Source organism: Hibiscus syriacus, unplaced genomic scaffold (genome assembly GCF_006381635.1).
Source record: "Hibiscus syriacus cultivar Baekdansim isolate YM2019G1 unplaced genomic scaffold, ASM638163v2 tig00013285_pilon, whole genome shotgun sequence".
Classification (NCBI taxonomy): domain Eukaryota; kingdom Viridiplantae; phylum Streptophyta; class Magnoliopsida; order Malvales; family Malvaceae; genus Hibiscus; species Hibiscus syriacus.
The window spans coordinates 584,018-728,196 of NW_024062299.1; the positions used below are offsets into that span (position 1 = coordinate 584,018).

The window sequence follows — 144,179 nt, forward strand, 5'->3', positions numbered from 1 at the left end:
TCAATTTCATCAAGAAATATGGTAGACGGTGCATGGTGCCTAGCTAGGTCGAAAAGTACTTTTATTAGCTTCTCAGAATCACCTGAAATGTTATAAACCCCGTTGTTAGATAACTGGGTGATATTTCTAAGAATCACTATAGTGGTGTTCAGACAGGTCCTTCTATTCATATTGACATCATGATCTCCTTTTCTTAGTGGATTGATGTCGTGATCTTAAATAGCGTATCAAATAATTTGATCAATAATAATTTTTCTTCTGCTGCTAAGTAAGAAATTCGGGGCCTTACAAAAGAAAAAACATCTTGAGAAAAAAACATCTGTATAAGTAGCTCGGTCTTCAATCGCCTACTTGCTTCATGCTCGCTGTTCCCTTCACCGCCACGCTGACTTATGATGGCATCAATTTCATCAAGAAATATGGTAGACGGTGCATGGTGCCTAGCTAGGTCGAAAAGTACTTTTATTAGCTTCTCAGAATCACCTGAAATGTTATAAACCCCGTTGTTAGATAACTGGGTGATATTTCTAAGAATCACTATAGTGGTGTTCAGACAGGTCCTTCTATTCATATTGACATCATGATCTCCTTTTCTTAGTGGATTGATGTCGTGATCTTAAATAGCGTATCAAATAATTTGATCAATAATAATTTTTCTTCTGCTGCTAAGTAAGAAATTCGGATGGAACAGAATATAAAATGATTCCAGTCAAACATGAAATTACTATATATTAAAATGATATTTTTCCGTTCATTTTAGACACATTTCTTCATAAATTTCATGCCTAGGACCAAGTCCCTAATCAAATAAGATCTTGGAAATCACATGCTTAACGTACCACGCCATTTGCTGACTACAGATGATGCTGAAATATTGAAAAATGTTGTCTTGCATTCTGTTGCAACAGCCTTTGCTAGCATTGTCTGCAACCAAAACCATGGGTTCCAATAGAAGCTAACATCAAAACATACACTAATACGATATAGCGAATAATATACCCAGAAGCATAATTCTTTTTCACAGTTGAAGAGATTGTGACTTACTGTCAATCTGAAGTTTACTATATGTTCATGAAAGATACGTTTTCTTTTTCATATTAACCAAATATCTTGCATATCTACTGCATTATGAAGACGGCTTGTATAAAACATCTATTTGATGGAAACAATTGAGGAAATACATACCTTTCCGTCCCTGGGGGGCCAAAGAGGAGAATACCCTTCCATGGTGAAAGAAGACCCGTAAAGTACCTACAGGGAATCATATCAATTTTGAAACGAAAGCTTCGAAGTCCATGACATATTATTGAATGTTTCATCAACACTTACTAAATCAAATTCGCAAAACAAAAGATCCCATGGTGCTTTACAGAATATTTCCGTTGATCTCAACTTTTAAGCATATGAGAGGAAGCAGCAATTGAACTGATATTATATTAGTGAACATCTATATCATTTTGAAAAAGTATTAGAATCTCTTTGTAATATACTCCGTCCACTTTTAAGAGAACTAACTTATAGGCGACTTAAGCCCTCACAAGGACAAATCTGCTTTCGTTTTCAACCAAGTGTCCAAGATAGGAAAATAAGAGTTCTTGACAAACATATCACATGCACTGTTGAGTGTAGTAGCTTTGGAATCTTATCAACATCATAACATTGTAAAAGAACTGAGGTTGTTTCCCTTTATAGTTCTATAAAGTTCAGTGCCAAATGTAGGATCCTGGTATTGGTCTGCAGGACACATATACAGACTAGTCTCTACTTTCTAATTTTCACATGAAAAACTTCTACTCAGTCGAGCAAACACATTGCCCACTTGATTCACTCCATATGATAAAATGAAACTTAAGTTCAGGGAGAACTGCACAAGAGTAGGTTCCATTACAACACTGATAAGAAAAAATCAAGAAATGCCAGATTATTGTAGATTCACAAACATAAGCTAGCAGTTGAGTGAAAAAATGGGTACACCCCACAATCCTTTTCAAGAAAAAAAGACTGCTGGCATACTGTGCACAGAATCCATTATCTGGGCATAGAAATACTTACTTGGGATATTTTATTGGCATAACAACTGCTTCTTTAAGCAAACGTTTGGCGTTCTCTAATCCCTTGATGCTTTCCCACTTCACATCAGGACTCCCTCGAACAATGTCCCTAAAAGAGGATGATGTAAGATGATATGAAATAGAAAAAATTCAGGCTATAATGTTAAACAATAGGCCGGTAGCTAAAACTTCATTTCTATCGCCAATGAAATTCTTGGTTACCTGCTCAAACTCTCCCCCAAAGCACGCATTTCTGCAGTTTCGAAAGCAGGAAGAAGAGGCCTTTGCCTATACATATAAAGGAAAGGAAAACATCAAAATCATCATTTTAGAAGGAACTGGAGAATCAAATATTCTTTGCCAGTAACCATTAGTATTCAACTTCAAACACAAGAACGTTAATCCGAGTAATCAATGTTGAGAATTATACATATAAAAGCCAAGTGTAAATAAACAAATCGATTGAGTAGCAAATCAGAGGAAGTAATGAACATACGGTCTTGAATCAGATCCGTTAGCTACCAAACCATTAGAGAGCACCTGATTCGTATTCTGAAGCCGAAACAAAAACAATAATAAATCATTACAATCAAGAAATACAAAAAAATGTTTTAAAAAAACATAAACAAATAAATAAATCTCTTCCTCCCAAACTACGCATCATAAATAGACCTGCTTTTGGTACTGCTCATAAATAGCCATATCAGACGAGTTCTTAACAGAATGGTTTCCATTTGAGGTCACAGTGCCATTGGAGACGGCCGCATCAGCAGCTTGATCATCCTGTGGCTCAGGTAATCTCTTCCTCCCAAACTACGCATCATAAAACATTTCAAAATCCAATAAATAAATCATATTATGCCTCCAGAAACTGCTTTAAACATCTCCCCTTTTTTCCTCTTAACATTGCTTCATACAGTTAGATCACAGCTCGAAAATCCAAAGAACATAAACAAAACTAAAGAACAACAACTTATTAAATCCAATGCAGTTTAAGGTAAATAAATGAACCTAAAATTTAAAGTCAATCGAAACAAATCATGTAAACTTCATGAAGCTCAGTTTAGTGAAGCGAATTGACAAACATACACACACACGACGAATTTTGAAAGTCTTTTTCTTTGCTTAGATTTTTAGGCGAACAAAAAATAAAAACAAGAGGGAGAGAGCGAGTACCAGAAAGGCCATTGTTTGACTAAAATTGAATGTCTTTTCCTTGGGAGAGAAAATGAGAGATTTGCAAGAAATTTTCCTCAGATCTCTCTTTCTCTTTAGTTCATTAAACTACTAAAGAGTGTGCGGTGTGGAGTGCATAAGAACAGGCTACTCAGGGCGCGTGCTTTTAAAAAGAAGTTCAATAAATATATATTTGGAAATTTATACTATATATTAGCTGTCGTGTTTCCTATTTTGGACTAAATTTTACTATTAGAGAAAATTTGGTAGGTTGTTATTTGAATTATTATCAACAATTATTCGTATAATATAATGAGATATTATAATTTTTAAGTAAGGTTTAGAGTTTAAATATTTACGTTTACGAAAGGAGTAAATTGAATTGAGATTGTCAATTTATATTTGGCCTCTGTAAAATCTGATCTAGTATTATAGATTAAAAATTAATATTTTTAATAAAATGATAATAATTTCACTTGTTAATTTTAAGAGGCTCATATAATTATTAGTATTAAATTCATATAATTTTTAATTTCATTTAGTATCAAGTTCTTTTTTATATATAAAAGCAGTAATTTTATTAAAAATAGAAAATATATAAATATAATAAAGGTTTACAACCACAATATTAAACTAAACACATAATAAGAACATTTTTCTAAATATAAAAAATTAGCACACGAGGAACATATAAGGAAAGTGTTAAAAAACCTAATAAAATAAACTCGAATAAAATGTAGATTCGAACAGATCTGACCTCATTAGTAAACGAACCACAAAAAGGGACGAAGCTATTGAAAGACCGCCGATAAATGGCAAGTCATAATTGAGCGACATGAAAATACTATCCACGAATGCAAATTGTGTATCCAAATCCAATCCGAGGGTCCAAAGCAAGGAATATCAACATGATAACAAATAAGTATCATCTTGATCAATTGTGATGATGTCAAATCGAACCCTAAAAAAGATAAATAAAAACAACGATCAAACGGTCGAAAACGTTAAACATATTTAACGTTCCGTTTTAGTTCCGTTTTAGTCATCCTCCGCTAAAAGCTAAACATAACTAATTAGTTTTTTCCCAATGATGAAGTGGCATTATCTTATGGTGACAAGTTAGCATCATCGTTAATTTTTTAACGACATGATCAAAACGTAACGTTACGAACGATTTCGAAAAAAATAGTTAAGTGACCAAAACGAAACTACAGAAATATGCGGGTGACTAAATACATAGTTTATCTAAAAAATGTCTATGATAAGTTAGGGTAAAGTCCACGCTTAGTACTTCAACTATTACTTTTGTTTTGTTTTGGCCGAGGAAAGAGGGAGGATTTCTCCATTATCATCCCTTTTATGTATCATTTCATGATTAAACTTGAAAAGATCATTTCGTATTCAGCTGAGTATTCTGTCAGAAATTATAAAATTATCCTTATTTATAAAGCGTAGTAAATATTATTTTAAGGGTGTTATTATCTTTTTTATATGAAAATACATGACTTGGTATTCAAGCACAAGATAGATCAATTCTGGTGGTGATTCTATCTGTAAGCTGCAGCAGCCAAGGATCCCTGTGATACTGTTTGCAGCTTGAACAGTGATTCTACTGGTGCAGGACTCCATCGAGAAGGTTGTAATGCCTGTGAAATAGAAGAAACTCAAAACATTTCTGAGTGTGAAAATGGATTTATCAGGCAAAGCGTGCATGTGTGCATTATCAAGGAGGATGTTTTCAAGAGCTGACTTGAACTATCCGAATTGGGCAGACATGGTGAAAATACCAATTCTGAAGAAATAGATAGCCCACTACAAGCTCAGAGATCATATACTTCATGACATGTTTCCACCAACCTCGTTGCTTTAGCAGGAAGATTATAACTCTTGGAATTTTTGGAATGTGTCATTGCAGGATATTGAGTAATTGCTTGAAGAATTCAGTTTGGTTACACCAAGGAGGAGATCAGTAGCATAAATTGCCCTCATAGCCATAGCCCATAGGAAACAAATTATTCCCATTTTCTTCAACCTCTTAAACCTGCTCACTCCATTTATGTCCTTCGATGATCGTCTGATGTTTTGTTGGGCTTCATCTTGTAATGAACATAGAGTTCAAGTGGATAAAATCAAAGACATTGCCTCTAAAATATATATATATCAAAAGCTTCTTCATATAACCTCGTTACTATTTGACATATAATCATTTGATAATTTTATACTAATAAATTAATATAAACAGGGATAGATCGAACAAAATTATCATATATTTTAGATTTTTCTGTATATTTTTTTATTGAAAATCTGAAGCGTTAGGGTTTCCAAAGTTCGCAAGGCTCCAGAATATTTAAACTCAACCAGGCTAATATTTTTTCTCTTCAAATTCATTTTTAGACTTGATATTTCATTCAAATTTTCTCAAATATTAATTAAAATTTTAGATAAAGACGATACAATCAAAATTAAATTAAAGAAAAAATGTTTGTCCCATGAAATTTGTAGGAAAATGAGGTGGTTTTATGATCTGGGAAAGGGAAATTAATAAGAGAGAGGGGTCATTTACCTTATCAGTCCAGTATCCTTGTCGGTCGTCGGCCATCGTTGGAAGTTTTAGAGTCTATGGAGCTTGCATGTGTCGTGGAGGCTCCATTTTTAGGTTTAGATCGAAGTGAAGAGAGTCTTCGTTGAGGATAGTGGTCAACCGCCGTCTTAATTCGCCGGATAGAAGTAGATGAAGAGTCGAAGCTCTCGGGTTTGTGGTCTAGAGGGAAAATGAGGCGTTGAGGTTAGTTTAGGATTAGTTTTGGATTCTCTGGACACCGTTGGGCGGTGGCCGGTGGTAGTGTTAGATCTGTGAATAATAACGTTCCAAATTCCAAAGAAAATGGGAAAGGGTTGACTTATTGTGGTTTGCATGTGACTTAATATTTTTATAAAATAAATTTACATACATGTTGTGCATACAGTTTATTTCGTGTTTACTAATTATTGTGCGTGTACTTTATATTATAATAAATGTATGTGTAAATCTATGTTTCATTTAGGGATTTTTTTCTATATTTCTATATATATATATAATGCATAATTATAGATACGTATGACATATGTTTATATCCTTTAATTATATTTACCAATTTAATATGTGTAAAGCAATGTGAATTTATTTGATCATGAGCATGTAGACTTTTTTTATGTACTTTTCAATTCGAAAGAACTGTATGATATTCTCATGTACATAACTTAATTCCTATCACATAATCGGATTAAGGGTAATAACTTTTTAATTTATAATTGTTAGAATGACTTTTCTTAACTTATTAGAGAGCCGTTATCGATGATTTTAAATTAAAAGTGTATCCCATCAATGACACCTAAAATTTTGATTCATTACTTTAAAATTTGGAAATAAAAGAAAAAGAAATGTTCGACTATTTAAATTTGTCGAGAAAAAAGTTATTACAACTCACCTAAGATCTGATCTCGATATTTTTAAATAATTGAATATTTTTATCTTTCTAATGGCTTGGTAATTTTAATTTAATCTATTTTGGTGCTTTTTGAATGTTATAAAATTCACATTTTTGTTGTTTTAAGGGATCATAAATCAAATTAAAGTCGAATTTGTAAATTTCATTACAAAGATAATTAATTAATCGACTAGGTACCGATTTAGGGCGTTGTGGGGTGCTAATTCTTCCCCACGCGTAATCGACTCCCGAACTCGATTTTGGTAATGCATACTCTAAATTGTTGTTTTAATTAAAATTAATTTTTATTTAAAATAAAAAAATATTTTTGGGTGCCCAATCACACTCAATCAAATATTAGTGGCGACTCCTCGAACCGTACGTTTTATTTTAAAAAAGAATCCCAAATTTTTCGAAATGAATTTTTTTTTAAATTACATTACATTTTAATTAAAAATCAATCAGTTAAAAATGTCGTGACTTTCAAAATCTCAGGAAATAATCGTTTCGATAACATCATAATGGGAAAAGGGATTATTGTTACATTGAAATCCAAGTACAATGGGAAAAAGGTCGTGAAAAGGGAAGGAACAACCTATGTCATTTCCACCTATGGGGTATGGCAAAAGCCCTACACTTTTTAGCTGAAAAAAAGGGATAAATTTTGATAGTATTTTGACCACCACAAAGCTACAAATCATAGGCCTGAAGCTGTTTTCTCAAACAGGCCAAGCCTGTAATCACCCAACCTTGACTTGTATGCAGATGTCTTGTATTCCCACCATGTGAACTCCTTGTACAAGCTCTCTTCTCCTTTTGCCATTAGCGAGGGTAAAGGCGCTATCTTTTCATTCAAGGGTGGACCTCCAAAATAGACCATTGAAAGCCTTGAGTTCATGGAGTCTGTCAATACCTATGCTTCACACTTCTGAGCCTCCCATTTGTCATCACCTGCAACATTCACAAAAATCAGTCCACACCCATATAATGTCAACATTATATGCTAATACGCAAAACTGTTTAGATATTGTGATGGAAACACTTGTTTATCAGAAATTATTTCATTATCTAAAGTAATTATTACATTAATCTTAGAATTTCTCGTTAAGATTTTATGACAATTTCAGAAAAAGCATATGAACAACAAGACGATTTCATGATATCACCATGCATGCATGGCAACTTCCATGCTTCCCCTACATCCGGATTGTATTGTTGTCTGATAACAAACATGCAAACATCATGGGAACTCTCGCCTTGCAAGCATGGGAAGATGATGAAATCGACATATAGTCAACTCATTTTCTTAAAATTGTCATAGATCCTGATGAAATTCTCATATTACTAAAACGATTATCCTAAATCATAAAATTTTTACTTATTCAGATATATATATATATATATATATATACCTGCAAGGCATCGCCAACATTGATGAAAAAAGAGGTCTGATCAGGTGGGACTGAAACCCAAGTCTTATCTTTCAGACAGATTTGCAAACCTGATGTGTTGTTTGATCTCAGGACAGATATTATCTGCGGGTCTGTATGCTCCCCGAACCCTATCAAATTCCTGCCACTCAATGCTTGAAACGCCGGGCATGGCGGATAGTGGTTCAGCCTGAAACACGAGTCACTCTTATCATCTCTCAACGGCCTACTCAACGCATCCCTCGGCTCTATCTTCAAACCATCCGCCATCAGTTCCACCACTTCGAATGTCATTCTCTTCACCGCCTGGATATAGTCATCCACCGCTGAGCTGCTCCATCAAAAAGAAAGAAAAGGCCAAAACTTTAGTGTACCTGCACAGGTTGAACAATCTTTAAAACTGGTGAATTTAGCGTTAGATTACCGGAAATTTTCGGGGTTTTCCCGGAAAAAGGTATGGGTTTTGTGGGAAGTGATTTGAGGGTTGGCGTTGAGGAGGAGATATTCAATCCATCCCATATCGCCATTGGAGCCAATCATTTTACAGCCATAGCCGAAAGGATCGGGAGGACCGGCTTTGTCTTTGTCGGACTGGGGGAAATTAAAGAACTTTAGAGCTTCGGTTTCCAATCTGGTGGTAAATTCCATTGGGACGCTATGATTGACCAGCTTGAAGAAACCGTATTCCTCGCAAGCTTTGACTATGAGGGTCTTTGCTTCGGGGTCTCGCAGGTTTACCACTGGGATTCCATTGAAAACACTGGTGGTCGGCTTGCATGTTTTGATCAGAGAACAATGGTCTAATGCTGTGGATTGTGAGTGGACGACCATAGTGTTTGTTTGGAGAGAAAACAGAGGAAAATATGGAAAGAAAAGCAGAGGGAAAGAGATGAGAATGGAGGGATTGTAGGAGGAAACTGATGGTATTTAAATACGCAAAACATGACTTCTCCATTCTAAAACATGCATTAATTAGACGGTAGTTGATTATGCGATTTCGGATATTCGGATATGGATATTTTTCATTTTATCTAAATTTATGATAAATTTAAATATTTTTTATTTATACATATAATAGATTTAAATTTTATTTTATATTTAAAATTTCGGTGTGAATACAAGATAATATCTATTTAAAATTTCACAATCTTTTGACAATGAATATCTGTACACTCTACATACATGATGTTCGAATTCAAGAGTTCAAAAAATAACAACAAATTTTTTAATTACTAGTTTGTTTGGTTCATGCTTAAATTTGAATATTTAAATTCATGTCAACTTTATCTTTTAATTTTTAATTTCTTTTTAGACTCATTATATACATATTTTTAATGCATTTAATTTAAGTAGTTATATTCGGATATCCAGGCTCGTAAATGTGTTAGCCTTTGTATTTCTAATGTGTGGAACTCGGGTGGTCTCTTTTTTGTTTATATTTGATATATTGTTAATGTATGAGTTCATTTATCGATACGATCAGATCTTTGATAATATAATATTAAGATTAAGCAAAACAACCTCCAAAGATAAAAACCGGATAGGGCCAAGAGATCTAGTAAATACTCAGAAAATCACACCTCTACCAATCACTTTAAACACCAGTTACCAGCAACATCCTCCTTGGACTTCCTAAAAATAGCCAACTAAAGAATATCATTTCCACAACAGCTTCTATTGCTGAACATAACATCATTTCTACAAAGTCATATTGGTAATGCTCGATCCCACGTAGAGTTGGAAATACTAGTGGGAATGGTATTTAAGGTTTATATTCTCCATTCCCTTGTTGAGTGATAGAGAACAAGGCGTGATAATACGTGTCTTTGATACGTCCACATAGATACTATCTTTTTAGAGAAAATTCGTAAGGAATTTTTCTCTGAAATATTAAACGAAAAATGTGAAAGATTCATCTGATATTTATAGGCTACTGAGACTGTTAAAGTTCGAATATTTCAGATGATAACAACCGATTATTAGTTGTCTGAAATTAAATAAATTAAACAGTTATTTTTCTAAATTAAATCTGAATTTAAGATGTATCTGGACTGATTTCCAACTTTGTTCATGGGAGAGACAAACTGTTAATATCAGGAGTTACATGAGTTATATGATTTAATTTTAGGAGTTATAACTGTTTAATTTTTATGCAATGAACATTGACTCTTTTTTTAACCATATTCATCAAGAGGAGTTACAAAAGGGTTTAAATTCATAATTAAAATCAAATTTAATTTAATTTTCTTGTTGGACGAATTTACTCTTACTTCTAGCCTATAAATAGAGAGTTGAATTTAGCTTCTCAACTCACACTCTCTACAATTAGAATTCACTCTCCAAGTGTTTTCTAAAGTTGTTCTCTCCGTGCTTTCCGATCAGAAGTGCAATACCACCAGCAGTCCACTCCGGTTTCGGATGTACGGAATTCGGAGCGACCGTGTTAACCTCGGTTTGCAGCAGTCTATTTTACCAACAAGTCATATGGTCCAAATTACCACCAAAAATGTCATATTCCAAATTGGTTTGAAAGAGCTTTGAATCGATTGACTATCCTAAACAATAAGGAAGGATTTCACATTATCCGGAAAAACAAGGTTAAGGTTCCAAAACAAACACCATGTCTGCCAAACTCTCCACACAATCTCACAATGAAAAAATAAATGATTTATTTGTCTTCTTCTCCTTGTGACACAAAACACACACTCGTGACTCCAAATTCGAAACACCCCGTTTAGCTAATTCCACTTAGGGGGTGTTTGGTTCAAGGATTGTGGGATTCCCATGGGATGAGAATCCCACATTCTCATATTTGGTTGGCCGGGAATCTCATTCCAGGTAATGTTTTATTAACAATAGTAGATTTTTTGGGTATATTACCTGGAATGTCATTACCTCCATTTCCTTAGGTATTGTAACATTACCGGCGTTTTAGACTAAAATGCCCTTAAATTTTTATTTTTTTTCAAAAATATCATTCTTCTGTCATTGAATAATAAAAATTCTACGAAGGTTAAATTACAAATTTATCCTTAAATTATTTTAGATTTACAAAAAAAAATCTATAATTAAAATTTTATATAAAGTTCAGGGGTTAAAATTTTTTTACCCTTTCATTAAACCTTTTTTATATTTTTAATTTTGTAAAAAAAATTATATAAATATTATGAATTTAATTTTTTAAAGAAAATATATAAATATTTTACAATTTGTAATATTATACAAATATATAATAAGGACAATTTGGTCAAATATACATTCCAATAATCTTTTATTACTTTAACCAAACACAGTAATCTTACATTCATGCTGAACCAACCAAACACAAAATACAACATTTTCAGTAATCTTATTCCCTGGTAATCTTTTATTCCCACTGGTAATCTTACATTCCGTGAACCAAACGCACCCTAAATATAGAATTCTTTGTTTATCGACATTCCAAATAAGATCTTTTATCTTAGGTGGAGCTAAATTTGCCCCACACCAATTTCTAAAATAAATCCTTATCAGCCTTAAAACTGGATGCGTAAACACAGAAGCTTCTCGGAGAATACAACCTATTAGCGGATCCATTCCATATTAAACAGCCTCTCACGACTCTACTAATTCGTGAACTCATACCAAATGTAAGTTTCCCCTTCCACCAAAAGAGAGAAGCTTCCCCTTCCACCCATCTAATCTTGAAAGAAACTTATCCAAAATTGACTTCCATAAATCTACAAGCTCCTCAACTGTCCCAGCAGAAGGCTAAGATACTTAGTAAGAAAATTTTCCCAACCACATTTGATTACTATTGCCCGATCCTTTATACACCTCTCTTCAAAATTGAGCCTTAATCCAGATGCTACTTCGAACACTCTTAAAATTATATTGATGTTTTTGACCATTTCTAAATTGGCATTTATATCGTATACTTGTTTTTTATTTGTTTATTTTAATTTTTAATAAATATGCATTTATGATATATTTTTATCTACCTTAATAATATGCATTTCTATGCTTTTATGATATTTTTAGTCGTTTTACAGTTGTGACAAAGAATTAATGAGTTCATATCAACTCAAATTAGTAGCCATTATTAAGTAGCGGTCAACAAACTGTGTGGGAGGAGGGGCTAAAGGGAGTGACAGTGAGACAGTGATTGTGAAATAGACACGTCTTTTCATCGACAATGTTTCCCGCTACCAGAAGGAGAGGGTGCAACGGGGATTGTGTCCCCCACACCACCTTTCCATGTCGATAGAAACTGTACTGCAGTACTGCAATTCAATTCCATTATTGACTGAAATAAACTGACTGCTCTTCTGCTTCATCAGAAACATATAAACATTCTCAACCATGTTCTCATGCTCACATTCCTCCCTTATTTATTTTCTCAAAAGACTATTTTTTTAACAATAACATTAAACATCTAAAAAAAAATACTATACCATATCTTGGTTAAGATGCAATGAACATATCACTTAGTTGACCAATTGACAATCGACGTTGTCTATATGAACACAACGAATTACACTGTCCGTAATTTAATGACATGACATTCCACTGCCCATTTTTTCAGTTTTCTTTTATATATACAATACTAAAATATACATAAAAAATGGAATATTAGTTGTCCCTCAAGTTGGCCAGCCAGCCTCTCTCTTAATAGATTCCATTTCCAGGTCCCTGAGCCATGACAATAAGCTCAGATTTCATTCCACGTGCCATGACAATAAGCTCATATTTCATTCCACACACACCCCAAGTTGTTTGTACGCTTGACACGTGGACGTACGGTAGAGTCTTTACACTTGACGTCTAAACGTCGTCACTTTGGTACGTACGAAACTGCGAATGAATAAGAAATTATTGACTTGGTTTCTTTTTAAAAATATCGTTGAGGTTGTTGTCAATTAGCTTGACAAAAGTGGTGGCATGGAGAGTGGAGACCTTAACGTATGGACCGGGTTGGATCGACCCACACGTGGTTTTCTTCTTAACAAGGTGCTGGTGTCGGCAGTCGACACGTGGGATAACAAGGACTGTTTAGCAGGGGCACTGCGCTCTGAATAAGGGGGGGGGGCAAGGAAAGATAAGGCAATGAGAGTGGGAGAAAGGGATAAGGTCCGGTCTGGTCTGGTCTGGTCTGATCTGTTCATTCGTATGAATTACAGAAGTAGATAGAAAAGAAAATGGCCCCATAATCAACTATCATAAATCTTTCTCACAACAGCCACAAATACCCGACTTTAAACATTGGTTTTAATAATTAAAAGTAATATTTATTCATCCTAAAAAATTTAGGTTCAAACAACTACATTTATAATTCAAACAGATTAAGAAAAATTTATACATAAAAAACAATATTCATTTAGACAACCCAGAGATATGCATGTGCTCAAGTCCAACCTTTCACTCTACATTCTCATCTATATTATCTGCTTAAGTTATCATGTTTCCTTACTCCGATCATATTATTTATTAGTTAAATATCGAAGAGTATCTAAGAGCTCAAGTTCTAATACTTCTAACTCATATTTGACTAGCAAGAACCTATATCTCTAAGCTCAATCCATCAATCTTAAGATGCATTTCCAAAACGGATAACACCACCTTATTAAGCTCTTAAAAATGTGTGTGTATATATATATATATTACGTGCTATTATTAATAATTTAGGATGGGATTAGTGTTGTACCAATTAAACCTTCCCGTGAATTTAACCATGAGTTTGAAGTTTGGACGTTAAACGTTTTCATCCGTCCTTTTAATCTATGGTTAGAGATGAATTGTAAATCACAAGTCTTGTCTCGTTGGGTGGACTGGAAGAAACCAGCACCAGGTTTGGTGTTGCTAAATCTCGGATGGGGCCTCAAATTCAGTAGAAATTATTGGTATAGCTGGTGGGTTGCTGAGGGACGAGCATGGAGCTTGGATTCACTAACTCCATCTATTAAATGGGGATATTTCAATTTTAGTCCATCCCAACCTTGGATTATTCAATTTAAGTTTTTTAGCCCTTTAACTAAATGATTTTTTTCATTCCTAGTCCTTTAAAAATAATTTATTTAATCTAACCCATTTTAGAAAAACAATGTTCAGGTTTTGATCACCCAAAAATTTTATAATTTTATCTTGGCCTACGTACAAAGTTCCTAACTCCGTCCTTGTACACATGGATGATTTGGATTGTATTGAAAAATAAAGAAACACCCCTCCTAACCCTTATTAATGCTATTTGTTTTTTAACGTATCAAATCTAAGTTGTTCAAGAGCAGATGCACATGCAATTACAGTGTAATTCACAAAATGCATATATGCTAGTGTTATATCTAAACTATCATTTACTAATTGACGACTAAGGCCACAAGACTAGTAGTAGGACTTGGTTGATACAATATTTTGAATTTCAATTAAAATATTTTAGAGTTTAAAGATTAATTTAAAATTTGAACGATAGTTTGCGAACATTTGGTGTAATTAACTTTTTTTCGTTTTTCATTATCAACGTTTGAATTTTTTGACTGAATCAATCGTTTAGGGATCTAAAATGTAATAACTTTTAGTTTACTGCATTTGCTCGGGGAAACCTGCCCCCATAAATTAAATTTGGGGTTTCAGAGTTGTCTTGAAAGATGCAAACAAAAATTAGGCTGGTTGGGCCATTAGAGGAAGGCAAGGATCCTGGGGTTACAACCAGGACAAACCAATACAAGACCCAGCCATGGAGGGCAGTTATTTGGGTTTTCTATTGCTCTCTATGATCCGGTGTAGGAGTGCCCAATTAATTTAAGGGTAAAGTACATAAATGTTCCCCAATTATAAGAGACTGTTTTGTTGATTCCATCAAATAATAATTCGTTATAAAATGGTCCTTTGATTATAGGGGCGTTGCTTTGTTGCTTTGTTGAGACTCTTGATTATTAAAAAATACAAAATGGTCATTCGACTATTCATATGTTCTAAACTCATCATTTTCTGTTAAAAATTTGACGGTTGTTTGAGGTGGATGTTAACTTGTTGATTAGGACATAAAGGTCGTTTGAGATTCTAGAATCAAATTTTATCATATCCAGTCATCAGGTTTGACGTTAAGCTCAGGCTGCCTTCAATTTTTTAACAAAAAATGATGAGTTTAAAATATTTGAATAGTCGGGTAACCATTTTTTAAATTTTAATAGTCAACGACTCAACAAAACAGCGTCCTATAACTAAAATATTGTTTTATAACTTTAATAGTTAAGAGGCTAAATAAAACAACACCCTATTATCATATAACCATTAGTTTATTTTACCCTTAATTTAAATTTGATGAGTTTCAACTCAATTGACTTGATAAGATTAATTTTTTTAAGAAAAGAATTAAAATTTGAATTGAACCGAGTCAAATTTATAAAATGTGCAACTGAGTTAGAACATGTTTATGGTAAAAATCTCTTATTTGATCGGACCTGAAATAATGATATATTTTTTATATATTCTACATTATATTTACCCAAATTTATAAAAAGTTTATTATAACATCTATTTCTATTGAATTCTTCAATTAAATTTTTATTTATCAAATAATAATAAGTTAAATTATAATTAAAAAACGAAAAGGGGGGGGAAGACACCAATGACGGTGACGATGACAACATCAACATTGGAAAACGTTATAGAAGGAAGGTCACATTAATGAGAAGTGGCAAAAAAACGCTTCGATGGGGAAGGCAACCGCCACCGCGAAAACTCCTCTGTTCTGCCAATCAAAACTCCTCTGTTTCTCTGTTTTGTACCTCTTCACCACTCTTTTCCTTGCATTTACCACAAAGTCTCCACAACAATTGCTTCTTCAGATCCTCACCGTTCGATCCAATTCAATCCCCACTCTTCCATTACCCTCCTTCCTACGGCGAACACAAGTATGCCATCACCACCCACCGCCATTCTTGCTCCTCCCCTGTTTTCTTCTCTGGTATGAATATGAAGCCTTTTTCTCAGCCTTTTCTTAATGGAGTTTTCGATTTTGATTTCTGTTTAGTGATTTTGGGATATAGAGTGTTTTATTTCGTGATCAGGTTATGGGAAGGTGGTGGAGGAGATCCACAATTCGTGTAAGAATTCATCTGCATTTTCGCCGGCTTTGAAGTATTTACAGGCGAAACGTGACACTTTTGGAGGAAATTTGAATTTCAAGGAGAGATTTTCTTATTTCAATCATACCAACAATGATATCAATGTCCCTTGTAGATTTTTAAAGGAGTTTCCAGTTAGTGATTCTGGTTAGTTTCTTCATCTGAATTCTCATCTTGTATTTGCAATTTCTCTTAAGAGTTTTTTGTTTATGGTATAATTCAGATCGAATGGCCATGGAAAGCTGCAATGGAGTTGTTGTAGCATCTGCGATCTTCAATGATCATGACAAAATCCGGCAACCGATAGGTCTCGGATCGAAAACCCTAGAGATTGCTTGTTTCTTCATGTTTATCGATGACATAACCCTCCAAGGACTTTATTTTCATAAATTAATCCCACAAAACTCGCCGGATTATAAAGTCGGAGTCTGGAGAATCGTCGAGGTTTTTTCCGATAAACTCTACGAAAACCCCGCGATGAACGGTGTGATACCAAAATATTTAGTCCATAGACTTTTCCCGAATTCGAAATTCAGCGTTTGGATGGACGCGAAGGTTCAACTAACCGTCGATCCGTTGTTACTGATACATTCTCTTATTGTATCGGAGGATGCCGATATGGCGATATCGAAGCATCCGTACTATATTCATACGATGGAAGAAGCGATGGCGACGGTACGGTGGAGGAAATGGTCCGATATAGATGGCCTGACGAGGCAAATGGAGACTTACTGTGAAAGAGGGTTGCAGCCTTGGACTCAAGATAAGCTCCCTTATACCACAGGTGAAGATTTTAATTATTTCTTTGGTGATTTGCTTTTTGAATGCTTTTACTTGCTTTGCATGAAGAGACGAAATTTTGTTAAGGTTATTGGTCAAGCCAACTTTGATTACACAAGGTGAACTGTATGAATATTACATTATATTTTACTAGTCATTATAGAAAAAATAATAATATAAATAGTATAATATCAAATATATTTTTATTTTATTAATTTAGGGTATATTTTTATTTTATTAATTTAGGGTGAAAATGATAGATTAAATAGTACAGACATATTTGTAGGAATTTGATAGAAATTCTGTTTTGAAAATCGGACCGGACCGACTGGTTCAATCGGTTCAACCGGGAACCGTTGCTTAGTCCGGTTCAATCTAAACCGATTGAATCACTATTAGTGAACCGATCAGAACCGTTGAACCGTTCAAATCGGATCGGCTTAAAACCGGGAAAAACATGGATTTTTTTTTTAAATTAAACCAAACAACGTCGTTTGTTAACAAGCCAAGTCGAACTCGAGTATTGCTGAGCTCGACTCGAACTTGAAAACTTTAAAAGTAAGCTCAACTCAACTCAAACTCACAAGCTAAAAATTATCAAGTTCAACTAAAACTCGAAATATAATATTGAAACTTGAATTCAAAAAAGCTTGAACTCAAAAAAAAATTAGAAACTCGATTGAAGCCTAAAATTCGAGTTTAATTGAAGTGAAAGAATAGTTCACTCAATGCTCACCAAAAGGCTCCATGATTTTTGAATGTCAAATTACCTCTATTATTTATAGAAGTTAGTTGTGATGCGCTTCTATGTTTCTTAGCAATGTGAGATTGTTTTGTTCTCATATTTTTACTCTTTAGACTTTTGGGATGCTCTTCTATGTTTCTTAGCTATGTGGGATTGTTTTTTAAAAAAAAATTAAACCAAACAATATCATTTTGTTATGATTTTTTAACCCTAAATTTATTTTTTAATTATAGTTATATAATTATATTTATTATTTAATATATTTTACCTTAAATATTATGTTGTAGTTAATTTGAATCATTTTGTTTCACTTGATTTTATGATTTTTAACTTATATATGTTATGACTTGCTTTGAATATGACTTGTGATATAAAAAATTATTTTTATTAAATATTTTTGGTATTTTTAATTTAATTTTTTAAATAATTATGACGCCGTTCGGTTCTTCCGATCGGTCAAATCGATTCGATCGATTGAACCAGTAAACCGATAATATGATCGGTTCGCTAACCGGTCCGGTTTTGAAAACCATGGAGAGAAAGCTCCAATGGTGATCACATGCAAAAGAGACGTTTTAATCAAATATTAATCAATTGGGGTCCCAATTATAGATTTTAATAATGTTGAAACGTGTGGCTATAGGAGTGCAATTTGTGTAGGCCTGTAAACGAACCGAACGCACACGAACGAAGGTATGTTTATGTTCGTTCATTTAATAAATAAACGAACATAAACGAACACGAACATAAACGAACAAATTTTTTTTTTTCATGTTCGTTTATTAAGGAATATAACTTGTTCATGTTCGTTCATTTAATAAATAAACGAACATAAACGAACACGAATATAAACGAACACGAACATAAATGAACACGAACATAAACGAACATAAACGTTGGAGACCCTACCTTCCATTGTTCTTTCATGAAAAATAGTCGACAATGCAAATCAACCAAATCTACAGTGATAAATAGCGTAAGAGCTTATTAGCTGTGATGAAATGTTTGAAGATATCAAATATTTCGATCGATCTTTTAAAGATATTAAATGATTCACACGACTTTAATTTAACGCTATAACATTTATCTTAGTGTTCCATGATTACATATGAACAATCATTTTCTGCTACTACACTCTTTTTCAGAAATTGCATAGAAACCTTTGTTTTATTTTCTGGCAAATTTTATATATTTTTCTTTTTACTGATGCTCATATACTTCCGATTTTTACCTTTATCTTCCCATCTATTTCTATAAAGAAGTATTATGTTTTCTTGAGTTTTAGATGTGAAGATACCCACAATAACTTTATGTATCAACTATTAAGTCAAATAAAACAGGAAAGAGATGAAAACAGACCTGTAAAACTTCATATTGCACTATAATATAACTTGTTTTGAATCTTTCAGAGATCGTCTCCACTCTCCAGTGAACAATAAAATTTGGGGAAAAAATGGGGAAAATGAATATAAGTGCGAGGTGCCTCACAGGTTAACATATTGGATTTAATCTCCAAATAAAATTGGGTTAATTATGGAGTAGGTCATCAAAATATCATATTAATATTTTTAAGATACTTACAAATTGGTCACCAAAATTGATTTAAGAAGATTGTGTTAAACATAAATGAACGAACATAAACGAACATAATCGAACGAACATAAACGAACATAACCAAACGAACATAACCGAACGTTCACCAACGTAAATGAACGAGCGAGACCTATGTTCATGTTTGTTCATTTAATTAAACGAACAAAAAATCTTGTTCATGTTCGTTCATTTAATAAATAAACGCACATAAACGAACTTCCCGCCGCACGGTTCATGAACGGTTCGTTGAACGTTCAGTTCATTTACAGGCCTAAATTTGTGTAGGGTTTTTTAGGATAAAATAAGTTTTGTTTTATTTAATTATTATTTCGATTATAAATTAGTTGTTTTTTAAGAATTATGGTACAATTAATAAATTAAAATATTATTATAAATAGATTATTTAAACATAATAGTGATCTGATCTGATACGATAATAATTTTAGTTCCCAAAAGTTTTATTTAAAAGTCATATTGATTTATAATTACAATTAAATAATAATTTGTTGTTGGCTTATATTATAATGCAATTGTCTATTTGTTGTTTTGATTTAATAAATTCGTTTGTTTTAAATTATTATCAAATTGATAGAACATGTAAGTTTTGAGCTAAAATCATTATTTTAATAACAAAGTGACATGTTTATAACAATGTTTTAATTGAATGACTGAATCAATTATATTTATATTTATATTTAATAAATTAGTTGATTGATATGGGTTTTAAACTTTTAATCAATCGGTTAGTTTGTTCGGTTAAATTAATTAAAATTTTGTTTTAATTATTAAAATTTTAAATTTTTTAATTTAATCATTAAATTTTCAAATAATTTTTAATTCAGAATATCTGCACCATATTGTGTAATCATAATTCAACCCTGATTCTCAAACACGATTGCTTTGGTGGACTGCAGATGTACCAGATAGTGCACTGATCTTGAGAAAACATGGACCGAGAAGCAACCTTTTCTCCTGCCTCTTGTTCAACGAATTAGAAGGCTTTAACCCAAGGGACCAACTGGGTTTTGCTTTCGTGAGAGACAGGATGAACCCTAAGCTGAAACTCAACATGTTCGAAGTGGAAGTGTTCGAGAAGATTGTTGTGGAATACGGGCACAACCTTAAGAGATTTGGGGACATTATGGCTGGTCCGAGTGGGGAGGGCATTGGACCCAAAAGGGCAGGCCATGGACACTTCTTTTTTAATCACAGCAGGTGCCACAACTATCTTTTGACCATGTGGGGTGAAGCCCATGGTTGATTTCATATTCTTTTGTCTCTAAATTAGATTACGTATCGAACCAATTGGAAAGAGAATGTTGTACAGAAGATGTCAATCAACAATTATTAAAAGTAATATAAAAGGGGGGGGGGGGAAGAGATTAATCCAATATCTTTTTGAAATTAGTAAAAGATTTTTGGGTTAATTATCATCATATACCCTCAAATCCTCAATGTATCAATATTTTATTAGTATATTAATCAAATTCTTTCATTATTTAATCACTTGGTATTAAATATATATAATCAAAATCTCAAGTACCTCCCCATAGGGAGGATTGTCACAATCCTTTTTGCTAATTATTTTTTTATTAATTTGAGGTAAATACAAGGTAATATATATTAAAAAAAACTCTTAACCTCTTAACATTGAACGCTCACGCTTCTGGCATCTATGATGCTCGAACCCGAATCCTCAAGGAATAACAATACTTTTTTTACCATAGAAATCACTCGGTTCGTGCGTGTGAATCAAAATTTTAAATATGTATATATGGAACATATAAACATATTAAATTTTAAAATGATATCAATTTTATCATTTATATAGAAAGATTATATGAGTTTAAAATTTGATGCTTATGTTTTGATCATATCTAAACTCATATTTAATATTCATTTTGAATTAATGGAAATATTTGATTGGTACAATATTGATATTTAAAGATTCAATTAGAATATTATAAAATTTTTACATATTTAAAGTTTAGGTTAGAGTTTATAGTATGGTGAAATTCGTCCAAGTCTTTATGTAATGTAATGTATTTCTACATAGTCAAAATCCTAGCCGTTCTCTGTTCTCCTTATTTTTTTAGGGTTTATATCGATTTCTATAAATCATATCAACTTTTTCTTCTTTTATTTTGTCTGACTGGCGACGACACTAGTTTTGATGTTGGTTGCCAATCGTCGGGTTCTCTTCTCTCTTTGTTTCTATTGTAGTTTTTTTAATAAGAATACGTCTACCTTTGTGATACGTTTTTCTCTACCTTTATGACTTTTTCTGTCTTTGTGACACATTTTTTGTTTTCTTTCTCAGTTTGTTTGGTCGTTCTTGTTATTTTATGTTTTCGTAGGGTTGAATTTGACGATATCATGACTAATCAAGATGGCTTTTATTTGTAATCACGTTGATCTTCTATGCTATGAACCATCGGATTGAATTTGGATAGGTGATTTTACGTTCATGGATATGTTGTTTAGTTTTTAACGATGGGTATCAAATTAATACCTAAATTAAATGTTAGGTGTAGTTTTGAAGAAAATAAAATAAAATTTAGGTATTAATATGGAACAAAAGTGATAGTTTAGGTACTAAATATGTAGTTCACTAAAAAAAACCCACAACCGCATCTCCAGTAACGCGAACGGTTCCTCCCGCCCAAAACCCAATTTTACTTCGCTTTCTTGCATTTTCTTTTCCAATCAAACTAGGGGAAATCCCTACCCGAACTGGTAAATTTTGAATAGAAATAAACAGATTAGAGATTTCGAGCACGTAGACATCGCTTGCTTGTTCGATAAAAGATGTTCAGTACTATAACGCTAAGTTTCCCCCACAAATCTTTCTTCTAGGTATTACGTCTCCCTCCTTGTTTTTCTCCTTTATTTGATTTACCTGATTTATCATTTTTATATAGATGTATTGGAATTTGTTCCTTTCAAGTTGAAATTGCTAGAAATTTGTTCCTTTCGAGTTGAAACTGCTTTAGATGATTTGAGGATCTTTATTTTGATGTAGTTTTAATGTGAACGCGAAAGCGATCAGTGTGAGAGTGATGAAATAGAAAACCACTAGTAAGGAGATTAGAACAAAGAAAATCAAAGAAATTCCAAATCGTTTGGAGAAATCTTAAAGAGTCTGGTTTAAGTCCTGTTAAGCTTGATACTAAATATAGCTTGTCGAACTTTAAGATCTAGCCTTTTGGTTAGAGTAATATGCCAATATGGTCCTGAACTTCATGGTATGGACCATGAAGCTGGCGGCATATGTGCTTAGCCAAAAGGCTGAGAAAATTCAGAGATCTGATTGGAGCATCTTTTTTTTTCACATCACTAGTTAATTGCTTGATGTATGATATGCTTTTTGTTTGGTGCTTGGAGCATAACAATATTTACTCTTTCTAGGTATTGACCACTGAGAATCTATCTTCTGTATCGCTAAGGTGTTTTGAAAATGGCTAAAATAAATAGTTTGCATTATTTAGAAGTCTTATTTTTATGCTATTCCAGTCCAGGTGATCACACCTTACTAGTACCAGAGATGCTTATATACAAGTTTTACTGTTTTAGTACAATGAAGTTTTTTTTAGTGTCTTTGGCGTAGCACTTCTAATGTTGACTCACACAAATAGACCGCTTGTTAGGACTAATGAAGAATATAAGTTATCGGTGTTGCATCAGGTATAAAATGCTTTGGAGATGAGTAGTTGGGCTTCCTCCTTGATTATAGCCAGAGAACACATATAATGTTAAGGAAATATGGAAATCGAGGAACAAAACGTAAAGGTGGCTTTCACCTGTTCCTACTTGCAATTACCCTATTTTTCCATACTTTACCTTGTTATGAAGGCATACCATGCTACTTGCCTAGGACCCAGATTAACAAGGCAGTGACTTAACTTTTACATGTGTTCAACGCATCATTGAGTTGGTCTCCATTTAGTCGACCACAAAGAAACGTTATGTTGGCATTTACCTAGTCCACCTAATCTTGACAGGATTGAAACAAATACTTGTTCTGATAGACAATTTTTAGATTATGCAAGGATGGAGTTTTGCAAACCAAAATATGAATGGAATTGACCAGATGTAATTGACTTCTCTGATTTAAAAGCATAGTTTCAATCGTGACTCCCAAATCAACTGATCTTGTTATGTTTTTTTATTATTTCATTATCATTGGCTCTGCCACAAGGTTACAAGCTGTACATCTATTAACGAATGAGTGGCCATTTATTAACATCAGGTCACACTGAACCTACATTTTCACCTTCATTTTGAAGGAGAAACAGATGATCACCATCTCGAATGACATCTATATCATCTATTTCGGCATTCTCAGCATTAACAACTTTCTTAAATGTGTAGCATCCAAACTTTTCACCTGCAGTTTCACAAGGTTATGAAATAAGAAATAAATAAAGCAAAAGAAGGCAAATAAACAAAGGTGGTTTTCTGCTTCCTGTTCATGGTTTAAAAGGTTCTCTTTAATTATTTATTTTCTTTAACCTATTTGGATTCTAGACACATATGAAGTTTATATTTATCATTTTAGGTTATTTCAAGTGCTCTTTTCTGCCAGACTTACCAGCCACTCTGAGTAGCTCTTGTATTGAATCCGGGAGGAGTATCAACTTTCCAAGTTGTCTACTTGACGTACTGCTGCTCTGGAATTGCATGTGCATAGTAACTCTTTTCTTGCACGGTGTTATTACCTCTTTATAATTGTGTGGTTTGAAGAAATTTTGAGCCCCACTTCTATGTTCGCTTTGACCGTTCTTATGGTCATCGGCTGTTTCTGGCCCTATAATCTCTATCATATGTTCATCTTTCTTTCTTTTGTTTTCATAACTCAGTAAGAGATCATATATGCTATTGTTTTCCTGCTGCTCTGCCAATGCTTTTGGTGTCCTTCCTCTTGCATCTAGCTTATTTACACTTGCTCCTCCTTCAAGCAAAATCTTAACCATTTCAATGTGCCCCTTGCGAACAGCATCATGGAGAGCTGTTTGGCCATCCTCTGCTGTTGAAATTCCATTATCTGAATATCTACTTGTTTGATTCTTCTCTATAGCATTTGATCCCAAGAAATCTATGTCTATTGCTTCTTTGTTTGATGCATACCTCTGTGGTTGATCTTCAAATCCAGTGTCTGAACAACTTCCTCTTGCTGCTCCTACATTGAGCTGGTCAAAGCTGCTGCTCTCTAGACAATTCAATTTCTGCAAGAACAAACCATCACTTCCAACTGTTTATAACAATAATAATGTTTCATTACTTTAGAAGTTATCTTAGGAATATTTACCATGTAAAGATTGTGCATAATGGCACTTCCATCTTCCATATTTACTTGTATGCTGCTCATCAGTGAAGTTCCATTCAATCGTAGTATCTGACAAAGCTCTGTGGTCCTTACTGTGTATGGCTGTGGCCTATAACATAGAACTCCAATCTCTCCAAACATGTCCCCTGCTGCTAACTTTCTGATAACCTGTAATTCACATTTGACATGGTAAACTTTTCGTAGTGTTGTTGAATTACCATAAAGAAAAATATTATACATGTTAAAACAATATCTCACCTGATCTTGCCCGTCAGCATGGGAGATTAAGTTCTGTAATCAGGAATCAACCAGTCACCAAATTAATGTAAGAGATTGGCTTTGTTTAGTTTATATTGTCTGCACAGAGAAGAACAAGGCTACTTACAACTGCTCCCGAGACAAGTATATATAGATCTGTTGGGGCTTCATACTGCAGGATGACATCTTCTTTGGGTGGGAAATACTCGGCATCCATTTCTGTCACCTTTGACAGAGTAGTAAATTGCATTAGCATCTTGTGAAAAATGAAATTTAAAGTCAAACTGCTGTATGTGTACCATTGACTCAAAATACACCAAAATTTATGATATTTCCGTTGTTCTGGCCTTTTTTATTTAATATACTATTTTATCCTAAAAGGAGAATGATATGGAGAAATATAGGTAGCATGAGAAGTATTACCAACTGAAACAGGAAGTCATGAGAAACTCCTTGGAAGAGGTAGACTTTCTGTACGATGTGGAAGAAGAGATGCTGTGCAATGCTAGAGCGAATGGCTTTTGGCAAACTATTCAAGGTCTCTTGCTGTTTCAATCCTTCTGTTTTAAATCTTAAGCATATGTGTGACAACATTTGATCTTGTATGCGGGAGGGTAACTGATTGCGTGTTGCAAATTCTGAAGCAGCTCGAATTGTATCCCTCTGCAACACCACAAAAGGTAAACGTTTCTTGTCATTTGCACTCCCAGGCTAGAGATGACATCCTCTTCAAACAGAAAACACTGTTGAATCTGAAGGACTGGAAGTTTGTAATGCTCGAATTAGCTAAAAGATTCTGAGCATTCCGACTTGATTTATGATGTCATGCAATGTTAAGGAATCTTTGCATTAGCTTTAACTTGGTTTTTTACCTTGATTTTTTTCATATAAAAATGTTAAAATGTTCTGTAGATGCAATGTCTTTTACAAAAACTAACTTTTTTTCCCTACAACAATTACTGTGGTTGTGCAAGTATGCGACTGTAAACTTATTCAATATGTTTAGTTCTCCCGGCAGGGCAATGGTGATTTCAAATATTTTGAAAGGTGTAAGAGTACTTACAAAATTACGGGTCCGGCTTGTCCAGTGAACTACGAGGTTTGTCATGTTCCCGATGAGATAAGCTGTTAATCCCAAATTAAACAGCATGTAAAATATAACAAATAGCATCTCTCTTGGATTCTCAGCATGCAAATCCCCATAACCAGTTGTAGTAAGCGTTGTGATGGACCAGTAAATTGAAGTTATATCTGTCCCAGAGACTCTGCTCTTTGAAATTTGGGTATACTGCACCAATCCAGGTTTTCGAAGGATCAGGGTATCTTTCTGCAATCAAATAGTTAAAGCATCCAGCACAATGTACTGTAAACAGGGTCACCTGAAACCAACCGGAGGGGAAAATGACCCATATTTCAGACGACTGAGGCAATATTTCTGATGTAGGTGGGAAAAGAGGAAGTTCCAGTGGCTTACAGAGATGAGCTTGGTGCACCGAGTCCAGAAGTAGTTGAAGCGGATGTCTTTCTCAAGTCTGTAGTAAAGCAAACCTGTAAGTAAATATAGTATTTTTCCCATTGTAAAAGTTTAAAGATTTTGCATAAAAGAATAGGCATGGGTTGAATCTGGTTATAACCTTGCAAACAGGGAACTAACTCGTCGCAAACGCCAGAGTCTGAGCATGTTGAGTATCCTGAGCCCGAGTTCACTACCATGATCTGTGAACATAAGGCTGAGAGACTGAAATGGGGCGGTGGAGCATACATCGAAGGCAAACCAGGTAGATATGTACCTAGATATTGGATGGATTATATAAACTCATTATTTGCTTGAAGAGTAGAAAAACATTGATTTTCTTAGTTGAAAACGGCTTTGCGGTCAATGTTGCAAAATCTCATTTACCTGATAGCGATCTTCTTGGGATCATCAACAAGGAGGTAAGATTGGCTATCGAGGTATGCAACAAAGAAGGTGAGAACGATGTCAACAGCAAAGAAGCCATTGACAATGTTGTCAATAATGAAAAGTGCATCTTTCTTATAAGTTAAAAATGCAAATTCGAATGGACAGATCCAGGCAGAGTAAATGACTAGAACAACCAGCCACATCTCCCAGGCCCTGTAATAATGAGTAGGACATAAGGAACAGCTTTGATACACTGAAAGAAATATACGAGTAAACCATGGCTATGATCATCACCTATAGTGAGGATTGAAAGGGGAAATGATGTATCTACGTAGCTTCGTTGTCTGGTTAATTCTGGCCCCAAGTGATGGAAGGAGATCACTTGAGAAGAAACTGCCACAAATATCATTGTCCATTTGAAATTCATCATTACAGAACCGCTGGAAGAAGTTTTTGGTACAGGAAAATGACATTTAGTTGTTTGAATCCTCAAGGCTACAGCTACACTTACAATAGGAGGCTATTAAACTTCTGGCAAGGTTAAGTCTCAAAGGAATGGTTTTTATATAGCAAGCATGTGAAGAGGGACACGGGTTTAGTTTTCCTTTCTAACACCTTTATATCAATTTGCTCCTGAAATATTTAACAGGGGCGTGCAAGTTTAAACAGCTAAAACGTCACTAAGAGAGAAAGCTAAAGTTAGACAAGTGAGGCAAATTTGCCATCTTGTTTCTACAAAATTGATGAAGCAGCAAGAAAAACATGACAAGAGGAAGGAGAAAGACCACGAAAATAACAAGCACTGAAAGTGGCAAACATGGGTGATCGGAAATGCGGTTGTCAGGCGCAGCAATGAAATCTCTTAGAGAAAGAAAAGGATGAGAGATAAAGAGAGAAAAGGGGAGAGAGAAGAAGAAGAAATAGAGAAAGATTTGAATATTGAATGAAGGTAATGGCAGCAGTAATGATGCTTAGGATGGTGAATGGTGCAACTGGTGGTTGTGAGAGCTCCATCAACAAAGCATGTGAAGATGTGCATGATATATAGACAAGCCCTTGTTGCATGTGACACATATTGTTTCGGTGTTTCATTTCAGAATCCAGCAGTGGACCTGACAGCCGTAATAGAATGGGGGAAGATGTTTCTTGATTTTATGGATGCCATGTGGTCCAATCACGTCGTGGGTTACAGGTACATGACATCTTTCTTTTTGTTAAATATTCTTTTTCAATTCAATCCCCCTTTCCCTCTTCACCTTCCTAGTAAGAGAGAGCTTAAGTTGATTGTTTTTGCCACGCAATTAAAACCGTAGGTGTGTGAATGCATTCCCGCCATATAATCCATTGCCCCCCTCCCCCCAATAACTACCAATTGCCACCTGCCACGCCCCTCCCCTTCTCTCTCATATATGCTTTGACCCTTTTTTCTGCATGTTCAACCGACGCGTTATCATTATCCTCTTCTGCTTTGCCGACCTACTTGTTTTGTTTCTGGTGTGTATCTGATGAGTTGATGATCATTTGCATCTCGTTTATGTTAACACCGATGAAGTGTTATAATTTAATTAGCTTTATAAAAAAGCAGAGCCGAAAAGGGGGAAAGAAAGATCAGTACAAGACAAATTCGTTAAGACTGTAACTGTATGCAACCTCCAAATAAATAAAATAAAATATTATTCGAGAAGTGTTGTTGAGTAATGATTGTATGCGGATAGTATACTATAAATTTTAGTATACTATAAAACTTGAAAAAAGTTATCATTTATATTACATAAGAGATGTTAAGGAAGTTTGGGACCCACAGGGGTCCTGTATATCCCTGGAAGATTATGTGAATTAATAGCTAATCAACTGTCAGGTCCAATTATCCAATTACAGCACATTTACAGAGGCTTTGAGAGGAACCGACCCGATCTCAGTTGCACCTTCCTCCTCTTGCGGTTTCCATAGAGGTTAGTGGCACTCATCCTCCTCTCTTGATCAAATTCTGTAGAAGGTCCCTATATTATGTCTATTTGTTGAATTTAATAACTCTCAATAATTTGATATTTTTAGTTCATTTCTTTGTCACTAAGTCATGTCAAATTAATTAATTGAATTAACTAAAAAATCTTAAAATCGAAAATAAACATTTCGGAAAGCAGAGAGATTATGAATATTCGAATTATTATAGAGAAATTAAATTCATAAAATACGCATAGGAAAGGAACTTTGACCTATATATATATATAATTTATCTAAGTTTGCAAAAACATGTGAACAATTGCAATTATTGCATGTTGGAAATTGAAAGTCGTGGATATCTGATTTTGGGTATTGATATATTCTCTCTCTAAGATCATTAGAAATGTTCTTTTAGGAAACTATGTAATACTCGAGCACAACTCTTTTTTAGGGTAGTACTGTTCAAAACAGCTCTTTCATGGAACCATACATAAATCGAGGCTCTTATGGGAAGGCATCTCCACACAAAAATGCTTCAAAAAATTCTATCATATGATCATATCATAAGAATCGGATTGGTAGTCGAATTGAGCAGACTATACATTTTTATTTTAATAGGTTGAATTGTAGATTCAATAATGGTAAAAAAAGCCATAAACTGAACAACAATTCAAAAAAGAAAAGAAAAGAAAAGATGAATTATAGAATTTGAGCAATAAATATGAGTAAAAACACAATAAAATAAAACTAAAACCCAAAACACATCTTAAAATAGGTTAAATGTTTTTGTGATTGGTATTTTTATTGTTCTAGTTCTTGGTTTGTTATCGATTTACAGTGATGCACTCTATTCCATGTTATATGTCATCGGTTGGATCATTGATGTTCTATTTAACCGGATCAATTGGTTGGTTCGGTTTTGAAGACACTAATGATCTTTTTATTACTTTGACAATTAGATGACCTGAACAACTTAGCTTGGTGATTAAGATACGCACCTCCTTTATCTATAAAAGAAGCTTTTCTAACTCATTTTGGTGAGTTTTGGTATTTTCAAAAACTCTCTAATATTCTATGCAATTCTATCGTCTCCCACTCTTTTCAATCTTGATCTCCACACGCCATTCCCTTACTCCTCATACCTTAATCATCATCACTTGTCATTCTCTCCACCGTCTCTTGGTATCTTATTTCACTTGTTTACGATGCCTTAAAACTAAGAAGCCCCCCAGAAAAGATAATATTTGATTATAGTACAACTTCAGCCGTGGATGACTTGACACATGGCGGATAAGGTCTTATTTTAATACTAATAGACAGTTATATGAAAAGCAACAGGATGAAGTCGAATATAGATAAAGTAATTATGCTTTTGGCGTTGTTTGTGGCATGTGAGTTTGAGGTAGTTGGGTGTTTTATCAAAGCAGTGGGATATTTGATGTTAGTTGAACTTTTCTTTCTCTTTTCTTGGCTGTTTTGGAGGCTGGAGCTCAGCCTTTGCTTTTGGTTTAGGCTATTTCCTACTCAGAAATTTATTTGGTAGGTCAACCCCATGAGCCTCGTGAGAAAATCCCACATTCTAGGAGCCTTAGATGACGTGGATGATTAAGCAGCCGTCTAGAGTTGGAGAAAATGTTTAGAGTAACGAGGAAAAAAGTAAATAATTTGTGGTGGAATCAAATAATTAAAACATCAAATATTATACCTTAATTTGTGCCATAATATTTGCAAATTAACCTTATAAGCATTTGTTCTTGCTGATTTGTTGTCATTTATGGTTGAAATCTCAAGGCATCAAAGAGTCATTATTATTATTATTTAATAAATTTGGGGAGGAGCAAGATTTGACTCTACTAGAGAGTTTAAGATATGTTATATCTTAATATATTAAAAAATAAAAGTAACATATAATAATATTTTTAATTTGTTTATGAATTTTTTTATTTCTCTAATAATGGACATAATAATTACCCTATATATAACCATGTTTTATAATTAAAATACAAAAATTATATAAATATAATCTAAATCCATGAACAAGACAATGTACAATACAAATTACTAATATATAAAATATTTAATATATTGATTTTTTATCACAATAAAATTATTTTGTGGATGAAACATAATTAACATTAGATAAAAAATCATCCAGGAACTAATGATCTGTAACAAATAAAAACAAACTAAAATCTCAATTAATTTTTTTAATTAGAACTTGGGTCTAATGATATAACACAAATATACAAATTATCAAATCTAATTAAAAATATCAAATATATAGGGAAGTGGTCCTATAAAATAATGGTCCAAGTATAAAATTACACAAATCTTCTAATATTTGTTATTAGAAGAAAGCAAATATAAAATTATTTTTTAGGAAAAAAAAAAAGAAATCCCTACTTGGCTAAAGAAAAATGTGGTCATCACCAATAATAGGTGAATATTGCAATCACCCTGTGGTCTTTAATTTGATCGTCAAAATTTAATTATCCGAATTAAATTTATGTTTTGTTGTAAATTTGGGTCCAAACAATTATGGATAGAAACATGTAATTTGTCCTTGGGGGAATCTATGACTCCGATCATCGTCGAAACTATAGCATTATGTAAACGATGTTGATTAGTTGTTTAGAGTTCGGAGCCAAATCAAAGTATTGTTAATGATAAATGAATGTGAATATTGATATTTTATAAGTGTTATCTAATAGTACGATAATAAGGTTTTCATAATAAGCTATTGATAGACAAAATTAATAATTTGCTTAAAATTACGGATTGAGTTCTAATTCTATCGATCGGTATTGTATAATATTTTGATGGTCGTGAACTTGTTATGTGTTTAAGAATATAATATCTTTTGATTTAATATTTTAGAAAATTTAGAAATTTAGAGTGTTATGAGTAATTTAAATATTTTATTAAAAATATTTTATTAAAATTTATAAACATATCTTTAAATATTTTTTAAGAAACCATTTTTTTAATAGTCTAAGTGATTACAAAACTTTCTTAACTTATTAGCATCTCGCACACACCTAGACATAAGGCTGCTTGAACTTATGACCTCTTGTGAGAATAAAATTCCCTTTTACCACTTAGGTCACTTTGATGGATTCATTAATTATTAAATAATATATTCATACTTACAAGATAATGAATTTTTTTTAACAAATCTAGCTAAAAGAATTCTAAATTTATTAATTATAATAAAGTTCTAGAAAATTTCCATAGGATCAAAGCTCTCTCAAGTCTTAATTCTATCCACTCACAATGGAAAGAACATGAGTTAAATTCTAGTCTTGGAAATAAAGATTTCAGCTGGAGATGTCCATCCTTAGCATTAATTAATTCGAATTGTGGAATACATGGAATTGACCCCATCAAAGAATATATATATACTCCCTTGGTAAATCAAATTCTTTTAGGCTTCTATCAGAATATAATTCCACTGAAGCAGGATTATCATTTAACAATATGCCATTTAAAGAGAATATACTCAGGATTTTGATGATTCCGGTCGGTGTCGATGTAAATGAGAAGCCATTAATTAGATTTCTTTCAACCTCCATCAAGTTAGTCAATTTGAATTCCTTTTCTAGAGGTACCTTACCAAGTATCAACCATTCCAAAGTAAGAGATGTTAATCAAAAGAAAAAAAGAAAGAGAATTTCAAGTAATTGCATGTACTGCAAACTCCAGTGATATACGGACGTTTGAGAATATAAATTTACTTACTTTTATTGGTTAGCAATAATTGAGTTTGAACGTAAATCATTTCCTTACTTTTTATTGATTAATTAACTTCTACTGTAGTTAGGGACGAAGCCATTTATATGGCGAGAGGAGCTGTCACTCTTCCCAAATTTTGTTAGTACGATAGCATATTAGCTTCACACACACACATGTATGTATATGTATGTATATGTATATATGTATATATGTATATATATATATGGGTGAAGAAACACATGGAAATATCAACAATGCTCATCATATCATGTCAATTAAGATTTCACCTAAATTGTCTGTCGTACCAACTAAAATTTTGTAGGCCCATTCCCACCCACTTTACCAACACCACACCTTCCCCTCCATCAAACCTATATATAAGGATAGAATTTAATTATACTACATAAATTTTTTTAATTTTATGTTAATTTAGATTATTAATTTTTGATATTATTGGTTGTTATGCTTATCTCCTAGGTTCTTTCACCACAAATTTGATAAATTAAATAAACTCGACCGGGTCTAATTAGATTACAACCCTTTTTCTAGAGAAGAAAATATTCGCAAAGATGTTTTGACGAAAAATTATTGTCTAGCTAAGACCAATAACTCCAATTAAGGAATTAATTCAAGCCAACAAAAACAATTGTATTTACCACCATTGTCCGAAAAAAAAAAGCTGATGCTTCTGCTACAATGCATGTCGGTGCCATTGCCATTGCAAAGAGACCATAGCTTTGGTGGCTTGGTCGCATGTGTCAATGTGTGCCATTTAGTCTTCCTTTTTTCCCCAATCATCTCATGCGATGAGAAACATTTTCCATGGTCCGCACCCTCTTTAGTGGTTGGCACTTGCATTCATGGTCCAAACATGCCATGCCCTCATTAACTGTCTAAACGACCCTATATATCATGTCATTCCAAGTGCAGCTTGCCGCCTAAATTATTGGCTTTTATTTTCAACACCCCCTTGTCATTCATGCACGTGTATAGTTAATTAATTGGTGGGATAAATGGAACTTTAGGATCGATAATGAAATAACATATATACAATATATTAATTAGTAGGATAAACGAACTGCCTGTATGTGTGCATGAGTTTATTTAAATTTGAAACTGAACACAAATATTAACCTATTTTAAATCATGGATTCGATTTCAAGCAGGAGTGAATAGAAAATGTACATAAGGATAGGTAGGAATCTTTTAAAATCTATAGTTGAAAGATGTCTTGGTGCAACTAACCCATTTTTTCCTCTTTCCTTCATATCATAATCTCTCTTTCCTATTATTGTCAAAGAGAAGGAGATATGTGCTAAAACCCTAGATAATCCATGTGAGTGAATCTCTGCAAATCTTGATTGCATGGATCTTCTTTTTTCGCATGAAGGATTCAAGAAAGTTGAGAAGTCTTTTTCCCCATGAAAACGCCAAACTTATATTGCTCCAGGGTGGTCCATTTTTCCATAGTAATCATGCTCCAGAATTGGATCCAACAGTTTGAAAAAGAACGCACCGTATAAATGTAACCTATTACTATTATTATACACAATAATTTCATAGCTGAAACTATTTAATTATTGCTTTCTTCACGAGCCAGCCGGTGCATGCAGTACTACCGTGAATCTTCATTCTCAGCTCTTATTTCCCTAATTCAATTAGCCGTATCGTTTATGATGTTTCGCATTGTTAAATTTTATTTTAAAAGTTCGAAGAATATCGACAAACCATGGAGTTTGGGTACGGTTGTTTCCGATCGGAGATCCGTGGATCCGGTGGCAGAACACGAGTGGAGAATGGGAAATGGCCCATCCCAACTTTTGTGGTCTAATTGCATTCTAAACCCTTGAAAGTTATGAAAATACTAAAATTAAGGCCTCACTGTGACATTTCAAATAAAACAAATTATCCATTTTTTTATAACCACCGATATCCAATTTATTAATCGACTAATCTGGATCGGGTGTTGCAGAGATAAGGGCGACTCTCCCAACTCAGTTTGTTCCGTTCGCAAACATCAAGATTTGAACCCTTAACCTTATTAAGAGATCTAGTATCTCATTCAATTATCCACATTTTCGAACCCCTAACCTTTTGATGGTGTCCTTTCAATTAAACTTGAGTGGCAGCAATTCCCTTGAATTTATAAAAGTGATTTGTGATGTGCATCGATTACCATGTAGAATAAGAAACTGGGTCATAAAAATATCCAGGATCACTTGTAATATGAGTGCTTGTTATCCCCAACAATGGGGGAGGCTAATGTCAAAGGATTCTCAGGCTAAATATCATATCCATGGCTGAACTTTAATTTGCGTATATGGCTTGGAACCAATGCTCTCTATATTTAGTCCTGAAAGCTTGTTTAGCTAATGCTTTGTCTATGGTGGATTACTTTTTCATTTTCATTTTTCTGTTTGATTTTTGTTGTGGGTAGGCATGCATGTTTGTGGTTGCTGTGTATGTCCAGCTAAATGATTTGTCTGTTTTAATCATTGAATCGTTAACTTTCAGATGAATAACAATTCGTGTCGAGCGCCACATGTTAGATTGGATGCCAGATAGAATTACGTATCTTTCAAACTTTTTACCTGCCTTTAAACCTTTATGCCCATATAGGATTCTAACTCTTACGAAGCTTCAGTGTGACAATTAATCGAACATGTGGGGTGCCTAAAACATAATATGATTGTTGTTTACTTCTTGGGATTGACAGTTTAATGGACTGGTGAAGAGCCGAATCCGATTGTTGCCTTCACCTAGAAGATAGCCACATCACACCCAGAAAATTATAATTCGTCGCCCTCACTAATATGATTTTAGGTATCCAGTTGGTACATAAATTTAGAAAATTATAGATCAAATCACAAAACAATCAAATTATTCGATTAGAGTTAAACACCAAAGTTTTAATATTTGATTTTGTTATTATTATTTGAGATCGAAAAAATTCAAACTTATCTCAAAATTTAAACTACTAATTCGGGTTAACTTAGATAACTCAAACTTAAGAAAATCAAGTCGAATCGAATTTTAATCGTCTCTAATACCAATTGCTTAATCGAAAATTCGGCACTGGAAAAGAGAGAAGGAACATTATTTATCAAACCATTTTCATATGCAATGACATGAATCATAAAAAACTTCAAAAGCCATCAAACTACAGTCTTTAAGTAGCAATCAATCATCAGTCTCACCGGAAAAGGGCAGTAGAAAAGAAAAGGCTGAGACTGCTTCGAAAAACTTACCATGCCTTCGGATTAAAGCTCCGACTATGATGTACAACTGCATAATGCAGCATTAAATGATATTCGACTTGAATGATACCGGTCATTCGGAGAAATATATGAAGAGGCGCTAAGCCTTGGCTTTTCCAGCTTGATGAGATTGAATCCTCTGCTGCACCTTTAATGTCTAGAGGATGCAAAACAAATGATCAGATTCAACTGTCACTTTGTTAGTATTAGATCTTTTGTGTCATAAATAGGACATTCTTCCTAATGATTATCTAAAAGCTATTCGATCGTTTAAGGAGAAATGAGAGCATTAACTTGCAATGCAGGAAACATGCAGCCCTACTGTTGCTTAACATCATATAGAATGTCAGAAACAACTTACATAGCACGATTAGCATCAACAACCTCGATTAAGGCACGTAAAAAGGAAGAACACCCGCCGCTTCTCGCTTGCTGTGTTGTTTTCTTCCAAATCTTGAAGAGATGAAGCAAGCCGTTTCCTGTTGATGGAGAAATAAAGTTCTAAAATTATACATGCAGTAACAAGCTTCAACGACATGGAATGATAATTACAATGTCACGTAAGACATCGTAAGAGCAAAAAACAACATATAAAAGGTGACTTGCCCAAGCATGTTAAAAAGAGTAACAGAAGCGGTGCATCCGATTCAAACTTTGTAAAGATCAGAGTGAAAATCACCCTCTACTTCTTCTTTCAACTAAACAAGAAAATGTCCTTCAATATTGATGAAGTAACATCATTACATATGGGAAATTTACACATGACATTACATAGTTTACCCAAGAAGCCATATTTGCAACCTTTTTCTCTCTTTTGAGGGGGATAGAGGTACATGCACAATTATAAAGACAATCATAATCCATACATCGAAGGACTATCGCAATCTATACATCTGAGAACTATAACCCACATTAACGTAACAAGGCTCAGTCGGATGGAAACCGGACCAGCATGAGCCCCAACCTGAAACAGAATAATCGAACAATACCCCACACAAAGAGGCAGGACAATACCCCACACATATGATCCAAGGCCTCATTGGCATATTTGTAACCTATTCTTCAGATTGAAAACTTATAATCCCAACATCCCCCAAACCACAATGTCGAACACAGATACTAAACGATTCCTAGACTAGATCGAAACCGATACAAGACAGATCATCCATAATTTTATTAGCAACAAAAAAAAAGTAAAGCTAATATGTAAAAGGAAGCGTACAATTCAGCAGAGATGTACTCGATTCTCTTCCGAACATTCGCATTGGCCTCAGCTAAATCTTGTTTCACAAGCACCGGGCCAATCAACTTGTACACATTTGCAGTATCGTTTAATAAATCCAATTCCTAATAACATTTTGTTATTCCAAAATCAAAATCAGGTTTTCTCCTGATTGAATAGTGTATTTCTTCCTGACTTGATGGTTCTTAGCTAAATCTGGTTAGCAACACATATATTAATCAATCAAAACTTCTGAAAGCAAAATAGTGGATAAATAAGAATTTGGAAGCATGGATTTGATGTGGCTTGCCTTTTTGTAGTTTACTGAGATCGTTAATTTGTTCTCGATATCCCTCTGTAGTTCTCGAAGAGCTGTGGAGGAGGAACTCATTGTTTTTCTGGATATTTTTCTTTTGGCTGCTGGTGCTGATGCTTTGTTTTTCTCATCTCTACTTTGATCGAGACTCATCAATGGATATATTCTTTTACTAGCGGTGTAAACGAGCCTAGTCGAGCTCGACTCGATTCGAAAATTTTAAAATAGAGTTCGATTCGATTCGAAAATTTACGATCTTACAATTTTTAAACTCGACTCAAACTCGAAATCCTGAACTGAAGCTCGTGAGCAGCTCGAAAAAGCTCGAAATGAAAAAAAAAATCTTAAACTTAACATTATTGAATCTTCAAACTCAAACTTAAACCTGAATCTTAAATACATGAAAGTCTTATTTTTTAATTTTTTTAAATCAACACATAAATATTAATATTATTAAAATTTATTTTTTTTAAATAAAATTTTAATATATTATATTTCCGAGCTACTCACGAGTTTTTCGAGTCGAGTATCAAGTAGTTCGTTTCGGCTCATTAATAATTTGAGTCGAGCTCGAGTCGAGTCCATTCGATCCGAATATTTATCGAGCCTTGACCGAGTCGATCTTGAGTAACTCGCGATCTGTCTCGTCTCATTTACATCCCTACTTTTTACAACTCGGTATCTATTTAAAATTATCTTTATTGTTTAAAAATAAATAATATCTTTTTTGTTACGGAAATCAATCAATTGAATTCTTATGTAAATCAAGAGAATAATGACCATAAGTCTATCAAGGATAAAAAGTTTATATATTTTAATTGCATCTTTGATTATCAATTGTCATTGTAATTCTAGGGTTATTTTTAAGCTTGGCTATAATCTAATAAGCAAAACGTATAATGATAAAATTAGTCTCCATATATCACATATCACGTTATCAAAAATAACGATATGATATGTATCACATCCTTCAAAATGTTTACGTGATATATATCACTTCATTCAAAGTGATAATGTAATACGTGACATGTTACTTGACGAAATATGTGATATATCATCAATTATACACATGTAAAAATAATATATCAGTAATATGCATTGACCGTTAGTAAATTACTCTCTCTGTTTTATTAAATTTGTCTCTTTTGAATTTTAAAATTATCTCATTCAAATTTCATAATAGAAAACTCAACAAATAATAATATTTGTATTTCTTTTTTTACTTTTATATGTCTCATTTTTTACATCCCGTCAAAATAAATCCATCAATCATTTTTTAAGATAATTTTTTCATTTATCTAATTTTATATAATTTAATATGTAGTCAAATTCATCTCTTAAAATTACGTGTGTAGTTAATATAAGATATAATTAATAGGACATACGAAATAATAATTTCTATTCAACATAGATTATTTTGATCAAAATCGAAGTATTAAAAGTTGAACTGTTTGAAAAAAAAGAATTAAAATGATTATTTCAGTAAAATTTGAAAACTAATTTTAATATAATTTTAAAAAAGGGAAAAAGATAATTATAACAATTGGGCTCACAAGTCAGACGTAAGCAACCCATTTATCTAGAGTCGCGTATATGGGTTAAGGTCTGCGGGCTACCCGTTTAACTCGTGACCCGTACGGGTTTCGGGCTCAAAAAATAAAGTTAATTTAAATTGCGGGTTTATTAGCCCAAACCGTTAAACCCGTGGGTTTAATGAGTATACTCACGAGCTCCGCTGGTAGCCCGTTTAATTTAATTATTTTTTTTCAATTTATTTTATGTTTTACGGAAAACAATTCACGTTTTATGTCCATTTTAGTCATATCCCAATTCACATTTTATGTGCATTGAAGTCTGAAGCTCAATTCACGTTTTAATTTGATGATATGAAATTTTAAAGCATGAAGCCCAAATGCTCACATTCCTATTCACATTTCGAAACCTATGAGTAAACGTTCCCAATTCACACTGAAACAAGCCCCCAATCCAATTCACACTCTCACTCTCAGTCTCTCACGAACCAGCAACGCAACATCGTCTGTTTGAACCAACGTTGGATCTCCTCGCCACGAACCTCAACTAGTATCGCGGCTCCTCCACACGAACTTTTTTAAATTAATAATGTAATTGACTTTTGGTGTTATGGTTGAATCATTGAGAATGAATAACGAGTTCACTACTCATGTGAATATATTACTCGTGTGGCCAGCTGCAACGAATGAAAGGGAATATATTATTATGTTTGCTGCTGAAAATTGACCGTGTTATATAACTTATATTGAGACTTCTCTGTTTTTCAAATACCATTTTGCAGTTAATTTTCTTGAATGGCCTCTGATCTCTCCTTCAAATTGAACTTTCAGTCGTCACACGATCTCATTCATTGTCTTTAAATCTACACCGTTTCTCTTCTTCCACGGGACTCACTCGATCCCCAAAACGGCACGCATCCGTCTCCGTTTCATCTCCTCGGGTTCGCGTCGCTGCTGCTTCGAGCTTCTACTGTCCGATCAGATTTCAGTCAAGCGGTCCAGAAATGTCCAGAAGCGAAGGCGACGATCAGGGTACGGCGTCATTAGATCTAACGCCGCCGATGATGTAAGTAAATAAACATTACCTTCGTTTCTGAATCTAAAAGTTTTCCATTTTGCAATATGGTTGGTGGAAGGTTTAATTATGTATCAGTCCCTACACTATTCGTTCTTTTTAAATTTAGTCCTACTCTTTATTGCTAGGAATTTAACCCTCCACTTAGTTGTTTTGGTTAAATTTGAATACGCAGACAGGGGAATTAAATTATTGAAATTAAAAGCAGAACGACTAATTTTGAATTTTCAAAGTGTACAGGGACTGAGGGCATAATTTGATCTTGATGAAATGAATTTGTTACTGTTATGATTTTTTACTTTTTTTTGGGTTATTGTTTTAGGATCCGTTTGATGACTGGGCCATTGATGATACGATGGCAGGTTATATGCTTTCATCTGATGGGGATATAGCGATGGGGATTTGGCATTAAATTCTTTGTCTGATGAGGATTTGCCTCTCGAAGAAGCTCTAGCCAAGGTTTCCCATCGGCTTGTTTTGCGTGGGAAAGGCATTAAAAGACACAGGCAAGCTCTTTTATTAAGTTTCTGATGCTAAAATTCTATAGGAGCTATTGTATTATGCATTTTATACAATGATCAAATATTTTACGAATTAAATAAACAAAGTTGGCATGAAAATACACATTTCCAAATGACCAAACTATAGTACAGTGTTAAGGATAGAGCAAAGAAGTAGTTGGAGACGGTGGCCTCTTTAAAAATTAAATTGTTATATATTTCAGATATGTTTTTGTTTTTTTAGTAATTGTTTTTGTATTAGTTCGTCACCTCTTAAAATTTTAAAAGTTTGCTCCTAACAAAAAATCTTGCGACTGTCACTCCATCCTGACAATGACCAAATCTATAGTAAAGGAACATTTTACGTGATCTTCTTATCCATGAACTTTGTTGTACCTACTCCGTAAGATCGTGTATCTGTTGCAACTCCTTACCCAAATGAACTCCTCCATTGATCGAATCTTTCGAAGACTTGTATCCCCTGATCATGACATGACCTATAGTAGACTCACGTGATATCCTAGAACCAAATCTACTGTTAGGTAGCATTATCTATTCAACTTACCAATCTACGAGTAATTATCTTGACCCTAAGACTGAAACTAATATTGAAGTTCTTTTTATAAATCCCATGCAAGACTAAGGGAGTCTTATTTCTCCCTCTCTGTCCCTGAGCAGGAGGACGTTCATCGTCTTTAACTCATCACTCTTTTTAAAATCATCGGTTGCGATTAAAATGAGCGAACTGCCTAAAATCATCACAACCTAAATGTTATTATCAACAAACATCATATTAGTCTTACCGTGTGCATACGTTAATATCCTTTTAGGCATGTGTTGATGGATTGTCCAAATTGATTGCAGGATATACCCTGGATTGATAATGAACTTGACTCTTATAGTCTTCGTGACAATGGTTCTTTTAGTTGTGGATTGGTGTGGATGGAAAATTGTCAGGCTACCTTTGGCTCCATTCTACTTGACCTCCCCATTTTTTATATCATTGATCTTAGCTTCATGTGCAGGTTACATCGGTGTTCCGTTGCTTAGAATCTTTAAGTTTCACGAGGTAGTTAGGAAAATAGGGCCTCCTAAATATATGAGAAAGAAAAGGACCCCGACTATGGGTGGACTATTTTTTGTTCCAGTAGGTATAGCTGTTGCAAGATTCGCGACTGGTGTTTATTCTGTTGAAGTTGCTGCTACTGCAGCAGCAACCTTTGCATTTGCTGCAATTGGACTACTTGATGATGCCTTAAGTTTCACCAAACGAAAGTGTGGTATGGATCCATGGTTAAGACTACTTTTGGAGGTATCTATTTTCTTCATTCCCTCTATCTTTAGTCATATATGCGCCGTCCATGCCGCCTTTGGATTTCATTTTATCAACATTGCACTGATCTTGAATTGTTTGTCATTACAGGCAGCTGTTGGGGTTTGGTTTTCATTTTGGTTGTATACTACAAATTTGTCAACACCCTATGGCATGTATATCTTCTTGTTAACTAGTCCGAATCACATTTATCTGGTAACTAACATCTATTCTTGTGCCAGAGAATTTGTGCATAAATAACAAGTTTCCTTAACTTCTCATTTGAAAAAAGGGGGCTGAACTAATTGAATTTATGAAATAGTTAACCTTTTTCTTTCTTAACATAGGCAAGAACACAAGCCTGAAAGTTGATAATTCATTCTATTGAGGGAGAGTTACCATACAAGAGATGATAAGGGGAATTATAGCACTTAGATGACTATCATGTGTGTGTCAGCTCAATTTTTTTTTTGAATTATTTTCTTCTGGAAGACAATATAAAAGTATAGATTACCTCGTTCTTGTCAGAAAAAAAAGGGTCTTCAATGAATGATTGATCGAGTAAATAAACTACCATTGCTTCAATTCATGTTTTAGGCTATCCTTTGCAGACCATACTTCATATTATCTTTTATTCTCGAATGATGCTTTTGGTTTTCGCTTAAACCATTATTTACCTTTTATTGCAGGAAAATGCTGGTTCCTTACCGCTGGGCCTTCTGTGGTTGGGAAAATTATACTAGTGTTGACTCCATTTTGTTTCGTTTCCATGGGAAAGGGGTTAACTTAGCAGATGGTCTTGATGGTCTGGTTGCTGGGACTGCTGCATTAGCTTTTATTGGAATGGCAATTGCAGTGCTTCCAATATGCCCGGGTTAGTATACATTTCTTTGAACAAGCCATGTCGCTACGTTTTATTGTAGACTCCACTTCGTTTCGTTTCCATGTTATCATATTAGCCGACTCCACTTTTACAAGCATTACCTTGCTCTGCCATTCTTTGTAAACGTCTTCAACACTTGATTGTTATTTCTCAATCCCAATCAGAACTAAGTATATTCGTGGCAGCAATGGCAGGGGCCTGCATCGGTTTTCTTTTGCACAACCAGTACAAAGCAGCTGTAATTATGGGCGATACTGGGTCCTCGGCCCTCAGTGGTTCATTAGCTGCAATGGCTTGTACCGGAATGTTCTTTCCCCTTTTCATTGCATCCGGCTTCTTCGTTTGGAAGTATCATCAGTTATTATGCAGGTATACACTATGCACATCTATTCACTTTCCGACTTCGCATAACACATCGTTGCCGCAGCTAGTGACGAATCGACGATAACCTGCTTGTTCCAAGGCATGATAACTGACACTGTATTTTCTCAGGTGCTATACTTCAAATACACAAAGCAGTACGAGGGAAGTGGACGCCGGTTGTTTAAAATGGTACCGCTGCATCTTCATCTGGAATTATGTGGGCACAAAGAGACAACGATTGTAGCCGGTGCTTATGTTGTTTTCCTGTTGTTGGCTTTATTTGCTGCTACATTGGCCTTAAATCGGCTAATAGCTTTGTCTCATCATTTTACCCCATCTTCAAATTTTGTTCCCCATTATTTCTAATATTTATTCATCACCCTTTATTATGTGATTTTTTGTCCCCTTTATTTCTAATATAGACCTTTTGATCTGAAAAAAACCCTAATTGAGGGAGAGGGTCGTGACTTCATCGGATACTATCTTTCTAAAAAATGGTTACTTTCAGGGTAAGTGGCCAACGCCTCCTCCATTTCCCTCTTTCGCTTCAGATTTTTTGTTCCCCTTTATTTCTAAATATAGACCTTTTGATCTGAAAAAAACCCTAATTGAGGGAGAGGGTCGTGACTTCATCGGATACTATCTTTTCTAAAAAATGGTTACTTTCAGGGTAAGTGGCCAACGCCTCCTCCATTTCCCTCTTTTCGCTTCAGCGTTCTACTGTTAATAAGCATTTCAGGATTTGTTCTTGCAATTTAATGTTGGTTTTGTTCTGTTATGCTTGGGTTTCGATCCATTCTAAATTTTCATTATTTCATTTGGCTTGGAAGTATTTGATTTTTTTTCTGGTCTTGTTTATGGTAGCAGTTTCAGCAGTACCAGGTTGTTGGAAGGGCTCACCCAACGGAGAGCGATGAACATCCCAAGATTTACAGGATGAAGCATTGGGCCACCAATGAGGTTCGGGCCAAATCCAAGTTCTGGTTAGTGATTATTTTCATGTCCATCTGTGGGTTTTTTTTTTTGCTTGATTTAATATCCCATTTGATTGAAGTTGTTGAAGGTTTCTGAGTGTTGTTGAATATATTCATCAGGTACTTCCTGAGGAAGCTGAAGAAGGTTAAGAAGAGCAACGGTCAAGTCCTTGCCATCAACGAGGTATATATGCTGTTGTTATCCATTTGATCATTTACTCTGTATAAAGTGATTTATTGTTTGTATGTTGTGTTGAAATTTCATTACGTAAATTACCCTTTTCATTTCGATTATGTCCGAAACTATTTTGCTGGAATTGCTGATGTTTAGCTCATGTTTGTGTAATTTACTCTGTAATTTTTGTTTGATAGGAGGGAACTTGTATAGGAAAGAAACATATGATCTTGAAGGTTTTCATGCAAAATCTATTACACTTTAAAAAGTTCATATATCTTTGTTTAGCTGATTGCGATTTCAATGAATGATTTATTTGGTCACATAACTTTTTGGGCCTTCCTATGTAAAGACCGAATTAAAAAAGCAGTTCATCAAAATCGGTTTGAAACTTTTTATAACTGGATGCGTACAACAAGTTCTCAATATTTTACTTTGCTGTGATCCCCTAGCTCTTTACTGTTGAACCTTCATCGGAAAATGAAAAGCTATGGTTAATGGTTGCATATCGATTATCTGATACACCCAAGGGAACATGATTTCCGATGCATTCTTTGATTTTTCATTTCAATGCCCGATATCTAAATTAAATTCCTCTGCAGATTTTCGAGAAGAACCCGACCAAGATCAAGAACTATGGTATCTGGCTCCGCTATCAAAGTCGTACCGGTTATCACAACATGTACAAGGAATACCGAGACACTACTTTGAATGGAGCTGTCGAGCAGATGTACACCGAGATGGCTTCTCGTCACAGGGTGAGGTTCCCCTGCATCCAGATTATTAAGACCGCAACCATCCCGGCTAAGCTATGCAAGAGGGACAACACCAAGCAGTTCCACAACTCGAAAATCAAGTTCCCATTGGTGGTCAAGAAGGTGAGGCCACCTACCAGGAAGCTGAAGACTACCTACAAGGCGTCAAGGCCCAACCTGTTTATGTAGTTTCTCTCATTCAATCAATGGGAGGGAGTTAAGGTAATTGTAGTTCTACAATCTTTCATAGTGAACATCTATCGGTTTGTCGACTGGGTATTGTATTCGTTCGAGAAGCCTAGGCTATCAGGAAGGTCGAACTTTAATCTTTTGGGTTTCAATATCTTGTTTTGTTTACTTATAACAGCTAGTTTGCTATGTGATTGTCGTTTGCTCTTCATAAGTCAAATATTTATTAAGTTCCCTTTCCTCCGAATGACTATCAATCAAGCTTTCAGATAACATGATGGGGCAAAAGGATAATGAAGATGATGTGATGCTTATTGCCCAACAAATCTTGTGGTAATCTCTTTGTTTTTATATTAAAGAAAAATGTTGTTTGAATTAATATAATGATTACTACGACTTTGCAAGAAGATTTAGTGTCATTATTTAGTTGAGGAATTGATGACAAGATGTTTTACTACATAGCTTTAATATAGGTTTAACAAAGTTTTTGTAAGGTAGAACGACTAAATTTTGACCGATTAGAATAGAGGGATTAACTTTAGATGTTTGTATAGTTGGGGGATGAAACTAACAATTAAACCATAAGCAAGACTGACCTCGCTCCTGCAATCGGAAATGCGGTGTATGCCTCTTCGTGTTTGCTCCGGTTGATGGTATCCTTTGCTGTATACTGAATATAAGCTTGGGAAGCAGTGACGGGAATGAAGCACAGATAAACTTTGGCTTGAAGAAGCTGTGGAGTTGGTCATACATTGTATTTGTAGTTATTTTGTCAATAAGGCTTTTCCTCCCATCAATGCAAACCCCCGGCTGCATTGTCATCCCAAAAGAATGGTCTGAAATGTATTTTGGCAATGAAAAAAAAAGTGTAAAGGAAAACGACTCCGCTGGGGATCGAACCCAGAATCTCTGGTTCCGTAGACCAGCGCCTTATCCATTGGGCCACGGAGTCATTTTGTTGCTGAAGGATAAAGTGTTTTATATTTATCTTCGTTCAACGATTGTGTGCCCCATGTAAATCACCTTGAATATTTATATATTAAATTAAATTGTCATGTTGATATTTATCTCCTTTTTATATTATAAATTTAATATTATGAATTAAAAATACCATAAAAATATTTAAGTAGAATTAACATTGACGTATGAGTCTTTAAGTATAAGTTTGAATTATTATATTAAATATAGATGTATAATATTAGATGTAACCTTAGAGTTTGATATAAAATCAAAATATTTCTTTTTTTTACTAATAAAAATTATAATATTTGATTCACTAGTATAACATGCAAGTCATAATTCTGAACAAAATATAAGCTCATGATCACATATTCTTTAAATAATCTTATTTCTCTCTGTGTTTTGATTAACTTATTTTTTTATCATTTTAATCAATTCAATTATTTTCCCAAATAGTTTTTAAAAGAAATAATAAGACATGAATAAATAGATTTAAATTTATTTTTAGATGATCTTATAACATAATCTTATATTTCAATTAAATGAACCAAACAAATATCATTCTCAAAATGCTAATATATTGCAAATTACCTAAAATTTATAACTGTAAGGCACTAATCATGCTACTTAGTTAATTTATGCCTTAAGATTCTTACATAATGTCTACTTATCATTGTAAGGAATCTTGTAACATGATCTTCCATTTTATAATGGAAGAAGGCTTCTGACACTCAATTGACAGCTTAATGTTAAATGGAGTGATCATTATTGAAACACTGCAAATACATAATTGTCACAGTTATGTAAAGTTGCATGAATTATTCAACCAAAACCCAATTATATAAACCAGTCCAGCCTGGTAAATACTTGATCTTTAGCATAAAATTTTCCCTATAAAAGAACACTTGAAATCTCTGCAATCCAAGTGAACCTCTCAAAGCACACAAACCTGCAATAGCTTCTCCCACTTCAAGTTGGCTGAGAAAAAAAATGGAGGGAAGCAAAATGGCCATTGCCTGCATTATGGTTGTTGCTGTTTTGGGCAGTGGAGCCACTGCTTTGAGGGAAGATGAAGGGGCCATTGCACCATCTCCGATGGAAAGTGCGGGCGTGGCTCTGGGTGTTCCTGCTGCCTTGGCTTCGATGGCTGCATGGTTGCTTGATCTAAGTCTTTATGATTTACTTCGTAAATAGTAAAAAAGTCTTGACAGAATAATTTTAAAAGATTTTGAAGGTATAATGAAAACATTCAAAAACCTTTAGAGAATTAATGAGAATTTTAAATAAATAAATAAAAGAAAAAAAGAATGAGGTCTAATTAAATTTTTTGAGAGGTTTAATAAGAATTTTTTAAAAATTTGCCTATTTAAAATGTTCAAAAATAGGACTTAATGTGAATTTAAAATTTTTGAGGGGCCTAATTAAAAGTATGCAAATTCTGGATTCATCTTTATAAAATGTTGGGTGGCCGTTCTAGAGGGTGCCCCAAAAACTTTGAAAGCACCTTAAATAATAAATACTATATATATAAAACAAATCTATGTTTATTTATAATTTAATTTTAGCATTATAAATTAAAAAGATTAGAATTAAATTCATTGATATTTCATATAATATATAGTTATTAAATTTATAATGATTACACCATTTTTAGCATTTTTTTAATAAAAAAAGTTAAATTATTACATCAATTCTTTACGTCATAAGAATCTCTATGAAGAATATTCAGTAATTGAGACGGTAATGAATCAAAAATAATAAACAAAAAAAACATGTAGAAGAGTATCCATTTTTACAATGAAATCAGTCGTCGACGTCGTATTTACTTCGCAATAAATCTTTTGAAAATTAATAAAACATGCTTTATTGTAGAGGTTCGTAATGGACCTCAGCAATGCAATGGGGCTGTCCATATATAAATATACAAACATATAATTTCATAAAAGTATTTATGAATTATTTAATTTAAACCCATTATTCAGATACTAATGAAACTGAGTTTAATAATGTCGAAGTTTTAAAAAATTTAAGATTTTAAATTCAAGTTTTGATATATTTTCAGAGAGGTTTTTAAAAAAATATATATTTAAATTTGAATTTCATCAGGTGTAAATATCTCAATACAATTACCAGTTGGATTGTATATCATAGTGATTGATTATGGTCATTTTTATTCGGATTTGAGTAACAAATATGGTTTGTCCAGGCTGGTGTAGAGTTTACAGGGAATAGCTGACAACACATAAACATGTCTTCAAATGATTTTGTTCGTTTTAAGGCCAACAAAATAAAGCTGGCAACTACTTGGTCAGTAGCATAAGCTTTTCTTTTCCCCTGTAAAAGCACTATAAGTCTCTGCAATCCGAAGCACACGACATCTTCAATAGCTTCTCTCACTTTTGTAATTTTCAACAGTGCTTTTCTTTAGTTTGAGTTAGCCGGGGAAAATGGAGGGAAGCAAAATGGCCATTGCCTGCATTATGGTTGTTGCTGTATTGGCCAGCGGAGCCACTGCTTTGAGGGAAGACCAGGGTGAGATCGCACCATCACCGATGGAAAGTGCGGGTGTGGCTCTGGGTGTTCCTGCTGCTGCTGCTGCACTAGCTGCCTTGGCTTCTATGGCTGCATGCTTCTTTTGAAGTTCATTCCTTTGTGTTTATTTCTCTTCTAATTCCTTGATGAATATTGTTTTTTGGCTTTTGATTCCATTTCTGGTTTTTGGTTCTGTTGGTTAATTACTTTAATGGCTGCATGGTTCTGTTTGTTTACCTTCTTTCTTACTACAAATTGATGCTTAGAATTATATCCAAGGTACTAAACCATTGAAATCATAAACTCCAAAGGTCCATAAACAATAGCTTACAAGTCACTTGCAGAAGCAAACAGGGGATCCATCTCCAGTTCACATTTAAGCTACTACTACAGCCAAGTCGTTATTTTTAAGACAATCTTGGAATAAAACATGAGTTGGGCAAAACCAAGATTTCCGTGCCAAAGCGATTGCATAACAGAAAGCAGAGCTTCATACTTGCTTATTTAGGTTCAATCCAGGTCTTGCCTTATATCTCACACTATCATATGCACCGTTTCGCCGGCTATCATCAATATATTATCGTCTTGCAGTTTCTGAAAATTAAGTGAAAAAAGTGACCATCAGTATATAGCCTTCCCATACTTTAGTAAATTGGAATAATAAACAAGTATACGAGCTTCAAAATGTTACACCAAGCAAGAATGGAGAAAGAAGTGTGTCATTCATCATTAAGAATATAGAAACTTTGTATTGATGTTCCCATCCCGACAACCCAAATATCAATGTTACCTCCAATATCGTAACGATCTCTGCCCTTGAGTAATGGTCATCAGCTCTGGTGTTGACAACATTCTCCACTTCAGATATAGATATGGTATCTTTGTGGTTCGTCCGCATATGCTGACCAAATTTAGCTTTAAATGCTTCTATTCTGAAATCCATCAACAAAGAAGTGGGGGGGTTTATAAAGTTAACATGTGAAACAATAGAGTGCAGCTGAGTTTGAAGAAAAAAGCATGGGTTAACGCATAATTGAAGTGTTTAGTTAGGACTCAGACCTTTCAAGAGAGCCGGTGGCAGTGGGCTGCTCGGCTGTTGGAGGATCATCTACTTCCATAGCACTTGTGGTTGGGCAAATTGCAGCAACAGAGAAGGTCAGCACATCAGGATAAATTTAATCATTTAGTAATTATCAGATAAAATTTATACGAAAGAAAGTATATACATGATAAAGATGATCAAATGCTTATAAGCAATATTTATTTCTAAATTGTAAGCAACACATGCTCATTAAAGACATCATATGCTTACCCTTGACGATCAGCTCTGTGTTTTCTCGCTTCTTCTCTTTGTTGTTCTTGTTCACGATCGTCCATCTCGGTCAATTCTTTATGATAAATAGCAAAATTTAGGACTTTCAGGGCAGCATCAACATCATCTTTTGTAACCTGCAATGATAAACCACCATGCAATGGAGCTATGAATTAAATGCATAAACCCAAATGCATGTAAAGGGAAATATAATGAGGCAGCTATAGGCAAGGGCCGAACAAGCAATTGAACGACATAAACATGAAATCACTAATAATTTGTCACAGCTAATCCCAAAGAACAAGATTGAATTTAAAGTGCAAAACATTTTAAAAAAATGGAAAATAAACAGCATCTGGTATTCCAAATACCAACGTTGTAAATGATACGAGACAGATTGTGAGTTACTCGAGATTGACTCGGTCAAAGCTCGATCAACACTCGAATCGAATGAACTCAACTCGAGATCGAATCGAGCTTCAATTTTTTACTTCGAGTGGAGCTTGAAAATTTTAAGCTCGTGAGCTTTCGAGTCGAGTCAAGCTTTAATTTTTTATTTCGAGTTCTAGTTGAGCGTGTCAATTTTAAGCTTGAGTGTTTTCGATTCAAACTTAATTTTAAAATTTTTGAGTTGAATCCAGCTCAACAATACTCGAACTCGACTTTGCTCATTTACAGCCCTACCAACTACTATCACATTACAGAAAATTGCTTCTTTCCTGTTAAGAAATTATTACCTTTCTGCTTAACTTCAACTTTGCATGAGCCGTTGACAGACGAATTATGGTTTCCAAGGTTCTAGCTGTGATCGGAAGGGTTCCACCAGTCTACAAGTATCAGAATATTAGAAAATTAGAATTACCAATAGAGGTAACCATATCAAGTTATTTCTTGGCTGATTACAAACGCCAACCTTTGCATTTGAACTGGCAGTTCTGAGCTCTGCATAAGCTATTGCAATCTGTTCCGAAGCCTGCAAATGAGAATACTTTAGAATAAGCCCTGGAAGTAAATTAAAGATTGCTGGGGAGAAAAGAGGTAATCAAGGTTTCTTCTAGAAAAGATATTGCAGAATAACCATGCACAATATTCAAATTGATTAAAACAGAAAAAAAGTAGAAGGAATCAATTAAAATGGAAGGATAATATAAATTAATCACTGGAAAAAATAAATATATTAGTAAAAGAAAAGAATTGGCCCAACCTCATCAGTCAGATCAGGCTGAATCCTGTGCTTTGCATAATGAATATACTTTTTGAGGAAATTTATGGTAAGAGTATCACGCTTCCGACCTCTTTCTGTTTTTCTCCCATGTAGCATGCGGTTATAGTTGACAAAAATAGATGAGTCGACTTCAGCTTCATCTTCTCTTCCATATCTTGTACTTCCATCAAGAGCTGCCTCCCCTGCACTTTTAACCAATTACCTTAGTAGGTGTACAAGTGCCACCAGTCTTTAAGCATGTAAAGAAAACTCTTTTCCTACCTCCATCAATAGCAGAGCGAAAACGGTGCATTCTCAAGACATGCTCAGAGATTTGACGATCAATATCAGCATCCATTTGATCCAATACAATAAATAGTAAATCAAAACGAGAAAGTAGGGAATCTGGAAGTCCAATGTTCTTTGTTGGAGTCAATGAACGATCATACTGCATATTCAACCAATAGTTGGGATAAACTCAATTTACAACCTTGCTGGGGGGAGGAGGGTGAATGTGCATCTTAACAATGGATTATACTTACAGTTCCATATATGGGATTGGCAGCAGCCACTACACTGCACCGAGCGTTCAATGATGCATGGATACCAGCTTTGGCAATAGTTACAGTTTGCTGCTCCATGACTTCATGAATTGCAACACGATCTTGATCATTCATCTTGTCAAACTCATCAATGCAGACGACACCTCTATCACCAAGGACCATTGCACCTGCTTCCAGTCTTCTTTCACCTGACCAAGGGGATATATTTAGTTTCGTAAAAAAGCACAGAAAACAATATTATAGCCAAAATGATATAATCAATTGAAGTGCTTTACCTGTTTCTTGATCAGATGTGACAGCAGCAGTCAAACCAACACCAGAAGAACCTCGACCAGTGGTTGAAATGGCCAATGGAGCGATGTTCATGATTGCTCTTAAAAGTTGGGATTTTGCTACAGATGGATCTCCAACCATCATCATGTTGATGTCCCTAAAAGATAGCAAGAATTTAGCTTATGTCAAGATTTAAACTGTACAAAATTAAATTATGGTTGTGTATAACAACAAGTACACTTATAGTAAAATTAGAACTAACCCTCGCAAATGAGTGCCATTCTTCAAATTCTTTTCCACACCACCAAGCATTAATAAAATCACAGCTTTCTTTATCCATGAATGCCCATAAATAGAAGGTGCAAGGGAGTTACCAAGCAAGTCAAATGTGTCATCTCTCTCTCTGCTATCTTCTTAATATTTTTCAGGTCCTTCGGACTGTAGATTGGTGCATTGGCTTCTTTATTGAGCAGAGATACATTATTAGCTATGAGGACAGTCCTACAATGAAAAAAGGCTCGCTTAGGATTGTAAATAGAAAAAAGACGAAACTACAATGAGGAATTAAAAATTCCATTCAAATGATGCACTATATAAGAGATACCTGAATACACCATTAACACTACCCTTGGTTTTCCCTGGAAGAGCTTTATATGTCCCTACAATAGCCACTCGATCTCCAGGTTTGCATGAATCAACCAGATCATCCTCAAGTATGACATCTACAGTTCGAGGAAGCTGACCAGGTGCAGCATTTTCGGGGACTTCTTGAATTGATAATGTCTGGTGATCTTTGTATTGGCACAACCCATATTCAGTCACCAATAAGTTGCCATTTTCATCCTGGGAAAAATACCCCGTGAGACAATGCTTAATCCAGTAGCCATACTAACACTAGGAGATATAAACAGTGGAAATTACCCTGGTAGGATACACAGATCCAGTTGGCAAACCATTATTGGAGGTGATGTCTCGATATTCGCGAACAGTGAAGTTCTCAGTAGCAGGACAAAAATGAACACTTTTAACAACCTTTGGTCTTACCAGAGAACCTAAATATAGACACGTTCATGTTAGATGCGTAAAAATCAGACCCCTACATAGCAAAAGCACTATGAGAAAAATGCAAACTATATTACTAGAATTGCAAATATTTAGCAACTGCCGGAAAGCAATAGGAACCTTCAAAGCTCATGCCCACTTTTTTTTTCAAAACCCCAAATTTAATTTTTACCAGTTTATATAAACAAACAATTATAAATGTATTATACATCGAATTATAAAGAAAAAATAAGAGGGGAAAACGTACATTTGGTGACAATGCCCACAACGCATACCATGGAGCCAATGAATTCGGAGAGAAGCTCTCTGGGTGTGACGCGACGAGAAACAAAAGGACCTTCAAATCCCACATGAACTGTTTCCCCTTCTTTCAAGTACTTTGGGTCGATACTTTTAGCAGCTTCCGTCACCGCATCGCAAAATGGTTGCATAAATTCACTCGGGTTCTTCAGAATCCTAAAACCCAGAGAAAAAAACAGAAAACCCGAATAAATTTTAATCCAATCAACGCTCAAAATAAAATACAAGTAAAGAATGAGAGAGAGAGAGAGAGAGAGAAAGGTTTCAGAGAAGAACCTAGGAGCCAAGTTGTTGAAAGAATGGAGATCGGAGATGTTGACGATGAGGCGGCGGCGCTTGTGGTTTATCATAGCCTTGATTTCATCTTGGTAAATCTGATCAAACAAATAACATCATGAGTAGATTAATACATAGGAATATATATATATATATGAGATTAAAGTGGAATGAATATAGGCCGATGGAGGAACAGTACATCTTGAGACAAAAATTGGCTGATATCCTTCTTCCTATCAGCATAATCTTGAGCTCCCAACTCCATTTTCCCTTTTTTTTATCTGTCTTTTGAGATCGTTCCCTACTACACTGCGAGATTTGAGAAGGAAACACGAAACGCTATCGCAAATGAGACCAAGCTTTTCCTCTTGTTCTCTATTTCCTGTATTCTATTAAAAGAGAGAGTGTGATTTTGGCGGGAAACAAGTGAGGGGATGACTGCTTTGGCGGGAATTAAGCTCCCATAGATGGATGGTCCTTTATAAATGGTCGCATGAGCCATGGCCCAATTGGTAAGGCGCTCGTATAGTCGTATTAGAAAATCGATCAAAACTAAATTCAAAGGACTTTTTATTATTATTAAACTTTTAAAAATTATAAAATATTAATCATATTTATCGAGTTATTATAAAAGGACTATTATAAATTTTGATAATTACAAAATACGATAAATTAGTGATTATTTTATAATAATTTGAAATGATCATCTAACTCAGTTGGTAGAGCACAAGATTCTTAACATTGAGGTCGTGGGATCGAGTCCCACAGAGGGCATTTCATAATTTGGAGGTCTCTTACGGAAGCTACTCTCAACCTGGTGTTGGGGTAGCCTATTATCTTACCTCCCCCTTACCTCATATATATGGAAAAAAGGGATAGCCATTTTATTTTATAATAATTTGATAAAAATTAATATTTATTTTATAATAAATTAAAATAATAATAATGTCTTAATATTGTAGTAACATATTGTAACAGTAGGATAAATTTAATAATTATTTTATAATTTTTATAAATTTAATAATTAAAAAAAGCATTTCAACGTAGTAAAAGATCTATAAGGTAGGTAGGGATGGGCATGGCCCCGAACCCGACGGGTTCCGATCGATCGGGTCTGATTTTTTAAAAAAATTACGGGGTCAGGTCGAATTTTTTTAAAATGTGTTGTTCGGGTTAGATTCGGGTTTAGGGTGAAAATACCCGACCCGACCCAAAAATATAAATAATTTTACCTTAAATATTTAGGAATAATTATAATAACACCCCCTCTATATATTATTTTTTTCAATTAAGTCACTGTTTTTATTGAATAAAAATATTTTTTTATTATTTCGAGTCAGATTTTTAAGTTATATAAAGGTTTAGTTCGAGTCGGGTGAAAATTTATTTTGGTCGGGTCGGTGGACCAAAACCCGACCCAACCCATGCCCATCCCTTTATTTGTATACATTTTTAAATTAGCAAACCTTTCAATTTACGACCTTTTACATATTACAATAACACTTACATAATTTTTTTCCTCCTTTTAAGATTTTCATGTTTTTTGTTAGTTTACTGTTCGTTTTTTTTCTTTTCTCCACATGTATATGTTTTTAGAATTCTCTCCCACCGGCCACCGTCATCTTCGGTGGAGATGTTGGAGGAGCATCGTTATCGGAGATGTGAGAGTGGCAGTGACAATCAAAAAGTATTGGTCAGAGTTTAGAGATTTGTGAGAAAAAAATTGTAAATCATTTTCCAATAGATAATAACTGGTTCTAATAATTTAAAATTTATTAAAATTCATCAAATTAGAATTCATTATAAAACTTAATGCTACAAAAATACAGGGACAAGATACAGTGGCAATCATAATCAATCCGTACAATGAACTACAAACATCTTCGTAGCAATTTGCTGATGAACTTCACGGCGAGACTTTTTTTTCATGGCTTGAAGGCAGAAAATGCCACCACAGAGTTCTGACCACCGATCCCGAATGAGTTAGAAATCGCTGAATCAGTGAACAACTCAGTTTAGTATCATGGATGGTGCTCCAAGTCAAACAATAAATCAAAATCAGTCAAATGGGGGAGACAAGCTTTGAAGAACTTGCAATTGGAGGTTTTACCTACATTAACCTCATGCTGCTGTTTTTCATTGGCAGCTGTGTCGAACTCGATTGAAGGATCCAGGTTCTGCAGTTAAAATATCTAGACACGTTATCCATGTTGTCATCCTTACACAAATACTGGTATTTTCAAGTCGAATGAAGAATCAGAACAACATCGATGAAACTCGTGCATGAACAAGGCTGAGACAACTTGTACATTCGATTAAATGCTAGTAATAAGCAAGTAACTTGCACGTACAAATTGATTAATCGTCGGATGAATCCATCCCGTGGTAATGGCCTTGACAGTGGCAATGGCTTCTAAGGCACCCGCAGCACCAAGGCAGTGCCCTATCATAGACTGAAACAAATAAACAAAAGCGATCAGCTAACAGCAAGAGAACAACAATGTAGCTTTTGGTAAACCTCAAATTTTGCAATTTGGAAGAGGAAATTAAGACAGTACCTTTGTTGCATTGATTTTGATATCCGATCATTCTTGAATGCTTTTTTAATGGCACTTATCTCAGCCAAGTCACCATAACCGAAGATGTTTGCGTGTGCGTTGATGTAGTTTCACCTGAAGAGAGAAAAACAGGGTTTTTTTCTTAATTACAATCATGATGTCAGTTAGTTTCGATTGGGTGACGCCGGCATCTTCAGTAGGAAAATGAGTGAAAAGAAGAAGAATTACCTCCTCAGGGGACACACCAGCATCTTCAAGGCATTTCTTAATGCATGCAGACAGCACAACACCATCAGGTCTTGGATTTGTAATATCATAAGCATCAAAATTAACAGCTCCACCCAAGTACTCGGCAATGATCAGCGCACCCTTTGCATCGCATGTTCCAAGCTTTCCATCACCTAGAATCAACTCCCTCATCAAGATCATTGATTTGTTTAAGTATTTATCAGGAGGAGATAGCCAAGTAACAAACAAGAATTTGAATGCAAAAGCACCAATCATATTTACTCGAGACTAATTTCCATTATTCAACCAAATAGTTCAGTGTTACAAAAGTTGACAGGTAGTGAAGGGGTTCCAAATCCATTGAACAACGCACAAGGGGCAAGTTTATGGTACTAAGAGGAAAACAGCCAAGTATCTCGTTTTTACACAAACAAACCTGATCAGAGTTCATTGACGTGTACCTTAAAGCATGAAAAAAAAAGCATACTCTTAATAACATGATTAAAAGTATCTCGTGTCACCAATGAAGGCAAAACAAGATGTTAACTGGAAACAGATAATACAACAACCAACAAGAAGCTAAATGATGCATCTTACATTTAGCATTTAAAGAATGCAAAGCTACCAACACTCCAGCACCTTCACCAATGACAAAACCGTCTCGATCTTTGTCCCATGGCCTCGAAGCAGTTTGAGGATCATCATTTCTTTGAGACAATACCTTAGATGCGGCTAAACCCCCAATCACAATAGGAACGATTGGAGCTTCTGCGAACGATTGGAGCTTCTGCTCCACCCACAACCATCACTTTAGCGATGTGATTGGCAGCAGCAAATAAGCAATGATTGGAGGTAGCGCATAAAGCTGAAATTGAATAATTAGGACCCACGAAGCCATGATCGATGGCAAGCAAGGCAGAAGTCGTGTTGGGTATAGTAGAAGTAACAAAGAATGGTGAGATTTTCCTAAAACCTTTCACGAACAGGTTTCGAATGCCATCAGACGCAACTGAAACACCACCCATACCTGAACCAATAAGCACTCCAATTCGGTCCTTATCAATCTGCAATGAATACAAAAACTAGAAACATTTATTTTTAGCAAATATTTAAGGCAACTAAAAACAGAACACAATGTTTTGGTGAAGTAATTAATAACAGAAGCTGAAATTCCGATGCAAACCCCAAGCAGACTAGCAAATATTTAAGGTAAATATTTATAATCTTATCCAATTTTATCAATGGTGTCGTCAAATTCGAGCCCAAAATGGATAACAACCATAAAAAGAACACACAAACTGAAAACCAGAAGTAAAAAGCTCTGAGACAAGAGAAGAAGCCACCTTAGATAACTCATCAACCCCGAGACCAGCGCCTTCTAGTGCCTTTTTACCTGCGACATAACCGTACCTCAAGTGATCATCAACCCTCTTATCCATCTTAGGATGAATGAAATCTTGAGAAGTGAACTCGCGAATCTGACCAGCAAACCGGGTTTCAGATCCTCCAGCATCGAACCTGTCTATGTTTCCAACTCTGCTCTCACCAGCAAGCAAATTATCATAGAATCATTCACATCATTTCCGTTATAACGACCCGTTTCTTGGGGTCTTTCTCACGCTTGGGAGCAGCAACGGCGGGAGAAGAATCGGTGAAAGCCCTTACAGAGAATTTCTGGGTTGGCCTAAGACTGGGAGAGAGTCCTAGAAAGGTAATCTGGGGGCTGGGAATGAATTTGGGTTTTCCGAGAGAGTTTAGTGTGAAGCATGGAAAAGCTCGAGTTTGAGACGCTTGCATGGTTATTCTTAGCGCCTTATGTTGCAATGTTCACTTAGGCTACTTTTGAAAAACACGATTTGAAGCCTGTAGTAACTTTTAAGGCATCCTAATATATATTATTAATAACAATTTGAAAAATTATTTAAAACATAATAAAAATCACCTTTAAAGCGAATAAACAAGACAAAATTATTAACAAACCAAATCCAATATTTTGACTTAAAACACCATAAAAAATCAAAAAAAAATCATGAATAATCAATTCGAAATATTAATGAAATTAAAATAAAAAATAAAATAAAAAATTTATTTACCTTTACAGAGCATAATCATTATCTACAGTAAGATAATCTTCATCAATTTCTTCCGACTCAAAATCATACAACCAATTACGAGTTGTTATAAAAATTTCAACATTTTTATGTAAGAGTTTAGTTCTCAACTTGTTCAAAATTTGTTCCCCCATGCTAAAGGACGATTCAGATGCAACTGAAGTAATTGGAAAGATAATATATCTCTCGCCATGCGAGAAAGTACCCGATAATAAATACTTTGATTTTTTCAATACTCTAAAATATCAAAGTCAAATTCTCCAGTACGAAGACAAGAGACAAACTGATGTAAGAGTCAACATCTGATCATCTACTTCTTGAAACAACTAAATTGACATCAAAATTCTAAAAAACAAAAAAAAAAGACAAAATAATTAAATTATGAAAACATAATAAAATAAATTAAAATAAATAAAATTGAATATGTAATTCTAAAAACTAACCTGAAATAGATCTGATTTTTTAAATGATCGAGACTGAATGAAACTTGACCCACTTCTGTCTAAATGTGTGTTACTTTTGACAGAAGAAAAAAATCACAATGTGCATTTTTTGAATAAAATACATATAACTCAATAAACTCATTATAAATGAGACTTACATTCCATTCAACCTCGTCATCGACATAAAGAACATTGTACAACTCCTTTATAAGTCGTAATTTATATCGATGATCAAGTAAAACAGCAAAAGACATAATCATTGTGTGATCAGACCAATATTTCTCATATAGTTCAAGCATGGGTCATGTCATTGTATAAATACCTTCACAATGATCATTATGAGCATCACATAACAATTTGTCAATTGCAACAACGTTAGCCAAGTACAAGTTAGAAGTGAGATACTTAGATCCAGATAACAGAGTAGTAATTTGATAAAACGACTCAAGAAAATCACAGATTGTTTGAATTGTTTCCCACTCATGATCAATAGTGATTTCCAACTCATTTTCCCTATTAACAAACAAGTTTATGTTTAATCTAGCATCAAGTACCCTATGAATCATTGAGCAAGTAGAATTTCATCGAGTAGGAACATCCAATAACAACTTACCACGCAAAGAATAATCACAATCTTTAATAGCTAATTCAAATGCACAAAGGCGAGGGTCGGAAGAATCAATAAACTTAACAATTTCACATAACTTAATAACAGAATAATCAATTATCTTCAAACCTTTTTGAACTATCAATTTCAAAATGTGGGCAACACACATTATATGGAAGTACTTACCATTGCAGGGAAGAGAAGAAATGATATTCAAATCATCTTTAAATATCTTAACCGTTTTATCACTTGTAGAAGCATTATCAAGTGTTATGGTAAAAGCTTTTTTTTCAATACCCCACTCACGTATCATATTTTTCACAAACTTAAAATTTGACTCACCATCATGGGTGGAGGAAAACGACGAAAAATCAGTATTTTAAACCGAAGTTTCCAATTATTAACAACATAATGTACAGTAAGAGCAAAATAACAACGTGAAGTGCAGGTATACCATATATCACATGTAAAATAAATACGATTTGAAACAGAATGCATTGAATCATGTAGTAATTTTTTGGGGTAAAGTATAGTAATGGTCACTGAACTTTTCTGAAGCTTTCATTTAGGTCCCCCAACTTTTAAAACTTACAATATTGTCCCCAACATTTAGTCCGTTTACAATATAGTCCCCGATATTACACTGTCGTTAGAAGACGCTGACGTGGTAGTGAGATCACCATTTGCAGCTAAGAAAATTATAGTAAATTATATAAATGGTCACTGAATTTTTAGGCGCTTGCATTTAGGTCCCCCAACTTTTAAAACTTACAAAACAATCCTCAATTTTATTTTAAACCCCAAATTCCAGAATAATTCAATTATATTCTAAACCCCAAATTCTAAAATACTTCAAAATAATATTGAGTTAACCAAGATTTATATAATTTTTTTGATGTTTTGTTTGAGTTGTATTCAGTGAAAATTGATTGTTACTATTCGATTGAGTTCATGTGCAATTGAATGGTGGGGTATGCATGTGTAAATAACGTTTGATGGCATTGGATATTGAGTTCTAATTTCTTATTGTTTTTTCAGATTGTGTTGCATGTGTATTGAGTACTGTGTTTGAATAAAATATTGTAAACATTGATGTTATTTAAGTATTGGTTGTTGGGACTTAAATGTGAAACATTTTTTCATGAACTTGAATCTATAAATTTTCATAATAGTAACAATCAATTTTCACATGAACTTGGCATCATTTACACATGCATTCCCCACCATTCAATTGCATATTAACTCAATCGAACAGTAACAATCAATTTTCATTGAATACAACTCAATCAAAACATCAAAAAAATTATATAAATATTGGTTAACATGAAATCTTGGTTAACACAATATTATTTTGATTATTTTTGGAATGTGGGGTTTAGAATGTAATTGAATTATTTTGGAATTTGAGGTTTAAAATGAAATTGATGACTATTTTCAAGTTTTATAAGTTGGGGACCTAAATGCAAGCGCCTTAAAAGTTCAGTGACCATTTATATAATTTATCCTAATTTTCATAGCTGGAAACGGTGATCTCACTGACACATCAGCGTCTTCTAACGGCAGTGTAACGTCGAGGACCATATTGCAAATGGATTAAATATTGGGGGGTTGTATTTCAAGTTGTAAAAGTTAGGGGGCCTAATTGAAAGCATGAGAAAAGTTAAATGACCATTACTATACTTTACCCTAATTTTTATTGATTATAATAAACAAAACGGACAATCATAGCAAGGAATCTTTTCAATCCCCACGGATTTCTATGCTTATATTTTACAATCAAATTGGAATTAAAAAATATGATTATCAAAAATCGATGCATACTTGTTACCAGGCAGATCATGTAAGTTGATAATGGTGTCTTCTTCTTCCCTGGTGAAATTCCCTCGTTTAATATCTGGCCTCAAATAATTTGTCCAACGTAGCCTGCAACTCTTTCCGCATCTCAATAAACCTGGAAACAACAAGGAACAAGATTAATGATGATGCTTTGTTTTTTTTCCTGGGTTTTTGAAGAAGAATGAAGGGGAGGATACCAGCTTGTTTGGGGAGAGCTCGCCAGTTGCAATGGCCGTGGAGTTGAATGTAATTGACGAGAATCTGGTCTTCTTTGGGGGTCCAAGGACCTTTCTTTAATCCCATTTTCTCACAACATGGAGCTCTCACCATTCTCCTTCCTCTCTCTTTGCCTTACCAAAACAGTGTTTAGTTGTGCTTCGGAGATGACGAGAGAGTTGATTTAAGGCTCAAAGTGAGGCTATTTATAGGGCTGCGAAAATGTGATCACATCATGTGAGTTGACACAAAACAAAAGGGTGGGCTGTACAAAAAGTAATTATTATTTATTGTAATATATGGACAGTTTAAAATACATGATGATAATATAAGGTTAAAAAGTAAACTATAATAATTATAATTGAAAATTTTATAAACTATATAATCTTTTAGAATAAAATAGATAATATTTTAGTTTGATATCGAAATGTTATATTTTTTATTAGGATAAATTATATCGTTTCTTACTGAACTATACTATTTTTTTTATTTTTCTCACTCAACTTTTAATTCGATCAATTTGTTCATTGAACTTTACAATCGAATCTTTTTGCTCACTCGACTATTTTCTCTCTAACAACTGATGATGTGGTATTTTTATTATTATTTAATATAAAATAATTAAAATAATAATATAAAAATATAAGGTGGTCATGCCACCGTCGGCCATCGTCGACTGCCATAGATGGTGGTCGTTCGGTCCTAAAATGCAATAGGTCGCTTCGTCTCGATACCTTGAGTTCGAATCTGACCTTCATTTTGTCAGAACTTGCTTCGAAGTCCACGAATTTGAGATTGAAAGTGATGAAACTGAAATATTTCAGTCTAAATTCACGGGTTTTGTGACATTTTCCGGTAAAACAACCATCAGATTTGGACTTGGGGAGTCGAGACGAACCGACCCATGAAATTTGGGATCGAACGACCACCATCTACGACGGTTGAAGGTGACCAAAATGAAAATAACGTGGTGGCCGACTAAGAGAAAATGAAGAAGAGAAGGAAATAAGGTAAATTACACCATGAGTCATTGAACTTTACTCTCCGAAATGACTTTTTTGGAGCATATTTGAGTTTTTTAAAACGACATTGTTTTTATGCATGTGCCACGTCATAACGTCATTAAATAGTTAACAGAAGAGTGTGTAAAACGATACAATCTCTAAAGTTCAGTGAACAAATTGATTAAATTAAAAGTTGAGTGAGGAAAATAGGAGAGAGAGTAAAGTTCAATGAGAAAACTAATTAAATAATTAAATAAAAATTAAGTAATAGATGGGTAACCAAAAGTAGTTTACCCTTATATAATGAAAATGGTTAGTTCTAGTTAATTTTCTCAAACTGTTAATATGATTATTATTGTGATATCATTTTAATTTTATTTAGGGTAAAATATAGTAACGGTCACTAAATTTTTTTGAAGCTTTCAATTAGGTCTCTTAAGTTTTAAAATTTGTAATACAATCCCTCAATATTTAATTCGTTTGCAATATGGTCCCCGACGTTATACTACCGTTAGAATACGCTGACGTGCCAGTGAGATCACCGTTTGCATGTATGAAAATTAGGGTAAATTATATAAATGGTCATCAAACTTTTCAGGCACTTACATTTAGGTCCCCCAACTTTTAATACTTACAAAACAGTCCTCAATTTTATTCTAAACCCCAAATTCCAAAATAATCAAAATAATATTGAGTTAACCAAGATTTCATGTTAACCAAGATTTATATAATTTTTTTATGTTTTGATTGAGTTGTATTCAGTGAAAATTGATTGTTACTGTTCGATTGAGTTCATGTGCAATGGAATGGTGGGGTATGCATGTGTAAATGACGTTTGATGGTATTGGATATTGAGTTCTAATTTCTTATTGTTTTTTCACATTAACTTGGCATCATTTACACATGAATACCCACCATTCAATTGCACATGAACTCAATCGAACAGTAACAATCAATTTTCACTGAATACAACTCAATCAAAACATAAAAAAAAATTATATAAATCTTGGTTAACATGAAATCTTGGTTAACTCAATATTATTTTGAAGTATTTTAGAATTTGGATTTAGAATGTAATTGAATTATTTTGGAATTTAGGGTTTATAATGAAATTGACGACTGTTTTGCAAGTTTTAAAAGTTGGGGACCTAAATGCAAGCGCCTGAAAATTTCAGTAATCATTTATATAATTTACTCTAATTTTCATAACTGCAAATGGTGATCTCATTGACACTTCAACGTCTTTTAACGACAGTGTAACGTCGGAGACCATATTGCAAATGGACTAAATATTAGGGGATTGCATTATAAGTTTTAAAAGTTGGGAGACCTAAATAAAAACTTTAGAAAAGTTCAATGACCATTACTATACTTTACCCTTTTTATGTTTTTCATGCTCCAACATGCAATACGTAGTAACAGTATACCTCGATATATTATTCACACTAGAATTAAGGTAATGATCCGAACTGAATCAGATGTCAAATTAATCTGAAAATGATCCGAACTAATTTGAGCTGGACCCGACTTGATCTGAGTCAAACCATCAAAATGACCTGATACAACATGTATCCGATTTTACCTAACCCGACAAAATTCAACCGAAACTTAAAGGATTACATGATTTTATACCCCTAATTGAGGCTATAAATGGTTTGGTATTCATAAGAAAACTATTATTTATTCCGTGAAATGCTTGAACGACTTTTTCCCGCGGATAAAATATTAAAGAACGTTTTGTCAAACAATCCTCATTTTTTCTCATTTCATAAAGATCGGACAATGTGTGATATTCTCCAGATATTATATATATGTGTATATTTGTTCTAAATGTTTATATCTGTTTTAATACATATATTTATACAAATTATCATTTCACGATTAATACAGATGACTATCCAGCTTATTTGGTAGAGCACAAGGTTCTTAACCTTAAGGTCGTGGGATCAAGTCCCACGGAGGGCATTTCATAATTCGAAGGTCTTCTACGAAAGTTGGTCTTAACCTGATGTTGGGGACAATCTACTATCTTACCTCCCTTTTACCCCATTACATATGAGAACAAGGGATAGTCATTTTTTATCATTTCACGATTAATAATTCTTATAATGTTATGAATAAAATAAATTGAATTTTAAGAGTTATTATTGAATATATTTTACCGTATTTAATCTCAACAATTAATCTTATCTATTATTAGGTTAACACGAGATCTCGAAGTAATAACGTACATCATGGAATGAAAAACAATTAAAAAAATCATACAAAAGAATAAAAGATTCCTAAATTTAGAATTTCAATTTATTAGGTTAAGTGATGATTTTTATCTCTAGATGTCTCGGGTTCGAGCATGTCGTTTGTAGGGATATTTGAGTATTCATTGTCAAATGATCGAGAGTCTTTCGAACATATATTACCCTGAAATAGAGTGAATCATTGTCTGGGTGCAAAATTGATATGTAGACTAGGAGGTTGTGAATCCGCTCTGTTTAAGATTGTTCGAGTGACCTCAGGATCGATTTTCGTTGCTTCTAATAGAAAAAGGTACACGATGATGACCATGTAGCGAAAAATAACATACTGGGCATAACAAGGGAAAACATATTCAACATCCCATATTGTATGACCTGAAAAGGATGAATCAGTTTTCAACATGATCAAGATATGATAGTTCTTTTTATACCCTATTCGAAAGTCCTTTGCTGGAAGCTTCCGAAGCAACGCGATTTCGATGCAGATTAACGGCGGTTCCGATGAGATGCTTGCTGCCTCAAGGTCTGACCTCGTTGTGGCATAAGAGATGAAGGTCAGGCTGAGGGACTGAGATATGGTGCTACATCGGATTGAATAAACCTCTCGAGGGACGGATAAAAATTAATACCAATGATGCAGAGGCAGTGGAGTCCGCAATGGCACGAGCAGAGGCTGTGTTGCGGGATTCAAATGCAAATTGGAATCTTGGATGGAAGTAGAGATGAATCGAGAGGAGCTATCGCCCTGAAAATTTCAAATTCTAATATATTTTAGATATTTTCTATTGATACTATGTTTTCGCCGCTTGAAATTCCCTCCAAATTATTATAAATTCTCCCATGTCATAACATTCTGTATCCGATTATGAATAGAAGGATACGAGGGGAACGTCGGAATAAGCACGATTCTACAAGCAGGGTTACCAGCAATCATGGATGGCTTGAATATTGCATGGCATAGAGGGGGCGTTTGGATGGGAGAATGTGAGATTCCCATGAATTAAATCCACATTTTCCCGTTTGGTTAGTCCGGGGATATCATTCCCGGTAATGTAAGATTATCAATAGAGGATTTTTTGGATATATTATCGGGAATGTCATTACCTCTATTTCCTTAGGTATTGTTGGATTACCGGCGTTTTGGACTAAAATGCCCTTAATTTTTTTTTTCTCAAAAATATCATTATTCTGTTATTGAATAATAAAAATTCTACGAATGTTAAATTACAAATTTATCCTTAAACTATTTTAGATTTACAAAAAAGTCTATAATTAAAATTTTATATGAAATTCAAAGGTTAAAATAAAATTTTACCCTTTCATTAACCTTTTTATATTTTCAATTTTGTAAAAAAAATTATATAAATTTTATGAATTTAAATTTTTTAAAGAAAATATATAAATATTTTCCAACTTGTTAAAAAAACAAATATATAATAAGAACAATTTGGTTAAAAATACATTTCAATAATATTTTATTCTTTTAACCAAACAAGGTAATCTTACATTCCTGCTAAACCAACCAAACACAAAATACAACATTCCCAGTAATCATATTACCTGATAATCTTACATTCCCACTAGTAATCTTATATTCTAACTGATAATCTTATATTTCGTGAACCAAACGCACAAAGAGAATTTGAGGATTGCTTTTAAAGTGGAGCAATGGGCTACTAGTTTTCGTACTGAGATTGGGCCATTTTTACGATTTACCAAGAGCCCAAATATTACTGCTGCTAGAAAAGCCAACCTTAAGGAGAGCAACTACAATACATTGGAAATTTCGCACTGACCACAAGCGCTCGTTTTCGGCTATAAACAGTCGAGTGGTGGTGGTGGTGGTGGCAACTGACTGACCGGTAAGAGCCGGCGGACACAAAGCAAAGAGGAAGCTCTGGGTCCCCATCCCCTGTTTGCCTGAGAAATAGAAGCAAAAAATGGCGAAGAAAGCTTCAAATTCGAAAAATGATGGTTCATCTTCAACCTCCGCTACTTCCGCTAAGAGCCCACCAACAGCATCCAATTAGTATTTCTCTCTCTCTTCCCTTTGCTTTGTAGTATTTTCTTTTATAATTTGCAAAACAATTATAGCTTTCTTTGTTTATTTTTGCTTGTAAGGAGTTTTTGGGGTTAACAATAGACACTTTTGCTTGAAAAAAATTGGTAGCCAAATGGCATTGAGGGTAAAATCAAGTGATAAAATGAAGAAGATAGCTCAAGGGAGTGTTGTTAGCGTGAGAGAAACGAGACCCAAGTCGAAGTCAAGGCTCAAATCGAAACAGCAGCAGCAGAAGAAGAAGACAACAAAATTCGATGCTAAAATGCCCAAGAAACCACCGACTGCTTTCTTTTACTTCTTGTGAGTTCTCCTTATGTATAATGTTTGTTCATGGATTTGGTTTAGTTTTGTTTATGCTTCTTGCATCTTTCCGTCCCTTGGAACTAGGAATCAGGTTCTTAAGTTAGACTTCATAGTTTATGGGGCCTTGGTTCAAATGTATATGCAATATGTATATTTAGATTTTATAGAGGGATTTTTGCAGACCCCCTACATTCCGGAAACTAATGTCCTAGAGCATAGACATGGGTTCAAATCCCACTAAGTGCAAACTCTTCAGGTTTCCATGGTCGACTCACCTATTCAGTCATCTAAGGTGCTCCCTCTAGACAGACTCACAGACCCCCCAGGGATAGAGCCGGGAGAAAAAAATCCTCCAGGGATAATACCGAACATGTTGGGGGGTCTGTAAAAATCCTTCAATGGTATGTATGTATGTGTTGTGGATGGTGTGCTTTGGTTCCTATATCAAAGGATCTTTCTGTTATTTTTGTCGAAAAAATGTGATTGTCTTCTTGTGATAGACATTGATCTAACCGAGTTTTCCTTCTCATATACTCAAGGGAGGATTTTCGCAAGGAATTTCAAGAGCAGAACCCAGATATCAAGTCAATGCGTGATGTATGTTATGGTTTGAGAACACAATTCTTAGTTTAGCAAAATGAACCTCTCTCTGTCCGCAACATATATGTTAATGAATACTGCAATATGTTGTTTCAGATTGGGAAGGCATGTGGTGAGAAGTGGAAGACGATGACATACGAGGTTTGTGCCGACTAATCTTGAATTGGGTCTATGTTTTCCATGTTCCTTACCAATTCATATAATTGACATATGCTCTTTTTTGATCGGTTTCAATTTGAATTGTCCATGTTCAGAATGTAAATTATAATCTGGCTATCTGTTATGATAATTTAACTTGGTGAGATGTTTGTACTATATAATGGTGGAAACATGTTTATTCGATTCTGAGAGCCAAGCAATTTTACTAATGATGTTTAGCTTCATATTAGCCCAAATCCTTGGCCATGGTCATTGGTGACATTGGTTTGTCAAAGCATACTTAAGTTCTCTTTAAAGACAAGGTGCCCATTTGTTTTCTGCTCATGGATTTGCTTAAGGATGAAGAAAATAGATTTGATGTCCAACTGCATAGTACTTCTAAGATTAGTATATCATTGCAGGGTGATAGGATTGTTCCGATTTTCGTTATTAGCTTATTGCACTAGTAAATGATTTTCATGTTCTAACTAGGGATGCAGAATTTAGTAGCATGCATAAAAATAACTTGGCAATCGGTATCTGTACATGCCAAGGATGCCAAATGTCTTAGGTTGATTCATATTCCGGAACTTGAAGACAGTAAAATGTACATAATAATAGAAAAAAAAGAATTTCATTTAATCGAGAAGCTTCCAATTTCTCTTTAACAGGAGAAAGTTAAATATTACGATATTGCAACCGAGAAACGAGCAGAGTTTGACAGAGCCATGGCAGAATATAATAAAAGAAAGGTAAACTTGCTTTAAGTTTTATACTGAAGTTTTCTCTCCAAAATAAACAATTAATTTATCTTGCTGAGAGTTTTCGTCGTTGTAGGAAAGTGGCGAAGATGAAGAAACTGAAGATGATTCAGATTATGAGGAATAAATCGAAACCTTACTGTTGTATCAGGAAATGCATAGATGTAGTGGTTTATGACTTACGAGTTGCACATATTAATGTAGGGGGATATGTTCATCATCCCGGTATCATTTGTGTGTAAATTACTGCTTGGATATTGCCCTTACATTATTGCCATGCAGACTTGAAAAACTTCATCTGACTATTATAATTCAAGTAAATATTCATGAATTTGATGGCTATCTTTTATATCTCCGTTCCTATTTGTCTTGGATTTTATTCAAAATGTATTTGGAAGCTTGCCAACCCGGAATTTGATTCAAATTCCAAATCCAAAAATGAAGGTAAACTTGCTGGATGATATAGTTCCTGTGATAAACAAGAACAGCAGACCTGAGGGAAATGAGTCTCTCAAAGGCAGCTTGTAAGGTGGTGAGTGATGCCGCATATGATATCTTAATGCAGCTATCATCCCCGAATGTATCTCCGGACTCTGGGGGTTAATGCAACCTGAGCCTTGTCCGGGAAGTATCGACCAAGTTTTCGATTTTGGTGAAACCATCTGCTTCTATTCCATAGTAAGAACTCAAATCAATGAATAGACAGAAAACTCCTTGAGGTTACTATACCTTAGCGTCTTCCGGTCCTGGAAGCCTTTCTTGGATGAGCATTGCTTCCCTGCAAGCATAGCCCAAGCATAATGCAGCAACCCCTGCTTTTTGGGTGCAGCAATGCATCCGAGTCACCGACCAGTCGTCACAAAAGCCTTGGAAAACCAGACTGTTGGAGTTCGCTCCCTCATGCCTGGAAATGACGCAAAGCTCGTGTGAGTTTCCAGTGAATAAATTACATGTTTATATTTCATCGGAAAGCACCAGCAGTGAATAATATCTCAAATGTGAAGGGAGGTCAATAACATCGAGAAGACTGAATAAAAAGAAGTAATGCTGGTTGAACTCAAATATCTTTAATGTATAATTAACAAAACCCTAATTTTCTCACAACCAATAACAACAGCAATAGAAAACGGATCAAAAGACTCCAACGAATGACCAGTTTATCGACTCCAACGAATGACCAGTTTATCGACTCCAAGACTATTAAGAAACGATAAATAACTGACAAGGAGCACTTAAAATCTTCCTTTCGTATCCAAAAGAAACAGGCAAAACTTTGTATTAATTACCATGAAACGAATCGATGAACTCGGCACAATCCATTTGAACAAGCAATGATGAAGAACTACCACTCATCAACTGGTTCAACTATTTTTTTCATTTACACAAATTCCTTATTATTTCAGGAAGAAATGCTTCGATTAGTGGAGGATTAATTCACGGAATAGAGTTTAAAGGGAACGATAAAAGGATGGAAAATAGAGATGGCTATTCAGCAGAAGATGGGAGCGGCAGGGCTGATGAAGAGTCACAGAAGCAGGAAAGACATAAATCCCACATGTTTAAGATACAAGCATGTGCTGCCCAAGTGAACTTATAAATTAAAGAGCAAATTCGACCGGTGAATTCACGGAGCCGCGCGGTGAGCATAGAGGGAACTATTTTTTCGCCTTTTACTAAAGAATACTGTGTGCTTGCTGCTTCAAGTGGCATACGCCTATTTTTGGAGAGCCTTAAATTGAATTTAATTACGTTAGTGTCTAATGATATAATTCATTTATAAATTAAAATGGACTATAAAGACAAAACTCCCAAAGTTCAACTTTTATTCATTAGCTGTTAATTTTTCACATGGAAATTAGAGTTTGGAGAAGCTGACATGAGGACTAAATTCCGAAGAGAGACTCGAAAGAGGTTTATAAGAAGACAAAATACTATGTACTAATCAGGGTTTTAAATAGCGATCCGCGCTCGCGCCTGCGAAATAGTGGTAGCGCTGCCTTCTGATATGTCCACTATAGTCGTAATAGGGGCCGGTATGGCCTCAATCGCAGTAAACGAAACATGACCGAAAATGCGATCGCGGCCGTAATTTAAATTCCTGGTCCTAATTTGTAGAGTAATTAGTGTAAAAGGTCTTCAAATAGACTACGCTAGAACTTTCTAAAATTAAAATTAAAGCTCATGAAATGAACCTTCTCTTTTAATTAGGGTACACGTGATGAAATTAATGAAAATTAACCAAACTAAACACGTTGAATAATCAGCAACCAGTCACATAGTGAAGAAAAAAACGAATTATGCTATATATACATATATATATATATATATTACACAAATAAATTTACTTTCATATTATATATCTTATTTAGAGTTTAAGGTTTATAATTTGAAGTTTTAAGGTTTATGACTTTAAGTTTTAGGATTTAAATTTTATAATTTGGAATCAAAATAAATATGTTATATAAAGTGAATTCGACATACTTATATATCAAATAATATATATACAAAATAAGATCTTATTACACAATATAAAATACTTTTAATTTCGTAAAAAATTAAAATGTTGGATGAGCAAAAATAGATAGCTGAGATTTATAATAGGAAACGATAATATATTCATTAGGGAAAAAATAGTTAATCTCGACTATCTATTTTCACTCATCGAATATTTCTAAATATATATAAAACTAAAAGAGTTTACATTACGTAAGTGTATCATAACTCATATATATATTGAATTGTCCGGGGTGGATCAAACTAAAAGAGTTTTCATATATATAAGTTTAAATTTAATTGTTAATATTCAAAGTGTCAAATAAAATCTTAGTTAAACTTATATGTTTTTTTAATAGTATAAAGTGATAACAAGATAATAAATGTTTAATTTTTTTAATAATTAATAAGGTAAATACTGTAAACGTAATTGTTTAAATTCGTGTATTTTAAAAAAAATTTACTATTAAAACTAAGTGATGAATTCAAATTTATATGATTTCTTAGTACTAAGAAGTCACGAGCGAAAATTTATATTTAAACATATGGGAATAAGGTTGGTAGAGCACAAGGTTCTTAATCTTGAGGTCGTGAGATCGAGTCTCATGGATGACATTTCATAATTTGGAGGTCTCCTATTAAAACTGCTATCAACCTAGTATTAGAGGCAGCCTACTATCTTACTTGCTCTTACTCATTACATATGGGAACAAAGGACCGGTAGTAATAGAGAATAAAAAGGGAAGAAAGTATATGAGAATGTCATTTTAGGGTTTTAAGAAAAGTCAGCTTTTTAAGGTAAAAAATCAGTGCGCATTCCCTCATTCTAAACTAGGGATTTTTTTTTTTTTTGCTTATAATTTTTCCCTCAACTCCTTGAAAGCCACCCGCGTGTTTGCTATCTGACAAAACACCGTATATCTTTTTCCACAAATTTTTCAATTCAATTTCTCCAATTTACCCTCCAACATATTAATTATAATAAAAATGAAATTTGTTGTATGGGTATGGGTTTTCAATTTCCTTAAAAAAAACCCAGAAAGGGATCTTACATGAAAGGTACTTGAAAAGATTTAGTCTTTGATTTCAAAGAGCAGATTGTGTTTTAGGGTCTCCTTGATCTTTATTTCTGTGAGAGGAAAAAAAACAGAGAGAAAGAGAGGAAAATAATTAATAAAAGGGAGCAAGAGGCGCAAATGTTTGAAGGAAAAGTGAGCTCTTGTAGTTTTCCGGATGAATTAGTTGGATTAAACTTGGCTTTTGCTTGCTTTGATGCCATTATTGCTATTCTTGCTTTTACTCAGGTTTGTTTCTTTGGGTTAAAGACTAGATTTTTTGGGGTTTTCAGGGAATTTTTAATTGATTGTTAGTTTGTAATATGGGAGAAATGTGGGTTAAAAATGTGTTTTTTGGATTGATTTGATCTGGGTTTTTTGCATTACAACATAGTGCAATTACATTTGTTTTCTTTTTCTGCTTCTCGTTTGGTGATAATAGAAATTGGGTCACTTGATAGGAGGGTAATGTTGTATTTAGTTATTAATTAACTTCCAATTTTAGCTAATACGATTGAGATTAATATTGGGAAATAATTCAAGGTGTTGAACTTAATTGTTGGCATGACCAAAGAGTTAGCTGGTTGAACATTATATTCTTTCATGTTTATGCTCCCTCGTGTATGTAATATGTGATTTAGATTTTATGTAACAGATTATTTTTAATTTGTGAAGACATGAATTAAGAGACAACCTTTTTTTATTACATCTTTTGTTTCTAATTGGTAATCAGTGTTATTTTCCTTGAATGCAACACAAAAATATAATTTGATGAAACAGTTTTCTTGTTTATCGTTAAACTGAAAATGAAGGGTGAATAGTTTGCACATTCAAGGAAGTTACATTTCTCTAAACAAAAAATGCACATGATCTTAGGAATTCACGAGGAATATGTCTTATAAATGGTTGGTTCTTAAAGGATATCGACAATCAACCTTAATGTTTTCCATGGTTCAGTATGTTAAGTTTGAATCTGAAAATTGCTGGTTGACTGAACCGTGCTTAGCTATCTCAGGTTTATTTTTACCATAAGCGGAGTTTGGACGAACAATGTAAATTATGAAGAGATTGAATTGAGCTCATTCTGAGCTTTTCAGTTTACCCAAACTTAATTGTTGCCTGTTATCTATCTTGGTTTTTATTGTAACATTATTTCTATTCCAATTGGTAACTTAACTGCAATTCTACCTTTTTAGTTAATTCAACTCCGGTTTTTGCTGCAACTATGTTTGTTTCAGAAAACACTTCTGGTTTGAGTTGCTGTAACTTTCGGTTTCCTTGAAGATTGTATACCATTCTATTTTAACTCTGACATGTTCAAGATCTGCTTTTTTTTTATATATCCATGTAACTTGTTATATACATATATGTCTTTTTGTTATGAAAAACTGATCATTCTGCACTGAGTATTGGATAACAATATTGGTTTTATGTGTATCAAAGCAGTGAATTTGAAATCCATAGACATCATGATGGGTGTCTGGGTATCTGTGTTGGAACTCAATATGCATATGTGCTGGTAGATGTATGTCATTTTTTGTAGACAATATCACCTGGGATAATATCGTACATCAGGTTAGTTTGATGTTACTAATTGTTATGGGAGATTATTTCAAATCCTTTCTTTCTGGTTTGTTGTTTGTAACAATTATTTACTCTGTGGTCAGCTAGCACGGATTCGCTCAAGGAATACACAGCTCGGATGGACTCGCCAAAAAGTAAGTGCTATGTTGCTTTCTTTGACTTTTTAGTTGAAGGATCTCTATTTGAATGCAAATTAATTCATAGGCTAGCTAGTTTAACACAATGTCAGCTGACCAGTTGGTCGAGTGGGGACTAACACCTTGATCTGATCTATGCGTGTCACCTGACCCCTTAGGGCAGGGCTTGGTGGGTTGTCTGAACAAAGGAATGTCTGTGACCCTTCTGACACTGCTTGAACTTGGAGAAACTGGAAGGTTCAAATTTAGTTGCAGTATGCACTAGCTCAAAAATTTTGGGCCTCGGAGTTGATAGTATGCCTTGAAGTAGAAAATATTTTAACCAACATTCCCAGGAATTCAAACGTTTTCACAAGCGTCTTGCTTGCTTTTGTAATTTCTACACTTCTTGCAAACATTGGAAGAATTATTAAGTTAATCCCTGTCAGAAAACTCATAGTTCCACTCCTATGCTTTCTTTGATCTTGTATTTTGTATCCAATAAGGAAGGTACAATAAAACATTAAATATTTACCAAAAATTTTCAATAAGATGTGTAGTAACCTAGTTTGGAAACTAGGAACCCTAATTGAGTAAAAATGTTGTTAAATCATTCTGGAATTTATAAAATTGAAAAAAAAATCCATAGTCCAGTTGAGGTAGAAGATGGACTTGGGGTTGAAGCCAATCGATGTTATCAAGGTCCATGCATTTGTGTTCTGTGCAAAGTAAAAGATGGTTGAATATGTTTTCTTTTCTAATCATGGTACATGTAAGTTGCTATGTTGATTTCTATTTCTAAGTGTATATTCTTGTTCTTGACCCAATTGGATGTTATGACAGGTGTTCCATATACTGATTGGATTTACTAATACTGGTATGCATTTGTATTTTATGCTTAGCTTGTTTTGAATCACATCTCTGATTCAAAATGAACCGCTAAATTCTCACCTACCTGCAGGTTACTTCATTTATTTTATCTTGAGTCTTGCTGCTGCATGCCGAGATTGGTTATGCTGGTCATACTCTTGTGGTTTTGTAGCCATGGGTATGTGTAGATGCTCGTAGTAAGATCCTACTTATTTATGCAGCAGATTAGTTTAAGCATTAACCAGCGCAAATATGGGTGTTGCAGCCTTCCCCAGAATTCTATTATTTGCAACATTTCTTCTGCTTTTGTCATTCTGGTATGTCTTCTCTTTAACCAACTTATTTACATCTCCTTGAGTGAAAAATGTTCACGTCTCATATATAACTTGGTCAAATATAAGGAAGACATGTTCTCTGAAACCGGAGATATTTGCAAGAATCTAGATATGCTCCTCTCAGTACTCGTTTTTCTAATAATAGGAAATGGAAAAAAGAAAAGGTAGATCAGCTTTAATTCTTGACTAATCATCATATCTTAATCAATTAATATACCAGACAGCTTTTTGTTTATTTATTTTTATCTTTTCCCTGGGCTATCGGCTATCCACTCTGGTACTGAAGCTTAGTGTTTTCATAAATCAGGATAATATCCTATGTTAGTTTTAGTTACTTTCATATTTTCTTTCAGAGTGAAAATTAGTGTTTCTTCATTAGCTATACCCCATGTCTTTCTGGCGGATTTTTTATAGGGTTGACCTTTGCCACCAGGCAGATGATGAAGAGGAAGAGGATGATGAACAGGGCTTTCTAGAAGCTTTAATACAAAATTCTTTAAACAGACCAAGGTCTTCAGTCGCAAATGGTCGCAGATTATGTTATCCTTTCCGTTTAATTAACGTTGGAAGCCATCAAAAGATAGTTATTCTGGTATAGTGAAATATTTTCTTCTTTTGTTTCTTATCATGGTCTACATATATAATAGAAAAATATTTCTATAATATTTTCCTGTCATGTCATTTTTGTAAAACATAGTGTTTGAGATCTCGTTAATTCTTTTTTTTTTCTTTGACCAGGTTACTGTTCTTGTATTTCTTATTATGATGACATTTTCTGTGTTAATCTGGATTGGAATGGAAGAAAATCCTATTGATTCATCAACCGTGTCGCAGGTATGAACACCTAAGAAGCTATTTTCTTTTGAACTATTGTTGTTTTCTTAGAGTACCATCAATAAGTCTCTGATTGTCATAGAGAAGGTTTTGGTGGAGATGGTGTTTGCATTTTTTTTCTTCTAGTTTATTGCTTAGAAAATGAGAAGACGCAATGGAAACCTGTTTTTGTGGAATTTTTTTCTGATGGTTATTCCTTCTATTTCTAGTCAAGCCATGAAGTACCGACTGCTTATATCATGCAGGTTTATGTAGATCTTTTTGCTACAGCAATACTATTGCTAGGTGGAGCATTAGCATGCTATGGTAAGCAACCAGCATTTATATGGACTTTTCTTTTCATATCAGTTGAAGATTTTCCCATTATTGGGATAACTTTGTGATGAAAAAAAATGTCTAACATCAGGCCAACCGGACTTTATTCTTCCTTGCCACACGTGAACCAAATACCAGAAGTCACGTGTCAGTCTCCCATCTGTAGTATCTTACAGCATGCATATGTAATTATGTATATTACTTAGATTTGTCCCAGAGGAAACATTAATTAGAGAAGTTCGTTAGCACTTCTCTTTTAATAGGCAATATGACTTATGGTTGATCTAAATGCCAGAAAATGTTACTGGCCAGTCTTTGTAATTGATTGACTAATTGATACATCTTAAGAATCACTAGAATAGATGGCTCATTTCTCTTTACATATTTCTTCACTTAGAGATGCCCCTATTTTTATCCTTATGCTCAGGGTTCCTATTGTGTCAGAAAATGAGGAATGTTAGATCTGAAAGAGCTTCATCTGAGATCTGGAAGGTATTATCATACTATTCTTCACGCTTTTGTGCTATTTTCTCTGGTCTTGTCATTTTGATCTCAAGTTAGAAGATTCACTATTCCTTGGCTTTTATGTTTACCTTTGATGCGTATATCTTTGTTAAAAATCTGGCGTCTTATCTTATTTCTTTGTATTGCTTTTTCGTGATGTTGTGTTGAGATATATGATTTATGTAGGTTGCAGGTTTGGCAATCATATCGGTTATAAGTTTTACATCCAGTGCTTCTGTGGATCTTTTTACTGATATTCCGGTACAGAGCTCTCCGTTGTTTGTTTGTACCATGTTTTATTTTCTAGCTTCATGAACTTAATCGTGTTTTCATGATTTCAGGTGCTTTATCACTGGCGGGAACTGCACGTAGACGGTGTTTATGCTTCTCTTTTACTGATTTTATATTATTTTATAGGTACTTCCTTCGACTTTTACCTTAAGTGTCCAAAGTTTGCTCCAAATCGAAGGCTTTTGTTTGTCGTTTACGGAATCAGCTTTTAGGGCGTAGAATATCCTAAACATTATGTACTACCGATCCTTATCTAGCATTACAAATACTTCACGATGTATTTTGATGTTTCCGAATATTCATCTTCATCTGGCAATCTGCAGTAAAAGGGAACAGGTTTGTGGATGATAAATTTGATGTCTATAAGAACCTTTATCTAACCATACTTGTCTTGGATAAGGGACATTGTATGAGAAATCAGGATGAATATATATGCATGACAAACTTTACATCACAAACAGAATGATTCGGGTGATCCAAGAGATTAAGACGGCTAGAGTTTCCGAGTTATTTATGTTGCAGCAAAGTTTTTGTGCAATTATACGTCTACTCTTGTCGTACTAGGAATTAATTTCATGTGAAGGTAGCGAATAATGTTGTTGCATCCATTTGATCACTCTAAAGTATATTTATAGTTTATATCCGATCTTAAATATGGAATTGTGAAACATATGAACTCTGCTACCTTATCTTTTCATGCTGCTGGGTTGCCTCATGGAAAAAGAAGTAGGTCATGATATCGAGTTAATAATTTGATGATCGTTTTGCTTTTGTAGGTTCGTCGGTGCCCTCAGCTTTCATGTTATGGGTCATGAGAGAATTACCGCCCATGTCAGCGGCTAACGCTCAGGAAGAATCAACAAGAGTAACTTTCATTACTGAAAATTCAGTTTGCCGTCCTCAGAACTGGACTGCCTCTGCTGGCTCACAGAATCAGGTCTGCATCTTGTGCGTTTATATATTGCATTTTTATGCCGAATCAGCTCGCGAAACAACCTTTGGTGACTTGAGCTTCTTTGCTAGCACAGGCATCGCGAGGTAGTCCTATATGATTGCGAGGTAGTCCTATATGATTGCTCTTTCATACATAAACCCGTGTGGTCCGCTTCCTAGGTGACGGGACCGGAACAATTGTGGATCAAATAAGAGTGTTCTGATTGCAGAAACAAACGGTAATCGAAAAGGTTACGATTGCTGACTTTACGGGGCGGTCGGAATGCAGCCGGAAGGCTTGCCGTTGCCATGTTTTGACAGTAAGAGAATGTAAATAGCAACGGAATGGTAAATGATTTGGTCCCATAGTTGTCCAATTTTAAAAACATTTGATATGCCACTTTTAGTCTTCGCCACACTCGTAGTGTATTCGAATGGTTTCTTTGATAGATAAATTAAAAAATAAATTTATTTTCTAAAAAAATATTAAAATTATAAAATATATTAACATCGAAAATTGAATTTATTATCATATCAACACTAGTAGTTAGGGGTGTAAACGAGTCGAGTTGAGCTCCAAAACTCTGAAATGGAGCTCGACTCGAACCCGATATTCTGAATTAAAGTTCGTGAGCAGTTCGAAAAGGTTTGAAATGAAAAAAAAATTAAACTTAACTCGATTGAAATCTCAAACTCGAACCTGAATCTTAAATACATAAAAATTTTACTGTTTTTAATATAAAAAAATCAATACATAAATGTTAATATTATTAATATTTTATTTTTAAAAAATAAAATTTTAATATATTATATTTTCGAGCTGCTCAATAACTTTTCGAGTCGAATATCAAGTAACTCGTTTCGGCTCGTTAAGAACTTGAGTCGAGCGAGTCTATTCGATCCGAGTATTTATTGAGCATTAATCGAGTCGATCTCGAGTAACTCGCGATCTGTCTCGTCTCATTTACAACCCTAGTAGTAATCGACAAATAGATAATCTATTTAAATTCATTTTACATTTTAAATTTAGATATGTCTATTTCGGATAATGAGAGTTGACCTTCCTTTATCATCATTCACTTTTATGATTGTAAAATACTCTCTCCCATTACTATATAGCAAAATTTTAATATCATTCATTATTTAAAATAATTAAGAATTAGTAATTAATTTGATTAAAATATTGTCTTAATTAAAAAAAACGTTTAGCTCAACTTAGGTATCATCGAGTCCCACAGAGGGCATTTCATAATTCGGAGGTCTCTTACGGAAGCTGCTCTCAACCTGGTGTTGGGGGTAGCCTATTATCTTACCTCCCCTTATCCCATATATATGGGAAAAAGGGACAACCATTAGTCTAAAAGTTTGAAGAGAAAGTTCGAGTGTTTTAAAAAAATTCGTAATTTCGCAAAATATATTTGTTTTTTTTATATATATCTATAAATAAATAAAAATTTACAGAATTAAGATGTTTTTACAATGATTAATTTGATTATATTTTTTATTTTTAGTTTTTAATGCTTGTATAATTTAATTTCATAAATAAAAATACTCAAAAGGCAGCGTTTCGGCATAAATTTTAAAAGTCGAATGACATAATTGAAATCTTTTAAAGTTTAATGACTAAAACAGAAATATGATAAATATTAATTGACTAAACAATAATGATTTGAAAATAATAAACAATAATATAATGAAATTGACCTCCACCTGATACATTAATTGGATTTAATGTATTATTTATGACTTAATCCGTTTAATCATGGTTTAATCTTTTAATAATAATAATAATAATATATTATTATTATTATTATTATTAGGATGATGTTGTCACGCTCGACAAGCAGGATGAGTACCTTTAATAATGAATACCATTAAATTAATTTATAAAACATTAAATTATAAAATATTAAACGTAAAATTATAAATTAGTAAAACATCTAAACGTAATTTAATTAAAATACAATATTTATAAAACATTAATTTTAGGGTAAACTATACAATTGACTACCTAACTATTTATTCCTTTTACTTTAACCATTGATTTTTTAATTTTGTCAATCGGGTCACCTAATTATTTAAATCTTGTCAATTAAGCCATCTGCCATTAAATATTAACGGAGGAGATGAAGTGGCAATTAATAAAATTTGTATAATTTCACATCTAGTCCTCATTACTTGCACATTCTATTAATTTGGTCCTAACTTTTATTTCATTCAATAATTTAATCAACAATTTGATGGTAACATGTGTCACTGTGTGATTCAATTTTTTTAATATTTTTTATTTAATAAATTTTCCATCCAATCAAACGGTGTCATGTGTCACCAATTGAATGAATGGAAAATAAATTAAATAAATAACCGCTACTGGACAACTAAATTTGTCTAGTATACATAACATAATCTATATAATTTATAATATAGTTAATGGTAATAAATACCTTATAAGGATTCAAACATGAAATAATTAAATAGTCTGAAAATATAAAATATATATAAACAAATATTATAATTGATTAATAAATGACTATGTTTTATTTATATTTTAAATCACATTTAATGCAAAAATTAAAATAAAAGTAAATTTAATATGTTATAATTGAAATGTATCATTTTACATATTTTAAAATTAATAAATTATCTTCGTTATTATAATTTTATTGAACTGAAATATATCATATCTTATATTTTAAAATATTATAATATTGATCGGATTCTAATCTTATTTAACAACTTTATGTTAAAATAGATTAATTCAATAAAATCGAGTTTCTGATTTACAATAAATAATAAAATATAAAAATTTTACTCTAACCACAATATATAAACAAATCAATACATAAATTAAAATATTTACAACGATGTTTCAACATACTCAGAGGGAGTGTAACCAAGTGGCAGATGGACTGGCTAGGCTGGCGTGGGCTCGACATTCTGATTTTCTTACCTTTGACAATCCTCCAATAGAAGTCAAGGCAATGCAATATTTTAGTTCTCAGTTTTAGAGTTTCTCTTTTATTAAAAAAATCTTACTACGATAAGCTCTCAACTATAAAAAAAAATTCTAAGTCAACGAACTTATTCGTTATATTTTAATTATAATATATTAAAATTATTTTTATTTTTATTTATTCATTAAAATGATTTAAAATATAAATAAAATACATTCATATATTAATTAGTTAAAATATTTGTGTATATATATATATATATATATATATCGTATTATTCAGTTATTCCATGTTAGAGTTCTTATTAGGTCTTTTCTTCTTCTTCTTTTATTGCCATTAACTATATATATATTATGTCGTTATAAGTTTGTCATTTAAATGGTGCAGCCCAGTGGTTGAGGCATATACTTCTCTCTTTACGTAATGGGGTTTGAATCCCACCAACAACGGTTATTGATTCAATTTATTTTCGGTTTATTCAATTGGTGACACTTGACAACATTTGATTGTATAGAAAATTTATTAAATTAAATAAAAAAATTAAGAAAAAAATACAATCACATAGTGACACATGTCACAATCTGATTGAGGATTAAATTTATTGAATTAATTAAAAGTTAGGACCAAATTAATAGAACGTGTGAGTAATGAGGACTAAATATGTAATTATATAAATGTTATTAACTACCACATCATCTCCTCCGTTAATATTTAACATCATGTAGCTTGATTGACAATATTTAAATAGTTACGTGACCCGATTGACAAAATTGAAAAATCGGTGGTTAAAGTAAAAGGGATAAATAGCTAGGTGATCAATGATATAGTTCACCCTAAAACCTAATGTTGTATAAATATTGCATTTTAATTAAATTTCATTTAGATTTTTAACTAATTTATATTTTAATGTTTTATAAATTAATTTAATGACGTTCATCGTTAACGATACTCATCCACGCTCGACAAGCGTTGTAGAATTTTTTTTGGACAATGTTGTCACGCTCGATGAGTACAGATGAGTATCGTTAATGATGAGAATCATTAAATTAATTTATGGGTAAACTACACGTTTAGTACATAAACTATCGGTTTTGCTCCGTTTTAATACCTGAACTTTCCATTTTTTCAAAATCATACCTAACGTTTAGTTTTTTCTTTTTTTTCATTTTAGTATCCTAGTTAAAAATTTAACGTTAAGTTTTGAAAAAAAATGAAAGTTTAGTTACTAAAACGGGTAAAAACTGATAGTTTATGTACTAAACGCGTTAAGTTTTTAACGACAGATACTAAAATGAAACAAAAACTCAAAGTTAGGTATGATTTTTAAAAAAATGATAGTTTAAGTATTAAAACGGATGAAAACTTATAGTTTAGTACTAAATGTGTAGTTTATACATAATTTATTTATAATATTTAAAAGGGTAAACTACATCATATACCACCAAACTTTAGGTGTTGTATCGTTTATACCACTGAACTTTCAATCTTACTAATTATAACATTGAATTTCGATTTTTTTGTTTCAATTATACCACTGAACCGTTAATTGTTAACGCCGCGATGACATGGCTGACGACTCCCAACATAAACACCTCACCAAATCGATGTCGTTTTGACATGACTGTTAACAATTTAAAGGTCTAGTAATATAATTGAAACAAAAATCAAAGTTCAGTGTTATAATTAGCAAAATTAAAAATTTAGTGATATAAACGATACAACGCTTAAAGTTTGATGGTATATGGTGTAGCTTACCCTATTTAAAATGTCAATTAAGAGTTGACAAGTTGTCACGATCATATATTCAACAAGTGATTTTAGTTGAGATACAATGATATATATAATTAATAATTTAAATTCAAATAATATTATCTATAATATTAATGTAAATTTATTTAAACATGAAAAAAGATACTACCATAAAATTATACTAACAAATAATGTTAAAAAAAACTACTAACCATTATCATAAAAGAAACATTTTGACGTTAAAATATGTTTCAAATCTATATTTTTTAAAGATACAAATTCATATGCTTGATTTAGTTCAAAACCAAAATCTTCTCTGGTTTTAGATTAGCTTGTAGTTAACCAGACATGGCAGAAACTCAGTTACAACTCGTCGAAATCACAGGTAATCTGTCTGAAAAAATTATCATGTAAAAAGTCAACGTCTTGTCCGAGCTTGTAATAATTCATGATTTTTATTTCATTTTCCATTGCTGCAGAGCTAGAAACTAACAGTAAAGAGAATTCAATTGATCAACCGAGTTGTGTCGACCGGACACGAAAAACTCCGTCAAGGGACTATAAATGGTGGATTCGTACGGTTCTCTATACGGTTTTTCTCATTTGCGGGCAATCATTGGCGACGCTTCTCGGTCGGCTTTATTTCGACAAAGGTGGCACCAGCAAGTGGTTAGCATCGTTGGCTCAAATCGGCGGTTTCCCGGTTTTAGTACCTCTGTACTTCTTTATCCTATGCAGAAATCCCACGCTGGAATCGGATTCGCCGCCGTTTGTGACGGCGTTCTTGAAGGTTTATGTGCCGCTCGGGCTACTTGTTGCCGGCAGCGGTTATCTTTTCTCGGTTGGATTACAATATCTCCCTGTGTCAACAGTGACTCTGATCACAGCATCACAATTGGCTTTCAATGCTTTCTTCTCTTATTTTCTTAATTCGCAGAAATTCACTGCCTCCATCGTTAACTCTCTAGTCCTCCTCACCATTTCTTCGGTTCTATTAGTCGTAAACAATCACACCGAGAAGCCTGCCGGAGTCTCGAAAGGCGAGTACGCAGCCGGGTTCATATGCACCGTCGGCGGAGCCGCGGTGTACGGCTTGATGCTAGCGTCCCAGCAGCTCGCGCTCCGAAAAGTATTAAAAATACAAACGTTGAAAGTCGTGTTCGACGTCATAATATATCAGTCGCTGGTGGCGTCGATGGCCACCGTGGTGGGATTGTTTGCTAGCGGCGAATATAAAGGTTTGAAGAAAGAAATGGAGGAATATGCACTCGGGAAAGTTTCATACGCGATGACTTTGCTTTGGACAGCCATAGGATGGCAAGTTTTCGCCATCGGAACCGTGGGATTAGTCTTCGAAGTGTCGTCTCTGTACAGTATTTCCGTCCGCACCGTCGGTTTGCCGATTGTACCGGTGCTTGCCGTCTTCGTTTTCCACGACAAAATGGATGGGATCAAAGGGATGTCGATGGTGTTGGCCATTTGGGGCTTCGTCTCGTATATTTATCAACACAATCTCGATCATCAAAAATCGAAGATCGAAAACCGGATAGTCAGTGAGATTGCTGATGAAGATTGGTCACCTGCAGATAATAGAGCTTAATAGCCTGTTTCCATGGCGTCCAATTTCCATCAACTGTAACTACGTTTAATTTTCGGCAAAATTTTCGAGATAATGTTCTCGAATTTTTTATTTAACGATATAACGTACTCCCAAAATTAATTGCTCAAATAAGGCGAATTGCACAGTGTTGGCTGTAGGTCGCCATGCCTTCCGGGCGACCTACGGCGTGGCAGCTTCTCAGCATAGGTCACCATGCACTCCGGGCGACCTTGTAGGTCGCCATGCACTCCTCCTGCTCCTCGCGTGATTCCTCTTGCCCTCGGATGCCCTCGCATAACTCGTTCGAATGGCCTCGGTCGGATGCCCTCGGTCGGATGGCTTCGGATGCCCAATGTGTTGGAACGTGCATGACACATGCAATCTCTCTCATAGCTCGCCGGGAAGACATGGCGACCTAGTAGGTCGCCCGGATGGCATGGCGACCTACGACCAACACTGTAGATTTTACCCTATTTGAGCAATTAATCTGAGGAATGCATTATCTCGTGAATTAATTTATTCGAAAACGTTATCTCGAAGTTTAGCCTTAATTTTCTGCATGTGTTTTTCTTTTCACCCCTAGCAAGTTGTTGATTAAAAGGCTAATCAACAAATTGGAGCCGTCACTTTCAAATTCTGTAATTAAAAATAAGACTTTATACGTAATTTAATCTTTACATTAATATATATTTTTAGAATAATTATAAATACAGGAGAATATTGTTATCAGAATTTCAACTTTGAATCTTTGGTGGCAAGAACTTCGACAACTGCTTCAAATAAGTGTTGGTTTGATTTACTTATTTGATTTTTTAAAAAATTAAACTATTTTAACATTTAAATTATTATATCATCTTAATTTATTAAAAAATGTTAATTAAAAAGAAACAATGTCAATCAACAACGTATATATCTTAGAGAAAATAATTTCAGTGACCGAAAATGTCTTATAATATACGATTTTAACCAACTATTTTTTGGATTTGCGAAAATGACCAACAAATTCGTAACGCGAATTCCAATTTCGCAACACAATTTCCAAATACGCAACGCGAATATGTAAATCGCAACACAGTTTTCAAATTCGCGTTGTGAATTTCACAAATTCACAACTCAGTTTCGGAAATTCGCGTTGTGATAGTTGTGTTTACCTATATCGGTAATTCGCGTTGCGATAGTACTGTTTACATTGCGATAGTACTGTTTACATTGCGATAGTATTGTTTATCTATATCGGTAATTAGCGTTGCGAATTTGAAAATCGCATTGCGATAGTACTGTTTACATTGCGATAGTGTTGTTTACCTATATCGGTAATTAACGTTGCGAATTTGAAAATCGCATTGCGATAATACTGTTTACATTGCGATAGTACTGTTTACCTATATCGGTATAAAGAAAATTTGTAACGCTAATTACCGATATAGGTAAACAGTACTATCGCAATGCGATTTTCAAATTCGTAACGCTAATTATCAATATAGGTAAACAATATTAAAATTCGCATTATGATTTACCTATTCGCGTTGCGATTTTGGAACCTGTGTTGTGAAATTGGAATTCTCGTTGCAAATTGTTGGTCATTTTCGCAAATCAAAAAAAAATTAATTAAAAGCGTATATTATAAGACATTTCCGGTTAATAAATTTAAACCTAAGAAAGAGGATCATTTATTTAATGGATAATGGTTACACCATATACTCCAAAACTCGAGGAACACTGTATCTTACAAACACCTACAAATGGCCTCGTGTGTCTTGCACGTGATTTGCAGGCACGATGTATCAGAACAAAATCTAAAATTTGATCATCGAATTCATCTAACTTGATTAGCTTACAAATAATTATCATAACTTTACGGTTGACACACGTATTAAAAGCTTTTATAAATACCCGAATCAAGATTAAAAAAGGATATGGGTAGACTGTAATTGATTGACCCTCTTTCTTCTTCCTTAATCCACCCCTCTCCTTCAAACACCGATCCTGTTGCAGGTCGTGAAACGATCTGATAGTAGTTTTTTTAACAACATGACTAATGTGAAACTGTAGTTAATAGTGTCAAAAATTCAAGACAATTATATTACATTCTATCACTTTCTTTTCGGCCAAATATTATGGTCTATGTTAGATCATGTTTCAGTAATCAATCCAACCCAACCCAACCAGGGAATACTAAATCCTGATTAAGAGGAAGCGAAAAGAAACTTTAGAATGCATAATACAATATTTAAGTCTGAAAAAGAAGAAGAAAAGAAAACCTATAAGGTTAAGTACATCAGTGGCAGACTCGATTCACTGCATCAGGCAACCAACATAATGAGCTCAAGGGTATTTGCTCTGCAGTTGTGGCCATTGCACAAAGAACTGATCTGCAATCTGTAACTTGTAAAGCAACAGACCACTTAAAGAGAGTTTTTTCACTCTTGCAATGCTCTCGACATAAAAATGGATGACCATCTAATCTCAATCACCTGCAAGCAAAATTACAACTCCATTTTTCTTTTTAGATAAGTTTCATATTATTATCCAAGAAGCCGTAGAAATCACACTGCTACAAACAATACAAGTCACAAAACAAGCAACAACCTCCTAGGAGTTGTTAACCCCCCAAGCTAAACAAAGGTTTCTATTGTTAACACTATTTTAATGACAAAACGAAAAGACTTCAGCCTAACAACCTCTTTAATATTGCTAACCACACTATCAACATCTCGACAAATGCCCCTAAATTGCATATGGTTTCTTTCCTTCCATATACAGTAAACGTATGCACACCAAGCTATTCTAAATATAGACACAAAAAGGGTTTTGCCTTTAAATCGAGAGATATCCCAATTCAGCTCCACATCCCAGCACCCCACCATTCTGTCAACATTAAATAACGGACGATCACCTCCCAAACAGCCTTTGAGAAGGAACATCCAAAAAAGATATGGCTGCGGGTCTCAGCCTCAGTTCCACACAGCCTGCACTTATCTTCCACCCCAAACCCCATTCGAGCAAGTCTATCAGCAGTAGGCAATCTGTCAAGAATAGCCATCCAGGCTATGAGGGAGTATTTAGGAGTGTGCAAAGGAAACCAAACAACCTTATGCCATTCCACCTTCTCCTTTATTCCCCTGATCTCCTGACATAGCCAACGAGTTGTAACCTTATCCCAGACCATGGTCCCCGTGAACAAATACTGAACTTCCTCCCTTAACTTCAGAATCTTCCGCATACTCCAACTAAAAGAAGGCTTGCTTGCAACAGACCAGAAGTCAACTCTTTTGAAAACATACAACCTCACCCAGGCGACCCAAAGAGAGCCTTCAGCCATGAGGAGATCTTTAACAGTAATAGAATACAAGCTTTGTTCCAGCAAGCTAATTGCTTAAGGCCTAAGCCCCCCTCAGACTTAGGGGTGCAAATGCTCTCCCAACTCACTCGGGCTCCTTTAGCAGGAATGTCACCCCTTTCCAGAAAAATCTTGCACAAAGCTGGTTCACCCTTTTAATCACAGCAGTGGGCAGAACAAGCTGCCTACACCAGTAGCTAGCAAAACTGAATAAGACTGACTTCACCAATTACAATCTGCCTGCATAACTCAACCATCTATTGGACCAAAGTCCAAGTTTTACTTTGATCTACTCCACTAGACTGGTACAATCTTTCACTGTTAATTTCCTAGGGACAAGAGGCACCCCTAGGTATCTCACAGGAAGGCAGCCTAGCTTGAATCCAGTAAACTCATGGACCAATGTCCTAAGGTTATTATTCACACCAGTCATGAAAATTTCAGTCTTAGCAGCATTGAGCCTCAACCCTGACATCTCATAGAATCTTTCCAAAACACATTTCACCCCTACAATCGAATCAAAGCTACCTTTGCAAAATATGAGTAAATCATCTGCAAAACATAGGTGTGTTAGGTTTAGTTTCCTGCACTTAGGGTGAAACTGGAAAATTTTCCCAGAAGCAGCAGTATCCAACATTTTTGAAAGGACATTCATAACAGCCACAAACAGGTAAAGGGATAGAGGGTCCCCCTGCCTGACTCCTCTTCTTCCTCTAAAAAACCCTACTAGACTGTCATTCAACAGAATGGAGAATCTAGAGTCCATAACACAAGCTTCAATCCATCTCCTAAACAAATCAGGCAGCCCGAATCCTTTCAAAACAGAAAGAAGAAACTTCCAGCTAAGTGAGTCAAAAGCCTTCTGCAGATCAGCTTTTATGGCACACCTAGGGGAGATAGAACCCCTTCCATAACCTCTAACAAGCTCCTGGGCTAGGAGAGTGTTCCCTTCAATTTTCCTCACCCTCACAAAGGCTGATTGGTTAGGGGTTATCATCATAGGGAGATATTTAACTAATCTGCTAACTAAAATCTTGGTAACAGTCTTATAAAAAACTGAGCAACAAGATATGGGTCTGAAGTCCATGGCTTTACAAGAGTTAGGAAGCTTAGGGACTAAAGCAATAGCAGTGGAATTAAATACATGCAATATTTTTGAGGATACAAAAAAATACCTCACAGCAGCTATGAAGTCTGCTCCAACAATATCCTAGGCAAAATGAAAAAAACCAGCTGTGTATCCATCAGGGCCAAGAGCCTTATCCTTTCCTTGATTCCAAATGGCCATTCTGATTTCATCATTTGTAACAGCATTGGCACCTGCAGGCAGAGTGTAATCCAGCAAGTCCCTAAGAAGGCTGTCAGAGTACCCTTGCACATTTGCATCCATAGTACCAATCTGCCTAGTGAAATGATCCACCAATTCTTCAACAATAGAATCAAATGTGTCAAGCTTTTTGCCTCTCTCATCCAACAACACTCTTATAGTATTTCTCTTCCTTTTGACAGCAACTTGGGAATGAAAAATTTTAGTGCACTGATCACCATCAAGCAGCCAATCCACTTTAGCTTTCTGCTGATAAAACAATCTTTCAGCTTTCTCTAATTCAGTAAGCTCCAAGAGAATTTTTTTCTCTTCAGTCACAGCATCCAAATTCCTTCCAGATAAGGTGATGACCTGCAGCTTCTCTAAATGATCTCTTTTAACAGTAACCTTCCCAGATATGTTAGAGAAGCACCTTTTATTAAAATCCTTTAACTCAGGTTTTAATCTCTTCATTTTGCAAAACAAGACTTGCATGGGGTCCCCTTGCACAGACTCAGCCCATGACTTTCCCACTACCTCCTTGAAATCAGGGTGCATAGCCCAAAAATTGAAATATTTGAAGGGCTTAGGCCTTGAAGCAAGGTTCTCATGGGAGTACCAGGCCACTGCCAGACTATGGTCAGAAACTCCAGGGGCTTGAAATTCCACATGAGAGTTAGGAAACCCCTCACACCAATGATCATTCACTAGGATTCTATCCAGCTTCCATCATCTTGTTTATGAATTTAACTTCGTCATCTTGTTTTTTTTCTTTGGTTGGAAAAATTCCATCAGTTTTATCAAAGAGAGAAGAGGCAATACAAAATAAAATGGCTTAGCAGGGCCATTGCAAAGAACCTGCCATTAAAGTTTATAGCAGGAAATTTGATTTCTATCATCAGTTTTTGGTAAAAGTAACAAAACTGCAAGGAAAAAAGTTAACAGAAAAGTAAAATACCACATGAGGTCTGATTTTAATCATCAGCCAGCCGTAGCAACTAAAGTTGTAACCAGAGGTCACATATGATTGACCAACTTCTCTGCTTCTATAGATTTGCATAAACTCTGCAGGATTCTCTCGATTCCACTCTTCTGTTGAAATAAATTTAAGACGGAAACCTCTTATTTGACCAGCAAAACAGGAAAATGGTTATGAAACCTAGTTCTGCTTCTTATAGATTTTAGGTTAGTTTGTACCTATGACCACTTAATTATTTCTCACGTAGCTATTAAATATATCGGTATAATTATACATTTATAAATTAAGAACTGTAGTAATATTGTTAGTTTCCAACCTCTTTAATGCCTTCTCTTTATTTATACTGTTTTAATGTTTTGTGAAGTTGATTTGCATCTTTTGCAGTAACTTAAATAAGATTATAAGTTGGAGCGTTAGGCTTTCATGTCCTCATCTGATATTCTAATATGATTAAATCAACCAAGTGTACAATGTGAGGTCTCCTTTGGTTTTCGATAAGTAAACGAAACTCAGAAGAGTGGGCAATGATACTAAGAACACACAAAATTCACATTTTGCTCTCATTGGTTTGCAACTGATTTGCATCACACCAACAAAGAAAAATTACAAAGATACAAATCCATGTCACTTTCCGGGTACAAAGTTGGTGGCATAGGCCCAAGCATTGTTGTTAACCGGGTCAGCAAGGTGGTCGGCCAAGTTCTCCAACGGACCCTTGCCGGTCACGATGGCCTGAACGAAGAATCCGAACATCGAGAACATAGCCAACCGACCGTTCTTGATCTCCTTAACCTTGAGCTCAGCGAATGCTTCAGGGTCATCAGCAAGACCCAACGGGTCAAAGCTTCCACCCGGGTACAACGGGTCGGTCACCTCACCGAGTGGTCCACCAGCAATACGGTAACCCTCGACGGCACCCATCAAGATAACTTGACAAGCCCAGATGGCCAAGATGCTTTGAGCGTGGATCAAGCTCGGGTTACCCAAGTAATCAAGTCCACCTTCGCTGAATATTTGTGAACCGGCCTTGAACCAGACCGCTTCGCCAAACTTGACTCCGTTACGAGCCAAGAGCTCGGGGAAAACGCACCCGAGAGCACCCAACATGGCCCATCGGCAGTGGATGACTTCGAGCTCACGGTTCTTGGCGAAGGTTTCCGGGTCAGCTGAGAGTCCGGCTGTGTCCCAACCATAGTCTCCGGGAAATTCTCCGGTCAAGTAAGATGGTGGCTCACCGGAGAGTGGACCCAAGTACAAAACTCTGTCCGGACCGTACCATGGACTACCGGAGGGGACAGGCTTGGTGGTTTTCCTCATGGACACACGGCCACTGCCCTGTATATCGGGGGAGGAAGGGGAGAACTTCACCGCCTTGCCGGCGAATGAAGGGGAAGAAAGAGCCATGGTGGCGGCAGACATTGTGAAGAAGAATGAGTTTCCGGCGATGGGTGTTTGTGTTTTGTGTTTGAGAATGATTGAAACGGTGAAATAAACTGAGATCTATATAGATAGCTCCGAGTAAGGTCCCATATCTTCGTTGAGATCTCTATCTTTCATCTCATTGGAGCTTCAAGATTATGGTGCTGTTCCTGCATGTCCACTGGCGCTATGGAAACCACAAATTTCACTTAACAGGCCACCACTGTTACACGTCTGAGATTCTTTCAAGGGTCATAGGTTTGGCTTGGCTTGGCTAGGCTGATAATATTTACTAATGTAAAATATCTGCAGAAGAAAATTCCAGCTTTGCTTTGCCGTTTGGTGCATGATAAAGAACATGAAGTTGACAAAATTAACCCAGCATTCCATTATGTAATTGCCTTGATAGTTTTCAAAATATTATATACGTTACTTTAAACGCATAGATAGACCGAGATGATGTTGGGATACGGTTTACCCTTTAAAATTTTTAAAAATTTTTATATATAAAATATTTTTTTATATTTTATATGAATTATTTTTAATATAATTTCTTAAATTCACATTTTTAAATATAAATTTTTACGTTCAACCCGTGTAAACGGGATTAAACAAATAAGAACACAAACAAAAATAAGAAAAATTATGTTAAAAAGTTAAATAAAAAAACTAGAAATTGATGCAAAATTTCATTATATCAATGAAAAATATAAAAATATAAAAGAAACCCATGCAACGAAATGCAATGCAAGTGAGTGTTCCAATTAGATATGGTGGGTTATCCTATACAATCACAAGTGGCATTATGTCATTTGTGCAACAAACAACCGTACAAATTGCTGGAGATTTTTCACACGATCAGGTACACCCAAAAGTATCCAATGCTGATACGTGGGGTTGAAGGTGCCGAGTAGTCGAATGTCCCATAATGCTATGAACCAATAGAAGCTCAGATACAGATTAATAGATAGCCTTAAGATAACACCCTTGTCCTTTCTTCTTTCACGTGATGCCGACGGCCAGTGTTGGGAGATTTGTCAAACGACCTCGTGTCGACTGTGGACATGCATTGATTTAGTTGAGTATTTATTTATTTTCGATAAAAATTTAAATTTAAGTAAAGTTAATAATCTTATTTAATTTTGAAAAATCATAATAAAATCTAATAAATTAATATAAAATGATACTTTATTTGATATAATCTAACCATTTTAATGTTATATTTCTCATTTAAAGTTTAGTGTTAAAATTTCATGGTTTAAGATTTTAAGGTTAAATATTAATATTTTAGACCCTAAAATTTAAGACTAAAATAAGTAGATTATATTTTGCACAATCTGTATTAAATAATAATCACAATTTAATTTTTACAAATTGCAAATTAAGATAAATACAAATAAAATTTGACATTTACAAATCAAGATGGAGGTTAATAAAGATTTATTATTTGTATTTGTCAACAACTTCAAAGCATGAAACTTCGAACTTCATTCATTGGCAAACCAAGAAAGAAACATAGAGGTTTAGTGGAATTAAATGATCCAAAGGTTGCACCCCCGGTGAGGCTGGTCCAAGGCAGGACATAGACGGGGTTTAAAAAAAAAAAAAAGGTTCGGGTCGGGTTGGATTTTTTAGATGTGATGTTCGGGTAGGATCGGGTTCGAGTTTAGGGTGAAAATACTTGACCCAACCCGACCAAAAATATATATAATTTTACCTTATATATTTAGGAATAATTACAATAATATCCTTTATATATTTTTTTTCAATTAAGTTATTGTTTTTATTGAATAAAAATAATATTTTTATTATTATTTCAGGTCGGGTCGAATTTTTAAGTTATATATCGGGTCGGGGTCGGGTCGGATGAAATCTTATTTTGGTCGGGTCGGGTCGGGTCTGATCTCGGGTGGAGGATTCCTTGTTTTCGGGTCGGGTGGACCAAAAACCCGACCCATGTCCACCCCTAGACATAGTTTTCCCCTTGGTGGTCGGTGGTATTATGCCAACAATAGCTTTATGTCTTGTTAAGACCAGCTTGCTCTCTTCTGTTCTCATCCATAAATAGAAAGCAACAAGTGAATTTGGTAGTGTGAAAGCTATGGGATTTTTTTCTTCATGTTCTTTTTCTTGTTAAGTTTTCTAGTTAAGGTTTATCTTGTTGCATGGTGTATATCACCATCAATATGTCAAAACAATATGTCCATTATCAATACATCATTTAGTGTTTTATTTGAAGTGGGAAGCTACATGTCACGTTAAATTCTTTTCACATATTTTTTTTTGTTTCGATATAGTTCGTGAATACATTAATTATATGATATTATAGGTATCTTGAATTGATCGTCACCTTTGAATATACTTATATTAAAAGTATTACTCTCCTTTGATTAATATTATTATTTCTAATTAGAAAGAAGATTAAAATCATTACATTAATCCAACATCATACACCCCCTACATTGTTTATAGAAAGATCTCATCAAATTTCTTATTTTTTTAATCTTTTTTTAAAATAATAGTTTTTTTTTTCAAATCCTTTCATTTTTCCAAAAAAAAAATTAAATCCACAATTTAATACAAAAGCCGCCGCTATTCAATACCATTCATTTGTCTATAAAACGTTATTAGATTATATAGAATGTATTTTTAGTGATTATAAGATACATACCTTACAAACACAACTACTCGAATATTTTTTTAAGAATACTTATTCTATTATTAAAATTATGAATTCAAAAAGATTTTAACCTAAAGACAATGACTATCGCATCTACCTTAAAATTAATTATAAGATAAGAACATATTTTCAATAATCATTACTTAAAATAGGCCGGTAAATTTACAAGTCATTTACAAAAATCACAATGTTGTTATGTGTCAAAATGTCCATTTAATGCTCTTTTATACATTAAAACCATTACCAAACTCCCTGTTAGGTATGGCTCATAAATATACCAGTAAAGAGGACAGGAGATGGAGCGGAGTGAGCGAACATCAACTGTCCTTACAAAGAAAGTCTCGTTGTGGGGTTACGAATTATGTGGGTTGGGGGTGCGGGGGCGCAGCCCCCGCGGTACGGTACAGGGTTAATTTTGTAATTATGTACCAGGGTTTTCTATTATAAATAGAGATGTAACCTAGACCTAAAAAATTCAATCATTGAATAAAAACTTCTAGCGCCGCCTAGGCACCGAGGACGTAAGCACATTGCCGAACCTCGTAAAATTCTCGTGTTCTTTTGTTTTCTTTACCCGTTTTCGTCAACACTCCCCTAGAAGAATTTTGCTAGTGCCAGGAATGTTTTAGTATTTCACACCTATGAGAAAAATACCCGAGGAAGCAGCAATTTATGGTCTGGAATTAGCATTATCCACCCTATATGAACCATCTTCATTTCTTTTTACCCAAGTCATCTTTCTGCTTCTAAACTTTTAATTAATTACTTTATTCCAACACAAAGAGCAATGGCTAAATCAGCTGTCTCTCCCCCAGTTTTCTTCTATCTTCTGCTCCTTTTGTCATTTGACTCTGGTACGTATCTTTCTCCATTTCCCGTCTGTTTCTGGGTTTGATATTGAAGCATGAACGGTAAAATTGCAGGTGAAAGATCAATGTTCCGCCCCCACAAAAAAAAATCCCAGATTTTCTCACGAATTTCTCCTGTAAACAGGGCAAAACATGGTGTGTTGCAAAGCCATCCACCGACGATGCTGCACTGGCTTCCAACATAAACTCAGCCTGTAATTATCTTGGAACCCGGGGACTAAACTGCAACCAAATACAGTCAGGTCAGCAGGGATGGACCAAGGGGTCGACAGAACTGACATCTTCTGAAAGTTTTAAATTATAATATAATTTAAATTTATTTATATATTTTTTGATAATCTGTTTTGTCACCCTCTTTTAAATTTTATTCGTTCACCATCTAACATAAAATCATGTAGGTGAAACATGCTATGACCCCGAAACTCTCATCAACCATGCCTCGGTCGTCGTGAATTCTTACTACCAAGATAATGGTGGTCAGGAACATGCATGTCACTTCACTAACTCCGGTCTCATCACGGTATCCGATCCAAGTAAGTCACTCTGTTAGACCCTAATCCTGGCAAAAGAAAACATGTTTTTTTTTTAATTTTTCTGTTTGACGTTGTTTATAATTGTTTCTTCTTGCAGGCTATGGAAGTTGCCAGTATGCATGAAGGGTGATGATATGGAAGACGTGTTGCTCGAAGGTTCTTGGGTGTTGTCTGTAATAGATGTATCTAAAGTCTCCGTGTACTTTTCCATCAAAATTTACTTCCTTTCTCTAGGGGATTGGATTCCATATAGTATGTTTTAATGGATGAAAGGGTTGTCATGTTTGATCAATTTGATATTTATACGATGATTATAATATATAGTTTCTATTAATTTTTCTTTATTTAGATACTTAAAAACGATTATTAGACCAATTTTGAAAGAAGAAAATTAAATAATGTTGTGAGGTTATGTTGCATTTAGATTATTTGTTCAAATAAGATTTATGTTACAATGAGAAATGGAATCGCATTATAAAAAAAAAATCTGACTAATTCTATATATAATCAAGGTTTAATGTGATTATCGAACATTAGAAGTTCAAGAAAAGACATCATGTGATATTCTTTGTTCCTCACAAAAATTAATCTAATCTTAGATGTGATACTAGGGGTGATTATGAGCGTGATCAAATATTTTATAGTCTCACTCAATGAAACGACTTACGATATTACTCTCATTATATAGGAGGGACGTCAAATCCCATTTCGATCAATCATATTCCACTACATAGTAATCTTTATAGTGTAACCAATTACGACACACATTTGGTTGTACCAAAACACGCAACTCACAATGTTACAATAATGATGATCTCAAGTTGGAGGATCATACATGTAATTATCACTATAGGTAATGTTGTGATTGTTACATAATGATCTAAGAAATATAGTCATAACGCATCAATTTGATATGTTGTTCTCCAACATATACCTATGTATTGGTTTTGATATCTTTATGTCAATGACAACACATTATCACCAATCAACTATACATTAATCTTAATGCATTTATTATTATTCAAACTCACAATAATATTTGACTAAAGTCTTTTAAAAATAACTATATTATTCTTATGATTTTACTATAGTTCAATTTGTTTACATTATACGTAGAAAAAAAACGAAATAGTAATGACAATGTCTTATATTGATAAACAATTAATATAAAATAAATGTCATTACATCTATATCATGATTGAACTTTGGATATGTTCTAACATATTTTTCACTCTAAACTCTCGAATTAAATTCAATTTTATCCTTTAAAAAAATTGATCTGATTTAAATCTAATTTTTCAAAATATTCTAATATAAAATATTCATCTTCTAACACTAATAGAGAATTTGTTCTAAATTTTTACACCAATCTCTGCAACTCTGCATCATTTCTCACCAAACCCCCGGTGAATTGATTCTTCATATCTCGTCACTTTTAAGGTTTGGAATTCGACAGAGACAATGTTTGACTAATGTCTGCTTCACACCATTTACTTGCGTTTCCTTTGACCATGTTTATCTCCTTCGGATTTTTATGTTTTTGGGTTAATGAAAGATAATAAATCCAAAATTAATTATGGGGTTAAAGCATATTTTCAATAATCTTTACTTAAAAGAGACCCTCTTACGGCAAATTTACAAGCAATTGACAATGTTGTTTTGTCTTTTGTTCTTACGACTTCTCAGTTAAAACTGTCCATTTAAGGCTTTTTTTAGACGTTAAAAGTAAAACCCATTACCAACCTCCACTGGAAGATGTTTTCTAGTGCCAGGAATGTTTTAGTAGTTCATTATAAGCGGGAAAAACAGTGGAAGCAGCAAATTACGGTGTGGAATTAGCATTTTCCACCCTATATATATAATGAACTATCTTCATTGCGTTCTACACAGAGCAATGGCTAAATCAATCGTCTCTCTCCCAGTTTTCTCTCTTCTGCTCCTCTTTTCATTCGGCTCTGGTATGCACGCTTAAAAATGGTAAAACTCCGTTTTTGGACCCTATACTATGAATTACTTATCAAAGTTCTTATACCCATTTATCAGGGATATTGCTGAAGTCGGCCAATGGGCAGGTACAAAATCAATGTTTTAATTGTGATCTTACTATGATTTTGTCTCATGTTTTAAATAAATTTTCAAAAGATGATTATCAGTTGTTCGACCTTATTTAATCTAAATGCCGACGGTGACTCTAAATTAATTTTTTCATATCGTCGTGATTCATTCCGAGATTAAGAAACGTTACGACAATTTTGTCTCGTTTTTTTTATAATAAACAGGCCAAAACCTGGTGTGTGGCAAAGCCATCCACCGATGATGCAGCACTGGTTTCCAACATTAACTATGCCTGTAAGTATCTCGGATCCATGGCATCAAACTGCAGCTTTATACAGCCGGGTGGAGCATGCTACGAACCCAAAACTCTTATCAACCATGCATCTTTTGTCATGAATTCTTACTACCAAACCTATGGCCGTCAGGAACATACATGCTACTTTACTAACTCTGCTCTCGTCACTGTCTCCGATCCAAGTAAGAAAGCCTCTGTTAAACCCTAATCCTGTTCTAAAACATGTTTTTTTTATCATGTTGTTGAAGTTTTATACGGTGACGTTGTTCATAATTCTGGGTTTTCTTTTTCTTACAGGCCATGGTAACTGTCAGTATGCATGAGAGGCTCTGATATAGAAGATGATGGCATTTGTTTGAAGGCTTCTGGGTTTAGTGTGTAATAAATGTAGCTAAAGTCTCTATATACTTTATTTTCTATCAGAATTTATTTACGTTTTGGAGATTGATTTCTGATTGTTCTTCATTTTCTCTCTCTTCTTTTCACCACCTTCTTTACATTTTCCTTCCTTTTCTCACTTCCCAAACACCACATTTATGGTATGATTCAAGATTCTAACGAAAATGTGCTGCTGCACCAATGTTCTTCAATGCAATAAAATATTACAAATATAAAATATTATGGTTTGTAATGTATTTTAATCCTCAATCCCATATATTTAGATTTAGTTATGTTATATAAAATTTTAAATAAAAATAAAATAAAAATTTAGGATACTTTTATCATATATCCCATTTATTTGTCCATAAAGACTTTAAAAAAGTAACTTTCAGTACATATTATTTAAAGATATTATATTAATGAAAATGTAAAAAATGTTTTAAAAATCCTCAATTAATTTAAATATATATATTTTAAAATTTTAATTATTTAAAATATTAAATTAATTATGATCAAATTTTAAAAAATTTGATTATGAAAAAAATAATAAGAAATAATTTTAATGGAACCAAATGAGTATAATATTTATGGATTTCCTAATAATGTATAATCATATTAAATATGAAATTAAATATAAATTATTACAAGTCCTGACGCCAGACAGAATAGTGATTATCCTGTAGGCTAGCTCCGACAGACAATTCACAAGAGAAAATTCGCCCAAAAAAACCAGAGAAAAAAAGTCTCTAGGGTTTAATAAAATATTATAAAATCAAACAATGCCAAAAAGCAGTCCACAAGCCGGACTGTTATAGCCAAAAATCGTCTTTATTCGAATTTTGCCAAAAATAGCAAAATCCCGAAAATCACTCTAAATTGAAATTCGAAATAAAATAAGCAATCTCCCAAAAATCCGGCCTAAATCGGATTTAAATTGACTTCCTAATTAACAATCGAAATATTACCATAAATAGTAAAAAATAACTAAATCTAGTGATTCGGAGGGGAAAACGGCAGAATTTGAGGTTGAAGAAAAGGCCACATGGAGTGTAGGAGAGCGTGCGCGTCGAAAAGAGCTTTCCGGATTGGGGTCTTATGCGCGATTCTGACACCTGTAGCCAAAGTTATGGCCAAAAGACTGAAACATACTCAAAACGACCCAAATGAGGAACATGTCACAATCAATTCCCGCCTTTGCGCTGATCTGCCAACTCATGGCATCTCAGCGCCATCAACGTGCAATCTGACAGCTCAGCATCATCTGTCTCGAATCCCCCTGCATCAGTCACCCCGGGTTGGAAAGAACTCGTCCTCGAGTTCAGAGTAGTGTCATCAGGATCCACAAAACAATGACTCAGGTGCTTCACATTAAAGACATCAGAAGTCTTCAAGTGACTGGGAAGTCGCAACCTGTAAGCATTATCATTGATCTTCTGCACGACCTCACAAGGTCCAATCTTCCGATCCTTAAGCTTATTATACTCACCAACAGGAAAACGATCACGAGTTAATACAGCCCAAACAAAATCACCAACATCAAAAAGTACCTGACGACGATGATTGTCGACCCGAGTCTTGTACTTGGTATTGCTCTCATGAATGGTCTGTTTCACCTGCTCATGGATACCCCGAATATACTTTGCCATCTCATCTGCTTTAGGACTGAAACGTCCTATACGTGGAATAGGGGCTAAGTCCAACACCCCGGATGGGTTCTGACCATAGACAATCTCAAATGGGCTTAAACCTGTGGTTCTATTTTTTGATCTGTTGTAGGAAAATTCTGCCTGAGGCAATGCCAAATCCCACTGCTTCGGCTTCGTTCCTGCTAAACACCTTAAAAGGTTTCCCAAACTTCGGTTCACCACCTCAGTCTGGCCATCCGTCTGGGGGTGGTAGGCGCTACTGAAATTCAACTGCGTTCCCAGTTTCCCCCACAGGCTCTTCCAGAAATGGCTGATGAACTTAGTATCACGATCTGAAGTGATGGTGTTCCTCGATCCATAGTCTTTCTGCAAGCTACAAAATGAGATAAGCCATTTTGGAAAACCTGTCAACCATAGTCTTTCTGCAAGCTACAAAATGAGCCATCTTGGAAAACCTGTCAACCACAACAAAGATAGAATCAGAGGCCCTTTGGGTGCGAGGTAAGCCTAGTACAAAATCCATGCTGACATCGAACCAAGGAGCTTCAGGAACAGGTAAGGGAGTGTACAATCCCGCATTGGTGAGAACTCCCTTAGACCGCTGGCACACATAACAACGGTCCACATAATGGGCCACATCACTAGTCAACTTGGGCCAATAAAATTCAGAAGAGATAAGGGCCAATGTCTTATCTCGGCCAAAGTGTCCCTCATTATGGAGTTCACTTATAATTTGTTGCCTCAATGAACAATCTGGAATGCACAATTGTAATCCACGAAACATATACCCATTATGCAAAACAAAATCATGACGGTGACCCTCAGTTACCTCCTGAAATATCCTTCCAAAGGAAGGATCAGCTGCATGCATATCTGTGAACGTCTCAAATCCTGCAACTTTAGTACTCATGGTGGTGAGAAGTAAGGTATGACGGCTCAGGACATATGCGACGCGGTTCAAACTCCCTGCTTGGTGCCTCAGCGTAAAAGTGAATTCTTGCAAGTATTCTACCCACTTGGCATGACGTCTACTCAGCTTGTGTTGGCCATTGATGTACTTCAAGGCCTCATGATCGGTAAACAGAATAAACTCCTTCTGTACTAGGTAGTGACGCCAATGCTTCAGGGACTGAACTATGGCATAGAACTCCAGATCATAAGTGGAATAATTTTTCTTTGATCCCGATAGCTTCTCACTGAAAAAAGCAACCGGACGACCTGCCTGACTCAGAACACCACCAATGCCAACGCCAAATGCATCACAATTTACCTCGAACACTTTGTCAAAATCTGGAAGTGCCAAAACTGGAGCCTCGGTCATCTTCTGCTTGACCAGTTGAAAACTGGCCTCTGCCTCCTTAGACCACTGGAAATCACGCCCCTTGAGGCACTCTGTGATAGGGGCGATCAGAGTACTGAAATTTCTAATGAATTGACGGTAAAAAGATGCCAAGCCATGGAAACTTCGGATGTCATGTAAGGTTCTTGGTCTGGGCCACTCCAAGACTGCATCTATCTTTGACTGATCTGCATGAACACCATCAGTAGACACAACAAAACCAAGAAAAGTCACAGAAGTAGTGAAGAAAGAACACTCCTTTTGATTGACAAACAAGCACTCCGTTTTCAGCATCTCAAAAACAGCATGGAGGTGATCGAAGTGTGAAGTCCATGTCGGACTATAAACGAGGATATCATCGAAGTAAACTACAACAAATTTCCCCATAAAAGGCCGCAAGACCTGATGCATAAATCTCATGAATGTACTGGGCGCATTGGATAACCCAAAAGGCATGACCATCCACTCATACAACCCTTGTGGCGTTTTAAATACCGTCTTCCACTCATCTCCAGGCCTTATTCTGATTTGGTGGTAACCGCTCTTAAGGTCAATTTTTGAGAAGATCTTAGAACCAGATAGCTGATCCAACATATCATCTAGACGGGGAATTGGAAACCGATACTTCACTGTAATTCTGTTGATCGCTCGGCTTTCAACACACATACGCCAAGAACCATCTTTCTTTGGCACTAACAGAGCAGGGACTGCACATGGGCTCATACTCTCTCGGATATAGCCCCTCTCCAACAACTCTTCCACTTGTCGCTGCAACTCTTCGGCCTCCTTGGGACTGAGGTGATATGCTGGTCGATTTGGCAAACTTGACCCAGGAACAAGGTCAATTTGATGCTGAATATGCCTCATAGGTGGTAGTCCAGGAGGAAGATCCTCTGGCATCAAGTTAGAGAATTCTGCTAGCAGTCGCTGCACCTCTACTGGTAAATCTGTATCCACGTCTACTGCATTGTTCTCGCAAGGTAGCAAGGCATAGACCACTCCGCCATGCTCAATCTCATCTAAAAACCTGGACATAGAAAGCAGATTAGTATTATGGGTTACTGGGGTAGGAGTAAGTCCTTCCCGCCGGGGTGCCAACACAATCTTTTTTCCCTTGATGCTAAGAGAATATGTATTCTTCCGTCCATCATGAATGACACTGCGATCATACTGCCAAGGTCGACCCAACAATATATGACACGCATCCATAGACACAACATCACACCAGGCATTATCAAAATATTTTCTACCAATTGAAAAAGACACGAGGCATCGCCTATCAACTGTTACCTCACTGTCTTTATTTAGCCATGACAACTTGTATGGCTTAGGATGACGGTCCGTCTTCAACTGCAATTTCTGGACAACCTCCTCGGACACTACATTCTCACAACTGCCGCTGTCAATGATCATTTTGCAGACTTTATCTGCAACTGTGCAAGTCGTGTGGAAAATATTGGTTCTCAACCAATCGTCCCCTGAATCGCCCTTGGGGGTAAGTAGACTCTTGCGAACGACCAGAGTCTCATGACCATCTCCATACAACACATCATCAGTCTCATCATCGTCATACACGGGTTCGCCAATCTCCTCAGTCTCGTCTTCCACGTTTTCCTCAATCAACAAATTTTTGCCCTTTTGACTAGCAGGCTTCCTGCAATCAGTCGCCCTATGCCCTTGTTCACTGCAACGAAAACATCTAATAGTAGGGTTAGAATTACCCTGCGGTGGCTGCTGAGCAGGACGGGACTCTTGAGGGCGAACTGGTCGACTGTTGTGATCGCTCCTGATCACTGGTCTCCTGTTTTGCTGTTTTTCAACAGCAAGTGCACGCTGGTATGCTTCCGAAACACTCCATAATGAATGAAGGCTGAGGACATCTTGCAAGGGCTGGCGTAAGCCCCCCAAATATCGCGCCACCATCTGCTCCTCCGTCTCAGATAAATCGTTCCGGGCGACCAATTGGTAAAACTCCTCCGTGTAATCATCGACTGATCGCGCGCCCTGCCTCAACGCATGAAGTCGCTGAAATAAGGTTTGCGTGTAGCCGAAGGGAAGGAAGTGGCCCTTCATCTTCTTTTTCATCTTCTCCCAATCAGTGATCTTGGCTTTGCCCTGTCTTTCTCGTGAACGTCGTAACTGTTCCCACCACGCAGATGCTCTGCCCTTGAGTTTGATGGCGATCAGTTTCACTTTCACACGATCGGTGACTTCCTTATATTCAAAAATACGCTCCACTTCATTAATCCAATCCACGAATCCCTCGGCCTGTAACGTACCAGAAAACTCAGGGAGATCGACCCGAAAACCAAGGTCTCTATGACGCTCCTCCCGACCACGGTGCTCCCGAAATCCTGCGCCCCGAAATCTTGCGCGATTGTGATATGGGTTTTCGAAAGTGGAATTGGTATCGTGATCAGAGGCCTCACGATCCTCGAAATCCTGCGCCGCCAGACGCTGGGTTAATTCTGCGACTTGCCTCTGCAAATCCGCAATCATCACATCCTGAACGCTGCGATCACGGCGTTGAGCTTCCTCATTCGGAACCTGCTCACGACAACCACGACCACGACCTCCAGCCATTGAAACTGGTGAAATTTCCCAAGAAGATGTTGAAGCTCTGATACCAACTGATGCCAGACATAATAGTGATTATCCTGTAGGCTAGCTCCGACAGACGATTCACAAGAGAAAATTCGCCCAAAAAACCAGAGAAAAAAAAGTCTCTAGGGTTTAATAAAATATTATAAAATCAAACAATTCCAAAAAGCAGTCCACAAGCCGGACTGTTATAGCCAAAAATCGTCTTTATTCGAATTTTGCCAAAAATAGCAAAATCCCGAAAATCACTCTAAATTGAAATTCGAAATAAAATAAGCAATCTCCCAAAAATCCAGCCTAAATCAGATTTAAAATGACTTCCTAATTAACAATCGAAATATTACCATAAATAGTAAAAAATAACTAAATCTAGTGATTCGGAGGGGAAAACGGCAGAATTTGAGGTTGAAAAAAAGGCCACATGGAGCGTAGGAGAGCGTGGGCGTCGAAAAGAGCTTTTCGGATTGGGGTCTTATGCGCGATTCTGACACCTGTAGCCAAAGTTATGGCCAAAAGACTGAAACATACTCAAAACGACCCCAATGAGGAACATGTCACAATCAATTCCCGCCTTTGCGCTGATCTGCCAACTCATGGTATCTCAGCGCCATCAACGTGCAATCTGACAGCTCAGCATCATCTGTCTCGGATCCCCCTGCATCAGAAACGACCCCAATGAGGAACATGTCACAATCAATTCCCGCCTTTGCGCTGATCTGCCAACTCATGGTATCTCAGCGCCATCAACGTGCAATCTGACAGCTCAGCATCATCTGTCTCGGATTCCCCTGCATCAAGTCCTCAATCCTTTGTAGTAGGATTTTGCTTCAAAAAAACTACATATATATGCATCATCAAATACAAAGACGAAAAAAGACATTCCCACTGATCCCATCTAGTCCATGATGTTATATACCTATTAAAACCAGTAACCGAAGAATGATTCGGGTTAGATGATACTACAATACTCATATATATATATATATATATATATATAAAAGAAAGAGATTCATGGTTCTTGCTTAAGGAACATGGAAGGAACCATGTCTTGAAGAAGCCCATAGTCAGGTACATGATGCTGGTAGTACTGCTGGAAAGGGCTAAAGTTTTCTGCACAAGCTTGGTTATTCATGTGATGAGGCGCTGTCATCTGCTTGAACAATTCGTGCGGTAAGCTCGTCGTCCCCGCCAGCGGAAACATCGAAGCCTGGAGAAGCGTCGCCGTGTTCCCTCTCAGCGATGTAGGAAGCGGGTGGTTGTGTTGGCCTTCGTACGTCGTGATCACTGTGGATGGGTCCTGGTACGACCTCTCTACCCTTTTCTTGACCGTACACTTCTGAGTAGTGCACCGATAATAGCTTCTGCAATGATAAATCAGGTCATTAATTAGTAATTACTTTCGGCTTAAGTTTCATATAAGTAAAATTCATCTTGGAAGTCAAAGAAAGGGGCGAAAGGATGGTATGCAAGCAGCCAAGCACAGACCAAACACATAACCAGGTTTCAGACATGGTTTTTGCATGTCCTTTAAGATAAGAATATTTGTTTGGTTGTGATACTAAGAAAGGTAAAAGAAACCAAACCTTGGATAAGGGCTGTTCTTCACAGCTTTTTGTCCATATTTTCTCCATCTGTATCCATCTTCGAGATGATCAACTTCACTTCTAGTCATGAAAGCAAATCGTGGTTCCTTCTGCTTCCTTTCTTCTTTCTTTCTAGCTGCTTTGTTCCTATCACAGTCCACAGATACAATATCTAATTTATCTCCAGAGATTAAAGAAAAATTGAGGGGGGGGGGGAACTTAGTTAATTTGTAATTACCCTTTCTTAGGGCTTTCTTTGCCTCCATCGTCCGACTCTTTCGGCTGCTTGTTCTTATTATTGTCTGAATCTTCTTCACAATTACCGACGGCCTCGCTTGAGGAAGAATAAATGGAAGGATTAGGAGTAAACACTTCCGATGACAACCTGAAGGCCTTTTCGAGTAGACCGTAATCGTCCATCGAACCGTTGAACCGGTCAATGAAGTTCATGTATGAAGAAGGATGACCAGCCGATGAAACCCTAAACATGTCGGATTCAAGATGTTGATCGTCGTTGAAGGTAGTGCTTGCATGGTAGTAAAAGTCTCTAAATTCTTGATCCGACATGGAGAGAGATCAAACTAAGTGAGGTTAAAGTTCTTGAGGAGGGTTTCATGGCATCTCTATATCATGTTGTTTGAGCTATATATATATATATATATATATATATATATATATATATATATGATGACGAAGAAGACATGGAAATAGAGAGGGTTTAGCTTTGAATGTGACTTTGGGTTTATTTCGCCGCTTTATAAAGTAGGGTGACATCAACAAAAACAGCCTTCCAATAGGAAGAACACACGGTGGCTTCTGGTACTGTGATGTACGAAAAGAATTTGACACATATGGGTGAAGAAAAAAATTACAATAAGGATAGAGCTGTTAGTGGATATGTTTTTTCCTTTAAATTAAATGCTTGAATATTTCACTGTGCTTATAATTAATAAATTCATGTTTTCAGTTGTAATTCAATAAATTATGAAAAATATATTCTCTTGTGGCACCAGATTAACAAACCATGTAATATTTTTTGTGTAAAAAAATAATTTAAACTTAAAATTAATAAAAGGAAAAACAAAAAAAATAATGAAGCCGCAAACACTATTTATATATAAAAATGGGCATGGTTTGAGACAAGCTTTTGCCTTATCTAAATTCTACTTAAATTGCCCATTAGTGTTGGCACAAGTGGTTAGAATTCAGAAATTTGAGTTTGTAAGGTCAAGTTCGAATCCCACTACCGCCACTCTTGGTAGGTAATTTGTAAAGTCCTATGTAAATCCCAATTGGGTCTTTGGTATACCCTGACCCTGAATTGGGGAGCCACCCCTGACTTAAACTTTTATGTACCAAAAAAAATTCTACTTAAATTTTATATCATCAATATGTCATTTAAAGTAAAAATCTAATTTAATTTGATCTAATTCTATATATATAATTTTTTTATTTGGTAAAAGGATATCTAATTAAAAAAATATAGAGAAGTTATTACGATTATTCATAAGCAATAATTATACTATTATCATAAATCATATAAAATATTTTTTATTATTAATTTGAATTGGACTCGATCTCATTATCTAAAAATTAAACTTAAATTTAATTTGTTTTACAAAAAGTAAGTCGAAAATTGGTTCAAGTCCATGTCTATCCTTACTAATATGTACTTAATGTGATATAATTTGGATTTTTGTGTTAATTTACTTAGTAAAAAGAAAGATAAGATAGGGGTAAAAGCGGTAGAAGGTAGCGTGTGGAAGATGATGAAGAAAATTGAAGAGGCCGAGAGATGAGACCACACAAAAAAGCAGTCAGACGTTCAAACTTGAAGAAGTCTTGACAATGATTGAGTATTAGTCGTACACGTGTCATTGTTCGTCCCGGTATTTGACCGTAGCCGACGACCTCACCCGGCACGTGGGAGAGACCTTTGATGTCTTTCCTACGTCACACATGCTTTCCTTTTGCCCTCTGCTTTCCCCATTTTGCCCCCTTACATATAACAATTTTTCTAGAAACAATACTATCACCTCTTCGGTGATAATTTTTGGTCTGATTCTGATTTTAATCCCTCTATTGTGCTCAAATTTTAATTTAATATATTCACTTTTTTTTATTAATCTAAGGTAATTAAAAGTAATACATGTTCTAAAAATTCTTAACTATTTAATAATGAAAGCTTAAACACCTTTACAGTTTCCAATATATTCACTATACATGATAACTAAATATATTTGTAGGTTCAAATTAGTATCATGGTTAATTGTAACGGATAATGTGATAATTTCATTTATTATTTTTATCATATAATCAAATCATGTGAACATTTAATTAGTTATATTTAAAAATACTAATAAATTTACATGATAACTAAATATTAAAAATTGTTTGAAAAAATATGTTATCACATGAATAATAGTAATTAAATTGATATTATCAACTTTAATTTATTATAAACTACAAATTAGCTTAGTGTGAAGAGATATTATATTCTTTAAATAATTTTTTAGTTTGAATTTTGATTTTGTAAATGAAATAAACTGGAGGAAGATCTCCCCAACAATAAGCACCTATAATCTGATATGTATTAATCGACCAAAAAATTTTATTTTTTAATAAACCAATATTTCATTTATTTAATTATGGTCGTAAAATAAAATAAAATTGCAAAGGCTGACCAAACCACTAAAGCACCCCAAAGCATTTCATATTGAAATGTGAAAGCTCTAACTCGTTGCTTGATCCTTTCAAGCAGACTGATTCATCAACCAGTAATCAGTTCATTGAAAATAATTCACTATTTTCTTTTTTAATTATTACTTTTTATAAAAAGCTTCATATATTGTATTGATATTTGTTTGAAAAAGTCATGAACTTTCATAAGTTAGTTTCTTAAGTTGACTTTGGCAATTATGCGATGCCTACTTTATATTATATTATGCAATTATTTGAATAAATATTAATTGTAAATTAATCAAATTCAAGGTCTTAGTCACATGGTCAAGACTACTGCTGGGCAATGGGCATAAGTCCAGTCCACTTCACTAACTACAACCAACAGAAAGGGTTCTTACCTTGTGATGCATATATGTGTTTGTGTGTTATAACTTTGTGATGCATATATTCGTTGTGATAGTTAAAAAAAAATTTGTTTCTTAAGAATTTTCTATAAAAAGATAGTATCCACGCGAACGTGTCGAAGACACGTATTACCACGACCACGACCACGAGACAGACAGCGGCGGCGGCACGCGAGAGTCCCCCTTGTTCTCTATCACTCAACAAGGAAGTGAGAAAGCCAAGCCTTAAATACCATTCTCAATAGTGTTTCCAATACTATGTGGGATTGAGCATTACCAACACTTGTTTCCAATACAATGTGATTATTCAGGAAACAATTAACAATCATGCACCTTAAAACAACTGAATCAGCAACCAATTGCATTAGTATTATACGATTAAATATGTCATAATTAAAAGTCAATCTACAAACAATCGCGATTATTGCAATTTTAAGCAAAACATTCAAAAATAATATCACTATTTAAGGCTCAATCCCACATAGTATTGGGAACAAGTGTTGGTAATGCTCAAATCCCACATAGTATTGGAAACACTATTGGGAATTGTATTTAAGGCTTGGCTTTCCCACTTCCTTGTTGAGTGATAGAGAACAAGGGGGACTCTCGCGCGCCGCCGTCGCCGTCCGTCTCGGGTCGGGTCGGGTCGGGGTCGGGGTCGTGGTCGTGGTCGTGGTAATGGCAATGGTAATACGTGTCTTCGACACGTCCGTGCGGATACTATCTTTTTAGAGAAAATTCTTAAGAAACAAAATCTTTTTTTTTAAACTATCGCAACGAATTTGGAAAATCGCAACGACATTGTAGACTATCGCAACGCGAATTAGATATCGCATTGCGATTTTGTTGGTCATTTTCGCAAATCCAAAAAAAGTTGATCTATTATTGTCGATCGTTTGAGGTTTAAAACAATTATGTCTTTGACACGTATCACACACACAATCTTATTTTTAGAGAAAATTCAGAATTTTAAGCTTAGAATAAGAAAACTCAAAGGTTATTGCACCAATTTGACTATCACCTTAGATTTTGGGTGTATACATACTGAAAGAGTGCATTAAATTTAGAGGACATTATCTATTCCAAGGATTATACCAACCAATACAATTTTACTTGTAAGACAATAATTTTTGTCACGACTCAATTATAATTATTTTTTATTTTAATTAATTTATTTTCATACTAACATTTTATTTTACAATAATATAATTTCCAACAATAACATATATATTAAACAATAAGAAAAAGTTAAATAATTCAGTCTAGAAATGAGAGGGAAGAAGCAATGACGTGTAAGTAAAGTTTCTTAAATTTCGATGGGGCTCCATTTTGCCCTACAAGCAATGGTGCGGTAGTTTCTGAACTTTTCCAAAGCGAAAAGGCATAGTTTGGTCAGTGGTCATAATCCTATTTAGGAACACAAAACGAGGCTTGACTTTATCCATTTATGACCCTGTCAAATAAGCAGCTTACATTACTGCAAAAACTCAAAAAGAATCCAAGATTAGGAGAATAATTGCTGTCATTATAGTCTTTGGTCTAATCATTAAATCAAGGATAAAGTACACAAATAATCTTCAATTATAGGATGTTGCTTTATTGAGCACGTCTACTATTAAAATTTATAAAATGGTCACACGACAATTCATATGTTCTAAATTTAACATTTTTCGATAAAAAATTGGCAGTCTTCTGAACCAGACGTTAACATGTTGAGTGAAATATGATAGTCGTTTGAGATTTAGGGATAAAATTTTAACTTATCTCGGACATCAAATTAACGTCAATCTCATATTTTCATTAATTTTTAACAGAAATGGACGAGTTTAGACATATTAATAGTCGAATGACCATTTTATAACTTTTAATAGTCGAGAGACTCAACAAAATAATATCATGTAATCAGATGATCATTTTGTAGCTTTTAATAGTCAACAGACTTAACAAGACAACATCCTATTATCGCAAGACCATTTATATACTCTACCCTAAAATCAATCCATACCAATATTTAAAGTATTGTTCATTTTAAATCATTCAACTTCTCGACTTTCTCCTTAAAACAAAACATTCAAGAGATTTTTTTTAAATAATTTCAAATATTACAAAATAATATATGTTAAAAAAAATTAGACAACAACAACACACCTCGCAGATACTTAAAATCTCTAAGAAAAACAACATTTCTTAAAATCTTTAAAAAAAACGATACTTACTTTAATAAATGTACACATATAACAGATTTAAAACAATATGAACACAAATCAATTCTACTACACGATCCATCTAAATCTCATGATCCTCCTTGAAATTTTGATAATTGGCCTTTTGGGGTCATTAATTGGGCCTGCTATTGAATAGACAGACAATACATGTCATATTGACATTCAACAATTGGAGTAATGACATAAAAAGTCGAACATTGTTCCAAAATTAAACCATTAATGAGTCAGATGTACGATGGAATAGTCTGCACCGATTAGGCATGTTCTCAGTAGAAGTGTAAATTTTTTTTAATATTTCTGATAAAAAATTTCTTAAATTATTATTATTTATACGAGTTTTGTTATTATTGTGTGTTTTATCGATTTTATTAATATATTCGGTAAAACGTTTCCTAGAACATTATTTTTCTACCAGTTTTGTTATTATTAGACACTTTACTAGAAATGTCAAAAAATATTAATGTTTTAAGTAATTTTTTACCGGAAATATTAAAAAAATAATAACAAAATCGATAACGTCTTTCTTTAATCGTATATTAAAGATGTCGCGCGGTAAAATTTCCCATGTTCTCAACATCAATGGTCCTACAGACCAAAACATCGTCATTTAACTCCCAAATACGAACTTTTGAATTTTCCTTGTTCGAATCACAAAAGATACTGTCAACTCAGTAAATTCTTAAGAATACTCAGCAAAATTAGAAGATAAATATCTATTCAAATCTTTAGTCAATTATTTGACTTAATTAACATCATTTAAATTATTAATTAATAAAATTAATAAAACTACTAATCAAATTAGAATCTATCATTAATTAAGCAATCACAAGGGTAATTTACCCTAAATCATATCATCATCACATATACAAACCACTGCTTGGCAAACCTCAATCTCAGCCTCAATACTATTTTAACTTGCAAAGCATTTTCCCACAACTCATTAAACTCTAAGCCACCCACCACCAGCTTTATCGCTCAGGCTAGCATAATACGGCATTGCAAGTAAATACAGTCTGGAAATATGTATACAAAAAAGATCCATTGTTAGTGTGGTCAACGAATCTATGAATTTGTAAATATACCTCACAGACGATGCAGAGGATTTCAAACTAATCATCGTCATCAAGAACACTCCGACGCCTATCTTTAAAACCGGATAAACAACGGCACCAAAACCAGATAAACAAAAGGCAAGCCGGCAACATGTAAAATTAACTTACCGTGACTTTGGTCTGTTTAGTTGTTTGGGTGTTATCTGTTCCAGCAGTGATATAAGTCTCTCCTCAGAAACCTTTACACGGGTTCAACCGTACGTGTTTCAGTTCTTTATCAAAGCTTACTTACAAATGTGGTCTCGAATATTAGGCAGGCATCAATAAGTAGTTGAACCACAAAAAATTGGCATACCTTCTCAACTATCTGACCTGTCTGAGCAGCTCTAAGTAGAACATCCTCCACACCCCTAGCCTTCTCAGGTTAACCAAGGCAAAAAGAGTATCGAGCGTAGAACCTAAACCCGTCATCTATGCCTGCCATTTAGTTGTACTATTTTTTCTTAAAGATGCTATCTTCATTTTTTTAATTCCTTTTTAACGTTTCAAAGAAAGTGATAGGGGATGTAATCGCATAAAGGGTTTACTGTAATTGGTAGGACTTTTACGAAAAAGATAAATTTGCATCATACCATATAATCCTTGCTTTTCGTTTTATAACTCAATTAAACAATTCTTATGAGACCCTTATCCTACTAAATTCAGGTTTTCAATACCTCTTTATATTTACAAAACACACGATACATATTTCAAATCGAAGCTGAGCCTAGATCATTGAAGAGAACAGATCAAATTTGGTCTTTGACAAACATGGTATTCGGGAAACCAAAATATAGCCAGGCCCACCGTAACATCTTCGATTTGAGCTCCATACTTAAGTTAGGTCTTTCTAATATAAATAAATACTTATATGAACACACTTCTCCTTGCTTAACGAAACACAAGTTTTACTTTTCCAAACCGTGAGGAGGAACACATACATTTTCAAACAATTAAATTAAATTCGAAGGTTTAACAGTCCACTGATATATTGCGAACATAGAAGGCAGAACTAAAACTTAATAGTCAAACAGAAAATCTCAAAAATAGCAAGCAATTCGATGATAGAACGGACATTCTATAACATGCATATAAGCAATTAAAGTAGGTTTCTTGAACTGACTCAAACGGTGAATTGAGATACAAGCTTACGTCTTTCACGAGCTTCACCGGACAAAATCTGACTAAGCATCATTTGCCTTTGTTCATAGGCCTCCCTAAATTAATAGCTTTTACTCGTCAAATCGATGAATTAATTTGATCCCAAAATATATAATACAACATGAATGATTCAGAAACAATACGCATACACACACACATACACACAAAAAAAACTGACCTCTTGGCCTCTTCCTGAGCTTTTGTTGGTCAGGGTTTTGTTGACTCCCCTGTTTATCAATAGATTATAATTAGTAACATTAAATTAAAAGCACAAACAAGCCCAATTCAGAATTTTTCAAGAGGAAGAATTTGCTGAAATTAAAATGAAAAAGACGTAGATTACCGTCCCTTGTCGAGCCGTCAGCTCTTGCATCCTTCTTTGTCTAATTGCTTCAAGTTCAGGATCAGCCTACAAAATTAGAAAGAAAAAATTACAATCCACTGGATTCCCAAAAGCAACTTAATCCACTGAATAATCCCAAGGAACCTAAATACATCCCTCTTTTGTTCTAATTACACTAAAAACTCATCGACTACTATAACAAAAAAACAAACAGAAAAGTTAAAAACCCAAAAGAGATGTTTGGTTGACAATAAATTTAGTACGAATTGAAAGGAAAAATGAAAATAATACCATTACCGTGGAATTATTGGATCTCCCTCCTACACACCACCAAAGAGAGCAGGTTAAAAGGCTTCTTCACCGGAGAGAGATTCCTGCAGATTTTAAGCTTCAGCAGTACGCGACTTATGTTGGATTTTCCCTTTAAATCAATTGTTTTTTTTTTCATTTAAATTATCAAACTAAAGGAAAGTTTCCTGGGCTTGGGCCTGAATGGATTCAACTTGAATCTTACAAGTCCAATTCTGAGGTAAATAATCCAACTTGACTTCGACCCATTGGTTTAAAATCTTGCAGGGAAGCAATGGTATTTTCCGCCATGAAATGGAAAGGTGGCAGTGTCCCTTTCTCACTTTCTGCGTACAAAGAGGCTGACATGCGGCTGACAGGTTCTCGGATCCCGAGTATAACTAATATGAATATTTTATAGGTAAACATTATAATATCTGCATGAAATCACTTTAATATAACCAACTGGATCTTGATTTCACGTGCCACTCGCTAGATAATTTTCTTTTCTTGATAATTTTTTTTAGACAACGTAGTAGAAAATAAAAATGGTTCAAATTGGGTGTAGAATTTTTTTTTCTCACCCAGACTATTTGTTATAACGTAAGTAAAACGACATGATGGATCAAGAAATATTTTTTGTGATGGGTATATATGTTAATAATAAAAGAATTTGTATGAAATTGACACAAATAAAATTTTACGATGCATAAAAAAAATTAGATTTTCAGACCTTGAACAATACTTACATCCGTCACTAGACATGAAAAACATTTGACGTCTTTGAGAAGATGCATGGAAGACAACACGTCTTTGGGATAGAAGCAGGGAAGACAAAGTGTCTTCTCCATGACATATACAGTTCGATGAATTGTACAATTTAAAAATTGTCGGGTCTGTCGCAACCGTCTTTCGATTGGACCCCGGAATTGGGCTTCGACTTGGAAAATGTGGATTGGGAGTCGCCACCGACCACTTTAAAACGAATTTAGGTGGGTCGGACACCATCTTACCTGATCTGCGTTGCACCAGAAACGTGACGGGTTCGGGAGTCGGTTACGGTCAAGGAAGGATTATCACCCTTGAACCGCCCTTTCGGTACCAATTAATTTGTCGGTTGTCTTTAATTGCAAAAATTAAAAATTTAAATTAAAAATTAAAAATTCGACCATGATTATTTACTTTTTGATCAATTAAAATTATCCTAAAAAATCATAAATAAAGTTAAAAAAAAATAACAAACACAAACAAAGAGTTGGTCCATTAGTTCGAATGATAAAATAAAATAAATGCTTGTTAGGAATGACACTTTAAAATGACTACAAATAAATAAATAAAATCCTAAATTTGGTGAAAAAGATGATAATATAGAATAATAATAAAAACTTCTATGCCAGTACCAAAGTGCACATCGCCCTAATGTTATATAACAACTAACTGTCTTAATTGAAATGTAATAACTTTTAATGTTAAAATTAAATCGTATTAAGGTTCAATGCTAAAATACGTACCCAATCCAAAGTATAATGACTAATATGGTAGTTTACACTTTTAAAAAAAGATGAATATATATATATAAATAATAATAAAGTGCAACAAGACGAGTGAGAGACAGAGAGAGAGAAAGATTGGTGTCAGAATTTATTAAGTCAGTGGTAAAAATAAAATAATAAAAAGTAAAGTGCCTTAAATCATAAATAAACAAAACTAGAATTAAAGCCTATTAGTGACTAAAGTAGCAAATGAAGAAATTGAGATGCTAAAAATGAAATAAACAAGAAGGTAGGGACGTGAACCTGATTAGACGCAACGATTCAGTGGCAACGTGTAAAAAAACGGCAGAACTGAGAGTGGTTAAATGTGAATAAACCAATATTTTCAGCAACCAATGTGAAAGTTGACAAGAAATGGAGGGACCCTATATGGGATAAACCCAAAATCTAAAGTAAAACACTCATCCTCCTCCAATTTTCAATCTGCACGAAACTTTAACAGAGCCCTAGCCTTTTTCCTTCTCTCTTTTCGCTCTCCACCCCACGGCAGGCGACGAAATCTCTTGGTGAATCCGAAAGCCACACCGACCACTCGACTCAAGACCCAACGACAGCCACACCCCTACTCCGACGAATACCGAAACAAGGTAACCAACTCCCTATATCTTTGAATTTTGCTTTCGATTCTATTTTTTTATTGCTGAAAATGTGTTTTGACTGCTGGTATTGGATTTTTTTTTGTATTTTTCTGTGTGACTTGAATGTATTTCTTGTGTATAATGGTGTGTTGCTCGTAATTTTTGCTTTGCATTTCGTATCCCCCTTTAAAATAGTGATTTACCAGCTTATTTATACAAAAAAAATAATTCTATTTTTAGTTTACACAAATCCTAATGGAACTAAACGTCTTTTGTTTGTTGGTGATGAGCGTCGGACGTTTCGGGATTTGATGGTGCGTTGCCGTGAAGTCTGGTCGTGGGTGAGAAACGTGTGGCATGAGGAAGGCTCGCGAGATGGGACTTCACACTTGGCTTGGAGCGGGTCCTGGGTACCAGCTGGTTTGGTTCGGTTCGAGCAAGTCTGGGTCCAGGCGCGAGTTTGGGTCAGCGTGGATTTGGGTCACCCACTATATGTGTCACGTGGAATAGGTTGTTGGGATGTAACATTTGATTGGGTGTGTAAAAATATGGACGGAAATGAGTGTCTACAGCTGCCCCTCTTTGTCATTTTTCGTGTAACGAAAAATATGACAAAGATAAAAAGACACAAATTTTCGCTCGGTGGAGTTGAAGAATAACTTCCTGTCGGGTTGGGTTGCAGATGGCTCCTTCGTCGTGAAGTCGAGTCCACCTTGAAATGATATAGAATTGAAGCCGCAGTTCGGGATTTGAATCGGGATGTGGCTTCTCGTTGTAGTCCGCCTCGGTCTTTTTCTCGGTTTAAAGATATGGGTTGGAAAATTCGACTTGAAAGTAGTTTCTTGACTCCACCCTGTGGTTGATAGGTCCTCGAGCTGAATAAAATTGAACTCCGAAGGTCTTCGTTGACAAATAGCTTTTCTCGTCTTAAGCTATACTGCCGGAAAAACGATTTATTGTCACTAAGGCACGGCTAACCCAAGTCTTCTTCTTGATATGAAAACCTCGACTGTAACTGGACAGTAGTGTGATTGAGGTGTCATCGAGCTGAATGGAACCGAACTCGACAAGTTGTTTTGACGAATAGCCCTTCTTGCATTGAGCTATGCTGTAAATCTGGTTTGCCTCTGAGCTGAGTGTAATCGAACTCGAAGGTCTTTTGGTGACAGATAACCCTTCTAGCCTTGAATTATGCTGCAAATGATATGCCCTCGAAGCTGAGCGTAATCGAACTCAAAGGTCTTTGGTTGGCAGACAACCCTTCTAGACTTAAGTTGTGCTGCAAATGATATGTCCTCGAAGCTGAGTGTAATCGAACTCGAGGGTCTTTGGCAGATAGCCCTTATCGACTTAAGCTATGCTGCAAATGATATGCCTTGGAGCTGAGCGTAGTCGAACTCAAAGGTCTTTGGTTGGCATATAACCCTTCTTGACTTAAGTTATGCTGCAAATGATGTGCCCTCAGAGCTGAGTGTAATCGAACTCGAAGGTCTTTGGCAGATAGCCCTTCTCGACTTAAGCTATACTGCAAATGATGTGCCTTGGAGCTGAGCGTAGTCGAACTCAAAGGTCTTTGGTTGGCAGACAACCCTTTTAGACTTAAGTTGTGCTGCAAATGATATGCCCTCGAAGCTGAGTGTAATCGAACTCGAAGGTCTTTGGCAGATAGCCCTTCTATACTTAAGTTATGCTGCAAATGATGTGCCTTGGAGCTGAGTGTAGTCGAACTCAAAGGTCTTTTGTTGGCAATCAACCCTTCTAGACTTAAGTTGTGCTGCAAATGATATGCCTTGGAGCTGAGCGTAGTCGAACTCGAAGGTCTTTGGATGGCAGATAACCCTTCTCGACTTAAGTTATGCTGCAAATGATGTGCCCTCGAAGCTGAGTGTAATCGAACTCGGGGGTCTTTGGCAGATAGCCCTTCTCGACTTAAGTTATACTGCAAATGATGTGCCTGGGAGCTGAGCGTAGTCGAACTCGAAGATCTTTTGGTCACAGATAACCCTTCTAGCCTTGAGTTATGCTGTAAATGATGTGCCCTCGAAGCTGAGTGTAATCGAACTCGGGGGTCTTTGGCAGATAGCCCTTCTCGACTTAAGCTATACTGTAAATGATGTGCCGTTGAGCTGAGCGTAGTCGAACTCAAAGGTCTTTGGTTGGCAGACAACCCTTCTAGATTCAAGTTGTGCTGCAAATGATATGCCTTGGAGCTGAGCGTAGTCGAACTCGAAGATCTTTTGGTCACAGATAACCCTTCTAGCCTTGAGTTATGCTGTAAATGATGTGCCCTCAAAGCTGAGTGTAATCGAACTCGGGGGTCTTTGGCAGATAGTCATTCTCGACTTAAGCTATACTGTAAATGATGTATTGTTGAGCTGAGCGTAGTCGAACTCAAACGTCTTTTGTTGGCAGACAACCCTTCTAGACTTTAAGTTGTGCTGCAAATGATATGCCTTGGAGCTGAGCGTAGTCGAACTCGAAGATCTTTTGGTCACAGATAACCCTTCTAGCCTTGAGTTATGATGTAAATGATGTGCCCTCGAAGCTGAGTGTAATCGAACTCGGGGGTCTTTGGCAGATAGCCCTTCTCGACTTAAGCTATACTGTAAATGATGTGCCGTTGAGCTGAGCGTAGTCGAACTCAAAGGTCTTTTGTTGGCAGACAACCCTTCTAGACTTTAAGTTGTGCTGCAAATGATATGCCTTGGAGCTGAGCGTAGTCGCACTCGAAGGTCTTTGGTTGGCAGATAACCCTTCTCGACTTAAGTTATGCTGCAAATGATGTGCCTTGGAGCTGAGCGTAGTCGAACTCGAAGATCTTTTGGTCACAGATAACCCTTCTAGCCTTGAGTTATGCTGTAAATGATTTGTTTAAAAAAATGGCTTCCCTTAACGGGTCGAAGCCGGTCATGACTCTTCAGGTGGTTCCTTTGAGCTAGTCTGAACCAAATGAGACAATCTTTGGATGACTCCCCTTTTACGGAAAAGCCCACTGATAAATTCTGATAGCCGGACATCTTTCGTTGTGGAATTGAAATCTGGCTTGAAGGCATTAACTGGAAACATGCTGCTCATTGTTGAGTTGAGCTGGACTGGATTTGTTCTGAATTGGTTCTCGAACCTATTTGAAATTGATTACGAGATCTGTAGATATGTCAAGTCGGTTGAGGTGGAGCTTCTTGCTGCTGAGTTACACCATCGTTCTTTAAACGTGCTTGCAAGTCGAGTAACCTTCATCCTGAAGTCGAAGCTTGACTCTGAAAGCTGCAAAATTATGAATGTGATGCACCTAAGTATGTCTAAGATGCATGCAACATGAATGAATTATGTGTTATTCCTTGGATGGAGTCTCGTGCTTTGTCTGCCAATCTGGTCCTTGGAATCGATCGTGCCCCATTCCCTTTTCCGGGCTTTGGCTTTACAGACCTTTCATATCCGAGACTATCCTGTTTGAAAATGTTTTTCTCCTTTTTTCTTGTTTTAGGAGGGAAAATGATGAAAATTCTGTAAAATATTGTTCGTAATTGAATCAAATTGTAAACATGAGTTCAAAGTATATCAAAGGAATCAATAGCACTTTTTATGATTTCAGAGTTACAGGTCTTTGACAAATGTTCAAAGGGATGAGTTGGCTTTAAGTTGGCCTCCTATTTTCTAAGGTTCTGGCAAAAAAAAAATGTCATTTTTCTTGGTCATTGAACATGTTTTGACATTTTGATTGGATGCGGACAAAATGACGCAACTAGCATTATCAATTACTAGGCATTCTATTTCGGTTCTCCGAAATCTTTCATTTGTTCAAGTTTTGTAGGCTCCTCTAACAAAGGTAGTGTAGAAATATCGGTCTAAAAATGAAATTCTTGAGTGCTCGTGTGTAGTTGACTATAACAGGTGTTCCTTAACTCCCTTAGTCCATTTTACCGAAAATTTCTTGCTTAGATAAATTTGATTTAACTTGTCATTATCTGGCTAGCTGAATCCATAAAGCCGGGGCATTTAACCAATTACTTTAGAGGGACAACTTAATATTATAATCACTCTTATCAAGTTAACTGAAGGGTTCATCTCATCACAACATCTTCGACCTGACAAGAGCAGTGGAGCAAACACCGAATTGCCAAGTGTCCGAGCAATGTCATGGTTTGAACGTAATCTACTCATAAGGTCAGGGCTTTCAAGTTTCATCTATAACCAATTGCCTTAGTGGAATAGCTCAGCTTTACAGATTTAATTTTAAGATTGTCAAGAAGAACTGTTATAGCCTAGGTATTTGTTGAAAGTCAAAAATTTCATCTTTAGAGTTCAATTTTCAAGCAACTGACCTAAACTAGATTCACTTACTCGACTATTCCATCTGTGAAGATCATTATCATCACTGAACGTCTTAAATAAAAAGTATAGTAATCGTCATATGCAAACGATGCCCCATGTTGTCCGCACCTTATGAAAGGAAAATGTTATATTGGTTAATTGCAAGAGTAGGGTATGGTGTTTGAGAGTATATTCTGGGTAAGGTCAAAGTCATTGTTTTTAAATCATGTTACTTCGTCAAAGATCTATAACTTTGAACCATTTACAGAGTTTCTTAATTCAGATGATATTCAAAGAATTGCGAGTTTGCAAATGTGATTCATTGCTTACAATCTTTAAAGTAGCATAAATTTATTCAAATATCCAAAGAAAGTTCAAAAACAAGTCCCAAACATGAGGAAAAAAATCAAAAAACAAATTCAAACACATATCTCAAAATTGATAAGGCCTCATCAGGATGCCCCACTTGCCATGACTCTTTCTGCTTTAGGAGTGTCATGCTTTCATCGTAAAATTCCAGCTCTTTCTTGTCCATCATTAGTTGGATCAAGGCTCTAAATTCTATACATTCTTGTACATCATGTCCATCTTCATTGTGATAACAACAATAACTGTCACTTTTGGAATATGATGTGCCAAGATGTGGTGCAAGAAACCCCTCATTATCATTTGCCTCCATACCCAAGCAAGAGGTAACTTCACTTCGGAAACTCTGGTTTTGGCCTTTTTATCTTTTTCCTCGGTGACTGCACTTTCCTTATTCTCTTCATGATTTGGTTGGGGGTTCTATGCAACGTAGAGTGATTCTGAATTATTAAAATGAATCCAACCCTGTTGCGCATCCTTTGGATAACCCTCTTAAAGGGAGGCAATTTTCGATAGCATGCCCCGGACCACTGCCATGATATTCACAGTGCGCATTTTTGTCATACAACCTGGGGTATGGGGGCTTTAGAGGTGTCTCGGGATAGGGTGACACCACATGTGCGTCAAACAGTTGTTGGTAGAGCTCCTTATAGTCATGGGAATGGGATCAAAATGCTCTTTTTCCTTCTTCGGTTTTGTCTACAAAAGGTACGAGTGGAAACGACTTTGAATGTTGATGATCTCTCTTCCTCTTCTTCAGGGAGGCTTTCCACCGTTCTACCTCTTGGGTTAATGGTAATTTCTACCCTCTTTGTTTTGACCTCTTCTTCAAATTTCGGAATGCGATAACTATCGAATTATCTTGAAGTCCTGGTAAGATTCTGGTTGAGACAACCACTGCGGGGTAAGTGGCATGGTTACCCCTTCCGATGAACCTGCCCCGAGCGCACTGGTCTTGCAGGCCAACTAACTTGGCAACGATCTGATCACCAAGGACTCTTGGTTCTTTGTGATTGTTTCCAGAGTATTTCGACTGTTCTGGTTTATCTTGTCTTCTAGCTCTTTCTGTAGTTTCAATATTCTCTCGCTTGTGTAATTCTGGCTTCCATCATCTTCTTCTTCAAACGAGTGTATGTGGGGGGTGTCCAACGCTTGAGACGGTGTATCCAGTATTTACTCCTTTTGATGAGACATGTATATGTTAGTTAATGTGAATGCAAAGAAATAACAAATGCAAAGAAAATAACAAAATGCAAAATGTCTAATGCTGATGCATGAAATGATCGAGGCATTAATCCAAAAAATGTATTGTTATTAAAATAATCCTTATTGGGGACAAAAGTGTTTATCTTTTAAGAGACAAGAATATTCTGACAACTTCTGACATGTTGACTAGTCTTCTGCCTTCATCTCTTGTATTACTACCCTTTGGTCCATTAATGCTGATTTTCATGTTTAACAAACACATTTTGGTGGATCAACACCTCGTTTTAAATGATGCGAATGATGAAACAAAATAAAAGAAACAAAAAATAAAAAGAGTTAGTGAGGTAAATCAAAACAATAATAAAATGAAAAATCCTACCCCACATGATATCTACCTCACATGCTTTAATTCCTACCCGGACATGTCTTTATCCTGCATGCTATTTCAAATAAATCCTAACCGCATATTGTCTAGTTCGCATGCTTTTGAGCCGAAATAAAGTAGGAAATAAAACAACCTAGGGTTTGGAATGATGGGGTGAGCTCTAATTCCCTGCACTCTCCGGTTAGGTTCTAAAAAGGTACTCGAGTTCTCCTTGCCGGTGCCCCATGGGCTTGCCAGACCCTAGTCCTAAGCCTGTTACAAGCTTATGTGGACTAAGTTAAACTTGAGAGGAAACATTCTCTTATGGTATAGGAGAAAAATTCACACGAAGACATAAGGTATATGAATCCCGAAGGTTACTTGCTAGGCCCATACGGTGAAAATTCACACGAAGGTGTTGGAATGAGGTCTTGGGGTGAGCTCTAATTCCCTCCTCTCCCGGTTTAGGTTCTAAAAAGGTACTCGAGTTCTCCTTGCCGGTGCCCCATTGGGCTTGCCAGACCCTTAGTCCTAAGCCTGTTACAAGCTTATGTGGACTAAGTTAAACTTGAGAGGAAACATTCTCTTATGTCCATACGGAGAATAAATTCACACGAAGACATAAGGTATATGAATCCCGAAGGTTACTTGCTAGGCCCATACGGTGAATAAATTCACACGAAGGTGTCGCTTTCACCCCCATTTAAATAGGGTTCGGAGCTCGGGTATAGAGCCTTAAATGGAAACTTTTCGAAAATCTAAAAATCATTGAAAAAATGTTAGTACAACTATTTACTTGGAAAAATAATCAAAGGCAAATAATTGGAATCGAATAAATAAATTAAAATTTAAATTTACAATTTTCGCATAAAAAGACAACCGAAAATTAATTCTGGCCTGACTCACTTACCGGTCCCCAGCATAGTCGCCAAGCTGTCGCAATCGTCTTTCGATTGGGCCCCGGAATTGGGCTTCGACTTGGAAAATGTGGATTGGGAGTCGCCACCGACCACTTTAAAACAAATTTAGGTGGGTCGGACACCATCTTACCTGATACGTGTTGCACCAGAAACGTGACGGGTTCGGGAGTCGGTTACGGTCAAGGAAGGATTATCACCCTTGAACCGCCCTTTCGGTACCAATTAATTTGTCGGTTGTCTTTAATTGCAAAAATTAAAAATTTAAATTAAAAATTAAAAATTCGACCATGATTATTTACCTTTTGATCAATTAAAATTATCCTAAAAAATCATAAATAAAGTTAAAAAAAAATAACAAACACAAACAAAGAGTTGGTCCATTAGTTCGAATGATAAAATAAATAAAACAAATGCTTGTTAGGAATGACAATTTAAAATGACTACAAATAAATAAATAAAATCCTAAATTTGGTGAAAAAGATGATAATATAGAATAATAATAAAAACTTCTATGCCAGTACCAAAGTGCACATCGCCCTAATGTTATATAACAACTAACTGTCTTAATTGAAATGTAATAACTTTTAATGTTAAAATTAAATCGTATTAAGGTTCAATGCTAAAATACGTACCCAATCCAAAGTATAATGACTAATATGGTAGTTTACACTTTTAAAAAAAGAATATATATAATAAATAATAAAGTGCAACAAGACGAGAGAGACAGAGAGAGAGAAAGGTTGGTGTCAGAATTTATTAAGTCAGTGGTAAAAATAAAATAATAAAGTAAAGTGCCTTTCATAAATAAACAAAACTAGAATTAAAGCCTATTAGTGACTAAAGTAGCAAATGAAGAAACTGAGATGCTAAAAATGAAATAAACAAGAAGGTAGGGACGTGAACCTGATTAGACGCAACGATTCAGTGGCAACGTGTAAAAACACGGCAGAACTGAGAGTGGTTAAATGTGAATAAACCAATATTTTCAGCAACCAATGTGAAAGTTGACAAGAAATGGAGGGACCCTAGATGAGATAAACCCAAAATCTAAAGTAAAACACTCATCCTCCTCCAATTTTCAATCTGCACGAAACTTTAACAGAGCCCTAGCCTTTTTCCTTCTCTTTTCGCTCTCCACCCACGGCAGGCGACGAAATCTCTTGGTGAATCCGAAAGCCACACCGACCACTCGACTCAAGACCCAACGACAGCCACACCCTACTCCGACGAACACCGAAACAAGGTAACCAACTCCCTATATATTTGAATTTTGCTTTCGATTCTATTTTTTTTATTGCTGAAAATGTGTTTTGACTGCTGGTATTGGATTTTTTTGGTATTTTTCTGTGTGACTTGAATGTATTTCTTGTGTATAATGGTGTGTTGCTCGTAATTTTTGCTTTGCATTTCGTATCCCCCTTTACAATAGTGATTTACCAGCTTATTTATACAAAAAATAATTCTATTTTTAGTTTACACAAATCCTAATGGAACTAAACGTCTTTTGTTTGTTGGTGATGAGCGCCGGACATTTCGGGATTTGATGGTGCGTTGCCGTGAAGTCTGGTCGTGGGTGAGAAACGTGCGGCGTGAGGAAGGCTCGCGAGATGGGATTTCACACTTGGCTTGGAGCGGGTCCTGGGTACCAGCTGGTTTGGTTCGGTTCGAGCAAGTCTGGGTCCAGGCGCGAGTTTGGGTCAGCGTGGATTTGGGTCACCCACTGTATGTGTCACGTGGAATAGGTTGTTGGGATGTAACATTTGATTGGGCGTGTAAAAATATGGACGGAAATGAGTGTCTACAGGGTCGTACGAACTAATTCTAGAGATCGCCAAGTGGTTCAAACATCTTTCTACATGTACTATAACACTCTAATTGGAAGAAAAAAAATCTCTAACACTTTATCTAAGTCCTTTTTCCCCTGAATTATCTTCAACGAATATTTGTATAAAATTTCGTTAATTTTAAAATTTATTAAATAATTTTAGTGATAAAAAAATATTATTTTTAAAAAATAGACTTTAGTAGTTACATTTGTAGTATGTATGTACTAGATGATACAATCGATGATCTTAGAAAGGAAGTGAGATGTAAATGAACTAAAAATATGAATGGGTATGGATAGAGATGGAATTCAATTTGACATGATGATCTATATATTGACCTTTAATTTTGGTACGAGACATGATTATTATAAATATTTATAGGTTGACATATTTGATAGAAATAACTATCACGTAATAAATTTGAATGAATATTTACATGGACTTGTTATGATCATATTAAGATATTGTAACCATCCGAATGATATAGAACTTCGAAGGCTCATAAAAGTTGTAAAATTTTCGATTAAAGAAACGACAACGATTTAATTATCTTTGAAGATTATATTAAGAATCTTAAACATTTTAACTAAAAGTAAGAATGGTAAGGCTAATAATTTTATTCCAAACACATTTATAAATGAAGAGAAATGTTCAAGAATCAAACCCATTTTATCTATTGTTTTCCTTTTACCAATGGCAATGCAATTTGCAACAAACGTCATTTTCCTTTGGATTTTATTCATTCCCGAAATTAGATTTGATGACCCCACTTGACTGTAACCAACGGTTCAAATTCAACCTCCCAGATCGAATCTGAAGCCCCACCCAAGAAGTGTATATCAATCCACATCTAATTAAAACCCAAACAGTACACAAAAGGCCAAAGCTGGTAAGAGAAACAAACCCGTGCTGAAACCCAGAAACGGGAGGGAGGAGTCGGTGAAAATTGAGCTTAAAACCAAGCTTAAAACCTCTGGAAACAAGGCAAGTGTAGCACGAAGATCGAAAATACAGAAAACCCAAGAATCGAAGCATCTTAGAAGCAAAGAAGTAAAACTTAGTAGAACTGTAAAGACGATCGGAGAAAATTCAATGGGCTTCACAATGGGTTTGAATTCATTCTCCTCTTGGTCATGGTGGCCACCATCCTCTCCTTTATCATCTCTCCTCCACCGTTCAATCCCCCAAGCCTCCGCTTCCTTCCCCCGTTCCCGACCACCTCATAAGGCAGCTGAACACCATACGCGCCGCCATTAACCACCTCGTGCGCCACAACCCATTCCCTGCCGCCTCGACGTTGAATCCCAGTTCCGTCGTACCTCTAGATCTTACCCTTCATTCCCAGATCGGCCCCATGCTTCCTCCTGCATAACCACCCCGACCTTCTCCATAGATACATGAATTACTCTCCCTTTTCGACTTGCCCTTTCGATCCCGACCTCCAGGAAACGCTTATTCTCAACGGCTGCCACCCGCTTCCACGGAGACGGTGCTTTTCGAAAACCCCGTCGAAACCACCTTCTTCTCTGCCTTTAACCCCTTTCCCGATTTTCCTCCCGATTCCGGCGTCATATGGAATAAATACTCGTGTAAATCATTTGCTTGTCTTTTGCAAAACAACCCCACAAGCTTCGATCTCGACGCTCAACGCTCTTCGTTGCTGAGTTACACTTCCGAGCTCGATCTTCCCATCTCGCAGTTCATGCAATTGGCTAAGTCGGCTAACTCGGCGATCCGTCTCGGCATCGAAATAGGCGGTGGCATCGGAACCTTCGCCGCCGTAATGAAGAAATCCTACAACGTCACCATCCTGACCACCACCATGAATGTCAATGCACCTTACAACGAGGCCGTGGCTCTACGAGGGTTGGTGCCTTTACACGTGCCGTTGCAGAGAGGTTCCGGTTTTCGACGGCACGATGGATCTGGTTCGGTGTGGAGGCCGTGAACCGGTGGATACCGGTGTCGGTGATGGAATTCATGTTCTATGACGTGGATAGAGTGTTGAGAGCCGGAGGGTATTGTGGGTGGATCGGTTCTTTAGCAAAGCGGTGATCTGGAGAAAATTTATGGGCCATTGATAGGGAAGCTTGGGTATAAGAAAGTGAAGTGGGCAGTGGCTAACAAGACAGATCTCAGTGGTTTGAAACATGGGGAAGTTTACTTGACTGCTTTGTTGCAAAAGCCTGCGTCAGAGTCAAAATAGGAATTGAAGATTCATCGAATTTTTAGGTAAGTTTTTACCGGAAATATGAAGGAAGAAAACACTTTGCATGTTGCTGTATTTTGTTGCATTTTTTAGGTTTAGGTGGTTGTTTGATGATTTAGGGTTTGTGTATTAATGGTGAACTTGTTGTTGTACCACCTACCAACACCAGTAACATCTCAGGTTCGAACTCTGGCTCCTTTTTCCCTGAATTTCTTCTGATTTGATCTGCATTTTTTATCTGATGTTGGTGTTTTTGCGTTTGCCTCTTTGTCTCTGTTCAGACTATTGAAAAACGAAAACACGACGATCGACTAAGATTATGATGATATGATCGTTTTTGCTTAGTTGAGTATATGTAATTGGGATTTTGAATGCCTTCCTTCTAAGAATGGAGTTGTGTATGAAGTTATGAACTGAAGAATCATTTTTGATTTTAACTAGTTTGTGCATTTCATGTTCATCGAAACCAACCGAACCCTTGAAAATTTCCGTTGTCCGGTTGAATGTTGTTTACCTAGTTTGCAATCTGATTATTCAATGAGCAAACTCATAGAGAATTAGATTAGAATCGTTTGATTTCCCCAACAAGCTTTTGGGATAAGGCTCTGCATGTAATTACATCTGGTTTACATTTTATCAGTTCTTATTCTGATCATAACCAAATGTTTTCTTTCCAGGTATTTGATGACGGATAACGATTTGCTTTGATTCAAAAACATTCTCACCGGCCAGTGCCCGTTGAAGGTTAACATCTGTGGTCGAAAAAGTCTGAAGCATTGTATAATCCACAAAGGTTCTCTCATAAAAATGGTCAAAAGTTGATGGCTTATCGCCCTCATTAATTTTTCTTCTTCCAAAACTTCCTGTTACAACATTTTGTTATCTACAAGTAAATCTTTAGAACAATCACTGATAATGGACTAATACCATGGTTTTTCTTTCTTTCTTTCTATTTTTGCCGGCCTCCGGTTTGCGAAAACAAGGCATTCTGCATGTAAAATGTTTTGAGAAGAGACAGGGTCCTAGGATGTTTGAACATAGAAAGTGAGAGTTTGAATATTGCATTGAATGCAGCAAATTTCAAACAGAGGGTCTGAAGGGTCATTTTTCAGGTAAGTGGGTGACAATCTATTGAAACACCCACTATCTATATCTTTAGGTAAAGCATATAGGTCAAGCTCATTAAACTTTCGAAAGTTATAAGGTTACAAAATAGATATGTATATTTTATAAATTTAGAAACTTTTAAATTCAATGATCATTTTGTAATCTCTGAAAATTCAATGATCAAAATAATTATTTAAGTATAGTTCAATGACTTACTATGTAATTTACAGATTTTCCTTCCGACATTGGATACGGCTTGACTAGTCCAATACTAATAGTGGGTTCAAATATTTAACGATCATCACTTATTATCAAGCTTAATAGATCTGATCGAAGCTATTCATGTTGTAAGGACACATGATTATAATTTAATTTATGAATTTTAAATATATTTTATGTAAGATTTAAGGGTAAAGTATACAAATAGTCCCTCAACTATAGGATATTATTTTATTGAGTCTTCTAACTATTCAAAGTTATAAAATGATCACCTAAACTATTTATATGTTCCGAACTCATTCTTTTCCCCGACTACTCACAAAATCATTTTGTAACTTTTAATAGTCATGAGAGTTAACAAAACATCACCATATAATTGGAGGACCATTTGTGCACTTAGATTTGAATTTATATTTTATACTTAAATTATATATCGAGGAATAAATTAAAATGTTTTAAGCTTTGAGAATAATTTAGAATTTGAATAATAATTTCAAGATATTTGATGCTAATATTCGTAAACAATATGAGCAAAAGGGTGGTTGATCATGCAATGGTCTATCTTGTTTTCTATGTAGTAATTTTCAATAAATTAAAACATGCCCCTTACTATCAGCTACAGTCGAGAAGTTCTGCCAAACAAGAATCCGATATTTTCTGAGAAAATCTTGCCAAACGAGAAAAAAATGGTCAGCTTTTCTCTTTTAATTTCTCAATCTTTCAAATTTGCATTAAACGAGAAGATCTGCTTTGACTATGTTGTTCGGCTATCTCTGGCGCAGATCTAAACTTATTCACCTCAAGTTTGAATTTAATTTTCTAAGAATTATATTCAGATGCAAGTCGCCTCCTTTAGAGCTGAAAACAATTGGAGATGTCAAGCTTTAACTTAAATTTGAGAGCTAGATCGAAACTAAAGTGACATTATCTTAGGTTTTTAGTTGGCTTGATTAGTTGAATCTTTATGAGCTTTCTTTCTGAATTGAAAATTTCATGATCTTTGTTTCTCTTGTTTGTAGGAGTTGTGCCCTTTAATTAAAAACATCCTTCTTTTGGATTCCGAAGGAAAACGAGTAGATGTGAAGTATTACTCAGATGACTGGCCGACGAATTCCGCTAAGGAAGCTTTTGCTTGTTTCTCTGCACCTTGTTTTATCTGTTAATGCTTCCCTACTTTTTATTGATCTGAGTGTATAATGTAATCAAATAGATTTGTATGGAAGATATGTCCAATTGTGAGTTTAATCGATTCATTGGATTTGAGAATTTAGAAGGTTGTTTGCTTGTGGATAAAAGGGTTTATCTAAGGACATAGTATTTGAGCTTTGCTCTATGCTGGTGAATGAGGGGGAAAAATCCTGGATTGGTATTGGTTTAAGTACTGGTACTGGTTCTTGCTACAATTTTAACATGGTGCTTTTATTTTTTCATTTTTATGTTTTTGTTTACAGCTGAGATAACGATGTTTGACGACTATGTTGTCGTCTACAAGTTTGTTCAAGACCTTCACTTTTTTGTTACCGGAGGAGAAAATGAAAATGAGATAATCTTGGCCTCCAGGGTTTTTTTTGATGCAGTTGGACTTATCCTCAGGTTTTTTCATTACACTTTCTACTTTTACCGTTTTTGATACACGTGTTTTTGATATCATCATGCCCAATTTTGACTTTTTCCTCTTTCCAGAGGTGCTGGAAAACTTAGATCTCATTTTCTTGTGCCTCGATGAGATGTTGATGGCGGTATGTTATCATTCATTTACTATTATATTTGAAGTTATATACCTTTGTTTCTTTATTATGTAGACCATTCTTCTTTCCTTGCAACTGTTATTACAAATGTCTCTAGTACAATTCTTGGCTTGAAATTTCCCTAGATTCCACCCCTCCCTCTTTTTTTTAAATACTGTTGGTTAAACATTTGGTTGGCTTTGCAATAATCATACATTTTAACCCTTAACGATGCCAGTGAGAAGGTGGGCAGAAGAAAAGAAGAAAAATAAAAGACTAGCATTTAGAACTTTTATTACTTGTTATGTTTGGATGCATTGAATTGGGAAAGAAAAGGAAAGAAACTATGTTGAATTTGGTCAAACAAAGGTCAAGTGATTTTTGCAAAAGTTTCGTTTCAGCTAGATTGAGACTAAAAGAGCTGTTAGCTAAGCCTCGGATCTTTGCTTCTCCTTCTCTGTATAGGATTGATAAGTCATATCCGTTTTCCCATTTTATCTTTTCTGCTTGTTTTCTAAACACATTTCCAAGGCTCTCTAGCATTCGTAATTCTTATCTAAGAAACTAGAAAGTGGGAGGTCAGTTAAATAAGCATAAAAGTAAGAGTATGGGCCCCCGGAGGAGCATGACCACAGACGCAGGATTAGGATACTGCTATGTGATGAATCCTTTTTCCCAGTTCTCAGTCAATTAAATAAGCATAAAAGTAAAGGGCCCCTGGAGGAGCATGGTTTGAACATAGACGCAGGATTAGGATACTGCCATTTGGTGAATCCTTTTTCCCAGTTCTCAGTCCTGTTCCCTTTCACGGAAGGCTTTAAAGAGAGGCTTTTTAAAAAAAAAAAAGGAGAGTCACTAGAAGTAACTCTCTCCTTTGGATGCTTATCATCCACTTTGACTGTTTTCTATCTATTGGCAGTATCGTTCTTGAAACCGATGCAAATGTTATTGCCGGAAAGGTTGCTAGTCATAGCATGGACGACGAAGCACCATTGTCGGAGCAGGTACTATGACCCTTGTTCTTGAAACAGCAACACTTGTTCATAATACTAATTTTTCTTCAGATTATATCGTCCATCAGAATGCAGAATTGAATTCTGCAACTAGTGAAACACACCAATAACTATTGCCAACATATTAACACATTGATGTTTGTACAGACGTTAACTCAAGCGTTGGCTACTGCACGCGAACGTCTTGCACGATCTCTCCTCACATAAACGCGCACGCCATGGGGAAGAGAGCCGGAGGATTTATCTTTTTGTAACGATGCTATACCTGATGTGCTTGGGATATATATTTTTTGTACCAATTTTTGGGTGCAATATAAATGAGGATGCTTAGGATGGTATTGGTGTTTTTTGCTTGTGATGCTATTTTTGGAGCCTATGCTGGTAACAGAGTAAACCGCTGGGTTAGCATACTTTTTAATTATAGTTGTAATATTGGTTTGTTGATTAAGTCTTGATTTATCCATTTTATGTTCTTAGATTCAATTCGTAGTGTGTGTATCTCAAGTAATATATTTTTCTTTTATTTTTAATTATCAATTTCTTTATTTACACGAACTAAAATAGTAATACATGTAATACGTATTTACAAATCCATTTATTGGTTTATTTGGTACCAAGAACATTTGTTTCAGTGAAATACACTTCTTAAATTGAGGGATACGAAAAATATAAGTACACATGGGTGTGTTTTATATGTTATGACTCTAGTTTGGACTGCTATTGCTTGGCAGGTTTCGATTTCCGGTAGGTTAGCATTGGTGTTCCATGTTGTAGGCTTTGTTCGCAAATGTCATTGGAGGGTTGAGGCGGCCATGGTTGTTGTCCATGATAAAATGAGTGGTATGAAGGGGGTATCAATGGTGGCGGCAATTTGTTGTGTTGCTACCTATGCTTGTCAACAGATTAATTAAAAGGGTGAAAAGTCCACTATCACAAATTAGCACGCTGCGTTCCTAAGTTAACATACCACACCATAACGGAACAATAAATTAAAAGTAGAATACAACCTTGTAGCACAGGGTAGTAGCCAGTCAAGGTCACTTCAGACCCTTCATCGACCATATTCGTACGTATAGTTATTCTCAATCGTGAGAAGGGCCTTTGATTGTCCACTTTTAAACTCACTAACTACAAGACCCTGAAAAACCAGGAGGTGACAAGATTAGTAATTGTTTGGCCATAGCTGTTGGGTTTGCTTTGATGGTGGCTGGCCTTGAGACCCACTCAGGGACCCATCCCTAGAGTTTTGCTGCTGATGGTCCAGCGATACTCCTGTTTGCGAATGGTAGAAATTTGGGTATCCGAGAGACCCAAAATGCTGTGAAGGTGGTGGTTGCCCTTGTCGAAACCCACTAGCTTGCTGGTTCTGCCCCTGGAAGCTGTAATATGTGCTTGCAGGAACAGCAGACATCGTTCGTGAGCCGGGTCCATGAATCCACATTGTTGAATTCTCATTCTAAACACACAAACATAGAAAGGACCCCCATCAGATTCAAAGCAGCATAGAGAAGGCAACAACTCCATTCATAAATACTGTAGAACTACAAGATATCATGGACCCTTTGGTGTAGAGGGAGAAAATGGAAGGACATACTTTTCATCATACGCAATCATTTGGCAATAAGCGCAAATTATTCAATTCTAATGAGATCTCCCGATGCTTTGTAGAGAAATTACCTGCTGAAGTGACATCAAATGATTGTTGTCCTTGTACTGAGAACTAAGAACGTCATCATAGCCAATGGTTGTGCCTGCTGGGGCAGTAGGTAGATTGAGAGAGTGTCCAGGGATGTTGGTAGAACTCCCAAACCCATAGCCAGGTGGGACTGCAGCAGGTTGAGGCAAGCTGCTAACGGAAACACTGTTCTTGTATTGGGGAAGCATCGCTGCCAGGGACTGAGGGTAGTTACTATTACCGGCAAATGTTTGCTGGAAAGCCGATGGCATATATGTGTAACTCTGAGGTAAGAAAGGATAACCAATCATGTTGGCGAAGTGTCCCAATGGAAGTGTGGGTTGTGAAAAAGGGTGCATGGCTAGATGTTGCGGAACTGCGGGTCCCGTTGCAACATTGGCACCACGAGGCGTTGAGTAGGCTGTGGTGCAGAAATACTAGCTGCTCTTAGAGCCTGCACACGTTCATTAAAGTTAATCAGGAAAGTAACAATTAAAATCAACCGATTATAGTATTTTTTCTAGTTAGGAGTCCAAATAGGATTTTTCTTTTCCTTTTTACAACCCCCACTCCCAACTCTTTTTTTCTTTTCTTTCTGAAGGTCACTCCTAATTCTCTCTTTTTTTTTACATGTTTTAACTCCCTTTTCTGACTCTTCTATTGGTGAATTATATTTCCATGGATTGTGAAAGCCGTTCCACAAGAAATATTTCAGTTGTTGCGACTCATATTCCCCAATAAGTGGATCCCACAATAATCAATATCAAATACATATCAGGTAGAGGCAGCTGCAGAATTGAGGACAACAAGGCCCAAGGGGAAGGACAAAAGTAGTCAAAAGTCACGTTACATGTTGAGAAAGTAGTTTAAAAAAACATAATAAGAAAGAAGAGTCCAAAGGTGTTTGCATTTCACCATAGAACATGTGTCTTCACAACCAAAAAGCTATCAGGTCACATATAAAAGCATCATACACAATGACACTACTAATCATAAGAATATGAAGTTTCATCTTGCTTCATAAAATCTTGAAATAAGACTCCCAATTGAAAAAAATGCAAATAACATTAAATTGCATATAGGACACTTATTTTATAGTTTTATCTTCGTCCTTTCTTGGCTGTCTCTTATTTCTCCCTTTTTACACAAACCAAAACCAAATGACCACAGTAACTTCTCCCAAGTTTTTCTTCCATTTTCTCTAAATTTAAATGATCATCACATGTTCACATGCAAATGTTAGCCAAGAAAGAAGAATAAACGAATAATATGTTTTTTTCCTTCTGGGACACTTGAACCCTTAAATACGTTCAACAATCAATTGGAACTGCGAAAAGTGTAAAAGAATTGAGAAATCAATAAAATAAAGCAAAGCATACCTCCGGCATAGTAATGGTTGGACCACCGATGGAAGAGGTGGCATTGATGTATTTCATTGGCATTGACTGAGTAACGGGGAAGGGTGAATATGGAAGATCTGGCTCCCTTGCAGACTGAACAGTGGATGTCAACAAGGTGCTTGGCAATGAGTTTGTATGCCCTTGCTGTAACAAAAATCATTATGTTCAGAAGAGACTTTCAAGATGCTGCTATCTAGCAGAAATTTATAAATAAAAGAAATTTTCTGATCCAACTGTAAGGAATATGGTTGAATCATCAGCTTGGAATAATAAATTTTATTTGTATAGTAAAGATGCATTACCATTACACTTGAGAAAGGATCGAGATTTTGCATTTGAGCGCTTGCCTGCATGTGAGTGAAAGCAGGATTTAACTGTTCTGGGTTTTCATAGTTATAACCAGGCGCAGATGGAGGAAATGCGTATTGGCTTCCTTGGGCAGCTTCAGAAGCATCCTGTTTCAAAACCTCTGGCCGAGAATCTTCAGGTACCTCATAATTCCCAGTGCTAATGTTACTTCTATTTATTATATCTCCCTCTGAGTTACTCCTGAGATGGCCGTCACCATAATACTCAGGATCTCTGGAAGCAAAAGTTTTTACATATCTGTAAGGAACAAATAAGTAAAACAAGAGACTCAGAATTTAAGAAGAGCATACCTATTATCTGAGTGCCTGATAGATGAGGCATCTGCTGGTTCAGGAACCTCATCCAAATTATTCTTTGAGACCATCGATGCAAATGGGCTAGAAAAGGCAGAACCAATGCCAGGTCCAAAACTTCCGAAACTCAAATGTGAACAATCCGGGGTGTGGACTTGTAAATGATTTGGAATTATTACAGTATCCTCTTCAGTTGGGGGCTCCCGATCATCATTAGCTAAATTAAATTGCCGCAAATTCACAGCAACTGATGAAGAACCATCTTCAGCTGAGGGAAGAAGATAGAAGGGTGTTAAGTCCCAAAAACATTCATATCGGATAACAATTAGGTATGAACTAAATCTATATCCATGATAATCCATAATTTGGGGAGGAGGGCAAGGAGGGGATCAAAAAGGAGGGAGCCAAGAAAGGTGCGAGTGTTTCATAAACCTGCCCTAGCGCACCCCCAAATAAAAACAAATAACTCAACTGTTTCCTATCATTCATCCGATAGTTTTTTTGAGTTCAGGCTCACAAATCCATACAGTACATAAAGGGGAAATGATAAAATTCAAGAAGCTAGGAACATATGATACTGTCATTGGGAAGGGAAAGGCAACACAAATAATTCAGCAACCAAAAAACATACATATCCATACAGCAAATCAATCAGAAATGGGTTGTCAAAGAAATTGCAATCGATGTATGCCTTCATCAGTATACAGCAGTATACTACCTTCATCATGAAAATAAAAAAAATTGAGTAATTAAAAGCACTACACTAACCGCCATCATTCTCAAAGGCATGTCCTTGAGGCTGATAGGAATTCATATCCTTATATAAGTCGTTATCATAAAGTGATGAACCTCTAGAATTATCCTCTTGTATATTTCTACTTGATATAGAAGGGGACTTAACATGGTCACTATTGACTGTTTCAAGAGGACCATCATCCACTGCCTGAGCTTCCTCCAACTGGGACTTTAAGTGTTATGCATTATGCATAGCAAGTCCAGATTCTGCAGATGCCTCTACGACAGAGGTCACACTAGCAGCAGATGGGTTCTCAATGGGGGGCCATTCATCCCTGGGAGAATCATGCTGGTTTTTGTTGACATGAGGCTCATAAGTAACATCTAACACCTTGGAAACATGATCCTGTAAGTTAGAATGTAATGCGGCCGAATGAGGTACCGCATGATGCCTATTATTAGTGCTTTGTTGAGAAGAGTTTGGCATGGCAGAAGCCTTGTTTTGTGGCCTGCCCATCTTAACGATATCAGACATTGATACCTGACCTGGAACCCTCACCCAGGCAGATTGGTATCCGGTAGGTTGTGATGATGAAGAAATCACATCACCTAAACCTACCGTGGACATTTTATATTCTGAAACCACAACTTCACTGCAAAACCAGAAAAAATTCTAGTTAAGATAGGGAGGGAAAACTAAATTCAGCCAACTAAAATTTTGAAAAGATGTTATTGATAAATGTTTGAGTGCCTCATTTCCAAACTCTAGTTAAGATGGTTTGAGAATTATTTGGAACTATTTCCCATCTGTTCTTGCTAAACTAGCCATCTTTGACAATGATCATTTCAAACGCTTACCCAGAGAGGATTAAAGGTGGAAGTAAACTAATTTCATTAAGAATGATTTGGTAAAAATACATATCATATTAGCAACATAAACAATCCAATGGCATGCACGGAAAAGAAAACAGGTAAGCAAGACAACCCATTTCAGGTCATTACTCACAAGAACTCAAAACTTATGGCTGCTTTTCAGCTCCTTGGAGGACTAGACATGGAGAAACTATCACTTTTGAGATTGTTAACAGAAAATACCTGTGGGATGGAGGTCGATGATTCATGTTGTTTCCTGGCAAACCGGGTGCAGAAGATGAAGAGGCTGCAACTGCATGAGTTCCATTTTCTCTCTTCTGTGCAGGTTTACCATGTGATGGACCAGACTCTAACCAGAAAAGGAACTCAATCAGTAAGAATTCATCTAAAAGTGTTCTAAATAATTTCTTTAATGGGCTATAAGTGACAATTCTCCTAAGAGGCATTAGAGCATGTTCATAGTCATACCATTTGAATAGTAATGGGATGAGCCACCGCGCCCGATATATCGGTCTGAACCACTCCTACCACCACGACTCCCAGGGTTATTGGCATCACGAGGCCTTGAATCAACCGTGTCCTTGCTCTGGAATAAAAGGGGAGAAAAAGGTCAACATAGATAACAAGAACCACCAAATCCGTCAGCAATGGTTACAAAATATTAGAAGCTTTCAAAGATAAAGTTTGTTATCTGAAAAGTGAATTAAATGAACACACAGATTGAAATGCTGAAAGCAACAGACAATCTGACATATGCATGACCTATATGATTCACAGTCTGCCCTATATTGCTCAAATGGTGCAACGGTAAGAATACGAGGATGCAAATACAGTATGGTTAATTGGTTCTCAATGCAAACTCATGATTCACAAAAAAACAACAACAACCATTTAGCATAGTTTGGACAAGCACGCACCTCCTTTTTCTTGTCCCGTTTGCACTTCACCTCGTGAAAAGGATCTACACATTTCGCAAATATCTTATCAGCAATGAAATATAGTATCATTAGAAGAGTCAAAACCCAAAACTTCAGCTGCCCCATTATTATGAAGCAAAGTAACGTATACTTTTGCATTCAATCGATAATTACATTAGTGATGTTATCTCCTCGAAATATGTCTTTAGGCTTCTATTTCGGGGTTCCAAAGTAGAAAACATCAGTTCATAAAAATGGAGCACGCAAATAAACTATCAGCATATGCTTATATCTTATAATAAGGTTATTGTTGGAAATACACTCTAGCTAAAAAACCTCCGAGCAAAACAAGAACCCTGGCAATTAAGTAGATTTTATCTTTACACCGTAAGTTAAACACCGAAACCAGAAACCCAGCAGTTACCCTTTCGCATAACAAGAACTAAACATGGCTTTTATTAACCAAAAACACATTAAATTCGAAGAAAATAAAGGGCGGGGAAACCTTGAGAGAGGAGACGGCTGACGGCCTCGTTAGGGTCCATGTTACATTCTTTAAGCATAGCATGGATCTCGGGTTCAGGGCAGTTAACAATCTCTTTCACGCTCTGGACCATCTTTCGAGACCCAGGCGGAATACCTGAAAGTCCAGTATTATTATTACCCTTCCTTAACCCATTATTTCCGCCACTGCCGCCTCTGCTTCCTTTCCCGCTCATCCTCTCTCCGGGATATCCCTCTACAAAAAAAACACAGTCGGCTCACTTTTCGTCAGATCTGAGAAGGGGGAACGATGTCGTTTCACGGTTTTAGGTTATTTTGTGTGTTTCTTCTCTTTTGAGAAACTCGGGGCAGCTGCTCCAGAGGCAAATAGCAAAGAGGAATTACAGTCTTTGAAACAACGCTTTAAAAGTGGATAGTCATGATTTGCTACGCCTAAAAAACGGTTAATATACGGCGTGATCGGTTAAATAAGTGATTTATTAAAATTTAGATCGATTATGTTATATTATTTAACCAAAAATATTATAAAGTACAATAATATACTAAGTAGCGCTATGTTATATTATTTAACCAAAAATATTATAAAGTACAATAACATACTAAGTAGCGTTTATATAATGTAATAGGTAGTGCTTATATTGACCTATTTTATAAATAAACCGGTATATTTATACCGATAGCATTGCAAATTTACCTATTATATTATAATATGTTGAAAGTGTCTATATTTTTTTATAAAAAGGATCGATACTCTTTTTAAAGTTATGTAATTTATGTTTCAATTTTTTTTAATAGTGTTTCATGTTTTCCACCTATAATATTAATTTAATAATTTCATTTGCACAAAAAATTATTTGATTGTTTTGATATTTTATAAAATAATATTTAGAATTTAAATTTAACAATATTAACCAAAGATAATAATAAATATGTAATATATATGTTTATTATTTTTAATTTAATAATAATATATAAACGTAAAAAATAAATCATTAGACGCCTAATTACTAAATTAATATCTTAAAACTCACTCAAAAGATAACATTAAATTAATATTTTCCACAGTGAAATAAGTATGTACACTTTTATAAAAAGGATAGATATTTACAATATAAGCACTACCTATTACATTATATAAACGTTACCTATTACATTATATAAGCGCTACCTATTACATCATATTTTTACCTATTATATTGAAAGTGTTCATACTTTTTATAAAAATGATCGATACTTTTTTTAAAGTTATGTAATTTATGTTTCAATTTTTTTTAATAGTGTTTCATGTTTTCCACCTACGATATTAATTTAATAATTTCATTTGCACAAAAAATTATTTAATTGTTTTAATATTTTATAAAATAATATTTAGATTTTAAATTTAACAATATTAACCAAAGATAATAATAATATGTAATATATGTTTTTTTTTTAATTTAATAATAATATATATCGCAACGTAAAAAATAAATCATTAGACGGCTATAATTACTAAATTAATATCTTAAAACTCACTCAAAAGATAACCTTAAGTTAATGTTTTACAATATAAGCACTACATATTACATTATATAAACGCTACCTATTACATTATATAAGCGCTACCTATTACATCATATTTTTACCTATTATATTGAAAGTGTCCATACATTTTATAAAAATCGATACTTTTTTTAAAGTTATGTAATTTATGTTTCAATTTTTTTTAATAGTATTTCATATTTTCCACCTACAATATTAATTTAATAATTTCATTTGCACAAAAAATTATTTGATTATTTTGATATTTTATAAAATATTATTTAGAATTTAAATTTAACAATATTAACCAAAGATAATAATAAATATGTAATATATATGTTTATTGTTTTTAATTTAATAATAATATATACCGTAACATAAAAAAAATCATTAGATACATATAATTACTAAATTGATATCTTAAAACTCACTCAAAAGATAACCTTAAATTAATGTTTTTCACAGTGAAAAAAATATGGACACTTTTATAAAAATGATAGATATTTTACAATATAAGCACTACCTATTACATTATATAAGCGCTACCTATTACATTATATAAGCGCTACCTATTACATCATATTTTTACCTATTATATTGAAAGTGTCCATACTTTTTATAAAAATGATCGATACTTTTTTTAAAGTTATGTAATTTATGTTTCAATTTTTTTTAATAGTGTTTCATGTTTTCCACCTACAATATTAATTTAATAATTTCATTTACACAAAAAATTATTTGATTATTTTGATATTTTATAAAATATTATTTAGTATTTAAATTTAACAATATTAACCAAATATAATAATAAATATGTAATATATATGTTTATTGTTTTTAATTTAATAATAATATATACCGTAACGTAAAAAATAAATTATTAGATACATATAATTACTAAATTGATATCTTAAAACTCACTCAAAAGATAACCTTAAATTAATGTTTTCCACATTGAAAAAAGTATTGACACTTTTATAAAAAGGATAGATACTTTACAATATAAGCACTACCTATTACATTATATAAACGCTACCTATTACATTATATAAGCGCTACCTATTACATCATATTTTTACCTATTATATTGAAAGTGTCCATACTTTTTATAAAAAGGATCGATACTTTTTTTTAAAGTTATGTAATTTATGTTTCAATTTTTTTAATTGTGTTTCAAGTTTTCCATCTACAATATTAATTTAATAATTTCATTTGCACAAAAAATTATTTGATTGTTTTGATATTTTATAAAATATTATTTAGAATTTAAATTTAATAATATTAATCAAAGATAATAATAAATATGTAATATATATGTTTATTGTTTTTAATTTAATGATAATATATACCGTAATATAAAAAATAAATCATTAGATACATATAATTACTAAATTGATATCTTAAAACTCACTCAAAAGATAACCTTACCTAAATATGTAGTTATTGTACATACCTAAATTTAATGATAATATATACTTGTAGTTATTGTACATACATAAATATGTACTGCGAATTTAATGTTGTACCCACCCTTTAACTACCACTATCAATACCACATCCTATTGAAAGCAGCACGACTGAAACATGTTCAAAATGAACCTTTGCTTACATCTCCATCAACTCCTGGACCACTGAACTTGCACAACAAAATTTTTGCCATGGATAATACTGATGTAGACAATGTTAAGCCAACCGAGGAATGCCATGAAGTACATAATGTTGATGAATCTGACAGATTGGTTGGTCAGCTCTTCTGTTCGCGTGATCAAGCTTTGTACTTTTACAAGGGATTCGTACGGGAACATGGGTTTAGTGCACGTAAGGGAACAACACGGCTTGACGTGGAAGGGAATGTGAAGACACAAGAATTTTGTTGTTCCAAAGAAGGGTTTCGAGTATCAAAAGTCAATATTGTTGATCGTCAACGTGCTCATACGCCAGTCACAAGAACATGATGTAAGGCTAGAGTCGTAGTTACAGCAACAAATACAAACGATCAGTGGGTTATAAGTAAGTCTGATCAGAAACATAATCATGCATTGTGCACACCTGCTATGACACCATTTATGCGTTCTAATAGAGCTGTAAGTAAGGCTGATGTCGATGAGGCAACAACATTGAAAGAGGTCGGTGTTGGCACGTCACAAGTAATGAACTATTTAACGCAGCAGGCAAGGGGCTATCATAATGTTGGATTTACACATAAAGACCTCTACAATGCACTTCAAAGAGGTAAAGCAAAGGAAATCGTCGATGGGGATGTGAATGCGCTTATTGCCTACTTTGATTATAAGAAACATGATGATCCCGAGTTTTTTATGACATACTCGGTAGACGAATCAGGGGCATTGTATAATCTTATTTGGTCGGATTCTACATCAAGATCGGATTACACATGCTTCGGTGATGTAATTGCGTTCGACACAACGTACAAAGATAATTTGTATAGTCGACCAATTATGCCTATTGTTGGTGTCAATCATCACCATAGCACAATTGTGTTTGCCACTGCCATAATCGCTGACGAGACGTCTCAATCTTTCGAGTGGGTGCTACAGAATTTTTTATAAGCCATGATGAATAAATCACCTATTTCAGTTGTCACCGATGGGGATATGGCAATGCAGAGGGCTATCAAATATGTTATCCCTTATGCTAAGCACAGATTATGTTATTGACATCTTTCTCGCAATGCACAAGCTAACATTGGTGACCCAAAGTTTACAGCAGCATTCTCAAAATGCATGGCTTCCTGGTGGACAACCAAGGAATTTGATATTCAATGGCGTTCGGTTGTTTCAGAATTCAACGTCCAAAAGCATCCATGGGTGATTGAGAAGGGAAATACACGACACTTATGGGCACAAGCATATCTATCCGGTCATTTCTTTGCCAATATTTGCTCAACACAAAGGTGCGAGTCTATGAATGCTTCACTAGCTATTGCACTGAAACACAAGAAGACATATTTAGATGTTGTTCGTGCAATTGAAGATAGAATTAGTAGAATGCGTATGAACGAGTTGAAAGCGGATTACTTAAGTTCCCATACGAAGCCCTTCCAGATCACAAAACTGGTCGACCTTGAAAGCCATGTCGCGAATCTTTTCATGTGTTCCAAGATGAACTTATACGGGAGACATTGTACCGGATTGAGGCAGAGATTAAGTCCTTATCATATGAATGTCAACATTATATTTTGTCAAAGTACGCAGAAAAAATAGGAAATTTGAAATTAGTTTGATTCTCGTATGAAAACTCTAATTTGCTCCTGCAAAAAATTCGAGACCGTTGGACTTCCGTGTCGCCATCAACTTCACATTTTGAAGCACTTGGACTACACATATTTGCCCGGGACTTTGATTCAAAGTAGGTGGACTAATGATGCGAAGGCTTCTGCACCTAGTTATGTTGATTTGAATGTGTCTCCAGAAGTGATACAAATGGCAAGGTTCGCTGCTCTACGTTCAACGTCAAGTAGGTTATGCTACATTGCATCAAAGACAGACGAGTCTTTCAAAACCGCAAGAGATGAGATGAAAAAACTAATAGAAGAATTAGAAAACTCGTTTGGTTTGAATGATTCAGTCAACCAGAGCATTGTAGTAAACAATGTTCGTGACCCTCAACGAAAACAACGCAAGTGAAAAGAAGTGCAGAAGAACAAGGTCGAGAAGAAAATTAGGCGATGTGGGTACTGCAACGGTGAGGGACATAACAAACTAACATGTCCTCAAGTCAAGCTCAGTTTGAGTACAAGCACACAGCCTACATCAACTGATTTTTTCGAAGACGAAATGGAATGACAACGATCTCCATATATCGTAAGTATCAACATGACTCCTATTGTATGTACATATAAATATTTTGAATGAAGGAAGAAAAACCGCGTTACTTAAAATTACCGACACAATATTAAAAAGTGTCGATATAGGTTGTAGACCTATTTGCTCATAAAACCGGTATAGTTATACCGGTTATATTACAAAATTATCTATTACATTATAATTATGGGTTCCGATGTGTAAATGTCGACACTTTTTGACAAGGTATCGACACATTTTTCTTCCAATCTGGACATAAAGTACCGACACAATATTAAAAAGTGTCGATATAGGTTGTAGACCTATTCGCTCATAAAACCGGTATATTTATACCGATTATATTACAAAATTATCTATTACATTATAATTCTGGGTTCCGATGTGTAAATGTCGACACTTTTTGACAAGATATCGACATATTTTTCTTCAAATCTGGACATAAAGTACCGACACAATATTAAAAAGTGTCGATATAGGTTGTAGACCTATTCACTCATAAAACCGGTATATTTATACCGGTTATATTACAAAATTATCTATTACATTATAATTCTGGGTTCCGATGTGTAAATGTCGACACTTTTTGACAAGGTATCGACACATTTTTCTTCCAATCTGTACATAAAATACCGACACAATATTAAAATGTGTTGATATAGGTTGTAGACTTATTCTCTCATAAAACCGGTATATTTATACCGGTTATATTACAAAATTATCTATTACATTATAATTCTGGGTTCTGATGTGTAAATGTTGACACTTTTTGAAATAGTATCGACACATTTTTCTTCCATTCTAGACATAAAGTACAGACACAATATTAAAAAGTGTGAAAACTTTGTTGTGGATATCATGGAAAACAATGATATAGTAATGTTTCGATACATTTGCAAACAGATGTAAATACATTAATAACTAGTATTGATATTTCAACAATCCTCAAATGTATATGTATATAGAGAAGCAAATATGGAATAATTAATGAAAATATACACACAATATAATCACACCAAAATATACATACACAATAATGTTCAAATAATGTACCGACAAACGAAATTAATCCGATGAGAAAGGGTTATTTCTAACGAAGTCCGGAACATTAGAGGCCTTCAACAAATTTTCCAAATATTCTCGTATGTTTCTGCCTTT

General features: G+C 35.1%; 8 protein-coding genes, 2 long non-coding RNA genes, 2 other non-coding genes and 10 pseudogenes across 19 annotated transcripts in view; 10 read left to right on the top strand and 12 right to left on the bottom strand.

The window, feature by feature from the left end:
- LOC120205978 (katanin p60 ATPase-containing subunit A-like 2) overlaps positions 1–3,352 on the bottom strand; it is a 4,682-nt gene extending 1,330 nt beyond the window's left edge. The window contains exons 1-8 of the mRNA XM_039205730.1: positions 3,228–3,352; positions 2,724–2,864; positions 2,548–2,603; positions 2,274–2,339; positions 2,053–2,160; positions 1,182–1,251; positions 840–924; positions 1–82 (exon numbers count right to left, since the gene is read on the bottom strand). The exon at positions 1–82 is cut by the window's left edge and continues 82 nt beyond it. Coding sequence (XP_039061661.1) covers positions 1–82; positions 840–924; positions 1,182–1,251; positions 2,053–2,160; positions 2,274–2,339; positions 2,548–2,603; positions 2,724–2,864; positions 3,228–3,239 — 620 coding nt within the window. The 5' untranslated portion in view covers positions 3,240–3,352. The remainder of the gene's footprint in view (positions 83–839; positions 925–1,181; positions 1,252–2,052; positions 2,161–2,273; positions 2,340–2,547; positions 2,604–2,723; positions 2,865–3,227) is intronic.
- Positions 3,353–7,320: 3,968 nt separating this feature from the next.
- Positions 7,321–9,059, bottom strand: LOC120205815 (annotated as a pseudogene).
- Positions 9,060–15,723: 6,664 nt separating this feature from the next.
- Positions 15,724–20,691, top strand: LOC120205979 (annotated as a pseudogene).
- Positions 20,692–23,474: 2,783 nt separating this feature from the next.
- Positions 23,475–27,594, bottom strand: LOC120205980 (annotated as a pseudogene).
- An 8,166-nt stretch (positions 27,595–35,760) lies between these two features.
- LOC120205983 lies at positions 35,761–37,377 on the bottom strand (annotated as a pseudogene).
- A 2,263-nt stretch (positions 37,378–39,640) lies between these two features.
- LOC120205984 lies at positions 39,641–43,422 on the top strand (annotated as a pseudogene).
- LOC120205981 lies at positions 43,164–53,973 on the bottom strand (annotated as a pseudogene).
- LOC120205982 (60S ribosomal protein L18a-like) lies at positions 43,580–45,230 on the top strand. The gene is made up of 4 exons (XM_039205732.1): positions 43,580–43,637; positions 43,835–43,950; positions 44,062–44,125; positions 44,719–45,230. Exons 1-4 carry the CDS (start codon positions 43,623–43,625, stop codon positions 45,058–45,060), a joined length of 537 nt encoding a protein of 178 aa, XP_039061663.1. The 5' UTR covers positions 43,580–43,622; the 3' UTR covers positions 45,061–45,230.
- On the bottom strand, positions 45,940–46,012 carry TRNAR-ACG. The gene has a single exon. It is a non-coding gene; the product is annotated as a tRNA-Arg (tRNA).
- A 1,433-nt stretch (positions 53,974–55,406) lies between the features above and the next one.
- LOC120205856 lies at positions 55,407–58,125 on the bottom strand (annotated as a pseudogene).
- A 3,151-nt stretch (positions 58,126–61,276) lies between these two features.
- Positions 61,277–61,682, bottom strand: LOC120205857 (transcription factor MYB4-like). Its single transcript, XM_039205639.1, has 2 exons — positions 61,523–61,682; positions 61,277–61,440 (listed from the first exon to the last, which is right to left on the bottom strand). The coding sequence occupies exons 1-2, from the start codon at positions 61,653–61,655 to the stop codon at positions 61,277–61,279; spliced, it is 297 nt and encodes a 98-aa protein (XP_039061570.1). The 5' UTR covers positions 61,656–61,682.
- A 4,903-nt stretch (positions 61,683–66,585) lies between these two features.
- On the top strand, positions 66,586–68,999 carry LOC120205985 (high mobility group B protein 14-like). Of its 2 annotated transcripts, none has more exons than XM_039205734.1 (6): positions 66,586–66,826; positions 66,968–67,159; positions 67,702–67,759; positions 67,859–67,903; positions 68,572–68,652; positions 68,738–68,999. In XM_039205734.1, the coding sequence occupies exons 1-6, from the start codon at positions 66,738–66,740 to the stop codon at positions 68,786–68,788; spliced, it is 516 nt and encodes a 171-aa protein (XP_039061665.1). In that variant the 5' UTR covers positions 66,586–66,737; the 3' UTR covers positions 68,789–68,999. The 2 variants fall into 2 exon arrangements, with proteins under 2 accessions (XP_039061665.1, XP_039061664.1); XM_039205733.1 differs by having other exon boundaries at positions 66,587–66,826; positions 66,919–67,159.
- Positions 69,000–70,291: 1,292 nt separating this feature from the next.
- LOC120206122 lies at positions 70,292–70,408 on the top strand. The gene has a single exon (XR_005524081.1). It is a non-coding gene; the product is annotated as a U5 spliceosomal RNA (small nuclear RNA).
- A 1,615-nt stretch (positions 70,409–72,023) lies between these two features.
- On the top strand, positions 72,024–78,431 carry LOC120205986 (tobamovirus multiplication protein 1-like). 7 transcript variants are annotated; one of them, XM_039205737.1, is made up of 14 exons: positions 72,385–72,458; positions 73,877–73,927; positions 74,564–74,611; positions 74,753–74,786; positions 74,871–74,957; positions 75,045–75,096; positions 75,529–75,706; positions 75,853–75,948; positions 76,194–76,254; positions 76,691–76,755; positions 76,954–77,028; positions 77,109–77,184; positions 77,835–77,995; positions 78,087–78,431. In XM_039205737.1, the coding sequence occupies exons 3-14, from the start codon at positions 74,576–74,578 to the stop codon at positions 78,108–78,110; spliced, it is 945 nt and encodes a 314-aa protein (XP_039061668.1). In that variant the 5' UTR covers positions 72,385–72,458; positions 73,877–73,927; positions 74,564–74,575; the 3' UTR covers positions 78,111–78,431. The 7 variants fall into 7 exon arrangements, with proteins under 7 accessions (XP_039061666.1, XP_039061667.1, XP_039061668.1 ...); XM_039205740.1 differs by lacking the exon at positions 74,564–74,611 and adding an exon at positions 74,007–74,178 and having other exon boundaries at positions 72,402–72,458; positions 75,494–75,706; XM_039205739.1 differs by lacking the exon at positions 74,564–74,611 and adding an exon at positions 74,007–74,163 and having other exon boundaries at positions 72,403–72,458; positions 75,494–75,706.
- A 4,597-nt stretch (positions 78,432–83,028) lies between these two features.
- Positions 83,029–84,342, top strand: LOC120205988 (purine permease 21-like). The gene is made up of 2 exons (XM_039205742.1): positions 83,029–83,079; positions 83,174–84,342. Exons 1-2 carry the CDS (start codon positions 83,043–83,045, stop codon positions 84,292–84,294), a joined length of 1,158 nt encoding a protein of 385 aa, XP_039061673.1. The 5' UTR covers positions 83,029–83,042; the 3' UTR covers positions 84,295–84,342.
- Positions 84,343–90,447: 6,105 nt separating this feature from the next.
- Positions 90,448–91,416, bottom strand: LOC120205989 (chlorophyll a-b binding protein of LHCII type 1). Its single transcript, XM_039205743.1, has one exon. The coding sequence runs from the start codon at positions 91,336–91,338 to the stop codon at positions 90,544–90,546; it is 795 nt and encodes a 264-aa protein (XP_039061674.1). The 5' UTR covers positions 91,339–91,416; the 3' UTR covers positions 90,448–90,543.
- Positions 91,417–104,721: 13,305 nt separating this feature from the next.
- LOC120205816 (WRKY transcription factor 28-like) lies at positions 104,722–105,911 on the bottom strand. The gene is made up of 3 exons (XM_039205611.1): positions 105,559–105,911; positions 105,321–105,467; positions 104,722–105,098 (listed from the first exon to the last, which is right to left on the bottom strand). The coding sequence occupies exons 1-3, from the start codon at positions 105,885–105,887 to the stop codon at positions 104,747–104,749; spliced, it is 828 nt and encodes a 275-aa protein (XP_039061542.1). The 5' UTR covers positions 105,888–105,911; the 3' UTR covers positions 104,722–104,746.
- A 5,613-nt stretch (positions 105,912–111,524) lies between these two features.
- Positions 111,525–113,678, bottom strand: LOC120205991 (annotated as a pseudogene).
- A 131-nt stretch (positions 113,679–113,809) lies between these two features.
- On the top strand, positions 113,810–127,771 carry LOC120205858 (annotated as a pseudogene).
- Positions 127,772–128,823: 1,052 nt separating this feature from the next.
- Positions 128,824–129,916, top strand: LOC120205992. Its single transcript, XR_005524072.1, has 3 exons — positions 128,824–128,862; positions 129,193–129,766; positions 129,857–129,916. It is a non-coding gene; the product is annotated as an uncharacterized LOC120205992 (long non-coding RNA).
- Positions 129,917–130,817: 901 nt separating this feature from the next.
- Positions 130,818–131,443, top strand: LOC120205993. The gene is made up of 2 exons (XR_005524073.1): positions 130,818–130,904; positions 131,061–131,443. It is a non-coding gene; the product is annotated as an uncharacterized LOC120205993 (long non-coding RNA).
- A 375-nt stretch (positions 131,444–131,818) lies between these two features.
- LOC120205990 lies at positions 131,819–137,894 on the bottom strand (annotated as a pseudogene).
- Between the last annotated feature and the right edge of the window lie 6,285 nt (positions 137,895–144,179).

Excerpts from the sequence above, each read along its gene's own strand:
- LOC120205989 (XM_039205743.1), bottom strand. The coding sequence starts at position 91,338 with ATGTCTGCCGCCACCATGGCTCTTTCTTCCCCTTCATTCGCCGGCAAG.
- LOC120205982 (XM_039205732.1), top strand. Across the intron at positions 43,951-44,061 it reads CGGGCCAAATCCAAGTTCTG|GTACTTCCTGAGGAAGCTGA; the intron begins GTTAGTGATTAT and ends TATATTCATCAG. Across the intron at positions 44,126-44,718 it reads AAGTCCTTGCCATCAACGAG|ATTTTCGAGAAGAACCCGAC; the intron begins GTATATATGCTG and ends ATTCCTCTGCAG.
- LOC120205816 (XM_039205611.1), bottom strand. The coding sequence starts at position 105,887 with ATGTCGGATCAAGAATTTAGAGACTTTTACTACCATGCAAGCACTACC. Across the intron at positions 105,468-105,558 it reads AAAGAAAGCCCTAAGAAAGG|GAACAAAGCAGCTAGAAAGA; the intron begins GTAATTACAAAT and ends GGACTGTGATAG. Across the intron at positions 105,099-105,320 it reads AAGAACAGCCCTTATCCAAG|AAGCTATTATCGGTGCACTA; the intron begins GTTTGGTTTCTT and ends TTATCATTGCAG.
- LOC120205985 (XM_039205733.1), top strand. The coding sequence starts at position 66,766 with ATGATGGTTCATCTTCAACCTCCGCTACTTCCGCTAAGAGCCCACCAA. Across the intron at positions 67,160-67,701 it reads ACTGCTTTCTTTTACTTCTT|GGAGGATTTTCGCAAGGAAT; the intron begins GTGAGTTCTCCT and ends CATATACTCAAG. Across the intron at positions 67,760-67,858 it reads ATATCAAGTCAATGCGTGAT|ATTGGGAAGGCATGTGGTGA; the intron begins GTATGTTATGGT and ends ATGTTGTTTCAG.
- LOC120205988 (XM_039205742.1), top strand. The coding sequence starts at position 83,043 with ATGGCAGAAACTCAGTTACAACTCGTCGAAATCACAG. Across the intron at positions 83,080-83,173 it reads ACAACTCGTCGAAATCACAG|AGCTAGAAACTAACAGTAAA; the intron begins GTAATCTGTCTG and ends CCATTGCTGCAG.
- LOC120205986 (XM_039205735.1), top strand. The coding sequence starts at position 72,351 with ATGTTTGAAGGAAAAGTGAGCTCTTGTAGTTTTCCGGATGAATTAGTT. Across the intron at positions 75,707-75,852 it reads ATCAAAAGATAGTTATTCTG|GTTACTGTTCTTGTATTTCT; the intron begins GTATAGTGAAAT and ends TTCTTTGACCAG. Across the intron at positions 77,185-77,834 it reads GATTTTATATTATTTTATAG|GTTCGTCGGTGCCCTCAGCT; the intron begins GTACTTCCTTCG and ends TTGCTTTTGTAG.
- LOC120205857 (XM_039205639.1), bottom strand. The coding sequence starts at position 61,655 with ATGGTGAGAGCTCCATGTTGTGAGAAAATGGGATTAAAGAAAGGTCCT. Across the intron at positions 61,441-61,522 it reads AGCTCTCCCCAAACAAGCTG|GTTTATTGAGATGCGGAAAG; the intron begins GTATCCTCCCCT and ends TGTTGTTTCCAG.